Source organism: Hemitrygon akajei, chromosome 8, assembly GCF_048418815.1.
Source record: "Hemitrygon akajei chromosome 8, sHemAka1.3, whole genome shotgun sequence".
Lineage (NCBI taxonomy): Eukaryota > Metazoa > Chordata > Chondrichthyes > Myliobatiformes > Dasyatidae > Hemitrygon > Hemitrygon akajei.
The window spans coordinates 92,478,719-92,622,897 of record NC_133131.1 but is presented as its reverse complement, the minus strand read 5'-3'; the positions used below and the strand labels follow the sequence as shown (position 1 = coordinate 92,622,897).

The 144,179-nt window shown below is 40.9% G+C and overlaps 1 protein-coding gene across 4 annotated transcripts; it reads left to right on the top strand.

The window, feature by feature from the left end:
• The first annotated feature begins 32,367 nt into the window (after nt 1-32,367).
• Nucleotides 32,368-133,366, top strand: LOC140732048 (neurexophilin-1). Of its 4 annotated transcripts, none has more exons than XM_073054161.1 (3): nt 32,368-32,606; nt 33,868-34,020; nt 131,577-133,366. In XM_073054161.1, exons 2-3 carry the CDS (start codon nt 33,967-33,969, stop codon nt 132,336-132,338), a joined length of 816 nt encoding a protein of 271 aa, XP_072910262.1. In that variant the 5' UTR covers nt 32,368-32,606; nt 33,868-33,966; the 3' UTR covers nt 132,339-133,366. The 4 variants fall into 4 exon arrangements, with proteins under 4 accessions (XP_072910262.1, XP_072910261.1, XP_072910260.1 ...); XM_073054160.1 differs by having other exon boundaries at nt 32,368-32,634; XM_073054159.1 differs by lacking the exon at nt 32,368-32,606 and adding an exon at nt 32,680-32,786.
• The last annotated feature ends 10,813 nt before the right edge of the window (nt 133,367-144,179 follow it).

The window sequence follows — 144,179 nt, the reverse complement described above, 5'->3', positions numbered from 1 at the left end:
ACATGTTGATTCAGGTTGCTTTCATCAAATTGGATGAGATTCTAATCTCTTCCTGCTGTAGCTAGGACAGCACCTCAAGAACAACTTTTGGCCAGAAAGAACAACAGTGTACAAATCAGTGAAGTGGAATGAATCGAGGACAGTGGAAGCAGACAGACCAATTGTCTTTGTTCTTGCTGTACACTTGGGGATGGAGGCTGCCAGAGGGAAGACACTCTGTTCTCCATTTTGTGGGCTTGAATTGCTTGGCTTGATCTGCTGGACTGGAGATCATTTACATATAAGAAGTTATTTGTGAGATGTTCTTTGGTTGGATGTAACATTGAGGTTTTTGACTACTGGAGACAGTATCTGTTTGCATGATTCGAGCTGGTCACTAATTGAGAACAAAGAGTCATAAATTATTGAGTGTCACTTGCTGGGAAGAGGGCAATAAATGGATGCTGGCTTGGAGCAGAGCCAATAACAAGGTGTTAAAGGCCAGGCACATGACCTGTGGCCAAAGGCACAGGAATGCAATATTTGAAATGATCAGGAATGGATATAAAAGTGGACATGTAGCGTGTGCTGGCAGTGGTAACTTCGAAGAACGACCGTCGCAGATATAAGTGTGAGCAACCCTGCGTGGAACATGTGGCAAGTGAATCGGGACTATGAGGAATGCCTGGCCAGTGTAGCCTCCTTTGCCCAGGTAGTACCTTTGCTATTCTTTGACTATTTAGGAGAATCAGGAAAACTTAGCGGCTGTGCTAAGCGGGAGTTAATGTACTTGTTAGTTTAGACAATAAAGGTACTTATCAGTAGATACAGATTCCCTCTCTGTGCCTCACCGATCATTATTACAAGGAGTATTTCTTGTAACAATGCCAAGCCAGAGAAGTGTGTATTTCACAAACAACATGTGTCATTTTTGGTCTACACCCTCACCCCTTCCAGTGTCCAAATGGACCTGTGTAAAGTTCAGGCGGTCGAGAGTGGCCCTAACCATCTACAGTCAAAGACGAGTAGAGCTTCATGGGGTTTGCAAACTTTTACCACTACTTCATCAGAAACTTCAGTTCCATCGCATCTCCCATAGATGCATTCACCGAGAAGACCTCTGCAGGGCTCCATTGGACAAGTGAAGCTGACCAAGCATTCTTGGAACATATTCAACGTTTCACCACGACCCTGGTTGGTGCTGGAACAGCCAGGCTCATCCTGTCCAGTCGTTGTCAAGGTGGATGCATCAGATGATGGCATTGGATTTGTACTCTGTCAACACTCTTTCACAGATAACCGGCTGCACTCCTCTGTCTTCCTTTCCCAATACTTTACTCCGGCTGAATGTAACTATGATGCTGGGAACCGAGGATGTCTGGCTGTCAAGGAGGCCCTGGAAGTACAGTGATGCTGGCTGGAGGGGGCAGAGCACCCTCTTTTAGTAGGGACAGGTCAGAAGGAGCTCTCCTACATTCAAGATGCTAAGAGACTCAACTCCTTTCAAGCTCTCTTCTTTAGCCGGTTTAATTTCACCCTCTCCTACCATCCCAGCAGCAAGAATACCAAGGCTGATGCTCTCTCCTGGCAGTATCTGAAGAGAACATCGATCCAGAGCTTATCCTTCCTTGCTCGTGCATTACTACTCCAGTAATTTGGGGAAAAGAAGCTGAGGTGAGGGCTGTCCAGCAGTGTATATTATTTCTTATACACAGAGCCACACCACCCTCTCTGCCTACTTATCTATCTTTCTGATATACTGTATATCCTTGGATGTTCAGCTCCCAATGGCAGCCATCCTTTAGTCAAATTTCAGAGATGGCCACAACGTCATATTTGCCAATCTGTAGTTGAATTTCAAGATCGTCCATTTTATTCTTTATGCTAAATGCATTCAAGTACAACACTCTCAGTCCAGTATTTGTTGCTTTCTGTTTTAACTGCACCACACCTCCATTGCCCTGTAACTCAAGTCACTGGCTTTGATTAAGCCTCATCTTCTGCCTGTTCTTTCTGTAATCTCTGTTGCACGCTATCTTTGATTTATTTGTGTTTTCCCCTTCCTCAGCCCTATCACTCTGGTTCCCATCCCCCTGCCAATTTAGTTTAAACCCTCTCTAACAGCTCTATTGAATGTGCCCGCTAGGATATCGGACCCCCTTGGGTTCAGTTGTAACCCGTCTTTTTTGTACAGGTCGTACCTCCCCCAGAAGAGGCCCCAATGATCCAGGAATCGGAATTCCTGCCCCCTACACCAGTCTCTCAGCCACACATTAATACGCCTGATCATGTTATTCTTGTACTTGCTAGCACGTGGCACAGGCAGCAAAATTAAATTTACTTTTACATGCATATTTTTTGTCTCCCTTTTGAAGTTCATACAATAACCTTAATGCACACAGAGTAGATTCTGGTTCTTTATATTCACAAACGACAAATGCTTGCAATTTTTATGAAGCTCCTTGAACTCTCTTCCAACTTAAGACCAAGCCACACATTGCCTGTAACTGCCTGATTAGCATATTGGAAGGTTTCTCGGATATGTTGCCTACAAAGTCTGTTGTAGTCGAATCACTGCTTTCATTACTTTCATGATTCCTCTGTGCAGCATGGTCTTTCCTTGGTCCAATAGGTTTTCCAACCAGATGCACAGAGGTTGGCATTAACACCCATCTATCCTCTGTTGGGCAATGGTTCAAGGAGTGTGGCATGGAGACAGTTGTGGCATTGTTCAGTAACTTCCTTCATTCACTTCCAGTTAGTTTCATTGCAGGGATGTGGCATAAAATTGGTGGATGGATTTTCAATGAAGTTGTAGTTGTCTCTGCCAATCATGTCCCTACAGTGCTGGTCCTTTTGTTTTTACATCATACAAGCCCAATGTGGCTTGTTGGTTGTTGTAATTCACAGTTTCAACTCCCAGAGGAGTTAATTTTTCTCCAATACTGTTCTTAGTTGGATACCTGCAAGGTTCAGTTCAGTATCTCTGAGCTGCCATTCAAATTTATTTTATAGAAACAGCTGAGCCAGTGTCTAATTCCATTTTAACTAATTTTCCATTCACTTCTGTTGTAAGCCATATTGCTTGTCTCCTGTTTGTTGTCAAATTGTAATCTCAAGGCTACTCAGTCCTTTGTCACTCTCATCATTATCAGATTTTTCATCGACAGCATGCAGATTAGTGCTCTTTTTGAAACTGCAACTTGACTTTTTATCTTTTTCTCTTCTCTGTGCATTCCACTTATTTTTGTCTGCCCGACCTGCTCTTTACATGTGTCCTACTTTATTGCATTTTCTGCAAGTTTTGCCTTTAAATCTGCATTTGTTTGGTGTATTGTGAGCCAATTTGATTGGTTAGGCTGGTTTCTGTTTAGAAGCTGCAATTTTATTCACATTCACTTTACTTCCTGACTGCAACTCAGTTGCATCCCTGTTTGTGGTTCCATTGAAACAGTGCTTTCCACTGCTCGTTTGAATGTAGGCTGTGCTTCAGTTAGGAGCCATTTTTGAATGTTTTCTTGCAAGATTCCACAAACTAAACAATCTCTCAGTGTATCATTAAGCTCATTACTGAAATGACAATGGTCCAACAATCTCTTCAATTCAGCCACTTATGCTGAAATGTTTAGATGATGCTTTGGGTTTAAATGCAAACCAGTCAGATATCATTGCATTTACATCGCTTTTGGCCTGTAGGAGAATCTTGCTGGTCTGGAAATCTGCCACTCCCCCATCTGCTGCTGCTTGGTTAGAGGACATAATGTTTTTTCTGAAATTACAAAAGATTAAATTCACTCTAAAGGGGTCTGCGAAAAAGTTCTATTCGAAATGGTGACCTTTCTTGTCATATTTTGGGAGTCTTAAGGAATTACCTACTAGCTGAGGGCATTTAATTGTACTTGGGAGGTTGCCTCCCTTTTAACACGTATATGGTTTACCTCACACGGTGGTTGATGAATTGTAATATGAGTATACTCTGGATCATCTGACATGTTGTGGATGTGTGTGGGCCTTCATCTTGAAGGAGTGTGCGGGTATGGCTGTGAAATGTCCATACTTGTATTTGTGAAGTGTTGTATTGTAAATACATTAGCTGCCATGGCATGTTCAGGGACGGTGTGTGAGGGGAGTTTTTTGTTTAGGGGTCAGATATAAAAGCAAAATGGAGGAAAATGTAATGCATTACGTATTCTATATTGTGTCATTCCTTCAATAAAAAAAAGAAATGTTCTCCCCTTCCTTTTGATTCGCTTATGAAACCTAAAACATACCACAATCAACAATATCCTTGGTTCTAAATGTTCTTGCATTACTTTGAAAAATCAGGAAAGCTAATTTTTAATGGTTTGGTTGGAGCAGTCAAACTTCAAAGCAAACAGTATGCCATTAAACCTCAGAGTTGAGGTTCTACCTCGACTCTGTTTTATCTCCCCAGTTCAGTCCCTTCCCACCTGCGTCTGTGACATCTTAACACGCTCTTGATCTTTTCAAGGATTTCAGGTTACCTGGTCCCATCATCTTATTTTCACTATGGATGTCCAGTCCCTATACATCTCCATCCCCCACCAGGAAGGCCTCAAAGCTCTCCATTTCTTTCTGGACACCAGAACCAACCAGTTCCCCTCCACCACCACTCTCCTCCATCTAGCAGAACTTGTCCTCACTCTAAATAATTTCTCCTTGGTGTCCTCCCACTTCCTTCAAACAAAAGGTGTAGCCATGGGCACATGCATGGGTCCCAGCTATGCCTGCTGTTCGTTGGCTACATGGAACAGTCTATGTTCCAAGCCTACACTGGTGACCGTCCCGCACTTTTCATCTGCTACATCAATGACTGCATTGTTGCTGATTCTTGCACCCATGCTGAAATCATCAATTTCATCCACTTTGCCTCCAACTTCCACCCTGCCCTCAAATTCACCTGGTCCATTTCTGACACTTCCCTTCCCTTTCTCAATCTCACTGTCTCTATCTCTGGAGATAGCTTATCCACCAATGTCTATTCTAAACTAACGGACTCTCACAACTACCCCCCCTCCCTGCTACTTGTAAAAATGCCACCTCCTTCTTTCAATTCCTCCGTCTCTGCTGCATCTTCCCTCAGGATGAGGCTTTTCATTCTAGAATGAGGGAGATCTCCTTCTTCATCAAAGAAAGGGGCTTCCCTTCACCATCAACGCGGCCCTCAACCGCTTCTCTTCCATTTCACGCATGCCTGCTCTTACCCCATCCTCCTGCCACACTGCCAGGAATAGGGTTCCTCTTGTCCTCACCTACCACCCCCCCCCCCCCGCCAGCCTCCGTGTCCAGTGCATAATCCTCTAAAACTTCTGCCACCTCCAAATGGATCCCACCACCAAACACATCTTCCTGTCCCCCAACTTTCTGCTTTCTGCAGTGTTCGTTCCCTGGCACTTATCCTTGCAAGCAGAACAAGTGCTACACCTCCTCCCTCACTACTGTTCAGGCTCTAAACAGTCCTTCCAGGTGACACTTCACCTGTGAGTGTGTTCGGGTCATATACTGCGTCTGGTGCGCCCAATGCGGTCTCTTGTATATCGGTGCAACCCGACGTAGATTGGGAGACCGCTTCGCCGAGCATCAATGTTCCATCTGCCAGAACAAGCGGGACCTCCCAATGGCCACCCATTTTAATTCCACTTCCCATTCCCATCCTGATATGTCCATCCATGGCCTCCTCCATAGTCGTGATGGGGCTACACTCAGGTTAGAGGAACAACACCTTATATCCAGTTGGGTAGCCTCCAAGCTGATGGCATGAACATTGATTTCTCAAACTACCAGTCTGCTTCCCCCCCCCTCACCATTTCCTATCCCCTTGTTTCTCTCTCATGTTATCTCCTTGCCTTCCCATCACCTCCCTCTGGTGCTCCTCACCCACCTTTTTTCTTTCTTCCTTGGCCTTCTTTCACCAAACAACTTCCTAGATCTTTGTTTCATCCCTCTCCCTCCAAGTTTCACCTATCGCTTGGTGTTCCTCTTTCCCCTCCCCCCACTTTTCAAATCTATTCCTCAGCTTTTTTTCTCCAGTCCTGCTGAAGGGTTTAGGCCCAATACATTGACTGTATTTTTTTTCCATAGATACTGCCAGGCCTGCTGAGTTCTTCTAGCATTTTGTGTGTGTTGTCATTAAACCTAACGAACGCATCAAATTGGCTTCTCATTGGCTTCTTCATTTGCTTCAAAATACTGTTCCATTTGTTCATGAACAAATTACCTGTTGTGTAATCAAACTAGTCAATCTCTCTGACTTAGCCAACAATTTCTGGTATTTTTTATGATTATTATCACTCAGTACTCACTCTTTTTGAACCTGTGAATTCTGATATTTTAAAAACTCTATCATGTCTTCCCTTCCAATGAATACATGTTGCACTGTGTTTTTTAAACTTGACCATCTTGCTGCACGTGTTGGACTATGTTTTACGCTTGATGTTCCTCTGCATCTTGTTTAGTTTGAACATTTCACTCCACTTTAATAGGTTGGTAGTCATCTCGGGTTTGTTTTAAAATACATACCTCATGCCAGTGAAAACATAGAAATACATATAAACATAGAAAACCTACAGCACAATACAGGCCCTTCGGCCCACAAAGTTGTGCCGAACATGTCCCAACCTTAGAAATTACAAGGCTTACCCATAGCCCTCTATATTTCTAAGCTCCATATAACTATCCAAAAGTCTTTTAAAAGACCCTATCATATCCACCTCCACCACCATTGCCGGCAGCCCATTCCACACACTCACAACTCTCTGCGTAAAAAATTTACCCCTGTCATCTCCTCTGTACCTACTCCCCAGCACCTTAAACCTGTGCGCTCTTGTAGCAACCATTTCAGCCCTGGGAAAAAGCCTCTGACTATCCACACGATCAATGCCTCTCATCATCTTATACACCTCTATCAGATCACCTCTCATCCTCTGTCACTCCAAGGAGAAAAAGCCGAGTTCACTCAACCTGTTTTCATAAGGCATGTTCCCCAATCCAGGCAATATCCTTGTAAATCTCCTCTGCACTCTTTCTATGGCTTCCACATCCTTCCTGTAGTGGGGCGACCAGAACTGAGCACAATACTCCAAGTGGGGTCTGACCAGGGTCCTATATAGCTGCAACATTACCTCTCGGCTCCTAAATTCAATTCCATGATTGATGAAGGCCAATACACCGTACGCCTTCTTAACCACAGAGTCAACCTGTGCAGCTGCTTTGAGCGTCTTATGGACTCAGACCCCAAGATCCCTCTGATCCTCCACACTACCAAGAGTCTTACCATTAATGCTATAGTCTGCCATCATATTTGACCTACCAAAATGAACCACTTCACACTTATCTGGCTTGAACTCCATCTGCCACTTCTCAGCCCAGTTTTGCATCCTATCAATGTCCTGTTGTAACCTCTGACAGCCCTCCACACTATCCACAACACCTTCAACCTTTGTGTCATCAGCAAACTTACTAACCCATCCTTCCACTTCCTCATGCAGGTCATTTATAAAAATCACCAAGAGTAAGGGTCCCAGAACAGATCCCTGAGGCACACCACTGGTCACCGACCTCCATGCAGAATATGACCCGTCTACAACCACTCTTTGCCTTCTGTGGGCAAGCCAGTTCAGGATCCACAAAGCAAATGTCCCCTTGGATCCCATGCCTCCTTACTTTCTCAATAAGCCTTGCATGGGGTACCTTATCAAATGCCTTGCTGAAATCCATATACACTACATCTACTGCTCTTCCTTCATCAATGTGTTTAGTCACATCCTCAAAAAATTGAAGCAGGCTCATAAGGCATGACCTGCCCTTGACAAAGCCACACTGACTATTTCTAATCATATTATACCTCTCCAAATGTTCATAAATCCTACCTCTCAGGATCTTCTCCATCAACATATCAACCACTGAAGTAAGACTCACTGGTCTATAATTTTCTGTAACTTCGAAACATCAAACTAATTCAAAGGAAGTCACAGGGAGTCTGAAAATGGATATTACTTCATCTTTACATTACAAGAAGTGTACATGTATCACACGATAGCGTGATGACGTATGTAATTAAAGTATTTTTACTTATAACCTGTAGTAAATTATTTAAATGAACAAGAATGTTTAATCAAATAATATATTTTTGAGATTACAAGATACTGGCCCATGATATTCTGGGCTCTCATCTGGAAATTCTGGCAGGCATAGGTCTCTGATCCCACAGGAGCTGCGCCTAACGAGGGGGGCCCTGTCACAACCATGGACTCCGCCACAGCATCTGCGCACCTTTGCCAACGGGCTGCGGATTGGGTTTTTGGCACACACTTATGAATATGCACGCTCTAGTCAGTTATTGTTTCATTGTGGTGGTATTTAACTCACTTACTCTTATTCCAGATCTGTTGAGACTTGACCAAAAGCACATTATCATCTACGCTCCCCGCTTACTTTGTTCCAGGAGAGAAGACTAACACTTTAATTAACGCTGTAAAGGGCCAGTATTAATTTCATATTAAGGTACTGCTTCCTAGCCACAGTACTGGCATTAGTATTTAGTTCGAGAGTTTCGTTTAACAGTCCTGTTGGCTGAGCGTTTATTGTTTTTCCTTTATCCTGTGCAGTGTTCATTAAAAATCAGTGAATTGTTCATCCGCTTCAGTATCTCTCCCACTGCATTTGGGCCATAACCACACACTTGTGTCATAGAGTGCATGAGCAGAGAAAAGAATACAAAATAGGTCTGCACAGGATGGCATCTCCCAGTCTCCATCCAGCTTACAGAAATCACCTGCCACTCATTTGCTACAGCTACAGCCTATTTAAACCCAGCAGTCATCGAGCTAGTCAGCCTCAACCAATTGTTATCTTGTCGTGTTAAGTATCTGTTTTGTGTCCCCTTGTGGCTAGTTATTTTGCAGTTTACCAGTAAGGTATTGCTTACTGCTAAATTGTCTCTGCTGCTCTGCTCTTGGGTCAAGGCCCTGTTACATTTCCTGACAGGATGGGTGAACCAGCCATTGATGAAGCACTAAAGGAGCTTGTCTGTTGACATGAACACATGATCCAGAAGCAGCGGGAAGCCAGTGATGATCTGTTCACCACTCTCAACTAACTCTCTGTCTTGATACAGCAACCCCGTGCCAGTAAACCTCCTCCCTTGGAGTCCCGGATTCCGGTGCTTGAATGCTTTGATGGTGCACAACTTCTGGTCCAAGTGCATCTTGCAAATGGAGGTCCAGCTATCTCTGTATTTTATGGACCATGCCATGATTGCCTTCATCATCTCTCTCTTGACTGGGTGACTTCAGACCTGGTCCACCATTAACTGGAACAATAAGATCCCCACTTGCAACAGGTCTGGGGATTTTGCGGCTGAGATTTGCCAGGTTTTCAAACATCTGGGCAGTGGAAGTGGGGCAGTGGATCAGATACTTGGTCTGTGCCAAGACTCACGCTCAGTGCTGCATTATGCCATGGAATTCAGGACCCTTGTGGTGGAGTGTGACTGGAATGCAGAAGCACTGCTGGCCCCTTACCATCACGGCCTCTCAGAGTGCTTGAAAGATGAGCTGTCTGCCCAGGAGATGCCCACCGATCTTGAACGACTCATCACTCTGGCCCTCCGTATTGACAAGCGTTGTGTGGATCGGCCCTTCTGATCTTCAGCTGGACCCTTGGTTCCATTCCCAGAAACAATTCAGGCTGCAAGACCCTCCTCAGCAATGCCTCCAGAACCCGTGCAGTTAAGGAGAGCTCCCTTACCACCCCAAGGGTGTGAGCGTCGGTGGAGGAACAACTTGTGCACCTACTGTGGAGCTGCTGGTCACCAACGCATCAAATGCCCACTGTGACCAGGAAAGTGGCACTACCTGGTGGAGTTGAGGGGCTTTCCATCTGGTAAGCTCCCCCTGCCTTCTCATTCCAGCACCATAGTGCAACTCACTCTCTCTGTCCTTCTGCACACTCCGACTTCTGTACGCACACAAGAGGCTCTGGTGGATTTTGGTGCAGCAGGCAACTTTCTAGACCAGACTCTGTGTGCAGCTTGGACTTCCTTCCGAGCCTGTCTCTCACCCCTTCTGCAGCTCAGCCATTGTCAGATGTCTCTTGGGGGTTGGGGATGGCCTGAGCGCATTGACATCGGAGAGCACCGTGAGTCCATCCAGTTCTCGGGATTGACTCACCCAACACTCCTCTCATCTTGGGTTACTCCTGGCCCTCTACTCATGACCCTCACTTCATCTGGTCATCTAGTTCACTGCCCAGTTGGCCACCCACCGGTTGGAGCACCTGCCTGCAACCTCAGTTGTCTTTACCTGTAAATCCGAGAGATGTATTAAGCCCTCAACCTCACCAAAGTGCCACAGGAATACTACGTCCTTGGCATTGTCTTCAGTAAGAGGGAAGGCAGCACCCTGCTGCCTCACAAACTACACAACTGCACGATCGACCATCTCCCGGGCACCACTCCTCGCCGAGGCCATCTGTTCCCATTCTCCCCTCCTGAGACACAAGCCAAGAATAGCTACATCTGGGCCTGGCTTCATTTGATCATCCTGGTCCCCAGCTGATGCAGGATTCTTCCTAGTCAAAAACAAAGACAGGTTTCTTTGTCCCTGCGTCAACTACCATGTACTCAATATATATGTAACCATTAAGAACTGTGACCTTCTCCCCTTGATGGATAGCAGATTCGAAACACTCCACAGAGCCCAGATCTTCACCAAACTTGGATCTACAGAGCCATATAACCTGATCTGCATCTGCCAGAGGGCTGAGTGGAAGACACCGTTTATAACACCCACTGGCCACTATGAATACTTGGACTTTCCAACAGCCCAGCCTTTTTCCATGGGTTCATTAACAAAATCCTCTGAGACATGCTACACAGTATGTATTCGTCTACCTTGACTACATCCTCATCTTTTCCAAGGACCCCCCCCCCCATCAAGACCACATTGTCATGTCCTTTCACTCCGCTCCGTACATGATGAATTCTGTATTTTCTTCAATATCCATTCTGGTGGCTCACAATGATTGCAGATGCACATCAGTTCATTGCTGACTCCCCTCAATGTGCCCAATCCAATTCCTCCAACCAGCAGCCCTCTGGATTCCCTCAAATCCCATGGTCATCTCTGGTTTGCCACCTTTCATTGGGGCCACGGTGCTCATGACAGTGGGGACACGTTCTCCAAGGCGACATACTGCATTACCCTCACCAAAACTCTGTCAGCTTCTGAGATGGTGGACCTGATTCTCCAACATGTAGTTTGCCTCCACCGTTTCCCTCAGGACATTGTCTCAGATTGGGGCCCACAATTCATCTCCTGCTTCCGGTGAGTCTTCTGTTCCCTACTCTGCACCTCAGTGTCCTGTGGCTATCATCTGCAAATTAAAGGGTATTTGGAAAGAGCCAAACAGCAAGTGGAGAAGTTTCTGTGATGCTTCTGCACCTCTAACCCTTCCACATGGAAGAAGTATCTGCTCTGGACCAAACTGTCCCACAATCTACTGTTACGTACCCCGTAACTGGGTCACTTACCAGCAAAGATAGAGAGGTCCGTTGAAGTCTGATGGTACTATTTTTAACAGTATTTATTGGTAAAAATACACAAAAATAATATCAATGCAAACATACAGATAATATATGTTGTCAATACCATCTCTAAAAGTGCAGGTGTAATAATAATCAATAAGAAATAAGCTCTATCGTTGTCTAGGGGATAATGTATTGTCTGATGGAAATATAAAAGTCACTTTAGTTCATTCAGGCTGCAGCTTTTGGTTGGAGTCAAGAGAGGGATTTTTGAAACTTGCCAGCTTTTCCTTTTTATGATGTCGATCCTTCAAAATTTCATTGGTGGTGGTCTCTTCTTTAGCTAAACCATCTTCCATGGTAAGGCCCGCCAATTTCGAGGCAAATGGAAAAGGACGCACGCGGGCCCCCCACCAGCTGTCGCTATTAAACGCTGTCACGGGATTTCTAGCATTTCTCCCGATGCGTCTAAAGGGGTTGTTCCCCAGACCCTCTTTTATCCTTACTCACGGGGTCTCAGATGTCAATCAGGTTGGGATGATGCAATCCCTCAATCAGCCCACTCTGGTCATTCCCTGAGGGCTTCAATGAATAGTACAGTACTCAATACACAATTCCGTCTCCAAGAGACAATAGCCTTTATCAGGGGTTTTTGCTTCGCTGAGGCCAGACCACATTCCAAACGTCTCTCTCTCATTTCCTGGGTCTCCTGACCTGAATTAATAGCGATCTTGCGATTCTCAAAAAGGAGGGGGCTACTTTGTACCCTTCGGCCCCTCAGAGTTGTGGCACATTCGTAACACTACACACCACCTCTGAAATGGGTATGTCACTCTTTGAAGTGCTTTATGGCTACCAACACCCCCCTTGTTCCTTGTGGAGGAGCCATTAGTGGAAGTCTCATCCATCGGGGCCATAGTTTGCTGCTACTGAATGCTAGGAAAATGACATGGAGGGATATCCTGGCTGCCAGCTGTACCTACTGTCACCAGACCATCCACTGGCAGTACTCAGCCTGACTACCCTGGCCTGGGACTGTGCCTGGCTGTTCAACCGAGGTCTGCCCTGCACACTGACTCCAGCAAACTCTCACCCTGGTTCATTGGTTCCTTCAAGATTACCCATGGATCAATCCAGTCACTTAGTATCTCCAGCTGCCCCCATCCCTCATGTGTTCTGCCTCAAGCCCTTTGTCCAAGGACCACTCAACCCACCTGAGCCTGCATCTCTGGTACCTAGGATGGTGGAAGTTGGCTCAGTGTATATGGTTTGCTGGTTGATGGGTTTGTGTCGTTGTGGAAGGGTGTACAATACTCGATCATCTGGAATGGGTATGGCCGAGAAGAGAAGTTCTGGGTGTCATCGAGTTTCATCTTGGATCCATCTCTCAACAAGGAATCCCATCAGACCCATCCAGATCTCCCTGAGCCATCAGATGCCAGTTGTAGGAGCAGGGTCCTGTTATGCCTGCACAGGCAGACAGCTCACAATCTCCAACCAGCAGGAATCACCTGCAACTCATTTTGAACTCATCACCTGCAGCCTATTTAAACCCAGCTCTCATCCATAGTCCTTGTTCACTCACTGAACCAGCCGACTTCAACCAGTTGCTCTTAGCCTTCAGTTACCTTGTTGCCTCTGATATTTATTACCTGTTCTGTCTGGTTTCATGGCCCCTTGTGGCTTATTATTTTTCAGTTTATTATTAAAGTTATCACTCACCACTGAATCGTCTCTGCTGCTCTGCTTTTGGGTCAAGCCTGTTCTATATTTCTCGACACTCTTATTTGCGTAAATTCTCATTTCCTTATAAAGGGGTTATAATTGTTTCCTTAATTACTGTGAAAAATTGAAGTGCATGTTGCTTAACGTACCTTATTCCTCATGCTTGGATACAGAGCAAACATAATGCCCACCAATTAGTCTAAGGAAGTTAATTTTTACATCCACTCTTATTTAATGTTTACAGATGTTTATATAGAAGTTGGAAGTAAAATGTAGATCTTTCACTTTCATTTTCAGCTATTAAGCATCAGTTTGCACATTAAGCAGGACTAATCTTGAGAACTGTTGCCTTTTTTATCTGGTTGAGATGTGTTAAGTAATTACTGTTGCAGGTAAATTGTGATTGGATGCTTTCACAATTCAAAAAAAAAATCCAATTTACTTAAAGTGCCCACAGTTAAATAATTTCCACCCACCATTCTGATTTGATTGTCAGTTGTTAAATTGCACAAAAAGAAGAAATCCTAATTTCTCATGAGTGTACATGTTCTTGTTTGTTTGGTTCCAATAGATTCTTCCAGAGATCACTAAAATGTTTAGTTTCTGGGGACCCTGACAGCCAATTGAAATCCCGTCATCTGTGGTCAATATAGTTCAATTTCAGAAAATGTTCTGCATTTTCACAGGGAAAGCTGTCACCTTGGCTTTCACTACACTACAGTACAGTATAGGGGCCTCTGCCTACGATGTTGTTCTGACCCTTTAACCTATTCCAAGATCAATATAACCCTTCCCTCTCAAAGCCCTCTATTTTTCCTTCATCTATGTGGCTATTTAAAAGTCTCTTAAATGTCTCTCTAATATAATCTGCCTCTACCACCACCCTGGCCGTGTGTAACAAGTACACATGACCTTGTGTTAAAAAACCTTCCTGTGACATCCCCCTCTATACTTTCCTCCAAACACTTTAAACTTTTGCCCCTGTATTAGCCATTTCCATCCCGGGAAAAAATCTCTGTCTCTCTACTCTATGTCTCTTGTCATCTTATACATCTCTATCAAGTTCCCTCTCATTCTCCGTCAGTCCAAAGAGAAAAGCCACAGCTCACTGAACCTATCCTCATCAGACATGCTCTCTAATCTAGGCAGTAGCCTGGTAAATCTCTTCTGTACCATCTCTAAAGCTTTCACATCCTTCCAATAACAAGGCAACCAGAACTGAACACAATACACCTAGTCTGGTCTAGCTGGAATTTTATCGAGCTTACTTTGCAGGTCTTGAACTCAATCTCCCAACTAATGAAGGTCAGCACACCATCTGGCTTTTTTTGGGGCAAGATGGTGGCATGGCCATTCACAGTGGCTTTTACAGGGTCAACCAAAGGTGTTATTGTCCTTTTAAATGTATATTTTACAATCACAACACCCAGTTGGACATTAAGTGTTTAAGGTACTACAGGTCTACCCCATCAGTGAGTTGGTCATTGGCAGAGAAACCGAAGAGGCTGGGCTCAGTGCGGATTCTGCTGCTGCTGGCATCAGAGGCATCGGTGCGTGAAGGAGGTGTGCAGTCTAACAGCAGGCGATCGGCTTAGTCACTTTTCCTTCTTTGCAAGACTGTTGGACGTTGTTAATGTGGAATGCTGCAAGTCTGATTCAATGGTTTCTCGGTAGATGGTGGGGAAGATGCATGGCCTTGGTCACAGTGGGGACTAGGCCCCAAGCTGCGGGGTCACCTATTTACAGCCACAAAGGAGAGAGGCATCAGGGTCGGGGCACTCCATCAGGGCAGCGTGGCGCAGCGTCGAAGCTGGGGTTGGTATTGCCCCTTAGTGTTCGCTTTGTAGAAGACAAGCCATATTGTGTTCAGCTGCAGAATTTTGCAACATTCATGGACTATATACTTTTTGTGTGACTGTATTTTACTGATATCTTATATGTGTTTTGTGCTCTGTGTGACTGTTTGTACTGTGTGTTGTACCTTGGCCAGAGTAAAGCTGTTTCGTTCGGCTTTATTTATGTATTGTTGAATGACAATTAAATTTTAACTATGAACCCCCCCATCACCTCGCACTGCAGTTCTGAGGGATTTATGGACATGTACTCCAGAATCCCTCTGTTCCTCCACACTGTTAAGTATCCTGCTATTAACCCTCTATTCTACTTCAAATTCAGCCTTCCGAAGTAAATCACTTCATACTTTTCCAGACTGAACTCCATCTGCCACTTCTCAGCCTAGTTCTGCATCCTATCAATATCCCTTTGTAACCTATGACCACCATCTAGTAGAATACACTCTATCTACTACCACCCTCTGCCTTCTGTGGGCAAGCTAATTCTGAATCCATGCTACTAATTTTCCCTGGATCCCATGCTTCCTGACTTTCCGAATGAGCCTACCATGGGGAACATTGTCAAATGATTTACCATATACATCCATTGCTCTGCCTTCATCAATATGTTTTGTCACTTGCTCAGAGAATTCAGTCAAGATCATACTCCTCACAAAACAGTGTTGACTATTCCTATTCAGACTATGCTTCTCCAAATTCTTGAAAATCCTGTCTCTCCAATGGTTTGCCTAGCACTAACGTAAGACTCACTGATCTATAATTTCCTAGGTTATCCCTGTTACCTTTCTTGGACAAAAGGTTGAAATCTCTGAATTGTCTAACATCTCTCCCAAGACCCATGAAGAAAGTAAAAATTGTCATTAGAATATGTTAACCATTGTAGGTTTGCTGGTTTTTGAAGTCCTCCTGGCCATATACACAGTACAAATCACTGCAAATTCACAATTTTGTCAACAAGAATTTAATAGTGAGTAAAACAATTTTTTGTTTGAATGAAAGCTTTGATCTTAAAAGCACAATCAAGAATGCCCTTTTCCCTTTGATGTAAGTCTTTACAAAATCTCTGACAATGGCCACACAAATCATAATTGAGTTGAATATTGTCCCACCAATAAATAGTAAAGGTGAGCAGGCGATGTTGTCCTCTAAAGCAAGAAGATCAGAAATAAATATTCTGGTAATTTATTCCAGATGCAAGTATAAAGCTGCGTAGGAATTTCTTGGTTTAAGTTGAAAAATATGCTTGCATTAAACTGTATATTGGATAAAATTCTCATCTGATATGATAAATACTTATTAAGTATTTTCATTTCTTGAATCTGACAGTCCTTTTGCTACAAATTTAATAGAAATAAGTGACTGAATCAATCTTAGTTGGAAATTATTTCTATTTTATGACATCATTTCTCTGTATAAAATTTCCATACAATCTATTTTCTTTATTTAATACATTAAATTTTGTGCATTAATAGTTTTCAAAAGGTTGAAGAGAAAATACAAGCAGATACACAAAGACGCTGCTGACTGAACAATATATAATGGTTCCATAGGAAAGGAGAGGGACCAGTTTATTAATAGGATTCAAACTTCATAATACATAATTAGTGTCAGGGTCCTGTCCGTAATCCGCGTTCCGGGTTTTGATCCGGTCCGAGGGTTCCGGACTCCGGGTCCTGCAGTTGTCCCTCCCATCACCCGTGATCTAGTTAGGACCCTCCTGGCTCAAGGAGACACACCTGTGACTCATTGAGCTGCAGGTGTTTATAAGGGGCCTTGGGACTGGGGCCAGGCGGGTGGTTGTTTTGTTCTGTTTCCTGTTTCTCCACCAGTTCCGAACTCTTCTCTGCATTCTGTTATCCTGTCCGGGCTCAGATCTACTCCTCATCATGCTTCTCTGCCCTGTACCAGTACTGACAGGTTGGTCCTCTCCCCCACCTTTCTTCCCATGTGCTGGTCCCGCTTCTCCGCTTGTTTGTTTCGTTCACGCGGTCGCGCTGTCTGCTGGTTGTACCCGATTTTCCCGTTATCATGACTGTTGTGTTGGTCACCCTGGACCTATGCCCGTTCCTATCCCTTGCCTCCATCGGGCGGATCCGGCCGGTCTGCCGCTTCCCGGCGTTGGTTCTGCCCGTTCCTACCCCTTGCCTCCGTCGGGCAGGTCTGGCCAGTCTGCCGCTGCCCAGTGGGGGTTCTGCCCCGTCCTCCTCTTCCGCCTGAACTCTGGGATCGTGCCCCGCACCCGCCTAGGGGTTCGCATCGTGCCCAGGCCTCCGGTGTTTCCGCCTGGGAGGCGACCCTACCCGGGAGATATGCGGCCCGCCCAGGGAAGGCTCTTTTCTGCCCCGTCCTCCTCTTCCGCCCGAACTCTGGGATCGTGCCCCGCACCCGCCTAGGGGTTCGCGTCGTGCCCAGGCCTCCGGTGTTTCCGCCTGGGAGGCGACCCTACCCGGGAGATATGCGGCCTGCCCAGGGAGGGCTCTCCACCAGCCTATCGCCACCTAGACCTGCCTGCCTGAACCCCGGGGACCTGCCTGCCTGCCTGCCTGAACTCGAACTCCGGGAGCCCACTCCGCTCTGCCTGCCTGAACTCCGGGAGCCGCTCCGCTCTGCCTGCCTGGACTCCAGGAGCCCGCTCCGCTCTGCCTGCCTGAATCCCGGGAGCCGCTCCGCTCTGCCTGCCTGAACCCCGGGAGCCACTCCGCTTTGCCTGCCTGAACCCCGGGAGCCGCTCCGCTTTGCCTGCCTGAACCCCGGGAGCCCGCTCCGCTTTGCCTGCCTGAACCCTGGGAGCCGCTCCGCTCTGCCTGCCTGAACCCCGGGAGCCGCTCCGCTTTGCCTGCCTGAACCCCGGGAGCCCGCTCCGCTCTGCCTGCCTGAACCCCGGGAGCCGCTCCACTCTGCCTGCCTGAACCCCGGGAGCCCGCTCCGCTCTGCCTGCCTGAACCCCGGGAGCCCGCTCCGCTCTGCCTGCCTGGACTCCGGGAGCCCGCTCCGCTCTGCCTGCCTGGACTCCGGGAGCCCGCTCCGCTCTGCCTGCCTGGACTCCGGGAGCCCGCTCCGCTCTGCCTGCCTGAACCCCGGGAGCCGCTCCGCTCTGCCTGCCTGGACTCCGGGAGCCCGCTCCGCTCTGCCTGCCTGGACTCCGGGAGCCCGCTCCGCGCTGCCTGCCGGAACTCCGGGAGCCTGCTCCGCTCTGCCTGTCTGAACTCTATCTGCCTGAACCCCAGCTACCTTAAGTGCCATGGCATCCCCATCCTGCCCTCCCCCTAGTACTTCAGTGTCTGCATCCTGCGTTTGGTCCATCCGGCCGCGTTCCTGACAATTAGTAAGAAGTTACTATTCAAAGTTCAAAGTAAAGTTTATTATCAGAGAACATACATGTCACCACATACAACCCTGAGATTCATTTTCCTGCGGGCATACTCCGCAAATCTATAGAATAGTCACTGTAAACAGGATCGATGAACAACAAACTGTGCAGATGCAAATATAAATTGCAATAAATAACGAATATGAAATAAGAAGATAAAGAGTCCTTAAAGTGAAACCATCGCCTGTGGGAACACCAGAAATAGAATGAGTGTAGTTATTCCCTTTTGTTCAAGAGCCCGATGGTTGAGGGGTAGTAACTGATCTTGAACCTGGTGGTGTGAGTCCTGAGGCATCTGTACCTTCTACCTGATGGCAATAGCAAGACAAGAGCATAGCCAAGGTGCTGAGGATCTTTGATGACGGATGTTGCTTTTCAACAGCAATGTTTCATGTAGATGTGCTCAATGGTTGGGAGGGCTTTACCCATGATGTACTGGGCTGAATCCATTCTGCTCAAAGGCATTGGTGTTCTCATACCAGGCTGTAATGCAGCCAGTTGGCACACATATAGAAGTTTGCCAAGGTTGTTGATTACATGCCTTTACAGTTTTTGCAGTCAGTTTTACTATTCAAAGCATTTGTGTTAGCCCGTCAATGCTAAATTGTGAATGTACATGGAAATCAGCTTCCAGAGTGCATCGAAGTCAAGTGCCGTACTACCTTCTCTGGGAGACAATCACAAGACAGCTGAAGTTTATACCATTGAAATATAACTCCAGACTGATATGAAAACAGCTTTCAAAATTGCTCAGGACATCTGCTAATTCCTCTGTAAACATTAGGTAAAAGACGATTATATGTCCTCTCCTAATAAAATGAATTAGCCACCCATAGAGCAGACTTCTGAACATCCATTCAAGTCACGTGCAAGGCTTCTTTGTTATAAATTGCCAGCCTAGCTCCTGCCTGTTGTGCGCGCAGTTTCTTAGATACTGCTGCAAGGCTGATAACCACAAAACAATTGAACCTTAAAAAATGCCATAAGAACAAAATATTAAGCATTTTAGTTTCGAATTTGTGGGTCTCCTTTGTACACTTTGTAATGATTGTCTTTAAGAAAAATACAAACTGAAATTACACTTTATCAAAGTGATTGGTCCTAACAAGCAAAGTGCTTGCTCTAGACTGAAGCCACTGGTGTACACTTATGTATGCGTTTTATAATTAACCACTCATTACTCAAGTGTGTTACTTCAATTCTGCAGTTTGACCTCTCAAAGGAGAGATGATATTTTAAAGCTTTTCCGTGCTAGGCTTGACCTCACTGTAACAATGGGTTCTCTGTGAAAGACACTTCAGTTTGGCAATTGATAGTCACAAGAAGCCTAGTGCAGAAGACAGATATACTATAGGTACTGGTGAAAATTAAGTAATACAACCATTAAAATACAAATTGAAATAGCCCAGTTAGTTGCACTGCAATTTACACTTAGTGTCAACTTTATCAGGCACAAGAGTAGAAACCAGTGTGGTCTTCTGCTGCTGTAGTCCCCACTTCAAGGTTTGACATGTTGTGCATTCAGAGACGGCCCTCTATACATCACTGTTGTAATGTGTGGTTATTTGAGTTACTGTTCCCTTACTGTCAGATTGAACCAGTTTGGCCATTCTCTTCTGACCTCTCTCATAATGAGTCACAGAACTGCCCCTCACTGGATTTTTTATTTTTGCTTTTCATACCATTCTCTGTAAACTCTACAGATTGTTGTGCGGGGAAATCCCAGGAGATTGCAGTTTCTAGGATTCTCAAACCACCCCATCTCATACCGACATGGTTAAAGTCACTTAGATCACATTTCTTCCCCATTCTGATGTTTGGTCTTAACAACAGCTAAACCTCTTGACCATGCCTGCATGCTTTTATGCATTGAGTTCCTATCACATGATTGGTTGATTAGATATTCACATTAATGAAAAGGTGTACAGGTATATTGCAGAGGCAAGGCAGAATTGAGACCCGTCCACCAAACTCCAGAGTAAGGAACGACTCGAGGTTTGATCAATCTAAGCGCCAGGCCGATTTGGAAAGGTCAGGTACAGACTGAAATGTGGCGGCGGAGTCCAGGCCCAGAGCGTATTGAAGCGACAGGGCCTGGGTCCTAGAGTGAGGAATGAGCTGATGTTTGGACAATTTAAATGCTGGGCCAGATTGAAAAGGCAGGGTGTCCGGACCAGAGGCAAAGCTTGGGTTGGTTCTGTTCACTGTTCTGTGCCGTTTACTTGGCTCTGCACTTGGAACTGAAGTTGTGACCTGCTCTGGGTGCTCCAGGCTTCATGTTTGTGGACTCACTTTCATTCTGAATGCCATTTGCTTACTTCCATTGTTTGCACGATTTGTTTATTTTCTCTGCACATTGGGTGTTTAATGGTCTTTTTTAATGGGCTCCTTTGGGTTTCTTTGTTTTGTGGTGTTATGAGTGATGAACAGACCTGATGGACAATGGGGTGAAGAGTTAACCATCCCCCCCCCCAAGAAACACGAACTATTACTGTTGCTATGCTGACCATGAGAAAGAGAGATGGAAAAACAAGCAAGAACATCGGCGACAGATAAGAGAGAGGGGGAAATTGCTGATTAACCGTATTGTGACTCCTTTTTGAATTATTTACTGTTTCGCTGCAAGGACAATAGTTTGCTCATAAACATTCCTCAGTGGACTGAAGGAGTGGCCTTATTTGATGGACACAGTCATTCAGGAGTGATGGATAGCTGAGTCCCCGTGAGTAGGGATAAAAGACAGGTCTGGAGAGATACCCTCCAGACACGCCAGTGGACACTGATTGAGTGTTGGAACCTACAAGAAAGGTGGGGGCTTCGAAGACCGAATCAGGAGATCGGTCAGTAAAGCTCACAGTGTTAAAGCAGGGCCGGTGGGGACTTGTGTGTGTGTCCACTCATGCCAGAGTGACGAGTCCACCACAGAAGAACGGTCTAGCAGAAGGATGGAGAGGTCATAACTGAATGACTACACCGATACAACGGATTAAGAAAGCAAAGGAAGGTTTGGCTGCTGTAGCTGTTAAATCTCGCTCTCTCTCTCTCTCTCTCTCTCCAACAATTACAATACAACAACCATAACTACATCAGCACTTATGAACTGAACTGAACTTTATACTTTTCTATGACGATTTATTTACCCCTAGACATTGATAGAGCTTGTTTATTATTGATTATTATTATTCCTACACTTTTCGGTTTATTACTGCTAACTTGTTTTATATGTATATTTGCATTATTGATATGGTTTTTGCTTATTTTTATTAATAAACACCTTTAGTTTGGTACCACCAGACTCCAACGGATACTTCTATCTCTGCTGGTCAGACACCCAGTTACGGGGTACTTAACAGTGAGCTGCCTATAAAGAGACAAATCTCAGGGTTGTACAATGTGTGTGTGTGTATATATATATATACACTTTGATAATAAATACACTTTGAAAGATCTAATAAAGTGGCCTGTGGGTGCATATGATGAGTGGGCGGAAAGAGACTTGGAGGATTTTGATTAGCTGTGGAATTTCTGAAAATAGGCAGCTTTTAGAACCCTTTTAAGAATTGCTTATTCATGGGTCTGAATAACTGAGAGATTAAATTGCCAGCATTTATAGAGGTTTGGAATTAAAAGTGAAAATGAAATAAAAACAATGAGCAAATGAGAGAAAATCTGAAGATCATCAAAAACCAAGCAACACATGCACAAAATTCTGAATGCTGAAGGAACTCAGCAGACCAGGCAGCATCTATGGAAAGGAGCAAACAGTCGACGTTTTGGGTCGAAACTCTTCGACAGGACTGGAGAAGTCAGTGTAAGGAGGCGAGGGGATGGGGAGGAAGAAACACAAGGTAGTAGGTGATGAGGTAAAGAGCTGGGAAGTCGATTGGTGAAAGAGATAAAGGGCTGGAGAAGGGGGAATCTGATAGGAGAGGACAGAAAGCCGTTGAAAAAAGGGAAGGGGGAGGAGCACCAGAGGAAGGTGGTGGGCAGGTAAGGTGATAAGGTGAGAGAGAGAAATGGGAATGGGGAATGGTGAAGTGGGGGGGGGGGCATTATTAGGAGTTCAAGGAATTGATTTCATCCCATCAGGTTGGAGGCTACCCAAATGGAATATAATTCCTCCGACCTGACTGTGGTTGCATTGCAGCAGTAGAGGAAGCCATGGACGGACATGACGGAATGGCAATGGGAAGTGGAAGTAAAATGGGTGGCCACTGGGAGACATTGATTTTTCTGGTGGACAGAGCGTAGGGGCTCAGTGATGTGATCTCCCAATCTACGTCGGGTCTCATCAATGTACAGGAGGCTACACCAGGAGCACCAATATAGTAGATGACTACAACAGACTCACAGGTAAAGTGTTGCCTCACCTGGAAGGACTGGTATTGAGGGAGGAGGTGTAGGGGTATGTGTAGCACTTCCAAAGATAAGTGCCAGGAGGGACGAATGGACAAGGGGGTTGCATGGGAAGTGATCCCTGTGGAAAGCAGAAAGTGGGGGGGGGGCAGGGAACAATGAGTACCAGGTCTAATTTTCATAATATCTGTTTTATTCCCCCCCCCCCCCCCCGGGGATTTGTTGGCAGTTCTGTGCCAAACTACCAGCACTCCTCAATGTAAGTTCTAGTACATTTTTCAACTCCCATATGAACACAGAGTTCCCAAATGTATCAGGCAAACCCCAGCAGAGAGATCCAACCTCTGCTGAACTCCCATGCAATTCAGTGGCATAGCAGGAGCTTGCTGAGGCTCATCACTATGTGTGCAGGGCATCTGTAGTAAAGTCTTGCATGCATCAGTAGTGGTGGCATCTATTTAATCTGAGGTCCCATCTATTTAATAGGGATTAAGGAACTGCAGAGAAGCATCAAGAAATGTAGAGGAGCTTTCATGCAAAAGCAGAACAGTGGAAGCGATTTTACAGTAAATTATATTTTACTAATAAACTGCAAAATAACAAGCCATGAGGGGGCCACAAAAACGAGGGAACAGATACTTAACATAATGAGAGGACAAGGTATCCAAAGGCTTGGTGCAAAAAGTTTGAAGTTGCCTGGTTCAATGGGTGAACAAAGGGCTGTTAATGCGAGCTGGGTTTAAATAGGCTGCAGGTGATGAGTTGGAAATGAGTGGCAGGTGATTCCTGTTAGCTGGGTGGAGACTGTGAGGTGGCTGCATGTGCAAACCTGACAGGATACCCCCACCCCATCCTATGGCCGGCACCCAAAGGCCCAGGACCAGCTGGATGGGTCTGGTGGATCAATGAGTGATGGAATTGAGATAAAACTGTCCAGTATCCAAGACCACTCGTCCGAGCCGTACCCTTTCCAGTTGACCCAATACTGAACATCTTGCCCACAATGAGACAAATCAATCAACTGGTGAATGATGTACACTGGGCCACCTTCCACCACCCGTGGTTCCAGAGGTGCAGGCTCAGGAGGGTTGAGTAGTCCATGGACAACAGGTTTGAAGCAGTACACATGGAAGGTAGGTGTGACTCTGAGGGACGGTGGCAGCTGGAGATAGTAAGTGACTGGACTGAAGTGATGAGTAATCTTAAAGGGATTAATAAACTAAGATGAAAGCTCGTGGGAGTGGCTGTGCAGAGGTAGATCTTGGGTGGACGGCAAGACCTGGTTGCCCATGTGGAGTAGTCAAGCTGGGCACCAATGACAGTTTGCCAATGGAAGTAGGCACAGTTGGCAACTGGGATGGTCCCTCCATGCACCCTTCCAAGCACTCCAGATTCCCTGGCCCTGGTGGATGGTGCCTCCACCACTGGCTCCTGCACAGGGAACAATGGAGGTCAGTAGCCATGGAGCACTTAAAAGGGTGACATACCTGTGGCAAAGGAGGTGTGTAGATTGTGGGTCTGGTTGGTCCGGAGCAGATGCTTCTTCCACGTGGAAGGGTTAGAGGTGGTGAAGCATCACAGAAACTTCTCCACTTGCTGATTGGCTCTTTCCGATTGATCATCAGTCCCCAGCTGACAGCTAAAGGACAAACTCACTGAGGCGTGAGGGAGTGAGCAGAAAGCTCACCAGAAGAGAGGTACTATAATTGTGGGCCCTGGTCCTGAGGGAAAACAGAGCTAAACTACATGTTGGAGAGATAGCTCCACCATCTCAATGTTTCCCATTAGCCAATGTTTTCACTCCTCCAAGGCCTATTTGATGGTGAGTAGCTTCCTGTCTTCTCCTCCATAATGGCACTGTGTTGAGTTGAATTTGCATGAGAAGGCACAAGACAGTGTCTTCTCATCTGGTTTATGTATTTATTTATTAAGATTCAGAGTGGACTAGGCCCTTCTGGCCCTTCAAGCCATGCCACCCAGCAATCCCCCGATTTAATCCGAGCCCAATCACGGAACAATTTACAATAGCCAGTTAACCCTTGCTCTGTGGGAGGACACCAGGCCACCCTGACAAAACAGTGATGATCACAGGAAGAATGTACAAACTCCTTCCAGGCAGGAGGGAATTGAGTCTGGGTCACTGGTACCGTAAAGATTTGTGCTAACCACTACTCTCTCATATCACTCCAGTTCTTGTAAGGAGAGGGTGGCCTCGGCACCCATGTCAGATGCAGCCACCAGTATCACAAAATGTGTGGAAAGGTTCAGATGGCGAAGAATAGGAGTGGTGGTGAATTGAGCTCCTTGAAAGCATGGTGTGTGATATCTGTAAGGTGGCTGAGTGGAGCAGTGATTTGGCTGCGGTTTCGATTGAAATGGTGGTAGAAGTTGCAGAAGCCCAAGAAATGCTGTAGCTGTTCGAGGGACTGTTTCTGGGGCCATTCAACGGTGGTGTGCACTTCTTCTGGGTCCATGGTTATGCCTTGGGGTGAAAGGGCTTAACCCAGGAAAGAAATGACTGTGGTGTGGAACCGGCATTATTCTAACTTGCAGTACAGTTGGTTTTCGAGGAGACGCTGAAGGACTGAATGGATGCGACAGATGCGGTCTTGGGGGTCCTTGGAGAAGATGAGGATGTCATTGAGGTAGATGAACCTCTCAGATGATCTCATTGATTAAGGCTTGGAAAATGGCTGGAAACTGTTGGAAAGTCCAAAAGGGATCACCAAGTATTTGTAGTGGCCAGTGAGTGTTCTAAACATCATCTTCCCTGACAGATGTGGGTCAGGTTGTATGCATTCCATAGATCAATTTTGGTGAAGAGTGTTTCAAATGCATTATCCATCAAATGGAGAGGGGAGCAGATCATAATAGTGATTTAGTTGAGTCCATGGTAGTTGATAGAGGAACGAATACCCCCATCTTTCTTTTTGACAAAGAAGAATCCTGCAACGCTGGTGACTGTGATGGTCAAATGAAGCCCTGCTGTAGTGCTTCAGCGATGTAGTCATTCATGGCTTGGATTTCAGGAGGTCAAGGAGGGATCAGCTGGGCCACAGTGCTCTCCCATTCTCATGTGCACACTCTAACCAATTCCAGACCCCAAGGGACATCTGTCAATGGCTGTGGTATAGAAGGGGCAAGAGATAGGCTCGGTAGGGATTCCAAGCTGCACACACAGAGTGGCAGGTGAGTCCTGTTAACTGGGTGGAGTCTGGTTGTGCCTGCCAGTGCAGGCCTGACAAGAAGGTGGCAAAAATAAGGTGAATTAATTACTTAGATCATTTGTCAATGCTGTTAATTATTTTGAAATGTTTTATGTTTTTGAGTTGATTTACTTTTGTCTTATGACACAATAACTTTTCAACATTTTGAATGCAAAAACAATTCAGAAATATGGAAAATTTCAACAGTAAATAGAAATGGCATGTGATAAAGGCAATGTTACAATAGTCATGGGGGATGTTAATATGCAGTTAGATTGAGAAAATCAGGTTGGTGCTGGATCCCAAAAGGGGGAGTTCATAGAATGCCTACAAGATGGCTTTGTATAGCAGCTTGTGGTTGAGTTCACTAGGGCAAAGGAAATTCTGGACGGGTGTTGTGTAATGAACCAGATTTGATTAGAGAGTTTAAGGTAAAGGAACCTTTGAGAGGCAATGATCATAATATGATAGAATTCACCCTGCCTTTTCAAAGAGAGAAGATAAAGTTAGATGTATCAGTATCACAGAGGACCAAAGGGAATAACAAAGGCAGGAGAATGGAGCTGCCTAAAGTCGAGTATAAGTTTACACCAGTAGGGATGGCAGCAGAACAGCAATGGCTGGAGTTTCTGGGGACAATTCGGGAGGTGCAGAATATATAACATCCCAAAGATGAGGAAGAATTCTAAAGAGAAGATGAGGCAACTGTGGCTGACAAGGGAAGTCAAAGACAGCACGAAAGCAAAAGGGAGGGCATATAATACAGCAAGAATTAGTAGGATTGGAAAGATTTTAAAAAACCAACAGAAGGCAATTAAAAGAAACCAGAAGGAGAGAAAAGATGAGATATGAAAGTAAGCTAGCCAAAAATATCAAGGAGGACACCAAAAGACTTTTTCAGATATAAAGGGTAAAAGAAAGGTGAGAGTAGGTATTGGGCCACTGAACAATGATGTGTAGAGCAGTTGCCATATCAAAATGCTTTCTATGATATATTGACAAAAATTGGTACGAGTCAATGGGGCCATGGTAAATTTCTTTAGCCTCCTGAGGAATTAGAGATATTGACGAGCTTTTTTGACCAAAGCATCTACATAGTTTGACCACAACAGAATACTGGTGATGGTTACTCCTAGGCTCTCACCCCTCTCAATCTCACAAACACAAGAAAATCTGAAGATGCTGGAAATTCAAAGCAACACACACAAGATGCTGGAGAAACTCAGTAGGCTAGGCAGCATCAATGGAAAATGTGCTCTCAACTCTCTCAAACTCAACCCATTGATCCAGACAGATATGTCCCCTTTCTTAAAGTCAATAGCTAGCTCCTTCGGCTTTGATGCAAGTCTTGATACAAGTTAGCAGTATTGTTGCACAGCAGTCAGTGTTTATTCCTCACTACTCCAGGGATATGAGTTTGATCTGGATCTGTGTGTGTGGAGTTCACCTGTTCTTTCTGTGAATGTGTAGTTTCCTCCCACATTCCCAAAGACATGCTGGCAGCCAGTTATCCCTTAGTGCCTCAGTTGCAAACAGAACATCAATTGCAAGTCAATTGATTGAATCGCAAGAAAATCAATTAACGCTCAATTACAAACAGAAAATCAAAGGGGAGTTAATGGACAATTGTGAAAAGGAAGAAGTTGTAGGGGTGCAGGGAAATAAGGAATGATGAATGGAACAAATGGGGTTAGTCACTAGGAACCAGCATGAACCTAAGGGGAATGAATGGCCTCCTTTGGCAATGTTATAAGACAAGAACTTTAGATGAGAGTGGTGAAATCAGGTGAGGGGGCAGCCAGAATATAAAACGCAAAGTATCTTCTGGAGGAACTCAGCCAGATAAAAAGCATTTGTGAGGAGAAAGGAATTGTCAACAACCCTGCATCAGAACTAAAAGTGGAGAGGAAGTTAGCAAGTGTTGAGAGGAGGGGGCAGGGGTAGTGATGGGATGGGTAAGTAGGCAATAGGTGTATTCCTATTGGTTTATTATTGTCACATGTACAAAACACCTAGGCCATTTTTATTTGTGAAAACCTATACTTGTGACCCAGATTCTCTAGGACAATTCCAGAGTTATTGAACATGTCAGCTAAGGCAGTCACTCTGAAGCTACTGGAGTTTTCAGAGCAAAATACCGTCGCTTGGCTTGTATAAGTCAAGGCCCAATTTGAGCTGTAAGAAATTTCCACTGACAACACTAAATATTTCTGTGTGGTAATATTGCTCAGCAACTTCACGGCTGCAGGAGTGGTGAGTCTACTAGAACACCGGCCTGAACACAATAAATACTGGTCACTGAAAACTCACCTTTTACAGACTTTCAGACTGTCAGAGTCTGAGCATGCCAAACAGTCGTGGTCCTTGCTCAGCCTTGGCGATGGTAAGCATTCGGAGTTAATGGACCACGTGCTGCCTCTCCTGGGAAATTGCCATCCTTGTTTTATTTTGAAAGAATTCTTCATGTAGCAAATGCCTGATCAAGTTCACATAGCCCGCACTAATGCACCTGGGAAGGATGAAAGGGAGCTTGTTAAAACAGCTGATAGTCTACATTCAGCAAGGCAGCGGTGCTTCATTCCTCCTCCTTTCGCTGCCTCAGTAAGTCTGGTCAGCAAGGCCCGCAACATAAGGATGCCCAAAGCTGTGAAACAGATGGTGACGGGCCTGTGTTTTTACCACTTTCACTTTGGTACGAATGCTAGGAAGTGCCAGTCACCTTGCAGCTTTGACAGTGGCAGTGCATTGGGATGTCAGAGGTCTGTGAGCACTGTGGGTTCCAGCTGCCAGAGTCAGCTACTGTTCATTATGGACACCCTTTCAGGGCCACGCTTCCTGTGTGACACGGGTGCTCAAGTGAGTGTGCTGCCAGCATCACCTGTTCATGAGAAGGCAAAGAGTGATGAAACCTCGCTGGAGGCTGCCAATGACTGTAGGGTCCAGACTTATGGGACATGACAGGTGACGCCTTGCATCAGTGGGCCCTAGTCGATAATAAGAGCTGCCGGCTTGTGGATGTCAGGGACTTTGTGTCATTACCCAGCTATCCCAGTAAGTTCCCCACAATGACTCTGTCAAGCACATACACCAGTGCATGTAAGTTTGCTTGACTGCTGGCTCATCAAAATTTGGAGGATTCTGCTACCATGCCATCATGACATGACCATGAGCAGGTCAACACACCTCGGCTGAGCCAGAGGCCTCTGCTGGGTCTCCATCCTTTGAACCTAGGGCCTGAGTATTGGACAGGTTCTCAGTGCCCGTTCTAATTAATTCTGGGGGGTGGGTGCTGTGGAGGGCAATGTGTGCCCTTCTTGTGTGGTCTGTTTTGTCATGTGCTTTTTTTGTGATGTCATTTCGGAGAACATTTTCTCATTTTTTAACTGCATTGCATTTGTGCTTTCTAAATGACAATGAACTGAATCTGAATCTGAACTGGTGGAAATGTACATAATTCACAACCACCAACATAGAGTTGGGTTTCACTTTAAGAGTCAGGTTTGATGTGATGACGTAATTACGTAACGTACTTCTACCGCGCTTTGTGTTCAATGTTTGGAGTACAATAAATGAGTTGCTATGGATTTTATTAAATATAAAACACATCTGCTGTTTTTATTTGCGAATGGCATGTAAAAGGGAATTAGTAACAGAGAATGGAACTGATGGGATTGCTCTCAGGGCCAGTTTAGATTCATTGGACTGACTAGCCTTCTTCGGCGTTATAATAACCTCTGGAAGGAATGAAATAAGATTTTTTAAAAACGAACACAATTGGGAAAGAATTACACAAAAATTGTAACTAGCTTTAAGTATTTTGTTGTTGACAGTCTGCAGCCACAGGGCGGCGCTGTCAGACCACTAATGGGGATCTTGAGCGGCTCGGTGGGAGACGACGGAGTGAAGTAATTAATCTGTCCTTTTTACACAGGCGCGGCAATACGTTACTCAGTCATTCTTCAAACGTGGGTTCTGGTATCTGAGAAACGTTCATTTCCTATAAAATCACACGCACTCTGAACAGATCAGACTCACAAAAGGACGGCAGAGCTTTGCCGGCTGCAGCTAGAACAGATGGGGATTAGGGCACATTTGTCAGTCCTACCGTAAAACAGGAGGGATGGCTGAATCAGCAAAAAAAAAACCATGTAGGGTTTAAATCACATCTAGGTTAGCATTACCCAAATAAAAACGGGTATAATGAGCACCCATATATGGAAAGCGAAAGGAAGCCACCACTTGGTACTACGAGCAACTTCACTATTAATTTAGGTGATCGACGTTGTCGGTAGGGGGCGGGAAAATTGAAGTTTCCAAGGTCGGAGCGCAGGCAGGTAAACTAAGTGCATTCACCTCTGACAGTTTGTCTCATGTGCATTACGGTGACACCGCGCACTGATTAGAAACCCATGTTCATTACACTGGCGGTGGGAAGAAACCTGCACATGACTGACTGTAATCTGGCTATAATTCATTATAAATAACTGCACTCAGATTTATTTTCGCTGACATATGCTATGCGGATAGGGCAAAAAGACCGAGGATCGGCGCTGTGCGCCTGACACAAATCGTTCGACAGTATTCTCTGTCATTGTTACTCTCAAGGGGTTAGCAAGCCCACCCTGCGTTTTTATTATACATTTGACATCACACAATTCTTCGCACTTCCCACACTACTAGGGATATTAATGATAACAGAAGGTGTCAGGTTTTCGCCGCTCAGTGTTCCCAGGAAGCGTCTGGTGCCAGATTGAAATCGGCACATCTCCGTCGCCCGCTACCAAACGAACTCACGGCGTCCCGTTCGGATTTTCCTGCACGTTTATGCCTGTTCACGTTACTTAAAGAGGAGTAGATCTCAAGAAGTGATGTTTCTCTCTTCTGATTCGGAGTCCCTTTCAAGGTTTCTAGAGCCTACGCTCGACGGGGACCACGAGTACAGTTGGAGACGCAAGTGACCGCACATGTTGGAACCCCGAGCAAAATTTGACTGATTACATTTGAATCGTTTGCTGTCCTGTTTCCCTTTTATCATTAGCACACCCCAAAATCACAGAGCATCTTCCAAAAACGGACTTTTGGCCCATCTGTCAATTCCGGACAGAGTCCCGCCTTTCAGCATTCAAGCCTTACAGTTTGGCTTTTTAAGTGTGCATCAAATTCCGTTTAAACGTGTGGAGTTCTTCTATCCCTACCACCCTTTCTGGTAGAGTTCTTGACCTTTACAACGTTCTGAGTGTTCTATTTAATCCCACTTCTAATTCTTTCATCAATTACTTCACATTTGTGCCTGTCTGTTTTGACCGTCTGTTAAGGGAAACAGAGTCAAAAACACACTTTATTCATTATGTCTTATGTGTCCTGCTCTAGTCCCTCCCTTTCCTTAACCTTCTCTGACAACAAGCCCGTACTATTTCAATTGCTGCGAGTACTCTACATTTCTGGTAGCATCCTAACCAATCTCCTCTGCACCTTCGTCGGTGCAATCGGCTCTTTGAGGTCATATGAATTTCGGAACTGTACGCAATACTCAAGCTGTGGTCTTGATGGTGTAGACAAACCTGACAATAATCATCATGCAGTTATATTCTGACAAAGGAACTCAGTCCCTATGCCCTTTAACTATCCTATCTACCTCTTCTATTACCGTTCAAGGTCTGTGGACCCACACTGCCTCTGTTCCCCCACCCTTCTCAATATACTCAGAAAAGCATTATCTCACTTAGTACGATGATCAGACTACCCAAGTGCTCCCGAAATAGAAAACATTCCTTCCCTCTATTCTGCACAGAGCTAGTTCAAAAAATTTGAATATTGTAGCTTCGGAAATGGATCCCTGCTCGTACCTCCCTGCTTATGCCCAGTGCTGTCAGATCCCCTCCCCGACAGAGGCTGGAATGATATCAGTATCATGGTTTTAACACGTTATGTGTCTTCCCAGACGGAACCTTAAGTGACCCGCTTCCTTCGGTATCCACAGATCCTCACATTCTGATATTTAGCTGTCTAAGGCGAAACTTGAAGATGAAGATTTTCTCCTCTTGAGGGAGTCGTTTCTCTGTACTGTACTTGGAATTAAAGAAAGCGGATCTGCATGGGGAACTTCCACGGCCCGCCACCCACTCGTAAAACTCATATGCAAATGTACCAGTGAAGAGTGAATTCGTGCATAATGATTATCATATATTACATGATCTCCATTTACTCCAAGTGCATTTTTAAAAGATTAAGAACAAGAAGCGAATGGCGATTTCATCAGCTAATGGGATGCAGCGGGAGGCACGGATTACGTTATTGTTGATTCACTCATTCCCGCCTTTCTGTTCTGAGCTCCGACTTTTGCAGCTACTGTATAACGTTCTCCACTGCAGCGCTCCGCCACTCAGAGTTCCGCTGTGAAATCGGGACACTAGTGCCCCAGCGTACACGGGAATGAGCCCTACTCCCTCCGATCTGGGTGCGATGTGGGGAGAGTTTAAGAGGCACACTGTCCTATATATTGCTAAGCTTTCCAGTTCTTGTATCTTCGCAGCACGAACGAACGAGCGATGAAGCTCACACCGCATGAGCAGGTTGGAGAGTTTCGTAAACCATAATTATGTAAGCAGATTGAATGCCCATTCGAGAAAAAAAACCTTCTCCGCATCTTTTGTTGACATGAAATCAGAGTCATGTAAAAAATGGACTCCAATGTACTGAAAGGGATGGATTATACCTTACTATCATTACCTCAGTTCAAATGAATCAAAAAGGTATTATTATCCGTCTGACAACGCTCCAGTAATTATATATTATTAATAACGGTGACAACAATTCAAAAAGGATGTTGATTGAGTAAACAATGAGAAAGGTATTTTAGAGTTAGAAGAGTGCAACTAACGAATAGGGTCAGAATGCGAGTGTGGTAGTGATGTTCAGTCCATGACACCCAAACAAAACAATAATCTGTGCAGAACAATGCAAAATGTACTCGGGGTGCTTCAAAATAATGTCACGGACAGGTTCAACTATCTGCGGGAAATGCATAAACATTAGCAAGATAACAATTCAATTTGAAGTGAGAGGAAATAATCTAATCCATCTGCAGAAATAATAATGTGATTAACATCATAAAATATGTCAACATTATAATTCATCTGATGAAATCCTAGCAATCTAATAATTATAATCAGTCGCTACAGAACTGGTAAATAAATAATAGAAACGTTCGCAGGGAAGTACTGAACGTTGTTATTGCTAATCAGAAGCGATAATGCAAAAAGCATGCACGAAGCAAATAAGCTAAATTCTGGTGCGTAGATTATTTACTTTCTTCTGCCAGTCTGCACTCTAGAAGCACCTGTACCAATGAAAAAGAAGGCAAAAAAAATCTCTTCTAATAGACGAGCCATGCGTGTAAACGCTGTGGTTGCCGTGATGGGTTTGCGGTTTCTCTCTCTCTCTCTCTCTCTCCCACCCCCTCCCCCCTTTGCAGGGCCCATGCTCTCCCCTCCCCTCCCTTGCTGCTGGGCTAGGGGTCGGGGTGTTGGAGGGGCGGAGGGTGGCAGCTGCCGGCCTCTGATTGGCAGCCGGCTGCCCGATGTCATGGGCAGTGACGTGCTCGAGTGCAGCCAGCGCGGGCTCGATTGGCGTTTGCAAGCGAGTTGAGGCGGTGGCAAAGAGCGGCTGATCACCAATGATCAGATTTAATCGTCCCTGAATTGAAACTTGGCAGGCACTGAATTATGAGATTGCTTCACTGTTTTGCTGGATTAATTCGCATTTAATCGTATTTTTTTATCTGAAGTAACCTTGTCTAGTGGTCATGGGGTCTATAATTTCATTTTTGTTTAGATGTACAGGCTCGTGAAAGATCCCTCTTTACTCTAGCGGATACAAGGTGGATCTATGTTCAGAAGCAAAGGGAAAGCAGAGGAAGTTTAAGAGGGGAGAATGCAGGCTGTTTATTGGTACACTGTCCTTCTCCTCCAGAGCACACTTTACCTGGTAAGTTTCTGAATGCTTGCTACCTTCAACGTTATGAGAAATGTGGGCATGATAGACTATGTTGCTCCTTACAGTTATACACTTGAAAATGAAATACGGAGTGTCGTCTGATGCTAGTCACTTAGTGATTTGATGCCGTAGGAGAAATGACCGCGTTTAGCTCGGTGGTTCCTTAACAGAGTGGCAAACTTCGTATTTATACCAAACGTGCAGTTTTCTACTGAGAACAGAATAAAAGGGACGGTGTAAATGACAGTCGTCTCGAAGTCTTTTCAGCTCGTAGGTCTGAAAACAAACGCTGTCAAATTTGCTGATCTTTGACAGCAACCTGAAAGGGATGATATCTACAGCGGGGATACTGACCGGAGTATAACTAAAGGGGGTGGGTGGAATTCAAGGAACTAACTCCTCGCAGAGTTGCTCGCACTTTAGGTCGGTTTAACACAACGAGTAGCTTCAATGTGCGGGCGCAATTTTCACCCTGAATCATCATAACCTATACAAATGTTGACATTTCAAATGTATCGCTAAACCACAAAACGGTAACTTTTGCTACTGTGTTCCTATCGCAAAATAACCATCCGATTTATCGTACCTTATCTCATTAATAATTTTACAAATAACTTCATTTTATTTGCGTTTTATGTGGCACCATGTCTTTGCAATCTGGGCTTTTTTTTTGTAATAACAGCAAATGAACCGTGTGGAAGAACGAGTGGAGTCTGGCTACTTACACTGCCGGTCTCTGAGGAGTTGTTTGTTGAAACGGAGAGGGGCCGTGGTTGCAGTTACAGGATTACGCCAACAGAGAGTGCAGTAGATAGCAGAATGTTATTCATAGACATCATTGGACGCGGAAGGGTTAGGAAAGCATACATGTTGTTGCTAGGAACCCAGCGCCTTTTTAGTACAATGGATATAAACGCATTATTTCAGTTTACCATCTGTGGAATTCTGAGTTTGAAATTCGACCTTGAATCTGTAACTGATTTGCCCTCAAATGATCGGGTTGTTTCCATTGCGCGAGTAAAAGGTTTCGCTGGTAGGGTTCCGCGATCCATTTAATTGACCTGTTCCTCAACTTGTTTGAAAGACTGGATAAATATTGTAACAATCGGATAAGCAGCACCAAAGTAAAACCAAGGAAAAGGGGGCAAAAGTATAGTTGCGGAAAGGAAAGCAAACGACTGAGAATAAATATTAGCAAATAAGTTCGAAAATTCCATGGTAAAACAAAGGGATAAAACTGCAACCTCATTTTATAATTGTGCGCCCATTCTACTGTTTAAAATGGCACAGTTAGACTGGGACTCGTGACGGATTCATCTAATGTTTAACTTCTGAAATGCATCAACTTGGCTTTTCTAACATTATTGGTGGTAGAGAAATTAAACAATTTAACCGACCAGTGACACCAAAATCACAATTACTCATAATTCTAAAAATCTTTATAAAATGTTCCCCAAGAAAAACTCGACTGGATAACTTTGAAGTCCAAACACATCAAGGGTCGCAGTCCTTACTCTGGAATTGCCGCATTGGTGCACGATTTGTTTTCACGTCCTCTTATCAGGTTAGCCGCATTCATTTTCCTCCAATTGTGAACTGGAAGCTTTTCAAAATAATTCCTTTCGCAAATTATGCTGATATAATTAACGCTTAGTTACAGACTTCATTAGGTGTAATGCTTTCTGGCTGTAAACTCGTTAATACAGAAAGATTTGTCTAATTCTCACACCCTACTAGTGAAATCAAGTTTTCAATGATTCGTTGCATTAGAATTGTATACATGCAACAGAAATGATATTGGAAGTAAAAAAAAATCTGTTCAATTATGGCAGAAATGTATCAAAGACGGTAATAAAATAATTAAGAGAGATTAAATTGCTTAGGGAATTCGTGCAGGTCTCGACCTATTGAACAAACGGGATTTGAATGAACTGCGGTTCTGGATTCTGGCTTAAACGCATCGGCAACAAAAAGCTGGCTTGTGATGGTCTGATTTCTCGTGGATGCTGCAAAGGCACATCAGTATTGGTTTGACTTTGAGGGTTAGATAAAGGGTTAATTAACACACGCTAGCGCAATATAGGTGAGGCTCCTTTAATCACCCTATCGAAAAAAGTACGTTTTAACACGGCGTTGTTTATTGTTAACAAACATAATTTTATATCGCTCAGGATATTATAAACTACAATATCTAATGCTCGAGTCAAAATATCATCCTCGTATTCCTGATGAAAACATGTTACCAAGAAGTAGACATTTAAAAATAAAACTTTGCTGAATTCTGAAAGATTTAGACAGGGGAAATACTCTGCTGCGTTTAAGCTTAACAACAAAAAAGTGGAGACGTAACGAGTGTGTTATGTGAGAAAGTAGCGCTTTTATAATAGAATGGCCTGGGAGTTGTCACACTCTGTCTAAAGAATAGATAGTTTTCTTTCACAGCTAACAGTCATGTTCTAGTCATCACCGTCTCACCTCCCACTGTCACCCCACCCCAACTGTTTGGGTTCGCAAGGAGGCATACACACACGGCTAGAAATATCTCTTACGAGGTATCCTCAGGTTTAAAGGACGCAGTCCTGGACACTAGCCAACTATCGGATAGACCTCAAGCCTTGGGCAAGAAAAGCAAATGACGAAGCAACGGACAGCTGTTTTATTTAAAAACAGGATGAGGAGGATCATCTGGGAGGCGCCAGAAGCATATGGCGCAGGATGGATGGGCAGGAGCCCAAAGTCATTCCTTCCAGCAAAACTCAAACTGGGACTCAAGATGCGCAAGGATTCCCGTCACATGAAGGCTCGGGGTGGAGACGCTATATATTGGCCACAAAGATAGTGGATATGCGCTTGAAAGCAAATATATCGATATATTGTATTGTGCACTTCTCAACTTTGCATTTGCTGGCAAAACCACAGCTTTGCTCCGGTCCGGGTAGCAATTATTTTGGTGCCTAAAAGGATAATTGAATAGTTTTCCTTTGTACCGTCGACTCCACAAATAATGCAACATATACCTGAAAAGGTCGTGTCTACTTTCGGTAATCATTAGAGAATGCCATTTAATTACAGTTTGGGACATTAAATCAGAAAAAAAATCCAAATTATCAATAATTTTGACGATTGCTTCACTAAAGTTTATTGCCACATTCCGAACGTCACTCTACATTCTTCCGGGTGCATTTATGGCAAATCAAAGCAACACTTAATTGTACATCCATTGTCCGCCAAACGGCATAACTCACGTCTGCTGCAAACGATTGACAGTTGTTTTCCTTTGGCAGGGTATCGGCTGTCGGCGGTAATGATCTTTTACCCTCACCGATATCGCCTCCGACATTTATAAGCAAATTTACAAAATGGAATTTTTGATTGCTATTGTTTAGTTTTAGATAGCGATGGAACGGTAATATACAAAGGCTATGTGAATTATACTTTTTAAAACTTGAGATATAAAGCTTTATTTGCTACGTACATACTTGAGCTCAATTTTAAAACCTTTTTTCACCCTACAAATATGAACACGGTTGGTTCATCTCGGATTTTAGAAGAGCTTCATTATTTTTACTTGTTGGCATGGTCACCATCCCCGAGATATCTCGTCATCATTAGATCAATGGTTGGCGCTGTTCTGTGTTCTCTTCTGTACCATACTACTGGAATTATTGACTACATCACCAAGTACCAAACCCAACCCGAAGGCGGTTGCAAGTTCATTCCCTGGTACTAGTACTGTAAATATAACAGCACCATGTCACTATATCTGGTTGCCTGTGGAGGCCTGGACGCACGTGTAAAAGCCAGTGTGTCCAATCTGTTAACTCAATGCTTACATGCTGATTTCCCTCCAACGCTCCTCATGCGATGTATTGTCATTTTGTCGTAGCTCATTTTATGAAGATATTGATGTTGATAATAGTGGCGCGCATTTGGCTCTCTTGGAATTCTGGTGAACTTAGCCGTAAAAACGTGCTTTATATTGAAGTGAAATGGCTACCGATCGAATAGATTTCGCCAAGGCAGAAATACGCTGAAATGTTGGCCGTAAGTCTACGTAGGATTGGCACACCAGTAACCCAAGTCTAGGTGATGAAGATAAACCATGGGCGGCATCAAGAGGACACTTACTTACCTTTCTTTCCTGGGCAGCATTTGGATTTCCGGGTAGGAGTCGACAGGACAAGACGAACATAAATATGATGAGGATCCCGAAGTCTCAGGAGTTTTATTGCGACCGGTTAATCTCGGCACATTTTGGAATATAAAATTTATAAAATAAATTTATAAATAAAATTCATGGGAGCGGGAATATTGGAAGCTGCTGTTGCGACCGACCCTTTACAATCTTGACATCCCCAATTATTGCTGATCCGTCCATTGGCATGCAGAAAACAAAGCATTCTTGTGCACAGTACAAGATTATCCTGGTGTCTTACTCTTTGTATTACTCTTGTAATTCAAACATCGCTCTTTAAACACAGGTTAAGAAATCTTATATTCAGGACTGACATGTTTCCAGATTGCATTTTATCAACATAAAGTTTAAAACAACCCTTTATTGTTTTTGCCATATACTGTACAAGGCGCTCTGTTGTCAGTCAATCAATTCAGCTCGAAAGTCGAATGAATTATCTTTAATGAAAACGTTCCCCGGATGAATATTATCAGCGATTTCTTCTGTTTGCTCTGCTTCCCACAAGTCTAAAGACTTGTGATGCAATTAGATAAAAGATAGGAAACCTGATTCAAAAGATATTCTTTTGATTTCTAAACGTTCTTCAAAGCTGATTGGCGATCTGCTTGCGCATAAAAATGACAGAGTAAAAGACTAATGCATACACAGTAAGAATCCCGGTAATTAATAATAGGAAATGGAGTGGCTATTATTTGGAGAGTTGTCAACCAATCATCCATTAACCGGTGATATAATAAAGGCACTTTTTGTGCGATTGTACTGTTCCTTTAAAAGTGACATCTGACTCTTCTGTTTGGTTCCGAACCTCAGTGTAGGCCAGTGGGATCATTACCGGTGGCAGTAACTGTTGCGAATGCCCGTTGTTAATTCAAGAATTTCTTATCCAATTCCACTAAAGTGCAACATTTCGTCAGTAGTCTTAAGCCATAATAATCTAAACTGGGAACAAATGAATATGATATTTGATAGATACCGGGAGTCTTCCCAAAACTGCGTCCTTGGCTATGTTACATTGTTACCTGTTCTAAAACATTCCCGTTCAAATATGCTGGACTCTGAAGGTGTTCTTTAGAGCAGAGGGAGAGCGAAGATTTCGGCGACTAGGCCAAAAGAAGTGTCAGCCATGTAAAAGGTTCGCCTCTTTAACGCCCATTTAAATGCAACACCGAAATGGATATTCAATGCACCATTCACATTACATGCTTATTTAATGGATATTAATTGCAGTGTCTTGAAATGGAAAAGACAAAATGATGGATTGGCTTCTGGATTTACGATTGAGAGAAGTGCTCGTTTAGTAATTCCGCTGATTTATTAAATGTCCCAGCGATGCGATCATCTTTACATACAAAACAATATTTTTCACTGTCATTATATGATAGCCAATGTGCCTAGGAGGAGGGACCAGTATTCCAGTAGATTGGCAACCTTGTGTTTTTCTTAAGAATATGGCAAAAGACGAACTTTATTTAAAAATGCGTGTGGTCTTCCATTTAAATTAAGAAATAAGAGTTTTGAGACACAGTGAAGTGCCTTTCTTTGAGGACCCCTGTTTCAACGTAAGCGCTTTGTCACCTTTTTAAATCGACCACTTGCTGTAATTAAAGACGGACGCCAGTTTGCAGAATTGTACGTATTGAGAATTGAACAGAATTTGATCATGTTGGTTTAACGTTGGTAAAGTACAGGCTTCTTAAGTTTTCTTCGCCTGTTATTAAAATTTCCACAGTTGTCATTTGCCGAATAGTGGATTTCAAATTTTCTTCTTTCTATTTCCTGATCAGAGAAATGAACAGAGATAATAGTTGAATTCTGGGGGTCCAGAAAGCCACGCATGACCTGAAGGATGCTGTCCGAGTGCCGCAGGTTCAGCACACCCCATTGTTTAACTCAGAAAAGTGTACTCCCGGGAACAAACGACTACGTGTACCATTCACCCTACTACCCCCACTCACGAATAACATAGCTGTCCTGGTTTTGGTACATTTAAAATCTTAAAAGTATTTTAGTTTCAAGAACCGGGATTCAGAGGCAGGACAAATCTTGAGACTCGGGTCGATGAATTTCTTAATGATAGTTTCTCGACCTGAAACGTTAACTCTGTTTCCATCTCCACAGATGCTACCTGATTCGATGGCCTTTCCAGTTTGAATATTTGAGAACGAGATACGAGGGGCTTGTTTGCTAAATGCAACCCAGTGCAGTATAGAATGGCAAAGCTGATGCGACAAACAAACGCATGTCGATGTTAGTAAATATCCTCTTGGCGGGGTATTGTGGTTTATGAAGCGTACACCTGCAGCCGCGACCCCAAACGCCACAACAAAGGGAATAACATACAGTTCGGGACCCGTACTTGCAAGACGAGCAGACAGTAACAAAGGAGGAATCTCATTCCAAAAGTAAAACGATTGAAACTACGCGCGTTAAGGCAAATGCCAACCTGTGCGAAGTTTCCTTGAAATTAAAACAAAATTCAAAGGACAATCCAGATTGCATTTAGTAACATAAATGACCCTTTCTTTCAAAATTTGTGTAAGCGTATATTTCATAATTTGCTGTAGAAACAATTATTCATCGAATTGCCAAAGCTGAATACGACGGATGCTGGAAATCTGAAATACAGATATAAAACTCCAGAACTATTCAACAGCTCCGTGCCGAGAGAAACAGAATTTAATTCAGTGATCATTCATGGCAAAATTTTAATGAAATATTAGAGCTGTTTCTTCTTCACAGGTTCGGTCTGAGTATTTCATTTAATTAACAATGGCGAGCATTGTGATTGGATTGTGCATTTGTTCCATTTATGCACTTGAAGTCTCTAAAGACCGCAAACATGCTTTACGCGGATCTAATCGGTGACCAGATAAGTTCCCTCTAAAGTAAACTCCTGTGATTTTTAACTACAGAGAACTGGCCCCATTTTTATTTTCCAAATTCTATCGTTGTGCGCACGGCCGTGTTCACTGACTTGCTCCCAATGCACTTAATTGCGGAGGAACACGCGACTTGCGCCGTACCGAGACAAACTCTTGTATATACATGCGTAGCTTTACCCTGATTGAGAAAGGAGTGACAGAAGTGGAAACGGAGAGGGGAGATCTTAGTCGTTCACAATCCCCACACTATCACTTCCTAAGTTGGCAAAAACACATATTCCTAATAGATATAGCAAGCAATATCTTAGTGCGATCATTGTAACAACTATAATAATCGTTGCTACTGTAAAATGAACATATTCAGTCTTATTCCTTCAAGGTATGTTACATTGCAGTCATTGCCTATTACACTCGTCGTACTCAATAAAGTGTACGACAACTTGCAAATTACGTAATTAAACTGATGTTATCATTGCACAACAAAAGAGCGCGCATAGCGATTGCCTCTCGAATCGACTCCACTAATTGTAAACCACTTTGAGAAATTCTAACGACGTGACCACGAAAGTACTTAGAAACACGTTTTAAGTTAGTGGAAAGCATCATGACAAATAAACAAAACTTCATTATTTGTGTCTTCTTGAGGGCCATAATTTCAAACACATCAGACGCAGTTCTTCCAATATGCGTGGAAGACAACCTCATGACACATTAATGATTTGTTCACTTTAACTTCTGCCTCCAAACAATTTCGCGCAATTTTCGAGCTATAAACAGAGTTCATTAAATCTTTCCACACAAAACGTTGCCTTTGGAGAGGGAAAGGCGAAGGGAAGTAATACTGATTAACCAGGTGGTGAGGACAAACAATACTCTGAGGCAAGGTGCGTAATGTTCCAATGAAGATACAAGGCATTAGCTGCACTCATCACAACCTGGCTCTTCCGACTTGCTCACGGATTCAGGAGCTCGAATTGGTTAATACCAAGCCTCAGATGCCTCTAGAAGAACGCGAGGTGAGTTAATGAGCAATGCGGGTTGAAGATGACGACAGAGAAATTGCAAGGATGTCCCAGAGATCTGGCGCACGAAGTGCGACTGATCCAGCGAACGTGACGGAGCGGTGCGGTTTACTTGCCCTGAAATAGGTGCAAGTCTTGAAAAGTGACCAACAAAGCCACAAGCTACTTATTAAAATATGAAAGACTCGAAGTACTTCGCTGGTCGGCAGGTAAACATTTTTGAGTCTACCAGTCGGCAGGACAAGACACCCGCCGCTCCACAGTAAAAAGGGAACTGGGCCGCCCTGTCTGTAACTCTGATCAGGAGCCTCGAGCTTCAAGGCCCGCTCGACGGGTAATTCCATTTCTACCACTATACCCAGCAGGATCGTGGCCCCTGGTTCAAATACGCTAGCTACATGACATCTATTTACTTGGAGCAGTTACAAAAATACGCGGGTCAGGCAGCATTTATAGAGGGAAGTATAAACAACTAAAAATGAGAAGTCGCGATCCGAGACGTCGACTGTCCAAATCCCCGCCCCCCGAGAGGCTCTTCGCCTATTTGCTTTAGTTCCCAACTTTGGAACTGGGGTCACCTCGCCTACCATCATTCTGAGGATAGAGTTCCATTACCATTTCGAAACGTTGATAATGTAGAAATAAATGGCCTGATATTTATACTAAATGAAATGGATATTGAAAGGGCTTCTAATTTACGCGAAGTCCGTCGACATTTAACGTCATTGAAAGATTGTTGGTTGAAATGCATTTCTATATGTTCAAAAAGCTTTCGTAATCTCTTAACACGCAAGGCTCCCCAAACTATTCAGTTCTTAACCCAGAAGACGGCTGACACGCAGTTAGGAATCCAGAATGTTTCAATAACAACTTTGCATTTTCAGCACAGTAAACTATCGTCAAATAAAAGGCGAGTCGGCTACCTGGTCCCTCAAGCCTGCCCCGCGCTTTAATATGATCTACTCCAGGTTTCCACTCAAGTTCATTATCGATCCTCAAACATTCCAAATTGCCACCTATTAGCAGTCTCAAAGCCATCTTGGGTGTTCAACTCCAGAGCTTCACAGCCATCTGCGAGGAAAAAAAAGTACTATGTTCCTTGGTTTTAGATGGCTGTCTCCTTATCTGAAGTTATATCCCCTCCTTTGAGACTCCCTCTCTAGTGAAGACATCTCAACATCTACCCTATCGTGCCCTCTTAGGATCTTATCTGTTTCAAGACGTTCAAATACCATTTTTTTTTCAAAGCTCTAAAGAATACAGACCCAACCTGTTTAGCTTTTCTTGACCGGGATAACCCTCTCAGTCCATAAATTAGCTCCTCGAATCTCCTCTGGACTGCTTCCAGTGCTGCCATATCCTTTCTTAGATAAGGAGTCCAAAGCTGTGCGTAGTTTTGTATCAAATCTCCCTGTGTAAAACTCTACTCCTTTTGCAACAAAGGACATTGTGCCTTTTCACGTGCTCTCAATTAAAATAAATTTGACTCTAATTCACGGAAGGAAACCTTAGGCTCCGATTAACAGAAGCTTGTTGGAAGAGATGGCTGTTTAATCGACCTGTTGGGGGAGAGAAATCTGGCAAGATCGAGAGAGGGAATTCAAGTTTGACTTTGAAATAATTGGAAAACTCCGATACCAATAAAATAAACTAGAAATAAAGGAATGCAGGGGGATGGAAGGGAATACAGATGCAGGGAAGTAGCGCAACGTGGAAGGGATTGATATCTTTAAAATAAACCGTAATATTATTAGGGTTGGAAGTCTTTGTTGCAAGAGTTGCTACAAATCTCTTCTGCAGTGTTTTGTGGAGATATATTCCCAACTATAAAAATAATTTAATTGCCGTTAAATACGTGGATGTAAGAGCCACTACTGAATAGTATGTGAAGTCAGTTTGGAAAGTCAATGTAGATATATAGATACTGAAATTGCCTACTATTTCTGTATATCTTCACTTGTGTATATTAAAGGAAATGCAATTTCTCTTGAAAGACTTCCCAAAAAAACTATCTCTGCAAAGAATTGTGCACAAATGTGCTTCAAATGAGAAGAATAAATTACATGGTTTAATTGCAGAACAATAGATTCTGGTCCTGCTCAAGTCTGGAGTCTTTCTCCAAATGGTTCAAACCAAAGTACAATGTCCCATCATGAACAATAGGGTCTGATAACAGTTTTGATGAAACGCATCTTTATAATGTTAAAACGCTATTATGACTGATTGTGATGGGCACCAAAGCAGCCATCGATGGTGCTATGTGGGGAACCGATATGAGGATCATATGTTCACATTTGGACTTTATATAATGTTATCTCTCAGATTTTATTTCCCATCCTCTTTTTCTCCAGGCATTTCAATATTTGATAGGATGCAATGATATCCACCCTTATTCTTTTAAACTCCAGCGAGTACAGGCCTGGAGCTGTAAAGTGCTCCTTATATTTTAACACTTCCATTCCCATGATCATTCTTGTGAACCTCCTGATGACAGCATATTTTTTCTTAGATAAGGGCTTCAAAATTGCTGACAATACTCAACACTACCTGCTCCTCCACCTATCCTCTTATTGTCTGGAAACTTGGATGCAAATCCACCAGTACTTCATCCAAATTATTGATATACAATGAAAAAGAAGCAGTCCCAATACCAACACCTGCAGCACACCACTAGTCACCAGAAACCAACCAGAAAAGGCCCAGTTTATTTCCACTCTTAGCCTCCTGCCAGTCAGCCAATCTTCTATCCATGCTAATATCTTTCCCATAATACCATGGGCTCTTACATTGTTATGCATCCTCATGTGCAGCACTTTGTCAAGGGCTTCAGTAAGTCCAAATAAACAAGACCACTGACTCTTCTTTGTCTATCTTTTCCCCCTTAGAAAACCATGCTGACTTTGGCCTGTTTTATTGTGTGTCTCCAAGTATCCCCAAATCTCATCCTTAATAATAGAGTCCACCATCTTCCCAACTACTGAAGTCAGGCTATTGGCCTTATATTTCCTTTTTTCTGCCTTCTTCCCTTCTTGAACAGTGGATTGCAATGATCAATTTTCTAGTCTTCTGGAACCATTCCAGAATTTAGTGGTTTTTGAAAGATCTTTACTAATGCCTCTCCAGTCTCTTCAGCTACCTCTTTCAGAACCCTGGGTGTAGTCCATTGGGTCCAGGTGACTTATCTACCTTCAGGCTTTTCAGCTTCCCAAGCACCTTCTCCTTAGTAATAGCAAAACACTCACTTCTGCCCCCTAACACTCTTGCATTTATGGCATTCTGCTAGTGTCCTTCATAGTGAATGCTGAACTAAAGGACTTATTAAGATTCTCCGCCATTTCTTTTTCCCCATTATTACCTCTCCAGCATAATTTTCCAGTGGTCTGATAACCACTTGGCTTTCTTTTACTGTTTATATACTATACCTGAAAAAACATCTTGTATCTCCTTTTATAGTACTGGCTAGCTTACGTCCATGTTTCATTTTTTTCTCTTTATCTCTTTTTAAATTGTCTTCTATTGGTTTTAAAAGCTTCCCACAAAATTCTGTTATATTATATCCCTCTCTTTTGGTTTTATTCTGTCTTTGATTTCCCTTGTCAGCCCTTCATCATATTTGTCAGGCATCATTCATCATTGGAATGTATCTGTACTGCTCTTTCCAAGTTTTCCACATAAACATCAGTCATTGCTGTTTTGCCATCATTTCTGCTAGTGTCCTCTTACAATCACCTTTGGCCAGCTCCTCTCTCTCTGTAATTCCCTTTTACTCCACTGTAACATTTGATGTTATATTCTCAAAATGCAGGGTGAATCCTATCATATTATGATCACAGTCCCCTAAGGTTTCCTTTACCTTAAGCTTCCTAATCAAATCTGGGTCATTACATAACACCCAGAGAGCTCAACTCCAAGCTGCTCTAAAAAAAAATCTCATAGGCATCCTACAAATTCCCTTTCTTGGGATTTAGCACAAACCTGATTTTCTGAATCTACCTGCATATTGAAATTCAAATAATTTTCACAACATTGCCCTTTGACATGTGTTTTCTATTCTCTGTTGTAATTTCTAGCTCAAATCTTGGCTACTGTTTGGAGGTCTGTATTTAACTCCTATCAGGGTGTTTTTACTCTTTCAGTTTCTTAACTCTTCCCACATGGATTCTACATCTTCTGATCCTATGTCACCTCTTTTCAATGATTTGATTTCATTTTTTAATAATAGAGTCACCTCACCCCCTCTGATCCTATGTCACCTCTTTTCAATTATTTGATTTCATTTTTTAATAATAGAGTCACCTCACCCCCTCTGCCTACCTTCCTGACCTTTCAATGCAATGTGTACCTTTGGATGTTAAGCTCCCAAACAAGATCTTCTTTCAGCCATGACTCAGAGATGCCCACATCATACCTGCCAATTTCTAACTGCGCCAGAAGATCATTTACCTTATTCCGTGTACTATGTGCATTCATATGTAACACCTGCAGTACTGTATTCATCACCCCTTTTGATTTTTAACTCATTTCGCTGGCTGAAATTTTACCCTATCATCTGCTTGTCCTTCCTCATAGCCTCACTACACACTGCGTTGACATGTATAGCAACTGCCCCATCCTCAACTCTATCACTCCAGTTTCCATTCCCCTGCTAAATTGTTTAAACCCTCTCCAAAGGTTCTAGCAAACCTTCTCCTAGTGCTAAGAGTGCCCTTGGGTTCAGGTGTAACCCATCTTTTTACAGGTCCTACCTTCCCCAGAAGAGATCCCAATGATCTGGGTCTGAAGCAAAACACTGACCCCTGTACCAGTTCCCCAGCCTCGCATGCATCTGCCAGATCATCCTATTCTTACCCTCACTGGCATATAGCAGAGGCAGCAATCCAGAGATTACTATCCTGGACATCCTGCTTTAAAATTTACTGCCTTAATCCCTATTCCATCTTCAGGACCTCTTCCCTTTTCCTGCCAGCATGTACCATGACTTCCAACTGTTCACCCCCCACCCCCCCTTTAGAATGCCATGGTTCCATCTAAGACCTCCCTAACAGTGGCACTTGTGAGGCAACATACCATCCGAACATCTCTTTCACGTGCACAGAATGTGCTTTCTGCCTCTCTAATTATGGAATCCCCTATCACTACTGCACACCTGCTCTCCCCCTTTCTGTTCTGAGCCACAGATCCAGGCTTAGTGCCAGAGACCTGATCACTGTGGCTTCGTGGTCATTGCAAACTTAAAACTTTGTTTATTGACCAATCCTTTGGTCATCAACCTCATTTGCTGTTTGAAACCCATTCTGTGACATGATTTTGCCACATTCTAAATGTCACTAAGGGAGTGGTAGTGACACAGTATTACCTTCTCCGTGAACATCATTGGTTTCCCATTTCCATCACTCTATTTGCACAGATCAAACATGAAGTTCTCAAAAATTATGTTTGCAAGTACTTGTGGGGCAGCACTACTAATAAATTGAGCTTCTTTTGTGAAAATTATGAATTCAAATCCAGCCTAAATCTATCCATAAACAAATTCTGACTTTCTTTCCAGTCCTAATGAAGGGTCTCGACCCAAATGTCGACTGTGTATTTCTTTCCGTAGATGCTGCCCGACCTGCTGAGTTCCTCCAGCATTTTGTGTGTGTTGCTGTAAATCTTATTAATTTGATGCACGTGTTTACCCCCCTTCCCTAAACCTGCTGAAAACTAGGGTAGAATTTGCCAAAGAACTTTGTTGTTTCAGTAAGGGAGTTCATTTTTATTTCGTTATTTTATTTAGAGATTCAGTGTGTAATAGGCCATTCAATCTGCAATGAGCTCTGATTTAACCTTAGCCTAATCACGTACTAATTGGTACATCTTTGGACTATGGTAGGAAACCGGAGCAGCTGGAAAATACCCACACATTCTGTGGGGAGGACCTACGCCCTCCTTACAGAGCATGCCAGGACTGAACTCTGATACCCAGAGCTGTCATAGTATTGTGCTAACAGCTACATTATCACAGTGCATCAAATCCTGTCCGGGTTGCCACCACATCAGAGTCCAAGTTTGGGTTTGCTCAGATACCAGCAAGCTAAATGGATGCACCTGGGGTAAAGAGTATGTGTGAATAGTCTGGGAAGTAAGAATGCTTCCAAAAGAAAAATAGCTCTAATTCATTCATATTTCAAAATATTTCCTCGTTCCGATATCTAAGTACAGCATAGGTAAAGGTGGACATGGTACAGATGTAACAAGGACTTAGAATGCCTGGGTTTAATATAATTTCCCTGGTAACACATACTTAGGCTTTACCTTCTGTAGTTGTGGTTTATAATATTAAGATTAGTGTGAGCCCTACAGTGCTTGCAATATTGAATCTATTATATAGAACCTGTCCACCCTTAACACCTTGGTCAAGGACGGAAATTTCTGCAAAGTGTCAACATGTTTCTGTAACTGAATGAAAAATAGAACTCAATTGTCTCAAAAATCTGCTGTTCATCTTATTTTCAACTGGAAGAGGGTAAATCTGCACATCCAAGCAGTGTTTCTCTAATGTATTGGAGTAAAGTGCTTTACTAGGCTCTTCTTATGTAAATTCAAGTAAAGTGATTATGTATCATACCATACAAGTCTCTTGACCTACTGACCTCATTAAAACTTAATGTTGTTGTATCCAATTACAAACCATCAAATGTTATTAAATTGAATGAACAACTCGGGTTTATTTTGTGGTGTTTGAACATTCGTGTTCCATCCTTACCCCTATTTCCCCTATAAGGGCCTTGACTTTTTGCAAATAAATGGCACCAAAATCTTCTTCTATAATGTACTTGAATTGTGGAGGAAGTTTGTCCATCACTACAGAGTTAAGACGTGATCATTGCAATATGAATATGAACAATTTTTGCATATAGTATTACTTTATTTACTTTCATAATTGTATCTTTCTTTCCCAACTTTCTATTGGCTTACTTTTTATTCGCCATTCTGTTACCTACATGACACCAAGTATAATGAGTAGTCGCCTATTCTAATTGTTATCAGTAGGCAAATTCCCATTCTGGATTCCTACTTCAGATGCACAATAATGCAACCGCGAGTCCCAGAACAGTTGGCTAATGACTACTTCATTGCTATAATGAGCTTTTTTACTGAAACATTAACAATTTAATCTCATGATTTCACGTAACTTTCATTGCATTCATGGGATTTGGACTTGCATCTCAATAATGTTTGAAACCTATATGGATTCGTAAACTCCACGTCTTTCTTTTCCTATCAGCTGTTAATTAGCTCTTGCGATTTATAGCTCCATAAATCCACAATTCAGTAATTAAGTCTATGCCATAGACAATAAAATGTCTGAGTGTTTCAGTTATAATTTATAAATTTGCAGTGGACCAAGAACAGGTTAAATGATGCTGTGAAAGGACATCTCATATTGGAAACATTACGGACACTGTAAGACGTATGACATTTATTTTTAAGATGGCATTGTTTTATTTTTGTTGGTATAAACATATAACAAAACAAACCTATTTATCTCCCTGTAATCTGTAAAACACTGTCTCCTCCTCTAGCCCAACTGCTCTTCCATGAAGTCATCTTAAGCAGACACTTATTAGTCAATTTCTAAGACTCGGCCAGAGACAAGCCCCTGATACATAACCTGCCAAGTGCAATACTTTCAAAAGGATCAGCAATCAAGCACACTGATTGTACACAGTGCAAGGCATTACTTGTCTCTAGTTGTAGCGCTTCCTGTTTGAAAATAAAAAGGGATCCAAGGTAATTTAACGCAATCCTGTGAACACTAATCTTCTATTGATGCAACGTGTCTTCAGAGAGCAGCTGTTGAAGAGTAGCTGTCATTGAATACATGGTTATTGACGGACTGGACTGTGATTCATGGGGCACTGATCAATGAAATAAAATTGTAATTGAGGATATTGTGAAAGCATTATAAGGACATTGTTAGTTTACTCCATCCAGTATCCTGATGCAAAGGAAGGAAAACATACTACTTTAAGGCAACAACCTTAATTTACGACACTTTTCACTCTTTTTCTATTTGGATTTAATATCATGAAACCTCCATAAATTATGCATGTCTTGACAACTGTCAGATTATTGCTATCTCCAAGGTATGAATTAACATTTTTATACGTTGTAACAATGAATAACTTTTGTAACCAGAGTGACTTTTCCAGAGCAGCATTACGCAACCTTTCTTGACATATTTAGTTTAATATACATCTTAGCTCAAAGCTTCTACTCTGCCTCGATCAACAGTAGGTCATGCAGATCTTTTGGAGGGATTCTTGATACATTATCGTGGGACAGTGGTTTACAGGATTTGCGATTAGCATCAGGTTTTATCCACTTTTTATCCCCCAAGTGATCACCTCTCATTGCTTGCACTTGTGGTAATCAGTCCTGGCTTCTGCAGAACAAATTTTTCTCTGGTACTAATGCCAGGCAAGCTCACGCATTGTTTTCCAGCCTTCCACCCCACCTGGAAGGCTGAGGTGGGGACAGAGTTGAAATATCTTTTGATTTAATTTGGCTTAAAATGGGTTGCGTTATTGATGTTGTCAGGTATCACATTCTATACAAATAGTTTTGGCTGTCAGGCAATTCTGCTCTGTCTTCTCCATGAGGATTAGTAATTCACTTTTAAAAGGCTAAAGAGTCCATCTAAGAAATGGCACCTAATTATAGTGCCCTCCGCTGGATTTTTTCCAGCGATCTGCTGCTGCTTTATATATGGATGGTTTGCATCCATGCAGGACCAAGTTTGTCCTTGGAATAACACAGCTTCATGCCCAATAAAGAAAGAAGAACAAAAAACCAGCCAAAGCTTGGCAGGACATTTGTAGGGAATGACACAATTGTAATGGGTCATCATTAACAGAAAAGGTTTGAGATAGAGCAGGTCTTAAGCAAATGCAGAGACAAGGAAAGGGGTGAGTGGTAGGGAAACGGAGGATAAAAGGCATAAGGGAAGGGTTTTGATAGAGGAAAACAAAAGACATTGTAGGGATTTTGGTAAAGGGCACAGGCAACTGGTGATGTGTAATTAAAAATATTTGGTTTGCAAGTGGTTCCAATTGCAATGGTAGAATCAACAGTTGCAGCCCCATAAAGTGAGCAGAGGTTAGAATGGGAATAGGTGCAGGATTAAAGCTAATCTGGTGACTAGCATTTTCCTTGAACACTTGTCCAAGACTGAACAATTTGAAACTTGTCTTGCTTTCATCAAGTCCATAGTCAATTTTCCTTTCTTTCCACAACTGCTGTATCAATCTTTCAGGGAACTGTCTAGTCATCAAATGACACCTAAAATCATCACTCCTCACTCTCATTTGCTTCCTCACTCTTCCTGTTTCCATTTCCATTGTCTGAAAACCTTATACTGTGATTCTATTTGTATTTCAACCCCTCCCATTTCCCACAAATTCTCAATTTTTTTTGCTCTTTCCTCTACTTCTGCCTCTGCAATTGTTTAAAATCCTTTATATTTCTAAACTTTGCCATTTCTGGTACTGTGTGCTAACCCAATGTACCTCTACATGGGTGCAGCTTGCTTGAGAATTTCCAGCTTTCTCTGCTTCTATTTCAGCTGTACAGCCTTTTCTTTCCGAGTTTTTTCTTGTAAGTGTTGTTTTAATGCACTCCCAAATTTGTAATATACAGTAGGTGATGCTGGTAACCTTGATTTTGGAATTATTATTTCTGAATAGCACCTGAGTGACTGACTTCCATTTATTTGGTCAATAATATTGCTTTTGCCATTCTAAGATGCCATTAGTGAAAACTCGGCTAGGTCCTATGTGCAATGAGGGGCCATGAGTGAGAAGTGCATTTGTCTAATTGGTAAACATACGATGGTGCATCGCTTGAGGATAGATTTTTCTGGGTCTGGAGTCACATTTAGATGATGACTACAGATTTTTTTCCTTAGGAATGTTAGGGAACCAGATTGGCTTTAAAAGACAAGGAAAAACAATCCAGTGGCCTTATGGTCACCCCTTTCACAGGGATCTTTGAATTTCTATTCCAGCAGTTTCTCACCATGCAACCAGCTTGTGGAGTTGTGGTTAGCACAATGCTTTACAGTACTAACGAGCCGGGTTCAATTCCTGTTGCTGCCTGTAAGGAGTTTGTACATCCTCCCTGTTATCCTGTGGGTTTCCTCCGGGTGCTCTGGTTTCCTCCCACAGTCCAAAGATGTACCAGTTGTTTGGTTAATTGTGCAGGATTAAATGAAGCTAGGATTAAATCCAGGGATTGCTGGGCAGCTTGGCTTGAAGGGCAGAGGGGTTATTACATGCTGTATCTCAATAAATAAATAACTTTTATGGCAAGAGAAAAGCATCTGCTGGGGTTGAATAGGAGGCCCCAGAAAAACGGGGTACAGACTGAAATGTTCAATTTGACTTTCCTCCCTCTTTCACATGAAAAGATAGCCAAAACCAACTGAAAGTGATGTGGAAGCAATAGTTTGACTGCATTACTAAACCCTAAAGTCAGGCCAAAGTCTATGATTCATCGTTCATTTAATTCAAGGTGCCTGATCTCACTACATCCTGGAACATAGAAACATTCCATTAATAACTATGACATATATGGCATGACAATCATAAATCCCAATTAATATTGTAAATAAACCACTTACTTCTATCTAGCCATAATTATTAATGATACATGCTATGATCACAATAAAATTAAAGTGCTAGTAAAGTCAATAAGAATCACTTGGATTTAAGATTACAAGGCTCTTGTGGTCAGATAGCAGTCTGTTCTGATGATGCAGTATTGATTTGAAATGTTAACTGTTTCTCTCTCCACAGATTCTGTCTAACTTTCCCAATATTTCAGGCATATTATTTCTATATCAGATTTCCAGCAGCCACCACTTTGTAGTTTTCAGAAGTCTAACATTAACATTGGTACACAGATTATGAACAAGGTAGTTTTACATTTACAAAGCAGAAACATAAATATCTTCGCAAGAAGATAAATTTTATGAGCAATACTCTTTGGAAAATAAACAACTGAATGACTGCAGCATAATACCTAGGTGTGGCAGGTGTTGACTACAAAATACATGATGATAGTTTCCAAAAAATAATGTGAACATGGTTCTATTACCAAATGGTTAATGTTCACCATAAGAGTAAAGATTGAATGCTCAGATGTAATTTTATTATAATACATTGCTTTGCAAGTGCTATTTACATTTTAACTGAGGTACTGTAGAATCATTTAATGTGATTCGGTAAGAATTTTCAAAGCTCCAAAAGACTAATTTGAATTTAAAACATGGGGAGTAAAAAAATAGCAATGCACAGTTGTGAGGGAGTAATGAGAACCATCCAGGTTTATGGGCTGAAACTAAAACATAAACATTGCTTTGAATTACTGATGTTTCATTAAAGACATATGTTCCTTACAAAGGCAAATTATTGAAGGTGCCAGACATTTGAAAAAAAGGCTGCAAACATGGCAGGTCAGCTACCTTATTACAAGGGTGCCATTTACTTTTCATTTGCTGTGAAACCTCCTTCAACAGTGATTGTATTGCGAGTTGTTTAATCATATTGACTCACTCAGTATTTGCTAAGTGTTCAACCAATGAACTCAGAGCTAGTTTTATTAATGTAATTACTCTAAATGTCACTGTGAATTGCATCACTGCATTAAAATATAAATATTTCTGACAATTGCACAATATATAATCAGATATTTATCTGGTGATTGCATTCAAAGATTATCAATCCCTTTCTAATCAATAGTGTTGGTTTTATAAACTGCACTGAATCTAATTGTGAGACTTGAGTTTTCTTACCTTAAGTTCTTCCAGAGTTACCCATACTCCTCTCACTTCCATCTCCACCTTATTTTGGACCAAAATGAAATGTTTAATATCGAGATGTTTGTTCAACGTCTTGGCTGGAATTCTTAACTGTAATTTTGACTATAATAGAGTCTTATAACCTCAAGGCGTTCTTGTTGTATATTAAATTAGGTTCAGTTATAGGAAACAGATCACAGATGCTAACACACCATACTTTACTTTGTCAAACGTATTTGGACTGCTTTGTGTGAAATTAATGAATAATAGTTTAGTATAAGGCTTCCTCTCCCCTCATCCCGTGACCACCAAACAACCCCATTTCATCACCTCTGCCAAGATTTTATTGTTGCCCAGTTCTATCAACTTGTCTAAAGCACATTTCATAATAACAATGAATAATTCCCTCACAGACTCAATACTCTTTTTAGAGATGAAAAAAAAGTCTTTTTCAGGCTTCAAGAAACAGATTAAGTTACGGACATATAGTGAGTAAATTAAGTTGGTACGTGTGCATTTCAATGCTGCCATTTACACATAGATTATAATGTAGGGTATAACTAGAAGGCTGCCAGATGGAAATGTAAATTACAGGAGTAAATAGGAATAAATATACTTCTATTCAATATACACTATGTACATATGTCATAGATGAAATAAATTGATAATAGGTTAACTTACTGTAGGAGAAGGTGGCTTAGCTTTTGACTTTGTGGTCCATTTGATTGAAAAATATAGGATCACATGGATCACATAAAAAATCATCGATTTAGCTAATACGTCAATGCTATCTATCAACATATGTGTATGTATATATAAGTGTCTATATATATATACACACACATATATATATATATATATATATATATATAGAGAGAGAGAGAGAGAGAGAGAGAGAGAGAGAGAGAGAGATACTAATAAAGCTCTGTGTTCTGATTTAGCAATAATCCAGACCTGAGGCTGTGGTAATAAAATTAGTAATAAGATTAGCTCTTTCCAAAGTAATGATGTACATTAAAACAGGTCTTGTTCAGCAAGACTTAGAATTTAGTAGTCAGGGCTTCTCTGAATTGATTGCAACTGCTGGTAGGGTGCATATTGCCCAAGGGCAGAGAAGTTCTGCTCCAGATCTTCATTCTTAAATGGTGAACACCAAGAAAATCCCAAGTTGATATCTTCAGCTCATAGTTCACCTCCAGTTCTTCATTTTCTTAACATGCTAAGACGTCCTATATACCTGATAGGGTGGTAGCTAGTACAGTTCTAAGATGCATCGTAAAGATGTTTTGATGTGATCATTTCACAACAATATTGATACATGATTCAGGTGAGATTATTTTTGCAGGCGGTGTTGTTTCCTTTATCTTTCATTGCCAATATTTATCTGAACTCTCCCTTCTGAACTTGTTACTTCCTTGTGAAAAATATTGTGCCAGTTGCACACTGCTTATCCTGTGCACCCCACCAAACTTGTAAGTCCAGACGTTGATTGTTACGCACATCTTACCTCTGTCTGGAGCATCGTGCTCTTCTCATTCTGTAATACACTGAGACTACCTCCTGAAGATGGCTGAGATGGGAATTAACATTAGGATGATCCTGGTTGTGGTTGTCATGGTCATAGGAACATCCTGGTCGAGGAAAGCTGCTTTCAGTTTCAATGCAAATTGTAATGGTTAAGAATCTAGTTTAAATGAAAATAGTATCATTTATCTTTAAAGAAGGTTTGGAATATAGATACTAAAATGGAATATAGATACTAAGATGCTGGTGGATATTTGAGATATGCACAAGAGAATGAGGGGTGACAATATAGGGGTTGATAAAATCAAGTGGGATGTGAATGAAGTGGATGGTCAGAGCCTTTTCCCCAGGGTTGGGAGCCCAAAATTATAGGGCACAGACACAAGATAAGAGGGCGGAGGTTTAAAAGAGACATGAGATACAACTTCTTTACCCAGAGGCCAGTGAGTGCCTGGAATGAGCTGCGAGAGGAAGAGGTCAAGGTCAGTAACATTACAGCATTTAAGGGCATTTGGATAGGTACATAGAGGGGAAGGTCTTGAAGGGTTCTTGAGTGAATGCAGGCAACTGGGACTAGCAGGAAAGATGCTGTGGTCAGACGGGCTGAAGGACTTGTTTCTATGCTGTTTTACTCTGTGGATTATGATTCTAATAAGTAGGGAAAGGAGAGAAGCAAAGATACACACAGCCATATTAAAGCCTTGTACTTCAACCATTTCCAATGAGCTGAAACTTTAGGCAATGTGATTATTAATAAGAGCTATTTCATGAAGAAAGATTTATACTGCTGGCTGACTAGATTCTTGTATTCATTGCTGGTATATCCTGACATTGACATCAAAATCAAAGTCAAAGCGGTAAATTTATTATCGAAATACATTTATGTCACCATACACTAGCTTGAGATTCATTTTTTTGTAGGTATGTACAGGAAAATAAAGAAATACAATTGAATTTATGAAAAACTGTACATAAATAAAGACTGACAAGCAACCAATGTGCAAAAAACATACACTGAGAATAAATGAGTCTGTAGGTTGTGGAATCAGTACAGAGTTGAGGTGAGTGAAGATGTCCACACTGTTTCAGAAGTCTGATGGTTGCAGGGTAATAACTGTTCCTAAATCTGAGGCTACATGACCTAAGGCTCCTATAGCTCCTGGTAGCAGCGAGAAGAGAGCATAGCCTGGATGGTGTGGGTCCTTAATGACAGGGGTCTTTGATGACTTCAAAGTAAAATCAGTTCTAGTATTAGTAGAATTGATTTATAATTTGCTGCACACAATTAAGAGAAACAGAAATACAATTGAAGTTCAGGATGAAAAGCAAAAAAAAAAACAATAACTGCAGTTTTTTCATCATTCTTTGGATGAAGGACTATCAACTGAAAACTTTAACTGTCTTTCACATTCTACAAATGCAGAGTGTCCTCAGCACTTTCTATTTTTAGTTCCCATAGGCCTCATTTTCATTAGCAAAAATAGTTAATATTTTATCATTGAAATGGTCTTATTACTTACAGTTCTGTATCACAACACAGTGGGTGCCATTATTTAATAGGTTGCACGTTTATTACTTCTCTCTTCAGGGGCACTGAAGTACAAGTTTAAGGATACTAAAGGATTAAGTACCTGTGGTACTTGCACATCAATTCCTTACAAACCTAATAAGACAAATGTACTCCTTTCATGAAACATAAGCAATCAATGAATCATATTTTTGTTTTATTTTTGCCTTTCATGGCATTTTTTTCCTAAAATAGATGTTGGAAATCTCCTTACAAGCCTCCACCATTATCACTAATAACTGGTTGCTGCAAGTTGGATGTTACCAGCCTCAGATGTCTGGATATCCATGTTTAATACTTGCTGTTGGAGGCATCTTAAAAATAATAAATTGTAATTACTTTGCTATTGTAAACCCGCTGAGCATAAAGAACCATGTGAATCAATACACACTTAGTGGCCACTTTATTAGGTACCTCCTGTATCTAATGAAGTGGCCACTGAGTGTATGTTTGTAGCCTTCTGCCACTCTTGCCATCCACTTTATAGTTCAACATGTTGTGCATTCAGAGATGCTCTTCCGCATTCCACTGTTGTAATGCGTAGTTATCTGAGTTATTCTCACCTTCCTGCCTGCTTGGTTCCTTAAGGCTGTTTAGCAGGGGGTGATAGTAGAGATAAGCTCCCACCACCTATTAAATGCTCCCAATGACATAGGTTTCAAATAGCCTCTGACAACCATGTCCAGCTCCTGACCTTCACATGTAGCTTTGCTACTAAGCCTGGCAGAACCGTTTCTATGGACAGGAGAAAGGGCCAAGGCAGGTTAGTGGTGTGTTAAGACCACAGTTGCTTTGGACAGCTGGGGCTCTTGAGCCATGGTTGGAAGCTCATCTAGGAGAAGGAAAGTTTTAATCTCAAGCCTCTGCTGCCTTGCGGCTATACCCACTCATGGGGAAGACTTTGTGAGCAAGCCCTGAGGAAAATCCAGAGCTGGAGCTCCAAGGTGGTTCTATGTTTCGATCAATGCTGACCTGCAACTCTTGCAATGCCACCGGTGCCAAACTATATCACCACTGCTTTTTCTTTGGATTGATCAGCTGTGTGGAGAGGGGGAGCCCGCTACATGGACGACAGCCTGCTCCCCATACCGCACTGCCCTGGGTTGCATGTCACAAAGGCAGAAGGGATGCCACATCCATCTGTCAGCTTGAACCAGACTGGCCACATCTTATTAACAAAGCATTTTCGCACACAGTAATGTCACTCACTGGATGTTTTTGTTTCTCACACTCTGCTCTGTAAACTCTAAAGCTGGGCTTCCCAACCTTTTTTTAATGCCATGGACCAATACCATTAAGCAAAGGGTCCATGGACCCCCAGGTTGGGAACCCCTGCTCTAGAGGCTGTAGAACATGAAACTCTGTGCAGAGCAGCGGGTTCTCAAATACTCAAACCACCCCATCTGGCACCAACAGCTGTTTCACGGACAAAGTCACTTAGATCACAGTTCTTCCCAGTTTGATGTTTGGTCTGACAACAGCAGCACCTATGGCCATGTCTGCATGCTTTTACGCATTGAGTTGCAGCCACATGATTGGCTGATTAGATATTTGCACTAATGAGCTGGTGTACAGGTGTACCTAATAAAGTGGCCACTGAATGCATTGAACCATGTATGATATATACCGTACTTTAGCTACAGGAGTTTTTTTGCACTTGGGCCAAAATATAATGAATGCAAGTCTCTGTTGGTTACCTGCTTGTATAATCTAACATGACATTCCAGCACAGTATTGTAGGTTGGCTGATTTGTCTGTGTGTAACTTTTCGATATTAAGCTGGTTGTCAGTAGACTTAAAAAATCCCTTAGCACTATTTAGTTTAAGTGTCCAGACTACCATTCTTCAACTCAGTTTATGAATCTTAATGGAGGCATTGCTTGTTAATAGATGTGCTTTAATCATGTGTGCTGTGTTTCCAACAGTCTTTCATAACAATTATAATTTAAAGTGGAATTAGTGAAGTAAAGTTGGAAGTAAACAACCTATTATCATAAAATTTAAATTACGGCTCTGGGGTGCTTGGCATGGCCCCACTTCTGCAAATGGCCCTGATGACCTCTAAGCAGAATTCTAAATCCACATCAGTGGAATAGCTACTGTAGCTTAAACAGTATTTGAAATAGAGTCTAATTACCTGGCACAAATTTGACAGGACCTGATTAGATTAGGTCTGGGTTAGTTGAGACTGGGCTGGCTGTTTATGAATGAAACCACTAATTTCCAGAAATACACAGGCTTATTATAATACATCCCCAGTTATGCTAGTAAACATCTTCAACTCAGCTAAAAGAAGAAGCAAAGAAAGGTATGTGTTCCCCAGTGTCACCACAGTAGAGCTGGCCAGTATTGTACAGAATATCCAGCCAAGCTTGAAACCCCACCATACAGAATCAATTTCTTCGGCCATGAAAATATTACGTCCTTGGGTTCAGCTTGAGTTTTAACTTAATACTTCTATTATGGTATGTTAGTTGTAGAGCATTTGTGTTTGGCTCTCCCCAGCTGAATTGATAATCTCAGCTGCAAAAATGTGGGAAAAAAATTGTATGCTGCTTCAATACATTGTTATAGGCAAAGAAAAGTGGCCTTTACAAAGGGTCTTTGAGTTCTTGCATTTGACTTAAAGCAAGACATTGTCAGAAGTACAGGGCTGCAGGGCCAATGCAAGGCAGCGAGACTGCAATAAGAGATTTGATGTTGTTACAAAATTGAAAAAAATGTAATGAAAATCTTCTTTGCCCAAAATAACCAACAATGTCTATAGGACATATTTAATATTAGAATATATCTTTCTTCTTTCCACTTGTTACTTCTTTCCACGTGGCATAATTTGCTAGAGATTTATTAGATAATTGACAAAATATCTATGCCATCTCACTTCCAAAATCACTCGACACCATTCCTCCTCTACCATTGTTGCATTAAGCAGAGAGATTCACACCTGGAGCGCCCTTTGAGCTACTGAGTCTTCCTGAGAAATAAAATCAGAATGGAATTTGTGATGGATCAGCTACACAAATGCAACAAAATATTTTGATTGCACTGAGAACAGTGTCAATAGTGATTAAAAAATTGCTATCCAACCCTATCATCTCATTTTCACATTTTCAGGAAATATTAGGCCAATTGTCGAGTGTAAACTAGTTTTTTATGTCTAGGTTAAGGGTTCACAGACCCCTTGCTTAACGGTATTGGCCCATGGCATAAAAATAGTTGGGAACCCCTGGTCTGGGTAGAAAGCCCTATCAATAAGTAACAGTGGGTTTCAGTGGATGTATCTAAGAAATAGCACAAACTTGGGGAATTGCTGTGCATATGCATTACTCAGCATTAGACCATTATGAATCATTTATATGCAAATTTCTCTTGGATAAAGAATGATGCAACACCACGTGAACTGCAACTCCACTGAAAAGCAAGAAGTATCTGAGTCAATATTCAATGTTAAAAACGTAGTTGTATAAAAATGCTCCCCCTAAAAGTCATAAATGCTGCATCTGTTACTCTCTGGTAGTTACATGATCATACAGCATGGAACCAGGTCAACTGCACCTCCATATCTACGCTGACCTATGAGCATCCATCTTATACCATATTTCACTACGTAATTTGCAGCCTCTATACCTAGATGAATTAAGTGTTGTCTAGACATTTAATCAATGCTGTCAGCCACTCTGCCTCCTTCACTCTGTCCTGCAAGTACTCACCAATCTCTAGGTGAATAGAATTTGCCCTCAGATCCCCTCTAAATCTCTTCCCTCTTACCCTAAGTTTATCTCTCAATTTTTTTAAATTTCTGACCAGGCAAAAGGTTCTGACAGTCTATCCTGTCTTTACCCCTCAAAACTTAATATGTCTCAATTTTGTTCCCTCATAATTTCCTCGATTCCAGGAGAAATAGATCTAGCTTTTCCTCGTAATGGAAATGTTCAATCCCTGGCAACATTCTGGTGAATCTCTTCTGCACACTCTACAGTTCTATCACATCTTTCCTCTAATGTGGTGACCAGAAATGCTCACAATACCCCAGTAGAAGTCTGACCAATGTTTTACAGTACAAAGTTGGTGTATAACCCCCCACCTTGCCCTTTTATTCAATGCCCTGACTAATGAAGACCTGTATCTCATTTGCATTCTTAACCGCTTAACCACAGTATTAAATTTCAAATTCTTTGGACTTGCACACAAAGGTCCCCAGGAACTTAACTTTGATTATGTATATGTTAGCTCTTTAGTACTCCCAAAATACTTAACCTCATATGGAGTTCAGCATTGAACTCCGTCCATAATTTCTCAGCACATTTTGCTAACACACTGATATCATCCTGTTTTTTAAGACTAACCTCTAAGCTGTCAACAACTCTTTCAAAATCCATGTCTTCTGCAAACTTACTGATCACCCCTCTTACATTCAGATCCAAATCATTGAATTGTATGTTATAAATGGCAGGATTCCTATCACTGATTCCTCTGGGACACCACTAATCCAGGCATCCAATCATAAAAGCAACCTTGTACCATCACCCTCTTTCTCTTACTGTCAAGCTAATTTTGGATCAAATTTGCTAATTTCCCCTGTTTTGTAGGGGCCTTAACCTTTTGGGACCTTGATGATGGTATTATGTAAATCTATATAAGCCTCATCTACCGCATTGCCTTTAACAATGCGCTCAATTAGCACCTCAAAAAGTCAATCAGATTGTTCAGACAGAATCTTCCCTTGACAAACTCATGCTGGCCACTTCTGATCAGTTCTTGCCTTTCATTCATCATTAACTCTGCCCCTCAGAACTTTTTCTCTTAACTACTGAACAACTAATACTATACCATATTTAGAACTAAAACTTCCTACAGATGCTATTGTAGTTACAATTTTCTGAAGGATCTTTCATACAATTTGGCATTTCTAAATATGATTATATTTGAATCTACAGAATCTGTTGGCAAGCTTTGTCATGAGTTTCCAGCTCCCATCATAGTCTTTTCATACACAAAATTTGTTAGTTTTGCAAAATGTGTTTCACTATTTTGGAAAAAAATTACCTCAATTCATTTTAAATGTTGAAATTATGATCTTCAATTCTTTCTGGATGAGCAATTTATTCAAACTCAATTCTACAAATCCTTTATAATCTTAAATGCTTCTGTTAAATCAACATTTATTTTTCTTTTATTGAAGGGAAGCATTAGAGGCAGCCAAACTCTTCTGATAATTCAAAAATCAATGAACAGAAGTGATGCAAAAATCCTCCTATGACATCCTCTCCAGCAATAGTACCTTTCATAAAATGGAGGCTGATGAAAATTAGACATAGTACAGCAGTTGCATTCTCTCTGAAGCTAGATAACTTATCAGAATTGACATTATTTGAATATAAAATTATATTTGATACTGCACATGCATTTTGTGTATCAGAACTATCCAATATCTTTTGAAAGATTACAGAAAATTGTACATGATGTCACAATGACATTTAGATGAGTACTTGCATCAGAATGGTTTAGTGGGATATGGGCCAAAAGCAGGTAATTGAGACTAGCTTAGGTTGGTATCTTGGTTGCCATGGATGAGTTGGGCTGATGGGCTTGTTTCTGGATAACTCCATGTCTGTATCTCTGAAGTTTGATGCACACATTTGTTGGTGGTTCACATGAATATCATGTCTAATGAATTGGCAGACTGGCATTATATAATAGCAGTGTTTCTCTTATGTACAATAAGTATTAACAAGTGTAAAGATTTTTGGTTGCTGAATACATTAAGTTTTATTTTTATTGCACACTATCGCGGGAATTTTTACAGTATGATCGGTTTAACAATGTGTTATTTCACCCGTTTTCCATGAAAATTGTTGTTACTGTGAAAATATGCCAGAAGCATTGTGAGCACCTGAATGATGTTCTTGGCTATGTGGAGTAGTGTAGATTTAAACAAACACAATAGTTAAAATATCATAGATTTTAAACTGGGGGTTGGGAATCAGTAATAGTTAGAAGGTGTGGAGAACTGACACCGGTGAAGATACTAGCCAACAGAGTTTTGAGTTGTATCAATTGTGTTTATGTATCATTTGCTGCTTGTTACTTTGTTCACTTTTCTTATAGCTTAACCATTGCTGAATTTCCTTTAAGTACCCAATAGCAATATTTTGGATTTTCATATTAATTATTTTTCTATAGACCTAGTGGTAGATTAAAGACAGAAGCTAGAAAACAGAATTCCCTATTGTAATTTGAAAACTGTTGCAAAATTCTGTCTGAAAATACATGTGCTTTTGAACCGAATGCTATGATTGAAGAAGGATTTCGTGTTTTCCCGGTGTATATGAAAAATAAACTCTTTTCAGGCTTCTAGCCAGATACAGGTATCAAATTTAACCAATGTTTTGATGACAAACTCTGCCAGCTACATCAGGGATGATGCCTAAGCATGTCTAGTCTGGTGGTATTTATACCCCCATCGTCTGTTCCTCCTGATCGGTTAGTCCTCATCCATTCAGGTTTCCGTTATCCCACCTTGTTTCCAATCGCATTCCACTTCTTACTTAGAGCAAGACCTTAGTCTTTTCCATTAGTTTTATTTCAATGGCTTCCTTCACCAGGTTGTCCCAAAAGCCATTGGCACGGCAAGGTAGTTTTGTGCCATTGAAATCAATCCTATGGCCATTGCGAATGTAATATTCTGCTGCCGTTGATTTCTCTGGGTAACCCAAATGCATACGCCTCCTGTGCTCCTTAATGCAAGTTTCCACCATGCATTCCATCTGGCCATATAACGAAGATGTAGGTCTCACTCTAAATAAGAATTGGAATTCGATTGTAGAAAGTTGGGATAGTGGAAATCTGATTGGATGTGAACTAACCAATCCGGAGGGATGAACGATAGGAATATAAATACGACCAGACTACATATGCCCAGGCATTGTCTGTGACGAAGATGGCAGAGTCTGCCATCAACACATCAGTTAAAGTCAATACCTGGACCTGGCTGGAAGCTGAAGGAGAGTTTATTCGTTATGACTGAAGGTCTCTCCTAATTCACTTACATAATCAGAATATAAATCTTCCGAATGTCTTATCAAGTAACAATGATCTACTGTATTGATGTAATCTTAACTTGTTCTTGTTTTAAAAAGCATTTTTGAGATATTTAAGAGTGGCAACCTGTTAAGATGAAAGTTAATTTATCACAAAGTAACAAAGGGGTGTTATATCCTCCAACTATGAATGACTTGAATTTAAATCATAGAAGTTTAATTTATAAAGCTTTTATGAACCATTTGCAGGAGATAGATGTGTGCACTAATCAATTCCTTTCTTAATATAAAAATAATGTTAAAACACTTAAAAGACAACTAATAATTTAGAAAAAAATCAAAATAAATGATTGCGGGATTTCTATTTAGGCTGAGTATGGCTTGAAATGAAAACTTGATTTTATCAGAAAGCTAAGATGCACTTTAAGTTTTTTAGCAGCATAAATACCGATGCAGGATCCAAAAAATATTATTATATGGTCATCAAAATTCTGGCTAAACCTGTAAGCAACTTAAGTTTTAGCAACATTGATATATTATCAGACCATTTACAAAGTTTTTTTCCATGGTTTCATGGATTATCAGACCTGATACAAAGTTTTTTCCTCCTCCTATACCGTTGGCAGATACTTACTGAGGTGAACTTTAGAGCCACACCTCTACCTTTTGTACATTCTCAGGATTTCTTTCTTCTCAGGATCATTCGCGTCTGGATCACAGTGGGGCTGCATAATTTATCACACAACTTCTCCATCTGCAACACTATTTCCCTGCCCCAAACTTAAACAGTGGTGCCATCATTTACAACTGTGTCCCAACTTATTCAGAGCTTCTCAGCTGGGCTCCCAAACCCCATCCTCTAAAGCTCAAGTTCATCAAAAAAATTGTGAGCCTCAATTACTTCACCCCAACACCTCACCTATAAACTGCAAACCTTCCAACATGTGAATTCACATTGTTTTATCCACAATGTCACTTAGAAATCCCTTTGTGATTTAATGTACATTGAAATATATTTTAATTTTGCTTGTACCCTTGAAGAATAAGTATTATCTTTTAACTTCACGGAAACTTGTGTAGACTGAATTCCACATTCAAAGTTAACATCCAAGACCCCCTAGGCTGCTGTATTGAATCCATCATGGCATTGGATGTATGCATACGTACTGTAAGCCACACTAGTTTTGATCTCCCTTACCCTGGGGAAAAGATTGTTATCACCCACCTTATTTAAACTTCTCATAATTTATTTTTTTAAATTTTTTTAATGCATTTTCTACATCACTACAGTTAAAAAAAACCCCAAACCAAAATGAAGAAAATTAATACAGTGCAAAAATAAACATACAATAATCATATAATACAAAAAAGATAATTGAGAACGCACCCAAATTTAAGTCATGTAAAGTTAGTATCCTCCCCAAGCCTTGCAACAAAAAAAAACTCCAGACCAACCACAACACAATATAGAGAATATAAATCAGGACATTCAAACCCCCAAAACTGTAAATACACTTGAAAACAGAAGATAATAATGCCTACTACCAAAAAAAAGAGCTGAAAGCAAGGGACCGAAAAAAAAAACCTTAATTAAGAGGAAGGTTATGAAAGTACTCAATAAAAGGTCCCCAGACCTTATGGAACTTTATATCCGAATTAAGAACTGAATAATGAATTTTTTCAAGGTCTAAGCAGGACATAATATCATTAAGCCATTGAGCATGCATGGGCGGGGCAACATCTCTCCATCTAAGGAGGATTAAACGTCTAGCCAGGAGAGAAGCAAAAGATAATATTCGACACTTAGTCGAACTCAAATGTATATCTGTCTCACCCAAAAAACCAAACAAAGCAATTAAAGGGTTAGGTTCTAAGTGGTGATTCAGAATATAGGATAAAGTTATGAAGACATCTTTCCAAAATTTCTCTAAGCTAGGACAGGACCAGTACATATGAATAAGAGAAGCCTTGCACCTTTTGCATTTATCACAGAGAGGACTAATATTAGGGTAAAATCGAGAATTTAGATTTAGTCATATGGGCTCTATGAACAATCTTAAATTGTAAAAGGCAATGGCGAGCACAAAGAGAGGTTGTAAGTCTCATCAGATAAAGAGATATTTAAATCATGCTCCCAAGCCATTCTAATTTTATCCACAGGGGCACGCCGTAAGAATGCTAATTTATCACAAATAAATGATATTAAACCTTTACCCAGTGGATTAATAGAAAGAAAGAAATCCATAACATTTTTCTCAGGCATTTCAGGGAAGTTAGGAATTAAAGGATTAATAAAGTGTCTAATTTGGAGATATCTAAAAAAATGGGCATTAGGCAGATTGAACTTAGCAGAGAGCTGTTGAAAAGATGCGAAGCGATTATCAATAAAAAGATCTTCAAAATGTCTAATGCCCTTCCTATACCAATCATGGAATGTTGAATCATACATAGTAGGTAAAAAAAAGGTGATTATGTAAGATAGGACTAGAAGAGGAAAAACCATGGAAACCATAAAACTTCCTAAACTGAGCCCATATTCACAAAGTGTGTCTAACAAGAGGATTAACAATTAATTTGGACAGACTACTAGGGAGTGCAGAGCCAAGAAATGCAGAAATAGATAAATCTTTAGTGGAACTCAACTCCATTGCCACCCAATTAGGGCACTCGGGTTGGCTATGGAAAAAAGACCAAAAGGTAGCACAACGTATATTGGCTGCCCAATAATATAAACGAAAGTTAGGTAAGGCCATGCCACCCTCTTTTTTAGATTTTTGGAGATGAACTTTATTAATTCTGGAATGTTTATTCTTCCACAGATATGACAAAATAATAGAGTCTAAGGAATCAAAAAAAGTTTTAGGAATAAAAATTGGGATTGATTGAAATAAATATAAAAATTTAGGGAGAACATACATTTTAACAACATTAATACGACCTACCAAAGACATAGATAGAGGTGACCATTGTGACAGACTCTGTTTTGTAGTATATAAAAGATTGGCAAAATTTTCACAAAAAAGATCTTTAAACTTCCTTGTAACTGTAATCCCAAGATAAGTAAATTGATTATGAACTACTTTAAAATGGAGGTCACGAAATGCTAATTCTTGTGCTTCTTTATTAATTGGGAAAAGTTCACTCTTATGTAAATTAAGTTTATAGCCAGAAAACTGGCTAAACTGACCAAGAAGTGAGAACATTGGAGGTAAGGATGTGGACGGATTTGAAAGAAAAAGTAATAAGTCATCAGCATAAAGAGAAACTTTATGCTCAACACCCCCCCTCCAAATCCCAGTCAATTCAGGACAGCTTCGAAATGCTATCGCCAAATCAAAGAGAAAGGGACTTAAAGGGCATCCTTGACGGGTGCCACGTTTGAGGTTAAATAACTGGGATTTCTGAAAATTTCTGAAAATTCCAAAACAGAGGCAGTAGGACACAGATACAGCAATTTGATCCAAACTTCTCATAATTTTAAAGACTTTTGTAAGGCCTATAATTCCACATAATACAAATCTATCCTGGCCAACCCCTCCCTATAACTCAAGGCCTCTAAGACTGGCAACATTCTTGTAAATCTTTTCTTCACTCTTCCTAATTTAACCCCATCTTTCATGTAGCAGGGGAAACAGAACTGTACACAGTACTCCAAGAGTGGCCTCATCAATAACTTAGCTCTTGGCACAGCTTTCCATCAACTATGCACACTTAGGCTTGTCTGTTCCATGACATTCCCCACTGCTCTCCTATTCATAGTGTAGGTCCTTTGGCAGTTTGACTTTCCAAAGTACCACACTTCACACTTATCTGTATTGAAATCCGTTTGTCACTCCTCCCCAGTTACTTAACTGATCAAGATGATCCCTGTAACCTATAATAACCTTCTTCACTATGAAGAATTGCTTTAAATTTTTTCCCCCTCATCTTAAACCCAAGGCTGCTAGTTATAGACTTTCCTACCTGATGGACTGTCTACATTTGTTTTGACCCTCATGGTTTGATGGTTCCTTAAGGTTGTTGTAGCTGGGGGGAGGGTGGTGTGGTTGGAAATAGGGACAACTCCCATTACCTAGTAAATGCTCCCAATGACAAGTGCCTCAAATAGCCTCTGACAACCAAGTCCAGCTCCTGGCCTTAGCTACTGAACCCAGCAGAACTGTGTCTACTGACAGGGGAAGGGGCAAAGGCAGTTTACTGGCACCTCAAAACCAGTTGCTTCGTGCAGACGGGGCTCATCGGCTGTGGGGGTAACTCATCTAGGAGAAGGAAAACTCTGATCTCAGACCTCTATTGTCCTGTGGTTATACCCACTCATGGGGAAAGCTTTGGGAGTAAATCCCTGAGGAAAAATCCGCAGCTGGAGTCTGCAAGGCTGTATTCAACGATGACTGGCAACTCCTGCACCACTGGTGCCAAACTATATTGGTCTCTGCCGATCCTTTGGATTTATCAGCTACATGAGGAGCCTGCTATGTGGGCACAGCCTGCTCCCATATCGTACTGTCCTGGCTTGTATACCTCATAGTCAGCTGGGACACAACATCCATGGTTGGCCCTGACCAGAGGAGGACCTCACGGTTTTATAAACCACTTTAAGGTCGCCCCTCAGCTTCCTTAGCTCCAGGGAAAACAGCCCAAGCCTATCCAGTCACTTACACGAGTCAGGCCTTCCAGTCCTTGTAAATCTTTTCCATACCCTCTCCATCGTAATCACATCGTTCCTGAAGTATAGTGACCAAAATGGCACATAAGATTCTAGGTGCTGTCCCATCAATGTCTTTTAATGCTACAACATGACGTTCTAATTCTGATACTCAGTGCCCAGCCAATGAAAGCAAAGGTGCCAACAACCTTCCTCACCTTGCTTACCTGTGCTGCCACTTTCAGGGAGGTATGTATCTGCATCCCTAAATCTCTCTGTTCAACAGCAACTCCCCACCCCACCCCCTCGCGGGCTCCACCATTTACTGTGTAAGTATTGCCCCGGTTTACTGTCTCAATATGTGTCAATTTGCACGTGTCTGAGTTAAATTCCATCTACCATTTCTTTGCCCACTTTCCCAGTTGATCTAGATTCTGTTGCAGCCTTAAGCAGCTTTTTTCACTGTTCACTGAAATCTGAAAACAAAATCACAGAAATTGTCAGGAACACTCAGTAGGTGAAGTTGCGTTTGTGGAAGATAAACTGCTTGGTTAGAAACCTTGAATTGTTTTTAAAGTTACAGGTGCAGCCCGTCCAGCTGAGAATTTCCTGCCTTTTCTGTACTTTCAGTTGGCATTGTGGTCAAGCAGTTGGTTAGTTTATTATTTTCCTGCTTTGTCATGGTGGTCATAATACAACCAAGTTACTTGCTAAGCTGTTTTTGAGGGCAGTTAAGTGTGAACCACATTATTACAGGCCTGACTCTCAAAGGCCAATCAAGGTGAGGAAAATAGCTTTCCTTCCCTGAAGGGCAATAGTGACCCAGATGGATTTCAATGACAATCCAATAGTTCCATGGTCATTACTAAAAAGATGATTTTAAATGAAGGGTCATTAGCTGAATGAATGGTTTTTGTGAGTTGTGCAAGATGAGCAGAGCAATGGCAGATGGGATTTAATTTTGAAAAATGGAGTAGATGTGTGCTGGGAGAACTAAAAGGTTCAGAGATGCACAATTATAGGGCCTAGAAAGTACTAAGGAACCGAGACACCTTGATGTACATGTCTAAGGTTCCCTGAAGGCAGCAGCATAGACAGATACGATGAATAAAAAAAGCACAAAGGAAACTTCATTAGGCAGGGCATAGAATGTAGGAACAATGATATTATAGTATAACTATACAAAACATTAATTGTAGAGGTACAGAGCCAATTGAGTCTGTGCTGGCCAACAGCAGATGAACTGGGTAGTTAAATGTAATTGGAGAAATTATCTTTTTCAATACAATAATAATAATTAGTTCAAATTTATATTTGCCAAATGTTTTGATCAGTGACTGCACACAGAAAAGAGTTACGAAGTATTTTCACACTTAATTAATGCAAACTTAATTCAAGCGATTTCTGAATGCCTTCAGTATAATGCTTGTGAACTCCTGAAATAACCAAATAATAATCAGAGAACTGGTCATTGTTCAATTTCTGAAGCTGGAAATTGCAAATGTATGAAACAACTGGAGCACCTGTGTTAATTCTGCAGGACTTTCCTGTTGCCTGTCAACCACATTCTCCATTCTAATCTATTTTTCCGTGGTCTCCCCTCTGTTAGAATGAGGCTCAATGCAAGCTTGAGGACCAACATCTAATCTTCTGTCTGGAATGTTGCAAACTTCTGGACTCAATATTGAATCCTCAAAGCTTAGGTAACTTATTTCCTATGTTTGTATTTGTTGGAGCAATTTCTGCTTTAGGTCTCCCATCTCTGATATTGACAGAGTTTTGATCTCTCTATTAGAGCAGCCTTAACTACTGGGCATGTTCTGATACAATATATAATACAGGTAATGATGTGTAGTCACCCTCTAACTGCTCTCATTGACTCACTTGACCTGGCCTCACCCTATCACAGTCATTCCCTTTGGCCTGTCCATCACTCCTGCCACTTCAGCTGGACATAAAACTCTCCTTTATTCTCTCTTTCCCAGTTCTGATGAAGAGTCTCCAACCTGAGATGTTAATCCATTTTCACTTCCCGCAGATGCTGCCTGACCTGATGAGTGTTTCCAGCATGTTCTGTTTTTATTTCCTATCCTTCAACGTATATTAAAGCAGGTCTTTATTTTGCCATCAAGGATGAACTTTAGCTGAGGCCATGTGATTTCCAGAAAGAGCATTCACACATAAATAACAGCAAAGATGTGTTGAACACTGATTGATATCACTTCTGCATGACCAACTGTCTCTGTGTGTAAGCTTATCATATGCACAGAAATGTCAGATTCATTTTGCTCATATCTCACAAATGGATTTATATAAAAACATGGCATCTCAGTTTAATTGTTACTCTTGTTATGTTGAGAAGGTTAACAGGAACAGGAAATACTCCAGATGTTTGGCACACTGGAGGATGTATCTGAGTTGTCATGGGTATAGCGGGAAGGGACAAAATTTCTCCCTCTGTCAAGAAACAAACACAGAGACCCAAGAGCAAGTGTCTGTGGCTGGGAAACCAGCAATTATAGTTTGCTGTGTGACTTTTCAGAATGGTGCAATCTGTTTGAATGGGTTAGCTAATTAATTAGACGCTACTTGCTTAGAGGTCCATATCTGATCAGTCATGCTAAACGTACTTTTATAGTTGCATCTCTGCATTGTACTCTGCCTGTGAAACTGGAGGCATTAGCTGCAATGGAATGAATTTGGAGGCATGGGAAAGGCTACACTCAGTGGCCACTTTATTAGGTACACCTGTACACCTGCTTTTAATTTAAATATCTGATCAGCCAAACATGTGGCAGCAACATAATGCATAAAAGCATACAGACATGCTCAAGAAGTTCAGCTGTTGTTCAGCCCAAACACCAGAATGGGAAGAAACATAGAAACATAGAAAACCTACAGCACAATACAGGCCCTTCGGCCCACAAAGCTGTGCCAAACATGTCCCTACCTTAGAACTACCTAGGCTTTACCCATAGCCCTCTATTTTTCTAAGTTCCATGTACCCATTCAGGAGTCTCTTAAAAGACCCTATCGTTTCCGCCTCCACCACCGTCGCCGGCAGCCCATTCCACGCACTCACCACTCCCTGTGTAAAAAACTTACTCCTGACACCTCCTCTGTGCCTACTTCCAAGCACCTTAAAACTATGCCCTCTCATGCTAGCCATCTCAGCTCTGGGGGAAAGCCTCTGACTATCCACATGATCGATGCCTCTCATTATCTTGTACACCTCTATCAGGTCACCTCTCATCCTCTGTTGCTCCAAAGAGAAAAAGCTGAGTTCACTCAACCTATTCTCATAAGGCATGTACCCCAATCCAGGCAACATCCTTGTAAATCTCCTCTGCAACTGTTCTATGGTTTCCACGTCCTTCCTATAGTGAGGTGATCAGAACTGAGTGCAGTACTCCAAGTGGGGTCTGACCAGGGTCCTATATAGCTGCAACATCACCTCTCGGCTCTTAAACTCAATCCCACGATTGATAGAGGCCAATGCACTGTACGCCTTCTTAGCAACAGAATCAACCTGTGTAGCAGCTTTGAGTGTCCTATGGGCTCAAACCCAGGATCCCTCTGATCCTCCACACTGCCAAGAGTCTTACCATTAATGCTATATTCTGCCATCATATTTGACCTACCAAAATGAACCACCTCACACTTATCTGGGCTGAACTCCATCTGCTACTTCTCAGCCCAGTTTTACATCCTATCAATGACCCGTTGTAACCTCTGACAGCCCTCCACACTATCCACAACACCCCCAACTTTTGTGTCATCAGCAAATTTATTAACCCATCCCTCCACTTCCTCATCCAGGTCATTTATAAAAATCACAAAGAGTAAGGGTCCCAGAACATATCCCTGAGGCACACCACTGGTCACCGGCCTCCATGCAGAATATGACCCGTCTGCAACCACTCTTTGTCTTCTGGGGACAAGCCAGTTCTGGATACACAAAGCAATGTCCCCTTGGATCCCATGCCTCTTTACTTTCTCAATAAGCTTTGCATGGGGTACCTTATCAAATGTGAACTAATTGATTTTGACCGAGGAATGATTATTGGTGCCAGATGGGGTAGCTAGAGTATCTCAGAAACTGCTGATCTCCTGGGATTTTCATGCACGACCATCTCTAGAGTTACAGAGAATGGAGCAGAAAACAAAACAAATGAAAAAAAAACATCCAGCAAGTGTAAGTTTTGTGGGTGAAAATACTTTGTTACTGAGAAAGGCCAGTGGAAAATGGTTAGATTGGTTCAGGCTGACAGGAAGTGGACATAATTCAAATAACTACGAGTTACAACAGTGGTGTGCAGAAGTGCATCTCTGAACATACAACATGTCAAACCTTGAAGTGGATGAACTACATCAGAAGAAGACTATGAACATATACTTAGTGGCAGTACTCCAGGAAGTACCTAATAAAGTGGCTACTGAGTATATATAATGGATTTGAGGATATTAATACACAGATTGTGTTCTTTAACAGTAATTTAGAAGTTGAACTATTATAATTCAAAGTAAGTAGGTTGTAGAAACAATTTTGGCTTAATTGAATAGATATTAACATGGAACCAATATGGTGATGAATAGTTTTAAAGCAATGGGAAGCAAATGGAAAATGTCCACGATTTACAGAGCAGTGAACTACATTTTATGTTTGGAGATGAATAATTGGCAGTGGGCTGAGGGGCAGTTGGGGAGAGGGCAGGATGGGAAGATCCAGCTTTGTATCACCAGGGCAATAAAAGAAAGCATCAAACTAAAAAGCACAAAGTTGCCAAGGGTAGTGGGAAACTAGAAGACTGGGAAAATAAAACTTTCAAAACAATGAAGAACTACTAAGCAAGCAACAAGGGAAGATTTATTATGAAACTAGCACAAAATACAAAAACAGAAAGTAAAAGTTTTGATAATGATATTAAGTGGAAAAGGGTGGCTAAAGTGAGTGTAGGTCCTTTGGAAGATGAGAAGGTGCTTAACATGGAGATAGCCAAGACCTCGACTGACTATTTTTTGTCAGTCTTCACAGTGAAGGATACATCTAACATGCCAAGGAAAGATGTCATAGATCCACTGGGAGGTGAGGATTTCTATGCAATCGCTGTCATGAAAGAGGTAATGATGAGCAAACTAGTAGTACTAAAGTTTGACAAGTCCACTGGTCCTGATGCGATGTATCCCAGGGTACTGAAAGGAATGGTGAATGTTATAGTAGATACGTTTGTGATCATTCTCTGGATTCTGGACAGGTGTTGGCAGATTGGAAGACTGTGAATGTCATACTACTGTTTAAAAAAGAACGTAGGCTTAATGTCTGTAGTCAGAAAAATGGATGAAGGAGGAAATAACCATATAACAATCACAGCACGGAAACAGGCCATTCCGGCCCTCCTAGTCCGTGCCGAACTCTTAATCTCACCTAGTCCCACCTACCCGCACTCAGCCCATAACCCTCCACTCCTTTCCTATCCATATACCTATCCAATTTTACCTTAAATGACACAACTGAACTGGCCTCTACTACTTCTACAGGAAGCTCATTCCACACAGCTATCACTCTCTGAGTAAAGAAATACCCCCTCGTGTTTCCCTTAAACTTTTGCCCCCTAACTCTCAAATCATGTCCTCTCGTTTGAATCTCCCCTACTCTCAATGGAAACAGCCTATTCACGTCAACTCTATCTATCCCTCTCAACATTTTAAATACCTCGATCAAATCCCCCCTCAACCTTCTACGCTCCAATGAATAGAGACCTAACTTGTTCAACCTTTCTCTGTAACTTAAGTGCTGAAACCCTGGTAACATCCTAGTAAATCGTCTCTGCACTCTCTCTAATTTATTGATATCTTTCCTATAATTCGGTGACCAGAACTGTACACAATATTCCAAATTTGGCCTTATCAATGCCTTGTACAATTTTAACATTACATCCCAACTTCTGTACTCAATGCTCTGATTTATAAAGGCCAGCGTTCCAAAAGCCTTCTTCACCACCCTATCTACATGAGACTCCACCTTCAGGGAACTATGCACTGTTATTCCTAGATCTCTCTGTTCCACTGCATTCCTCAATGCCCTACCATTTACCCTGTATGTTCTATTTGGATTATTCCTGCCAAAATGTAGAACCTCACACTTCTCAGCATTAAACTCCATCTGCCAACGTTCAGCCCATTCTTCTAACCGGCATAAATCTCCCTGCAAGCTTTGAAAACCCACCTCATTATCCACAACACCTCCTACCTTAGTATCATCAGCATACTTACTAATCCAATTTACCACCCCATCATCCAGATCATTTATGTATATTACAAACAACATTGGGCCCAAAACAGATCCCTGAGGCACCCCGCTAGTCACCGGCCTCCATCCCGATAAACAATTATCCACCACTACTCTCTGGCATCTCCCATCTAGCCACTGTTGAATCCATTTTATTACTCCAGCATTAATACCTAACGACTGAACCTTCTTAACTAACCTTCCATGTGGAACTTTGTCAAAGGCCTTGCTGAAGTCCATATAGACTACATCCACTGCCTTACCCTCGTCAACATTCCTCGTAACTACTTCAAAAAATTCAATAAGGTTGTCAAACATGACCTTCCACGCACAAATCCATGCTGGCTACTCCTAATCAGATCCTGTCTATCCAGATAATTATAAATACTATCTCTAAGATAGCAAAATAATTGGATAGAAGTACAGGGTAGTTTCATCAGGCAGATACAGCATAGATTCATAAAGGGCAGATCCTATTTGGCAGTCTTTCTGGAATTCTTTGAGAATGTGATGAACACAGTGGATAGGAGGAAACAGGTGGATGTTGCAAACTTGAATTTCCAGAAGGCATTTGATAAGGTGCCACATAAAAGACTTATGCATAAGATAAGGATGCATAGAGTTGGGTGTAATGTAGTATCCTGGATAGAGGGGTGGTTAACCAACAGAAAGTAGAGAGTGGGATAGACGGGTGTTTCTCTAGTTAGCAGTCAGTGATTAGCAGAGTGCTGCAGGGGTCGGTGATGGGTCCACCACTGTTCATGATATACATTAATGATTTTAAAGAGGGGACCAAGTGCGTAGAATCTGAGTTTGCTTAGTAAGATGAGTGGAAAAACAGATCATGCAGAGGATATGGAGAGTCTGCAGAGAGATATAAGTAGGCTAATCGACTGGGCGCCGGTGTAGCAGAAGGACTACAACATTGGTAAATGTGAGGTCATCACTGGAAAGAAAACTAGAAGATCAAATTTTTATTGAAATAGTGAAAGATTGCTGGATGTTCAGGGAGACTTGGGAGTGCTTGTGCCTTAATTGCAGTAGGTTAATTTGTAGTTGTAACAAGAAGGCAAATAGACCCGGAGGGTGGTTATTCTGTAACTGTGCAGGTTACTGGTGGGGCTGTAATACAATTGAACAGCTTCCTGGGTAGTATACATCAAGTCTACAGGTGGAAAGTCCACATAGCAGTATTTTATTATTCCTGTAACACGCTGGAATTGGCTGTTTAGTTTATTCCTAAACAAGTGTGAGCATTAATACCTTTACATTTATTTTTGTTGCAAAATCTAGAATAATGTTTTTATTGATCTATGGTTGTAGATTTTAGGTCACGAATTGACTGATTATTGGATTTTGATCTAAATTTTGTTTTGCGAAAATATAGTTTTTCAAGATCAGACAGTGCCGTAGAAGTAAGCACGGGTTTTCAGTATTCTCTAAATATGCTGAAGCACAGCCAAGTTTTCTTCATATCTGGAAAATACTTGGATGTAACAAGTTGCTATTTCATTAATATTTGGAGTTTAACATCAATTATTGCAAATTGTAAATTTTGGCTTTAGTAGGTGCTAGATACTGAGTAAGGCAGCATTTATTCCTGCCGTGACCATACAATGTCAATATAAGGTTCATATCCCAGAATATTGAGCTGGTGCATATAAACAGTTCTCATCAATATAACTTTGAGAGATGAAATATCTCATTTTTGGCTTGTAACTTTATTTTATTGCTCTAATCTAATATTTTATCAATTCTTTTTTAGCTTGTCAGATAGTTGCTATTATTAATGGGATCTATTAAAGCACTCTCTCTATTGCTTTGAACCTCACTTGTATCAATTCAGTTGCAAATTTATAGTGCTTATTAGTGCTGGATATTATTTGTAACAGCCAAAATTGGTTATATCTTTATTTCTACACTTTCAGTTCTGGTGTGGCTGAATTAACTAATAGTCCTTCATTTGACAGAAACGCAGGGAAGAAAGGACTTCAAGATAAGTAGGAAAGGACATCATTTGTAAAGAGGGCATAACGTGGCTACAGTGGTTATAGAAAGATTAAGTGTGCGGGCACAGATCTGGCAAATGAGGTTTAATGTGAGGAAATATGAAACTGTCCATTTTGAAAGGAAAAATAATAAAAAATTGAATATTACTTAAATGTTGAATGATTGCAGAACTCAGATGCAGAGTGATTCGGGTATGATAATATATGATTTATGAAAGACCTGTCTTTAGGTACAGGAAGTAACCTACAAAGTGAACAGAATGTTATCATTCATTGCTCAGGCATTTAAAACATAATGAAGGAGGTTATACTGCCATTCCCTGGGTTACTCGTGAAAACACATATGGATTACAGCTTGGTCATTGTAATGGGTATTGATATTGATGGAGGGGAATTTCTTTGACTGGTGGCATGTGACCAGTGGTGTTCCACAAAGATCAGTTCTGGGACCTTGGTTGGTTACGATATATATAGATGATCTAGATTAATATGTATATGGTCTGATTAGTTAAGTTTACAGCTGACATTAAAATTGGTGGAGTTGTGGATAAAGTAGAAGATGATACAGAAAACACAGGGCAGTTGGAAATTTGGGTGGAGAAATGGTGAGGTTTGATCTGAATGTGTGTGAGATGTTGTATTTGGGGAGGTCAAATGCAAAAGGAAATTATACAGTAAATGACAGGACCCTTAGGAGCATGGGTGCACAGAGGAAACTTGGGGTGCAAGTCATAGCTTCCCGAAAGTGGCAGCACAAGTGGAGAGGGTGATGAGGAAGACTCGTGACATGCCTGCATTCATTAGTTGGGGCATTGAGTGCAAAAGTCATGTTGCAACTGTAGAGAACTTTAGGCCACATTTGAAGTATTTGTGTGCAGTTCAGTTTGCTGCACTACAGGAAGGAGAAAGAGCAAAAAATGGACAGCAATAGTTACAAAGAGAGGTTGAACAAACTTGGACTGTTTTCTCTGGAGTGTTAGAACTTTATATAATCATGGAAAGGTAAATGGTCATAATTTCTAGCCCAGGTGGAAATGTCAAATACTAGATTGCATAGTTTTAAGTGAGGAGGGTAAAGTTTAACAGAGGTTTGTAAGGGCGCTTTTTTAAAAAAATGAGCAAGTGGCAGTTCCCTGATCATGCTGCCAGTGAAATGATAAAAGCAGAAATGGTAACAATATTTAAGAGGCATCTTGACAGACACATGGAATAGAATGATACAGGTCAGATGTAGGCATGGTTAGATTGTCAGTGCAGACATGATAGGCCAAAGGGCCCTTCCCAGCACTGTGCAGTTCCATGTGCTATATTCTATCGAACGTGTATAATTTTGGTCTAGACAAGATGGAACTTAATCCTAACTAATGTGTGAGGTGATGCATCTTGGCAAGTCAAATAGAGTAGGACTTGTACAGCAAATGGGAAGGAGCTAAGGAATTTTGCTGGAAAGAAGGACCCTGGGGTCCCAGTTCATAGTTCCTTGAAAGAACCAAGATAGGTAAATAGTGTGAAAAAAAGGGCACATTGCATGCTTACCTTTCTACGTCGGGCATAGAAAATAAAAGTTGGGACATGGTGCTACAACTCTACAAAACACTGGTTAGATTGTACTTGGATTATCATGTTAATTTCTGACACCACACTATAGGATCTATTTGCACAGGGGAGGGTGCAGAGAAGATTAACTGGTATATTGTCTCGGTAGAAGGACTTGCAGCTGAGCGGTGATCTGATACAAGTAAATATAACTATAAGATGCATTCATAAGGTTGGTCCAAATTTAGGGGAAGTATTGTAATTAAGCAGTTAGCATAATGCCAATACATTGCCAGTTTGTACTTTCTTCTTGTGACCGTGCGGGTTTCCTCTGGGTGCTCTGGTTTCCTCGCATATTCCAGAGATGTGCAAGTTAGTTGGATAATTGGTCATGGATGTAATTGTAACATGTTACCATGCTGTGTCTCTAAATAAAATAAAATAAAAATAAATAAAATCTTTTTCCCGTGCATGAGAACAAGGAGGCACAGGTTCAGTGTGAGAGGAAAGAGATTTAAAGGGTTTTAAGGGGGATTGTTTTTTAACATAGGGAGGGGTTGATATTAGGAAACCACGGTGTTTAGGAGAAATTTAGACATGCCCTTAAATAAGCAAACCATGGAAAGATTCAGCCCTAATGCAGCTACATGGGACTGGTGTAAATAAGCAAAAAGGCCAGTATGAAGATTGTGGGCTGAAGGGCCTTACTCTGTGTACTAGAATATAGAAGTGGTGGGTGAGGGTGGGGTGGATACAGGGGAATGTGTGGTTCCTTTAGTGATTGTTCAAAAATAAAGGACCAATTGAAGACAGAGAGGAAGGGAATATTTTTTTTTCTCTCTCAGAAGGTCATGTTAGTTTAAAAATCTCATCCTCAAAGGGCTGTGGAAATGGATTCTGAATACTTTTAAGCAGAAACAGATAGAGTCTTGATAAGCTGGAGGAGGTAGGTTACTGGAATAGCCAGGAATGCGGAGTCCAGATTACAGCTGTGATCTTAATGAAGGGCAAAGCAAGCTTGAGGAACCAAGTAGGTTGCTCCAGCTCCCAATTAATATGCTCATATGAAGTAATGTTATTGGTTACCTGTCATTTTTAATTTATTTCTGAGAAACTTCTCTTTGATGTTAAATAAATTAGAGTTTGGACAGTTTATTTTGAAGTTGGAGCTTGTTATGTTTAAATGAGATTAAAGGCACCAGGAGAGATTACTTTTACTCAGTGTTATGTGGTATAATTGCATTGCTTCATTCGTTTATTTTCTATATTGCTGATGTGAGTCTATAACTGTCACAACAAATTAACATTACCAATGAAGCTGTAAATGCTAAGACTGTAGACAGTTAGAAATACACCAATGCATTTTGATCTCTGTGAACTATTAATAATTGTTGAAAGTAAAGTGTCTCATTCCTGTTATAGATTATTTTGTACAGGAAATTGAGTTACGTGGTGTAGTGGTTATTGCCAATTCTGGCTTACTGTGTACAGTATTGGTTCCTTATATAAGGAGAACGTAAAAGCAATTCAGAGAACATTGACTACACTGATGGAGACACAAGAGACTAGATGCTAGAACCTGCAGCAATAAGCAATTCTGCTGAAGGACTCAGAGGGCTGAACCTGATGCAGGGTTTCGACCCAGAACATCAACAATTCCTTTCCTCTCACAAATGCTGCTTGCCCCATTGAAATCTTCCAGCAGGTTGCTTATTACACAGATGCCAGACTAAGTGGTCTTCATGTGGAAATGTTGGACTGGAGTTTAGAAGAGTGTGACAGGTATTGACAGATGCATACATTTCGGAAATGTCTGGGCATGATTAATGTGGAGAGAATACTTCTGCATGTGGGAGAATATGGAAATGGGGATAATTATTGTAAAATAAGGCAGAACTAATAATACTTGCAACCCGGGGGGGGGGGGGGGGGAGGGTTGTGAGTTTTGAACTTTCTTCCTCAAAAAGTCTTTGAATATTTTGAAGTCAGAGGTAGAAAGATTCTTGATAAGCAAGGGGATGAATAGTCACCAGGAACAACCTGGAAAACTGAGTTGAGGTTACAGGTCAACCATGATCTCATTAAATGGAAGAGAAAGCTTGTGGCTGCTTCTAATTCCCAATGTACACAGTGTCATAATGTGGGGTTTGGGACTGGGACACTAGTGACATCCATCTTTGAAAGTTATTTTACCATCTAGCCAAGGCACCTTAATTTCGATTCTTTTTGCATAACGTATAAACTAGCTTTCCAGAAGTGATCCGTTCACAATCAGATTTCAACAATACAAGCAACTTGAATAATTTTAACTGCATAGATTTTTTGAAAAATCAATTTGTGTTTTTTTGAATTCTGTGTCCTCAAGACATGAAGTAGATGGGTTAAAGTTGATGGAAAATCAGACTATTAAAAATCTAAAAAGAAACCTCCTTCATATCCACTCATATCCAATTTTAATGGAAGTGAAATGAATTTTGCTCTTTGGCGGTTCACTCATGTCTCACAAGGATACTGCATTTTATGGTGTTCCATGTCAGGAAGATTTCAAGAAACTGGTAAATGAGAACAGGTGAAAGGTTCTCAATGTATCATGTTGTTTAAGTACATTTTGTGAGGGAAGAGGAACATGACCATTTCTTACAGGTTCAACAAGCATACCCGTTGGCAGATCTATCACTCACCTCCTCTTCCTCCCTCCTCTCTCCTGACAGAGCCGTGGGGTGATTGTTCTCCTAGCTAAGGATAGTGGTCACAGACTCAAGATCAGTGGAATGCCATGTAGGACAGAAATAAGGAGAAATGAGGTATAGTTCATTAGACATAGGAGCAAAATTAGGCCAATCAGCCCATTGAGTTTGCTCTGTCATTCAATCATGGCTGATTTATTTTCCTTCTCAACCCCATTTTACTGCCTTCTACCTCTAACATTTAATACCCTTAATAATTAAGAACCTATCATGCTCCGCTTTAAATATACCCAATGGCTTGGCCTCCATAGACATCTCTGGCAATGAATTCTACAGATTTGCCACCATCTGGCTAAAGAAATTCTTCTTCATCTCTGTTCTAAAGGGACCTCCTTCTATTCTGATGCTGTGTCCTCTGGTACTAGACTCCCCCATTATGGGAAACATCCTCTCCATGTTCACTGTATCTAGGCCTTTATATATCTGGTAAGTTTCTATTAGATACCCACTTCATTTTCCTAAACTGCAGCAAGTACAGGACTAGAGCCATCAATTGTTCTTCATACATTATTCCTTTTATTCCCAGTATTATTCTCATGATCCTCCTCTAGACCTTCTCCAATGCCAGTGCATCATTGCTTAGGTCATGTATATGGAATAAGGGAGATGAACTTGTAGCACAGTTAGAGAGAGACTGACATGTGTGATGTTGTGGACATCACTTGGTTGTAAGATTATAGCTGGGAGCTTGACATCCAAAGGTACACATTGTATTGAAAGGACAGGCAGGTAGGTAGAAGGGGTGGGGTGGCTCTGTTGGTCAAAAATAATATCAAATCCTTAGAAACAGGTGCCATAGCATTGGAAGATGTAGAATCATTTTGGGTAGAGCTAAGAAACTGCAAGAGTAAAAAGACCCTAATGAGAGTTATATACAGGCCTCCAAACAGTAGCAAAAATGTGGGCTCTATATTATAACAGGAGATAGAGAATGCATGTCAAAAGAGCAATGTTACGATCATTATGGGGGATTTCAATATGCAGGTTGATTGGGAAAATCATGTTGGTGCTGGATACCAAGAGGAGAAATTTGTACAATACCTACAAGGTGGCTTTTTAGAGCAGCTCATAGTTGAGCCCACGGGGGTGGGGGTGGGGTGGGGGACCAGCAATTCTGGATTGAGTGTTGTGCAATGAAACAAAATTGATTAGAGAGCTTAAGGTAAAGGAACCCTTAGGAAAGATTGATGATAATATGATAGAATTCACCTTGCAATTTGAGAGGATAAAGCTAAAGTCAGTTGTATTAGTATCATTGTAGATTAAAGGGAAGTACAGAGACATGAGAGAGGAGCTGGCCAAAGTTGATTGGAAGGGAATGCTCACAGGGATGATGGCAGAGCAGCAATGGCTGAAGTTTCTGGAAGCAATTTGGAAGCTGCAGGATAGATACATCCCAAAGAAGAATAAATACTCTAAAGGCAGGATGACACAACCATGGCTGACAATGGAAGTCAAAGCCAACATAAAAGCCAAAGAGAGGGCATATAATAGAGCAAAAATTAATGGGATGTCAGAAGATTGGAAAGCTTTTAAAAAAACCAACAGAAGGCATATAAAACACTATAATGAGGGAAAAGATGGACTATGATGGTAAGCTAGCCAATAGTATTAAAGAGGATACCAAAAGATTCTACAGGTATATAAAGAGTAAAAGAGATACAGGAGTAGATATAGGATCACTGAAAAAACAATGTGTTGGAGAGATAGTAATGGGGGACAAGGAAATTGTGAACAAACTGAATAAGTCTTCACTATGGAAGACACTAGCAATATTCTGGAAGTTCGAGAACGTCAGGGGGCAAAAGTGAGTGAAGTTGCTATTACTAGGGAGAAGGTACTTGGGAAACTGAAAGTTCTAAAGGTCTACACTCCAGAATTCTTAAAGGGATGGCTGGGAAAAGATTTTGGAGGCATTAGTAATGATCTTTCATGAATCAATAGATTCTGGAATGGTCCTGGAAGACTGGAAAATTGCAAGTGTCACTCTATGCTTCATAAAGGAAGAGAGGTAGAAGAAAGGAAAATTATAGGCTAGTTGGTCTGACCTCAGTGGTTGGGAAGATGTTGTAATCTATTGTTAAGGATGTGGTTTTGGAGTATTTGGAGGCACATGATAAAATAGGATAATTCTGTAATGTGTAGTTATTTGAGATACTGTTGCCTTCCTGTCAGCTTGATACATTTTGACCATTCTCCTCTGACTTCTCTCATTAATGAGACATTTTGAACTAGATATTTTTGTTTGTTTTTGCACCATTTTCTGTGAACTCTAGAGACTGTTGTGCATGAAAATCCCAGGAGATCAGCAGTTTCTGAAATAGACAACCACTCCATCTGGCACCAACAATCATTCCACAGTCAAAGTCACTTAGATAGATCACATTTCTTCTCCATTCTGATGTTTGTTCTGAACAACAACTAAACCTTTTGACCATGTCTGCATGCTTTTATGCATTGAGTTGCTGCCAAATGATTGGCTGTTTAGATACTTGCACTAATGAACAGGTGTACAGGTGTATCTAATAAAGTGACCTCTGAGTGTATTTCTCACAGTTCACGCTATCTGCCCACCCCCACCAACAGAAACTCAGCCATTCAGCATTAAAGTTTAATAAGACTATTGTCTGAAGAGAGGAACTGGATAACACTTACTTATTGCACAGCCTTAGTACATCGGAAAAGATCATGGTGAGCTATATTCTTAAGTCATTGTAAAATATGGCATGGTTTGAGAGGGAAGTCCAGAATTACAACCACTGATGATGAAATGGTGGTACATCTGCAAGTCAAGATGTTGTGTGCTTGGTGCAGAATACAGAAAGTTGGTGTTCCCAAGTGCTTTGGTGTTCTTAAATGTGTCGGAGGTAAAAGTTTGATCCTTGGTGAGGTGCTGCAATGCAGTTTATTAGTATTTAAATTGGAGAATCGGGAGCTAATGATGACATCTGCTTCATCCAGGACAATAATGTGGTGAATAAAAAGGTTCAAAGGTTCATTTTTATTGTCAAAGTATGCATGTACAATACTACTCTGATATTTGTCTTCTCCAGATAGCCAAGAAATATAGGGACACCATGGAGTTGATGAAAGAAAAGACATCAACTCCACCCCTCAGCACAAAAAAGAAAAGAAACAAAACTCACAGACCCCAAAATCCCCACCACCTCCCCAGCAGAAAAAAACAGCGACAATAAAAATCCCCAACCCCTTACAGAAAAAGACAGCAATAAGAACAATCCCTGACCCTCTCACCCGCAGAAAAAAAAACAAAAAAGAAAAGAATAATAATGACGGTAACTGCAAATTCTGGAAATCTGAAAAGAGTAAACGTTGGAAATACTTTATGGGTTGGACAGCATCTGTGGGAAGAGAAAACAAATTAACACTTTAGGTTGAAGACCCTTCATCAGAACTGGGAAAAAGAGAAAACAAGTTAGTTTTAAGTTGGAGAGAGGGTGGTATAGGAATGGAAACGGGAATATCTCTTGTAGAATAATTTTAGGATTGCCTAAGTGATTCCAATGTTTACAATATTTTCTGGTTAATAAATTATTAGGAAGTTAAAGAGGAGATAGAACAAAAGGATGTATTAAAACTGAAATGCAGGTCAGAACTGTTGCTGAATCTGAAAGTAAAAGGATCATGTTGGAAATGATCTGCACATCAGGCAATGTCTATGGAGAGAGAAAATCTAAGCTAATAGTTAAAAAATAAACTAAACTAATGCTTTGGATATGAATGATCAGTAAGGTTACATGGGGATCTAATATTTAGAGAAGTGGGTCTAGGTGTGCCAAATGGATTTAAATGCAGATTAGTGTGAGTTGATGCAGTTTTGGAAATCAAACCAGTGTAGAGCTTATACTATGAATGACAGTACACCAGGGAGTGTTATGAAACAGAGGGACCTAGGAGCATGCATTTCTTCTTTGGTCAGGGCATTGAGTATATGAGTGGGGACATTATGTTGCAGTTCTTTACATCATTGTTGAGGCTGCACTTGTAGTTTTGGTTACTTTGTTATAGGGAAGATGTATGTAAACTGGAAAGAGTGAAGAAAATATGAGGATGTTGCTTGGACAAGAGGGCCTGAGTTATAAGGGGAGGTCGGTCAGGCAAGGTCTTTATGTAAGAGCATAGGCGAATAAGAGGTGACCTTATAGAAGTTTATAAAATCATGCGGGGAATAGCTAAGGTGGATGCTAACAGTTTTTTCCCCAGAGTAGGCGAGTCTAAAAATAGGAAGCATAGATTTAGGGTGAAAACAGAAAGATTTAAAGCAGCAAGTTTTTCCACACAAGGAGGTAGTAAGTGTATGTAAAGAGCTGTCAGAACAAGTGGTTGAAGTAGGTACAATAGTATTGTAGAAGGAACACATGCATGGGTACATGGAGGGACAGGGCTTAGAGGAATATGGGCTGAACACAGGAAATTGGGACTAACTGGGTGGGCACTATTGTTGGCATAGGTTCATTGGACTGAAGGGCCTGTACCCATGCTATATTTCTCTATGACTCTATGCCTCTAATATTGTAGATAGACAACCTACAGAATTAATCATTTCTGATTCAAACTAAAAATTAAGTTCCTTGAAATTGTTGAATTTGATACTGAGTCCTGAAGGTTTCACTGTGCCCATATGGAAGATGAGATGCTGTTCCTGAGGCTTACATTATGCCTCATTGGTAAAGTGCAGGAAACCACACATAGATATGTCAAAGCTAGAGTGGTAAGCAGAAGTTTCAGGAAACTATGTAGATCATGTTGAGCAAAGAGAGCTGTTGGAAGTGTGGTTAATTTGTTCAAGTACAGAGTAATCTACTGCACATTTGACTAATGTGTTCCATGGAGAATATAAATATTTTGTGAAGCACATGCAACAAATGCTGGAGGAATTCAACAGGTCAGGCAACATCTATGGAGGGAAATGACCAGGCAATGTTTTGAGCTCAGAGCCTTCATCAGGACTGGAAAGAAAGAGGGCACCTCTGATTCTCCACCTCCTACCCTTTATTCCTTAGTCCACTGTCCTCTCTTATCAGATTCTTTTTCAGCCCATTTCCTTTCAACCAACCACTTTCTAGCTTCTCATTTAATTCTCACTTGCTGTTCCCCATCCTGCTGTTCTTCTGCTCCGTCTCCCTCTTTCCAGGCTTGTTGATGGGCCTTGCTCTGAAACATCGACCATTCTTTTCCCTTCATGGATGCTGGCTGACCTGCTGAGTTCCTCCAGCATTTTGTGTGTGTTGTTCCAGATTTCCAGCATCTACAGTTTCCCTTGTGTCTTGTCAAGATTTTGAGAAGCTCGGTGTAAGAGAATTTCTAGCAACGAATAGTCAGCAAGTTGAGAATAAATATGGGAAATGGAAAGTTTGTGTCAGCTACACTGTGAAATGATGCATTCCCAACAGTCATAGTCTAATGAATCCTTTCAGAAGTTTGGTGCTTAGAATTGAACTTTTGCTTCCTCAAGAGATATGGGATATGCAAATAAATATTCAAAGGATTTAATCAGGGGATTCAAAGTACATTTATTCTCAAAGTTTGTATAACTTATACAACCTTGAGATTTGTCTGTTTACAGGCAGCACCAAAGCAGTAACCCGAAATATCCCAATTAAAAAAAAGAAAAGACCAACACCCAATGTGCAGAGAAAGAGACAAAAACAGATCATGCAAACAATAGAGGCAAGCAACAGCATTCCAAACTAAATTGAATCTGTAGGTTCAGTTCCCCAGAACAGCCAGAGTAGGCCCAAAGCCTGGGTCTCAGATCATCACACAGCCGGGCAAATTACCGCAAAGCTGGCAGACATGAAGCGCATAGCAGCCAGAGCAATCTCACAGTCTCAGCACTGCAGTGAGAGGAGTGAACATTATGGGAGTGTGAGCAAAATTGGCTTAATCCTCATTCTGGGCCTAGAACTTATGCCTTGTCCAAAACCATCCTCGACCTCTCCAAATCAGCTTGGCACTTAGCGTGATCTAACCTCACACCTGGTTTAGGTGGATGGGAATTGATACTCCTCTGACTTGACTCCTCTCTGAATCACTGGCTCTAACTCCATCTCTGACAGCGACACTGTCTCAAATACATTACACTCCGACTGCGTAACGCACCAGCACGGCTCGTCCCTTGAGTCAGCTTCTCCTTTGCTCGCCCTTCATTGCTTGTGCTAATAGTTTACCACAATTTACCTCAGAAAAAGTGTTATTAATGAAGTTATTAGTTGTACTTCTTGCCTTTTGAACTACCAGTAAGCTGCTGAACTTCTGTAGTGCCATCTTAAGCTGGAAGTTTAAGAATATGATGACAGACGTATGCATGAATGGACCGGTTAGGCCAACTGGACATTTGGATGCTCCAGCTGCTTCTTTGTTGACATGTCCTTGAGAAACTAGGAATTTATTGGAAGTCATTTATATCTGTGAAGATCTATAACTCATCGTCCAATACCATCATCCATAAGGGTGTCACGGTGGTGTAGTGGTGAGCACAACGCTTTGCAGTACCAGTGACACAGGTTCAATTCCGGCCACTCTCTGTAAAAGTTCGTACGTTCTCCCTGTGACCGCATGGGTTTCCTCCCGGTGATCTGGTTTCCTCCCACAGTCCAAAGGTGAGCAGGTTGGTAGGTTAATTGGTCATTGTAAGTTCTCCTGTGATTAGGCTGGGGTTAAATCAGGGGTTGCCGGGCTTGTGGCTCAAATGGCTGGAAGGGCCTATTCCACGCTGTATCTCAATAACAAAATAAACATATAAATAATTTCAGTGTGTGCACGACTCTATCTTCCTTAAGAGAGCCAGCTGATCTTCTAGTTTGCTTGTTACACTTCTAATGCCATTTTAGACAATTAGTGTAATCTTAACACACTGATACATTGTGACGCTTATATTATTCCAAGAACAATTCTGCAGAAAAGCGTAAGCAATAGAGAAAAGTGATTCAGATTATCAGAATGTTTAGTGCAATCCTCTACATCTCATTCCAACAAAATAAACATTGATTCCTTTATGTCTCATATTTCCCTTTAGTTTCTCCTTTGTCATTTCTTCCAACATCTTGTAGCAGTGGCACTTTAATCAATTTGCTGGATACATTTCTCCTGATTTCAAATGAATATGAGTAACTAACATATTTATGACACTGATGAAGTCCCAAAGAAGTCCTGATGAAGGGTCTTGACTTAAAATGTCAGCTGTTTATTTCCCTCCGTAGATGCTGCCTGACTTGCTGAGTTTCTCCAGCATTTTGTATGCGTTACTCAAGACTTCCAGCATCAGTAAGGTGTAAACATTTTCTCAACGTTCACCTTGTCAACCCCTTCCAGAGTTAATATAAAATTCTATCAGGTCACCATGTAGCCTTTTATTTCATTTCAAAACACTCTGACATCAATTTTTCCTGATTGTTATAGTTTTTCATTTCTGGGGTGTATCGTCCTTGCAATATTCCTCTGCCATATGGTCGGGGCTCTATGATCTCTGAATTCCTGTCAATGGAATGTCAGCTAGATCAGGAGTGGCGCCACTCGAGGTCGTGTACCTGTTGTTTGTTTCTTCTCTGTGAGCAGAGCCTCTTGCAATGAGATGAGCTCCTTAACAACCTCCTACCAGACTGTCTGCAGTCCTTGTTCTGAGTCCTCTAAAAAACCTCAGAGAGAAACAACTGCTTGCCAAGCACTCCTGAGGTATTGTGTAGAGTCTGAATGCTGGGTAGCCTATCACATCCCAACAGAAGATGCCACCTCAGCCAACACTAATAATAATCCTTCCCAGCTTGCTACATCCATTCGACTGGTGCGTTCTGCAAACCAGTTGTACCATCAGAAACTGTGGAATAGAGGGTGTAAGGCCGGTTAATTTCTGCTCCTTTCTCAAGAGCAATTTCCTAAAACCTGTTAACAATATGTAATCATCTCATGGTTCTTCTCTATATCACAGGTAGAGAGGTGAGTAACAGTATGGAGATTAAGAGAAGCATCCTTTATTGATTACTAATGAAGCTCAACTCAGAGCAGTGATAGTACGTATCAAACATCTATATCACATGGTACATTAAGTTATATAGAACCATAGAGTAATATGGCATGGAAACCTTGTAGGCTCTTCCAGTCCATTCTGATCAGACCATCCTTTCCGCCAGTGCCTGCATTTTGCCTATAATCTTTCAAGCTCCTCCCCAACATGCACCTATCCATACCTCTTAAATGTTATAATTGCACCTGCCTTGACCAGTTCCTCTGGCAGCTCATTGCAGATACTCACTATCCTCGGAAGTTAACTCTCAAGTCTCTTTTAAATTTCTCCCCTCTTATCTTTTAACTCTTCCCTCTAGTTTTAGACTCCCCAACCCTGTCTATACTGCTTATCCATACTCCTCATAATTTGTTAACATCTATGAGGTAACCTCCCTTTCTCCTACACTCCGGGGAATAAAGAACAGGTGTGGCCGACCTCACCCTTCAGTCCAGGCAACATCCTCGTAAATCTCTTCTGCACCCTCTCCAGCCTGATGATGTCTTTTCTATAACAGAATGATCAAAACCATACACAGTATTACAGTGTAGCCTGTCATATCATGTTCCTACTTCTAAACTTGATGCCCTGGCTGATAAAGGCCAGCATGCTAAGTGCCTTCTTCACTACCCTGTGTACTTACTTGGCTGTTTTCAGTGAACTGTGCACTTGTACTGGCAAGTACAGTGACCCAAGTGCAGAGGGAGAGAAGCAGACACGAATGAACAGCTCACTCAGATTTAATAAGAACTATACAGAACAAGGGAAAATAATAAACACTAGGCCAACAGGGCAGCTAACTAAAAACTCTCAAATTAAACACCATCACTGTGTTTTGAAAGCGGTAACCTAGAACTAAACTAAAATTGCTCTTTTAACAGCAGTTATCTAAAATAAATAATCTTCATTCCTGGAATGTGATCTAAGGTATGCAGGGAGCCTTGTCATTGTGGTGCTTCAGTCAAGACTTGACAAGACTGACGGACAAGGAAAAGAATTGTATACAATTACAAGAAACTGTAATTAGCTGGAGGGAGTGCATTCTCATGTGGGTGATTGTTGTCCCCTTTCAGCTGCCCACCTGTAAAAGCGCCCAGACTCCGTGACAATGTGTGTGGCTGGGACAAGTTTCTTTATCCCACAATACTCATCAGTGCCCTGCTATTCACTGTACAAGGCCCAGCCTGATTTGACTGTTCAAAATGTACCACCTTAAGCTTATCTAAGTTGAAATCTATTTTCCATTCCTTAGCCCTTTTCTGCAGCTGATCAAAATCTCTTTGCAATTTATTGTAATCTGGTTCACTATCAGTAAAACCCCCAACTTAGTATCATCAGCAAAGTTGTTAATTGTTACTTAAATCTATATAGATAATGTGCCCCGAGTTACTTTCATCTATCCCAGGGTTTACCAACCTTTTTTATGTCATTAACTGAGTGATCTATAGACCCCAGGTTGGGAATCTCTTCAAAAAAACTAAAAAGAAATTCATCAGACATGACTTCCTTTTTAAAAAATATTTATTTATTTATTTATTTATTTATTAAATTTGAGAAAATTACAAAGAATAAATGTGATGATAAAATAGTGAGAAAAATAATATTAACCCTCCCCCCCTTAACCCTTATCTAAAGAAAGAAAAAAAAGAGAGAAAGATTGCCTGGATATCGGAGGATCCCCACATGCTCCATGGAGTTCAAAATAATTTTAATATTTATTTTTACTTTCCCCAATTACTTTATAATTTTATCTTCAAAGGACCTATGTGTTTAATCCTATCTTTTGTAGGTATGGGAGCCAAATTTTCAAAAATATATCATATTCATTTCTTAGATTATATGTAATTTTTTCAAGTGGAATACAACTATATATTTCATTATTCCAACGATCCATAGTTAAATATAAATCAGATTTCCAAGTAACTGCGATAACTTTTTTGGCTACTGCCAATGCAATTTTTATAATTTTTTTCTGATACTTATTCAATTTAAGTTTCTGATAGTATGAGAAATACAATAAATGTTCGACTTAGATTAATACAATATAATTTTTTTACATCAATTATATATAACACCACAGAAAATAAATAGATTAAATTCAAATATGTCTGACCAATGTTTTCGATGTAATCAAGAAATTGGTACTTTTTTACATTCTACTTGGTCTTGTTTTAAAATTCAACCATTTTGGATAAATCTAAGACTTTTATTGGAACAAATTACTGGAGTACAACTCCCACATAGTCCAGTATTATTTTTATTAGGAGACATTGAAGGGACAATACCGAAACTTAAATTGAATAAGTATCAGAAAAAATTTATAGTCATGACTTCCTGCACACAAAATTAAGCTGACTATTCCTAACAAGGCCTTGACTGTTCAAGTGACTGTAGATCTTGTCTGTCAGAATACCCTCCTGTAACTTCTGAAGTCAAGTTCACTGACCTGTCCTTGCTATCCTTTTGAACGATGGAACAACATTGAACAACACTGATTTTCCTCGTAAACCTAGTCTTAACCTTTTAAAATTCATTAAGGGATTCATTGGTACCCATCTGCCTAAACCAGTCCATGCTTCCTTCTCTTGCTTTACCAGAGTCTTGATATCTCTTGTCAGCCAGCGTCCCCTGAACTTGCTAGGTTAACCCTTCACCCTAAGAAGAATACGCTTCCCGTGGACCCTTTTTTAAAATTAATTTTTTATGAATTTCTACAATGCAATAAAACAAAATAAACAGTAAAAAAAAGAGATTTATACAGTGCAAAACAAACATACCAAAAGTATAGTTCATTACAATTAAGAAAAGCACCCATAGCAGAATCGTATAAAGTTAGTCACCACCCCACCCTCCCACTACCCAACTCCAAGCCAACCTTATGATATATAAAAGAGTTAACCAGAACTTTATCATAACAGAGCTGTATTTATAAAAAGAAGTTACATTGCCTACTACCTAATCTATAATATGTTCACACATACAAAATAAAACCCATAAATCTTAATCGTAAGAAGCTGGAAGTGGGGGATTTAAACACAAAAGAAGAAAAGGGAGGGATGCACCATTAATCTAAACGGGAATTATGAAAATATTCAAGAAAAGGTCCCCACAACTTTTGGAACTTTGATATGACCCTTTTAAAAGCCTCCTAATTTTCAATTGTTTTTTTGCCTTTAAATGGAATCACCCAGAGCTTGCCTATTGCCGTAAGTGTTGTCCCTACTCCAGTCCAGGGTCTTAACCTGTGAATCTGTTCAATCTTTATTGATAGCTATTTCAAAGCTAATAGAATTGTGGACACTGGAGCCAAAGTGCTCCCCAGTTGCTACTTCACTAACTTGGCTCACCTCTTCTTTATGAGGAGTTCCAGTATTTTTATATAGTATCTATAACCAATGTGCTTTAAAGAAGCATGCTTGTATTGTACCTGAGTTGACACACTTAATCAAAACAACAGTATGATTCAGATATAGAGGACATTACATGGATGTGTTTTTCCAAAGAGTTCCATTATACAGTTTCTTTCTTTTTGTATTGTTTTATACTGGTTGTTTACTTTAGCATCATGGAACACCTCCCTCACTTCCTTTAGTTGGGTATAGTAATGGAAACTGCATCATACTTATTTGCTTCTAGGCTGATTCTGCTTGTTATAATGCTTGTGTGATCAATCAGGAGCACAAATAGTGCAATTGACAATATTGTAGGTGATTTAAAGTTGGCCACTTCCTGCTTCAAATGATCATTAACTTCACTTTCGTGTGTCACTTGGCTATTTAAAAAGGATGATGCTTTTATCTCATCTTTTTGGGATGTGGAAGAGAGTTCCATGTTTACACTTCAGTTCATTGAGAAGAGAGTCAATAAGTATAATCTGTAGTGACTGAGATGGTATTTATTAGTCTAATATCTAAAAAGCACATATAACCTGCCAAGGCTTATCTTTTTCTTTTGAATGCATGGTTTACAGCTGCTTTTTAATGTACAATACTGGTCATATCTTCTACACTATGTGTAGTGTCTTTTATTGCTCTTAACCCAGAAGGTTTTGGCACCACTGCCCATTTTAGATTCTTTCCAATATTTTCTTTGCTTGACCTTGACAAGGAGTCAGAGAAATTTTTTTTTTCAGGAGCTGCTGGCTGACAAAGTTTGAAATTAGCTTTAGGTTCAGATGGTAGCGTAGATCTGGTATTCTTTAACATAAATGCAATCTGAAGGTACTAGAAAGCTATTCAAAAATGGGGATTATTTAGAGGTAAAATATAAAATGAATACATTAATATATTTGCAGAGAAACATCTTCAGTGCTGGCTCAACAAATTGCTAATAATAACTGTGTTTTCTTGTTTTTCTTCAGGGTTTCAAACTTTAATTTAATTCAGCAGTTAAAATTATTGTTTGTGCGCTGCTGAGGCAGAGCTGTTAAGTCTCATTGGTCTGTGATGAATTAGCTGGGCAGCAATAGAGACATTGTAAATGAATTCAGCTCAGTAGATTGGAGAAAAAATATCAGACAGGATGCTATGCTTGCAAGTACTGATCACAACTATCACATCTATTACCTTCAAATAAAGAAATTATAGGTACTGTTACCCGCATCCATGCCACTCTTCAACCTTACCACAATTCCATTCTCCAATGGAATAACATTGTGATTATGACTATCTTGATTCACATGCAAAGAGTTCCTAGTGTACACGGAACATCGTCCTCTATAGGTTTTTGTCTACAACTGAAAGCTAAGAGTAAAAATCAATGATGTGGGAATATCAGGAAGAATGAATTTAGACAAATACCATAAATTGCTTTTGAATAAATTAATGGCAAAGCCTTTGCAGCTTCCTGCACTGATGTTATTTAAGCATGCTTATGCTGCTCGACTTCTCTTGTTTTATTATCACTGGCATTCAGGCCAGTGTATAATTTATTACATTCTCAGATAGACAGATATGTTCATGGATATCTTACAAAGTTCCACTTGGCAAGGCTCTCACTCCAAGCAATCTTAATATATACATTTCAGGATAAGAAGTGAAAATGTAGAAAACGGTCTTTCAAAGATATTGGCTCGTGGTCCTACATAAAATTTAAGACGTGGATTGATAGATCTTTGTAAGTAAGTGTATCAAGAGATTATGGATCAAAGGTGGATAATTAGAGTTGAAGCACACCTCACCCATCATCTAATTGAATGTCAGCAAACGCCCCAGGGTCAGAATAGCCCACACTTGTTCTCATGTGCATAATTGGAGTGCGAAAGATTATTACTTCTCGGCGCAGTTCAGAAGCAGACAGAGATCAGTGCCTAGTCATTTTGAATTAATGAAATCAATGTACTGCTGATATGCACATTGCAATTAGGGAAATAGAAACTGAATGCTTAACTATGCTTTGAAAGCAACATTTGCAATGATCAATTGCACTGCATTTGCAAATAGTTCATGATTTCTTTTATACCTTGACTGGATTCCTGGTGAAAAATTCCTTGCTGAATTACCTGGATCTTCAAAATGAGTGTCTCTGCAACACATAATCTTCCGAATGCTATCTATCATGTAGTGTGCCCAAACTTAGTCCAATCACAGAAGGTCTATAAAAGATTTTCATAGTTAGAAATGCTATGTCTCTGTCCTAGCCAGCTGTCAAAACTGTCAAAGACTATGAATGTTACTGGCATTTTTCTGACATTCATACTCATTAAAAGACTATTAAAAACTAATCAAACAATTAATTTTGATCGAGAAACAGACATTTTAAAGTGTTTGAAACCACAAGACTTTTAAGTAAAGGTGATTAATCATATGAAAAATTACCTTGTTGGCATTCCTACTGAAATGAATGGAGTTGCTCTCAGCAGACAGTTTCCGCAGCATAATGGCTGAAGAATTGCAGGGTATGTATGCAGTGATTGTACAGGGATGGAGTATAGTCTGAAAATTTCTCCAACACTTGCTGAAATTCACACATTGACATATTTTTCCATGCCCTCCTCTACTGCCATGATGAGGCCAAATTCAGTTTGGAGGAACAACACCTCATATTCCGCCTGGGAAGCCTTCGACCTGATAGTTAATGAACATTAATTTCTCTAACTTTCGGTAATTACTGCCCTCTCTCCTTCTCTTTATTTCCATTCCCCTTTCTGGTTGCCTTCTCACTCCTCTTCTCCCACCACCTCCCTCTGGTTTCCTTCTTCCTTATCTTTCCTCCATGGTCCACTGTCCGCACCTATTAGATTCCTTTTTCTTCAGCCCTTTACCTCTTCCACCTATCTCCTCTTAGTCCTTACTTCATCCCTTTTCCCCCACACATGGATCTTCCCCCCTCAGCTGGTCTTACCTATCACCTGTTAGCTTGAGTTCTTTCTCCTCCCCACCACCACCTGATTCTGATTGTACCCTCTTCCTGTCCAGTCTTGGTGAAGATCTCGTGCCGAAACATTGACTGTTTATTCCTCTCCATAGATGCTGCTTGACTTCATCACGTTGTGTGCGTTGCTCAAGATTTCCAGCTTTTGCCGAGTCTCTTGTGTTGTATATATCAAACTGGTGTCCTGTAAAATTTCACGAATATTTCAGGATTCTAACTCCAGTATTTTTATATAACCAATACAAGCTAATTACATGTTTTACCAGTACTTGGACTCACTGAAGGTAACTCTTTCACCCTTCTGCTATCAGGAGAAGAATTGAATCGTGAGTGAGCTTGCAAAACGGAGTCTTGTTCTCTATACTAGGGATCCCATCCTCTGCATTAGGAGTGGGTGCATGTACTTGATCCCTTCCCCGGCTTGCTGATATCAGATATGTCTGTATCTTTGATTACTGCATTTTACATCCTTGAAGATGCCACCCATACCTTTGCTGACTGCATTCGTAGTCAGAACATTGAAATAGCCATGCCAAGTGGTTGAGCTCTTTGCTACCAACGGCAGTGACAACGCAATTATCTGAATAATCAAACATTGATACAGAAAAATCAAAGCTTCTGGAGAACACAATGAAACCATCTGATCCATTGCACCACATTATTGGAAGCTGAATACTTCGCCCTATTTTAATATCCTCGAATTACCATCGATGGTTATTTCTGTCTGTCTTGGCGATAATACTCAACACCATTTCCCAAATGAGAGATTTTGGAACACTATTACAGTCACTGAAATATCACGTAATACTTTGCAGACGCTCAGTTTGTTGCGTTACAGTGGATTGTAGATGGAAAACTCAAAATTCATGTGTTGGACTGTTTGAGAAAACTTCCCACCTGAGAATCCCTAATGCGAATGTCTGGATGAGCAGCATCAGTAAGATTAGGCTATCCCAGCAAGAGGCACCATTGGGTAAAGTGGCTGTGATTTTACTAAGCTGGCAGTTCAAGCCCACACCTTCCTTCAAGATTACTAAACCGAATCTGCAAAGTCAATCTTGCTTGTGCAGAAGATTCAGATTCAGATTCAGTTTATTGTCATTTAGAAACCACAAATGCAATGCAGTTAAAAAATGAGACAATGTTCCTCCAGAATGATATCACAAAAGCACACGACAAAACAGACTACACCAGAAAATCCACATAACGTTTGGCAATCCCCAATCCAGAGTCCAGAGAGGCTGCTGTGTATTAATATCACGCTACCATTTTAGCGCATTCCCCGGAAAGGAGCTCCAAATCCACCAGACAAAACAAGACCAAAAACTAAAGCTACAAGACCTGCACAAAACCACATAGTTATAACAGTGCAAACAATAGCATAATTGATAAAAAAAACAGACCATGGGCACAGTAAAAATAGTCCAAAGATGTTAAAAGACTATAAGTTCAAAAGAAACCATCACACAGTTTCCACAAGTCCTCAGGGTCCCGACAGACTCGTCATCCCACGCCGGCGGCAGAAGGGAATACCCCCGCTATGGACTTCCATGGCGCCACCGGACTCAGCCTCGCAGACGCAGCACACAGTGAAAGCTCCATTGAACCCAGCCTCGCAGACACAGCACACAGTGAAAGCGCTCCAACCGCAGCGGACTCTGAGTCCGTCGAACCTCCGAGCCTCCGACCATCCCCTCCGGCACAGCTTCTCCGAGCACCATCCTCTGCCGAGCGTATTAAGACGGCCCCGCCAACGGTCATCGGCAACGTGACCCCGAGGACTGGGGGCCTGTTCTTCCCAGCAGAGACCCGGACGTCACAGCAGCAGCAGCAACGAAGAAGGTCTTCCTGGAGATTTCCCGATGTTCCTCCATGCTCCCATATCCATTTTTCATCCAATTATGATTGCGCACGGCACCCTGCTTCACAAATAACAGATAATCAGCTCTGGAGTGGCCGCTGCAAGCTGCGTCGTGCCGCCATCTTGTCAGAAGGTCCTAGGATTGCGAAACAAGGGCATAAGTAGCAGTAGTGTCTCAAACAGCATGATTGAGTGACATTAGTGGGTTGAAAGAAATCCTTTCCTCTTGGCTCCTTTGCAAGTCTTTGACTCCTGACTCTAGTGTCACCAGTTGTTAAGGCTGTCAATGTTATAAATGTGTAAAAAAAAAACAGAAAATGCTTAAAATACTCAGCAGGTTTGGCAGCATCTGTGGGAAAAGAAAGAAAGCAAACATTTAAGGTCTGACACCATTTGCCACTTTACAAGTTCTTCTGAATACCCCCAAAACACTCAAAGTCTACTTAACATGTAAAAAAAGAACGAAATATAAATTACTGACCAAAATCTAAGTAACCCGAAGATTACCTCAGATCTACCAGTCCAAAAGCACTTAACTGAGTAGAAACTCTGGATTCTTGAGGAAAGACCATAAATTCAGGTTTTGATGCAATTTGCTCTCAGACCCAGGAAACCTACACTGCACTTGATCACTCACATTGGGTTTCCAGCTCTCAGGTGAGGTTAGACTTGGCGCAGATAGTGTAGTCCTAGTGAAATCAATGGGAACATAATAACAGTGGCAAGAAGACCATTTAGTTTATTTAAATCCCTTCAATTAGTTTAACTGTGTATGAGCACTTAATTTTCAAGTACTTTTTAATCTAATAATTTTAACTTAAATATTTTAACCAATAATTCTTGAGTCTTTTTGAAAGTTTGTGAATGCTAGAGATATTCACTGCCTGTTTAAGTAACACCTTTGGTAGCCATTCAGCCTTGGAGCAGAATGTCATGGCTGGCAAAGCTATTCTAGGGTTGTAGCCAGCCATTTCCGTTGTGGGAACCCAGTGCTGCTCTATGGTACTCTGGGTCACACCGATCTGTTGGGTGCCAGACGTCCAGAAAGTCTGCTTGGTCTGCCTCAGACTGGTCTTCAGAATGCTTCAACTGATTTATATGGCAATTGTTTTCGATTTTATTAGACTCAAGAGATCTTGGCATGGACTGTACTTAATTAACAAGTGTAAAAAATTCAAGGAATCACGCTATTCTGCTCAATCCCCAATTATTAGGACTTCTGCAGCTGATTGGTTCTGTGACCAATTCTCCTACTTCTCTCTCTGGTCAGAGAATCGTTACCTGACCTCAAGCAATTGCATTTAGCCCTCCTGAGCTCCCTGTGTGTTTAGGAAGCTTCATGCCACATTGGCAGCTGGTGGACCTGATCTCACAGCCTGGGCGACTTCTCTGCTTCCCTTCTTTTGGCTCAGAACATGTAAACACACTGGCATCTTGGGGACTTCCAACAGAATCTATTGTTTGTCTTGGCAATTGATCAAGATGATAAAAGGCGAGGGCTGCTTTTCTGAGTCTGCACTCTGTGGAGGATGCTCTCCCACCAGGCCCTCAAAGAGGATTGTAAACCACACACCAACACTTTATTTTCAGAGCATTGTCTTTTGGAAAGTGAGCCTGCAAATTGGGAAAACTAATATGAGTGTAAGGGATGTGCCAGAGGTCAGAGGTGGTCACATACGTTCTTTTCCACCACCCCAATAACGTGTCCCGTGTGCCAGGACACCCTTTCTATCTGGCCTCTCAGACATGCACCAGCATTAAAAAAAACACTTAATCTCTTTCTTAAATGGGCAGCTACTCATTTTCATAAAATACACTCTAGTTCTGGATTCTCCCACGGGAAGAAACATCCTCTCCACATCTGTCTTGTCAAATTACTTCACTATGTTCTTTTCAGTGAAGCAGGCTTTGATTCTTCTAAACTCCAGATGATACAAGCCTAGCTTGTAAGGCCTTTCTTCCCAGTACAGCCTGTCCATTCCAAATATAAGCTCACTAAACCTTCTCTGAACCACTTCCAATATTTTGCTGTGAATAAGGAGACCAGATCTGTAAATGAAAAAGAAAAACAACTTGTGCAAACAATAGAAGTAAGCAAATAGCATTCAGAACAAAAGTGAGGCACAGACTCGAAGCTTGGAGATTGCCATAGCCTCAGTTCAGCACAAAGCCAAGGAAGCATGGTTGAGCAGTGGGCAGAACTGGCCCACCCTTGCCACTGGTGTCAACACCCTGCCTTTTCAATCTGTCCCAGTGCTTAAATTGTCCAAACATCAAATTGTTCTTTGCTCTAGGACCCGGGCCCTGTCGCTTTGATATGCTCTGGGCCTGGACCCCACTGCCACTTTTAGGCCTGTACCTGACCCTTCCAAATCAGCCTGACATTTAGATCAATCAAATCTCTGGTCTTTCCTGGCTCTTGGTTTTGGTGGATGAGTGTTGCCCCAATTCTGCCTTGCCTCTGCTTGCATCGACTCTGCCTCACCTCTGCTCACCTCGACCCTCGACTCTGCCTCGCCTCAGCTTGCCTTGATTGTTGACTCTACCTCGCCTCTCCATTGTTTGTGGTGATCATTTACCAGAAAAAAGTGTTAGTAATAGGGTCCAAAGTTGTATACTTTGTTTTGTTTGCACTGATAAGTAGTCACTGGACTTCAGCAGTGCCATCTTAAACCTGAAGTCCACACATCTTTGGTGCCTTCAGAAGATCAGAATCAGGTTTCTGAAATATATTGAAAAAGTTGTTGTATTTGTGGCAGGTTCTTTTGATCCTGGGCATTAGAGCCTCCATGCCAGGTGGTGATGAAAACAGTTAGAATGTAAGTTGTGTATATAGCTTGTAAATAATTACGCCCCTAGCACTGATCCACATCGTACACCACTTGTTAGATCTTGGCAACTTGAAAAATACTTATTTATGTTTACTCTCTGCTACTTGTCAGCCAATTGATCTTCCGTCCATTCCAACATATTACCTCCTATCTATGAACCTATCTTTTCCTTAAAAGCTATTGAATGTGTTCTGGAACTCTGTGTATACTCCTTTTTATCAACATTGTGTTACTGTACTTCTCCAATAAATTGATCAAAAATCATTTCCCTTTCATAAACCCAGCTTGCATTTTCTGACTACCTTGTGCCTTGTTAAATTCTTTAACTTTTATTCTTTTGCCTTTATTAAGAACATCTTTAGACATTCTGTGGGTTGCCTTTTCCTATCTGCTCTTTGTTTTTCAAGCTTCATTAATTCCATCCAACACTTTATTGTAGGTTTCCGTACGTCTTTCCTTTTTTGCCTTATTCCAACCTTTATACTCTTGATACCTATCTTGCATCATGGTGGTAAGTTTACTTCATTCCTTTTGCCTTCACAGACTTTACAAATGCCAGTTAAAATAATAGTTTTCACCCTAGCATATTATTTAGTATAATGCTTGTCAGAAAGTATTTACACCAGTGTTTATCAGGACTGCGGCCTCCAATTGCACCCAGACCAAACATTGCCATGATTTGCTTCCTCTCATACGACCAAAGAGAGATTAACTTCCAGCCTGCAAACCTTCTGAAAGGTATCATTTGTATCTGGACTACATAGATTGTTGTTCACGTCTCACCTACATTTTACTTTAAATGTAAACTATCATTTCATATTGAAAATTCAAAATTATGCCAACAACATGCTTTTCCCCTTGCAACCATCAGTTTAACACCAAACACATAGTCAATAATTTCATTCTCAGTGCTCCGGTAAAGGTACAGCAGTTTGAAAAAAATGTCTGTACAGACTTTATCTATGGGTTGCCATGGAGTTAGTATTCTTCCACACCCTGCCTTCTTCAGCTGCTTCACCATTTCAGACTCACTTTCTGTTTTTGCATTTCATACTTGGCTTTCCTATCAGCCTTTTCTCCTGCCTTTTCTCCTTTTCTCGGTTGTTAGCATTTTATAGTTCAAACATTTTGCCCTGCTTAACCTTTCTTTCATATATTCATATTTGGGATGAAAATACTTATTGATACAATTGAGTGGTAATGCATGTATTTCTATTAATATACCTTAAAAGTAGTTGTTCCAAGTATTTAGGTATTTTTGTTAAGTGCATGCAGCCCACGATGTGAATCAGTAGATTTAAAAGAAAATCAAAGATGAGATTATAATAAATTTAGTAGTTAGTGTAGTTTGCTCTTCACTGTAATGCGAATTAAAAAAAGAAACTTTTAAAATGAGTCATTGTACTAGAAAAAAAACAACTTAAATTGAATAGCCTGAAATTTGAGGTGAATGGATTCATTCGTGTCTAAAGGTTTTATTCTCAGTTTTTTATTTGAATTCTAAGAAATGTAACCAGTGTCAAGAAACAGAGATGTTGATGCAAGTATATTGGAGAATAGCAAGCATGCACGTGTTTGCCAGTTTACCAAATTTTGGATATTTTAGTTTTGTTCTTCATGAATTGATCATGTGAGCTCACGTCTAGGTTCAATGTAAACTCCAGTGGCGGAGAGGGGAGATTAGTAACCTGATTTCCTGAATGAAATGTAGTAAGAATATCTTGTGCAGCTTGGCTTTAACGTCATACAGGCTTCAGACTAAAATTATAGTGTTATGGCATTGTTAGTATGAAGCTTAAATGGTTTGCATTGATGCTGCTGATGGTGGCAGTCTTATATTCCAGAGATTTACTTTTAGCAGCTGTAGTTCTACAGATGTTATCCCTGTGCTTCTATTCCTACTGACATCATTACCAGTGTTGGATGGTGATCCTTTTGCAAAAATGGAGAGGTAGGTTAGATATGAATATACTTGGATAGAGCAACCAATATCCCACAGATGTTAGAATGCCGGTCTGTCCTACCCAAGCACTAAACGTGGATCCAGCATCTGATAATTGATGAGAGGCTTTGGCAAATTATGTGGTTGTCAGTTGAGTATGGCGTCAGTGAACTTAAGGTAATTGAAAAGCAAAATGATACAAGTGAAAATCAGAATAAAAATTGCAAAAGCAGGAAATCTGAAATAATGACAAAAAAGTGCTGGAAATACTCAATGGGTCTGACAAAGGGTTTCTTTACTTGAAATGTGAGCTCTGTTTCTCTTCCCACAGATGTGGCCTAACCTGCTGAGTATTTCCTGCAATTTGTGTTTTTATTTCAGAATTGAAACAACAACTGGAAGAATTTAGCAGGGAACTTTTTGAGAAATGTTAAAAAAGTTGAGCGGGAAAATTAAACATAGCAATAGATTGGAAGTATAGGGTGCAATTTATTGGTTCCTCTTATTACATTGTTTTCAGTTCCATGTGTCTTTGTCTTTATTGATGATATACATGGAATATGATGATCAAAGATGAATTCTGTATTCCTATGGGCGTTGTGAATATGATGTCTCAACAAGGACCTGTTCCTACATTATTATAACTTAGTCTGTGTAATTTCCTGCATAAGGGAATAACGACAATCTGATCCAGAATTCATTCCATCAGAAGCCAACTTATGCATGATGATATTTGTAATATTGTTTGATGATTTTCAGTAACTTTGTTATTTGCTTTCTGTTTGTAATAATTGGCTGAACTTAATTCCCAAAGCATTACATATAATTATATGAGATCAAAGTCAAAGTAAGTTTTATTAGCAAAGTACGTATATGTTGCCATATACAACCCTGAGTTCATTTTCCTGTAGGCATACTCAACAAATCTATAGAGTAGTAGCTATAACAGGATCAATGAATGATCAACGAGAGTGCAAAAGACAAACTGTACAAATGCAAGTATAAATAAATGGCAATAAATAAATAACAAGAAAATGAGATATTGAGATAAGGAGTCCTTAAAGTGAGATCATTGGTTGTAGGAACATTTCAATGATGGAGCAAGTGAGTGCAATTATCCCCTTCTATTCAAGAGACTGATGGTTGAGGGGTAGTAACTGTTTTTGAACCTAGTGGTGTGAGTTCCGAGGCTCTGACACCTTCTACCTGCTGACTGCAGTGAGAAGAGAGCATGACCTGGGTGGTGAAGATCTTTGATGATGGATGCTGCTTTCCTACGACAGTGTTTCATGTAGAATGTAAAAATGGAAGGAGGACAAAAAGGCAGCCAAAGGAAAGGTTTGTACATTTTGAAATGAGAATATGTCTCTGGTAGTCCTATGGCTCAAACAGTAGATGCACGCTATGGTCAGCCAAAGAGAGGAAGTAAATCACAGAATTCATGAAAGGTGAGCATGAATCATAAAGTTACAGAGGTCAACATCTGTGAACTTTGAATCTGGATGTTGATTCATGAATGTAATGCTCAGCTTAGCTGTGGATTTGTTCCAGTGTGTCTAATACAATACATAGGGCACTTTGAACTCCAGTGTCAAAACTGAGGTTGAGTCTTAATCGATTATTTCTCTGTTATCAGTCAACACTTTTATAAAAATATAATTTACTTGTAAAGCTTACTTGAAAGATTGGCCACTTTGTGTTCTTTTTCTTGAAATGGGGGCACTTAGATGCATGCTTGAGGGATTTAAGTTCAAATATCCAACCTATGATTCCCTGTCCCAAGATAGTCTGCTACCTCTGGTAATGAATTGAATTGAATTGACTTTATTACTTACCTCCTTCATATACATGAGGAGTAAAAATCTTTACATCTTTGTCTAAATGTGCAGTGTGTAATTTATAGTAATTTATAATAAACAGTATGTACAAGAGGATAGTCAGTATAACATAGAAGTACAGTTGTGTCAGCATGAGTTAAGCAGTCTGATGGCCTGGTGGAAGAAGCTGTCCTGGAGCCTGTTGGTCCTGTTTTTCATGCTGCAGTACCGTTTCCCAGATGGTAGCAGCTGGAACAGTTTGTGGTTGGGGTGACTCGGGTTCCCAATGATCCTTCAGGCCCTTTTCACACACCTGTCTTTGTAAAGGTCCCGAATAGTGGGATGTTCACATCTGCAGGTGTGGTGGGCTGTCAACACCGCTCTCTGCAGGGTCCTTCGATTGAGGGAGGTACAGTTCCCACACCAGGGAGCAATGATTATAATATATTAAATGCAGGCAGATGTGGTACCATAGCTGCCAAAGGGAAATATTCAGCCTGGACAGCAGTATCTGTGCAATGCATTGTAGTTTTGTAGTAACACTGCCACAAGGATATAAATGTATATTGAAGGCTGTATGATACTAGAACCAAGCTGCAGGTAATACTTTGCTACATTTAGAAAACTATTTGTGTTTGGGCATGTGATTTTATTTAAAAACATTTATAAATAAAAATCAGTTTACTGATAGCAAATGCTGGTGTATTCTTCCTTCTATTAAGTTTTCAGAGCTTCGTTCAATGATTTCCTTCCTATCATAAGGTCAGAATTACGGATATTCCTTGACGAACACACAATAGTCAATTCTGTTCATGTTTCCTAGGTCACATATCAGTTCATGTCTTCCTACATAAATATTTATACAAGATTGGGATGATGAGTAAAATTTATGCTGCAAAATGCAAAGTAGTGATCATCTCCACCAAGAGAGAGACCAGCCACGTTCTCCTAATAATCATTGACATTATCGCCATTGTGACCTCCACCAACAATATGAAGTCATCTAGTCATATAGATTAACGCTACTGTCATATAGAGTAAAGCAGCACAAAAACATTGGCCTAACTGGCCTACGTTAACAACAGTATCCTTCTTAAAGTCCCAGTTGCCCATGTTCAGCGCATAATACTCCAAGATATTTTCCTCATTTACCTATCCCAGTGCCGCTTAAATGTTGCATTGTAATTGCCTCGTTGACCATTTCCTCCGGCAACTCTTTCCAGCTACTCACTTCCCTCTGTGTAAAGAAGTTACCTCTCGGATCTCTTTTAAATCTCTCCCCTCTTATCCTATATCTGTCCCCTCCAGGTCTGGACTCCCCAACCCTAGGAAAGAACTATGATCGTCCACCTTATCCGTGCCCCTGAACTTCCTTGAAGACATGCCTCATTCTCCCGCACTCCAGGAAATGAAAATACAGCCTGACCAACCTCTCCCTGTAACTCAGGCCCTTGAGTGCAAGCAGCATTCTGTAAACTTGCCTGCACCTTCACCAGCTTGACAATCTCTTTCCTATAATAGGGTGACCAATACTGTATACAATACCCCAAGTGCTGTCTTACCAACAACTTATATAACTGCTGCCTAATGTCCCTACTTGATACCCCAGATGATGAAGGCGAGCATACTAAATGCCTTCTTCATCACCCTGTGTACTTGAGTAGCCACTTTCAGTGAATTGAGCACTTGCAGTCTCAAGTTCCGCTATTCCACAACACTCATCGGTGCCCCGCTCATTCACTACAATAGTCCTATCCTGAACTGACTGTCCAAAATGCACTTATCTATATTGAAGTCTATTTGCCATTCCTTAGCTCATCTCCTGATCTGATCAAGATCGCTTTGCAATTCAGTATTGACAACCTACTTCAGTATTGACAAGACCCCCTAGTTTAGTATTGTCAGCAAACTTGCTGATAGTAACATACATATCCAAATTACTTAAACAAATAATGGATAATGGCGGTCCCCACATTGACCCCTGGGGCACCCTTCCTACTCACAGATTTTCAGTTGGAGAATCTACCTTTAAGCATAACCTTCTGCTTCCTATCATCACGCCAATACTGAATCCACCTCACTAACTCCCGCTGAATCCCGTGTGACCAAACCTTGCCGATCAGTCTGCTACACAGGGCAACGTAAAAGGCCTTACTACCATATATATAGATAAAATCCACCACCCTGCATCTACCCCCTCAGTTACCTCTTTGAAACACTCCAAAAGATTCATCAGGCAACAGAAACGTGCTGACTATTCCTGATCAAGCCTTGACTGCCCAAGTGACAGCAGATCTTGTCCCTCGGAATTCTCTCCAGTGATTTCCCTATAACTGATGTTAGACTCACTCACTGTCTCTGGCTTGTCCTTGCTACCCATCTTGAACAATGGAACATTAGCCAATGTCTTGTAACTGTGGTCATCACAATTGACCAGCCATTTTACTGGGTCATTAGTGTAAACATTTGACTTGAAGAGTTGTCACCCAATATCCAGGGACTTGCTTCCTGGCTCACTAAAGCTTTTCCACCATCTATGAGGAGTTGTTTCAAAGTTCAAAGAACTAAGAACATATATTATCAAAGCACGTATACCATTTACAACTTGAGATTCATCTTTTTGAAGACAGCCACCAAACACAGAAACGTGATAAAATCCACAAAAAGCCATCCAACAAACATTGTCAAACATCCAGTGTGCAAAAAAAAAGTAAATAAATAACACACAGAACGTGAAATGCAGAGTCCCTGAAAGTGAGTCCACAGCCACGGAGCCAGTGCAGCCGTCCACGGCCGCGGAGCCAGTGCAGCTGCCCAGGAGCGCGATGGCTACAGGACACAGCTGCAGAGTCCTTCCAACACTGATGAAAGTGAGACACGGAGTCGTGGGCTGAATACCGATTTGTCCAATGCCCTCAGACTCAATGCCTTAATCTTTTTAGTCTGGCTCAGCGTTTATATCATCTAAGTATTAGTTTGTTTTTTGCTCCTAGGCTCAGGCCCCGCTGCTTCAATCCAGCTCAAAGATTCAATCTGTTCAAAGCCCACTGCAGCAATGTCCATGACTGTACCAGCTTTCTTGAGAGTCCTGTACACTGAATCCTTCAGGATACCACAGCAAAACAGTCTGAAGGTTCAAAGGCACAGCTCTAAAAGGGAATTACAGGCTGCGGATTGCAGTGATAATAGTCCACAAAAACTGTATTTAGTAGAATAGTTAGTAGTTTTGTTTGCAAAACATCGGCGTATATTGGCAGCGGCATCTGGAGCACATGTGGTTATGTAGACATATAGACATGTTTGGTAGAATAATAACCACTTGCCTGATTGATTGTATCTCCATCTACACTCAAAGAGCTTAATATTATCAAAGGACAAAGCAGCTCCCTTGACTGGTACCTCTCTGCCATTCTAAACATTTACTGACGCCACCACTAACACACTGGGGCAGCAGAGTGTGCCAACTACAAAATATAGTTCTGTCACATGCCAGAATTTCTTCCCAAATCCTGGACTACCAATGTGAAGGAAAAGATAAGAAGGTGAATGGAAGATCACTAACTAACTGCAGGTTCGCTTTAAATATTGCACTGTTTCTTTTGTGTTGCTGAAACTAAATCCTGAAATATCTCATCCAGCAACGCAGTGGGAGTATTATCATCAAACAAATGGCAATGGTTCATGACGACAGTCCAACAGCATCTTCTGGAATGGGCAATCAATGAATTGAATTGAATTGAATTGACTATTACTTACATCCTTCATGACGAATAAAAATATTTACCTGATATCTCTGTCTAAGTATGCAATGTGCAATTTATTCTAATTTGTAATAAATAATATGTACAACAGGACAGTCAATATAATATAAAAATACAATTGTATCAGTATGAGTTAATCAGTCTGGTGACCTGGTGGAAGAAGCTGTCCTGGAGCCTGTTGGTCCTGGCTTTTATGCTGCGGTACCGTTTCCCGGATGGTAGCAGTTTGAACGCTTTGTGGTTGGGGTGACTCAGGTCCCCAATGATCCTTATGGCCCTTGTTACACACCTGTCTCTGTAAATGTCCTGAATAGTGTGAAGTTCACATCTACAGTTCATTTTGGTAAGTTAAATATGATGGCAGAATATAGCATTAATGGTAAGACTCTTGGTAGTGTGGAGAATCAGAGGAATCTTGGGGTCTGAGTCCATTGGACACTCAAAGCTGTTACGCAAGTTGACCCTGTGGTTAAGAAGGCATTCAGTGTATTGGCCTTCATCAGCCATGGAATTGAGTTTAAAAGCTGAGAGGTAATGTTGCAGCTATACAGAACCCTGGTCAGACCCCACTTGGAGTATTGTGCTCAATTCTGGTTGCCTCACTACAGGAAGGATGTAGAAACCATAGAAAAGGTGCAGAAGAGATTTACAAGGATGTTGCCTGGATTGGGGAACATGCCTTATGAGAATAGGTTGAGTGAACTTGGCCTTTTCTCCTTGGAGCAACAGAGGATGAGAGGTGACCTGATAGAGGTGCACAAGATAATGAGAGGCATTGATTGTGTGGATAGTCAGGGGCTCTTTCCCAGCGCTGAAATGGCCTGCACAAGAGGGCATAGGGTTAAGGTGCTGGGGAGCAGGTACAGAGGAGATGTCAGCGGTAAGTTTTTTTACACCTAGAGTGGTAAATGCGTGCAATGGGCTGCCAGTGGCAGTGGTGGAGGTGGAAACGATAGGGTCTTTTAAGAGACTCCTGGATAGGTACATGGAGCTTAGAAAAATAGAGGGCAATGGGTAAGCCTAGATGGTTCTAAGGTAAGGACATGTTCGGCACAGCTTTGTGGGCCGAAGGGCCTATACTGTGCTGTAGGTTTGCTATGTTTCTATGTACAGATGCACTGGACTGTCTGCACCACTCTCTGAAGAGTTCTGCGATTGAAGGAAGTACAGTTCCCATACCAGGCAGTGATGCAGCCAGTCACGATGCTCTCAATTGTGCCCCTGTAGCACGTTCTTAGGATTTGGGGGCCCACACCAAACTTCTTCAACTGCCTGAGGTGAAAGAGGTGCTGTTGTGCTTTTTTCACCACAGAGCTGGTATGTACAAACCATGGGAGATCCTCGGTGATGTGGATGCCGAGGAACTTAAAGCTGTTCACCCTCTTAATCCCTGAACCATTGATGTCAATAGGAGTTAGCCTGTCTCCATTCCTCCTGTAGTCCACAACCAGCTCCTTTGTTTTTGTGATAGTGAGGGAGAGGTTGTTTTCTTGACATCATTGTATCAGGGTGGTGACTTCTTCACTGTAGGCTGTCTCATTATTATTGATTAGGCCAATCAGTGTCGTATCAGTGTAATGATGACATCATTAGTAAAATTTATAAATATATAAAATTTATATTAGTAAAATTTATGAATACAAGGATTGTACTTGTGCATTCTCCAATAAAGCAACAGGAAAAAAGTAAAGATACCCGAGATTGATATAAGGAGGTTATTTTCTGTCATTCTTGCACCCAAGTACGATTTAGCAGAAATTTAATATGGATCTGTTCATTTCATGGAAGGTTTTATAGGCAGTTACGAACAATGAGGGATTAGAGAGAGACATTTCTGATTATTGTGGGGAGACGGTAGACTGGAGAGGAGCATAATTTAATGATCAGAGAGGCCTGATTAATGGGGTTTGTACTTAAGCAAACCACAATAAATCATGCCAAGATTATTACACAATCAGGGTCTAAATTAAGAAATATGGATCCTTAGTGATGCTGAGTTTACCAATCCGTACTGGTTGGGTAGACCTTTGGTACCGGGCCACTTATTTCTTCTATTAGTAGGCACATTTACTGATAATTTAACTTAATCAAATAGCCAGCACTAGAACTTGGAGAAACATTTTCCATGTTCTATGTAACACAAGTTATTTCTCTCCTGTTAATTAAAACGTTTAACATTTCTTTATGAGAAGTGGAGGAAGGCGTTCCACCTCCTGCAGTGTTAATATAAGGTTGGGGAAAGGATGTAGGTATAACTCACATGAATCTCAATTGGATTTGTAAAATATTCACAAACTCTTAGATAACACATTTGATCATGTAATGCTTGTTTGCATAAAAGATTCCCTAGTTCTGAGATAAGGAATGTCTGAGAATTACATTTAAAAGGGTGCATAATAACAAAAAAACTGTACTTCCTAAAAATATAAATGAATTTGTTTAAAATCTAATCATCACAATAAAATGCAATTATTTTGTTCAAACATGTATTAGGCAATCTATATTTCCATATCACATCTGCACACATTTGAACATCACAGCTGATCTACTCAAATATTTGCATCATAAGCATCATTTAAATAATCCACTGTTCGTTACTGATTGGCATTTACAGCTGTATTTTTTTGGAAAAGTTTAACTCCTTTCTCATTGACAGAGAATAAAATAATTAAGGTTTCAGAGCTATGCACATCCATTTCCTGTAACATTTAATGCACACTTCTGTCTGACATTATGAATGGTATATCTATTTGTAACTTTTAATTTGCAATGCTTCATGGCAGCAAAAAGAATACTTATTAGTATTGTGTGAACCAATATTGCAGTGTGCCTTTTGCTGACCTGGACAATTTTCTTTTTCTTGCCTGCTTTGGTTAGGGATAGCTTGAGCTGATGATAAATTGCAGTGATAGGAATCATTATATAATCTTTTTTTTTCTGGAGATGGTTAGGCCCTGGGAAATGTTGAATGAATTATTATACTGTATTGTGACAAAGAAATTAGAAGTATTATATTAGTGATTTATTATGTAATACAATGGTGCTGATTTCACTTGTAATACCATATTTTGACAGCAGATGAGGCTAAGGCAAGTTCATCTAAAAATGCAAATACAAACATATTGTTGAGAAATAAGTAATAAAATTTCTTGTGCTCATTGTGGAGATAGTACATATTTATTATATTGGACTACTTTTTAATGATAACTAAGATAGATTGCCAGCTGTATTGTGCTGGATCAGGTAAGCATGGGATCTGGAGGGCGAGGGAGGCATGAGTTTTTTCATGTAGAACTATGCAACGGGGTGTTTATAATTGAACTGGCTACCTGATCAGGATGAAGGGGCAGTGCCTAAGGCAGATCATGTTCACCGGGGAATCTTGTCTGACGTGGACAAAGACTTACAGGGATAGTTCAGTACCTGCAAAACATTCCCAGTGGCAGCGAAGGTTACCGAGGCCTACCGCTTTTAACTCACATGTTTCCGGCATGCAGAAGCAGTAAAATGCTTTACCAAGCTCTACTCCCCTAAGGGTAAGATAATAGCATATTCCTTTAAAACCCTCTTGAGATCTGTGTTAGAAACTGTACAACTACGTTTGTGTTAATGCACATGCAAAACGACTCTGCATAGATGTCAGTTTAATTGGATCCTATAATTGGTAACCGAAGGCCTTGTGCAGCAGTCACAGTGAACTCAGCACTTTGTGAACTAATTCCCACTGTTACATCTTCGGCGTTAGCATGGACCCCTCCGTCTGCTTTTTTGCAAGTGAGTGTGGTGATAGTTGAAGCTCAGACAGACAATGCCTCTGAAATGTACTTGTTACCTCATATCATTATTCTCAACCTCGAAGTGAGCACACCACACACAAAGAACACTGAAACATAGTTACTTATTTACCTATTTAAGTACAACATCGGCCTCATGTACAGTATAGCAATCCATGTCATAGCGTTTATGTGTGTGTAAACCTTTAGTACCTGTTTCACAGTCATAGTTATCTAATTAATAAACTACTGATGAGGGATATGTTATAATGTTATCTGCTACAGATTTGACTACAATATTAGTGGAGGGGAAAATAAACAGCATATTGTCAAAGAAATTAAACAGGAAGTATCTTTGTTTTATGTAATAGTCTAAAAATATATCATGCTAGAATTAGTTGGGAAAGCCAGAGGGCATCAAAAGGGGTGGCACTGAACTAAATGTGTTCAAAGAAAGGAAAATGAAATTTTAATAGTTGCTTAAAAGTGAACACTTTTGTACACTGTCTGTAATCTTGCAACATATAGTAAAAATTTCATTGCTCCTGACCAGCCTGAAGACAAGACATTTGAAGAGCTGATCAATGTATTCAAAAAGCATTTGAGCATAAAACCACTTGGTCACAGGGAGAACTTTTTTATTTAACAATAGAGCGACAAAAGCTTCTCATTTTAAACTGGAACTGAAGAAATTCCAAACGTAATTTATTTGAAGGAATGAGAAGTGGATTTCTCTGTGGTTTGAAAAACAAACGTTGCTGGCAGCCTAGAAACCTTCTTCCACAGGTGTTCTTTACATGCTACTTGAGATGGAAATTATTTTCAAGCATCCGAGGCAGTTTGAGGTGCAATGACCATCAGCTTCAGAGTTAACCATGTTGCTCAACCTCCTTGGAGGCAAAAGTAATCAGCGTCAATGATATGGACCTTTTCCCAATCCAGGAGATTCATATGAATCACACCTACACATTTTAACCAACCATTTCTCCAACATTAATATTTAAAGTGTCTTTGTTCTATAGATACCAAAATTAGTTCCAAGAATTGGGATTAGTAATGAATTGACTTTGCTGATTCCAACTAGGAAGCATAGCAGTCCTCTGCTGACAGCCTGTCTCTCCCTCCTTCTTTGTACCAGCTGCTCTCTGCTCCTTCGTTCAATCATGCCAGGGGAGCGTTATCTAATGCAGCTGCGGCTGGGAGCAACTGGTTGGTGGGAATCCCTTGAAACCAATATGTCCTTCCACATTTGCTGTACCATTCCCTGGAAACCTGGTTACTGAGAATACACACTCTCTCTCTCTCTCTCTCTCTCTCTCTCTCTCTCATTTATTTATTTATTTATTTATTATATTGGACCATTTTTCATTGATTGAGATTGTTGTGAAGTCCTTATTGTGTGTAAATTTTAATCATTTAAAAATTTAAACACTAAAGCCATTGCCAACATCCTATACAATTTCCCCCACAATGACACCTGTGTACCTCTGGTGCCAATTTGGAGTGCAGGGGTTTCATTTGGTGCCATGATGAATTGCTTGCTAACTATGGCATTGCTTCCCAGAATTGTAATATCATTTAAATATGGCTGGAAGTCTACATTGGTAGGGAAGAGAGGATAGAAGAAATGGCCCCCTGATAAATCAACAGATTAAAGGATTAACATCCATTGGCAATCACAATGAAGAGTTTTAGAAAGAGATTTGAAATGTCTGAGGATGGGACAATCACTTTCCTAAATGATATATTACAGGGCAGAGACAACATGATTTATGGTCTCATTCTGGAATGCATGTATTGAACATGGACCTGAATTAGTAACCACATGAATCCGATTGTACATAATTTGGCTTAACCACATTTTGTTCCCTCGTCTAGTTACAATTTAGACAGATCCTTAAATAACCTCAATGAACCAATGAAGAATTTTGCATGGAAGTGGAACTTAAAGGCATTTAAGGGTGCATGTCACAGGGGCGCACAAAAATTGGGAAAATATTTGGAGCTCCTTGAATGGTCTCAGAAAGATCAAAGTATTTGTAGATTTAAAAGAAAAGTATAAAGCACATATAAAGTAGAGAGTTCCTGATATTGCAAAGGTGCATGAAGTTTGCATTGATATCAGTTGCTCTTGGGCAACTTACTGTCCTAAAGAGGTAGAGGGAAGCTACAAGTTGCACCTGATCTTTGTTGTTTCAGAATATTGATGACAGTGTCTTTATAACAACTTGGCTTATGCTCTTCTGTGAACTCAGACTGTGAAGTTGCTGGGCCCCTCTCTGTTTCCACCTTTTGTTCATTCTTATCAGTTCGATGTGCTTTTGATTCCACTTATTAAAAGGCTGTAGATGTCCGGTTACCATATCAAGTGGTTCTTGTGTATTTTTGAAATTATGAGAAAATCAATTTATGGACATCTGTAAACAAAGAGGAACCTGTTTCTTACCTAAGGGAAGAGATTAGTTTTAGAGTTGTTGCAACAACACATTGCGCATGACCAATTCTGCCACATAAAGCACTTGGGCTCACCCTGTCAGAGATATTCCCTTTGTTCTACTCTTCCCTCTGTTCTACTCTTCCCTCTCTCACCTTCTTTATACTTGAAAACCTTACTTGTACTGTATTTTTCCCATTTTCGAGGCATGTTCCTGGACCTGAAACATTAACACTGTTTCTCTTTCCACAGATGCTGCCTGACCTGCAGAGTAGAGCCAGCACTTTCTGTTTCAAATCAGAACAGGAACACATGTAGATAAACATTTCCCAACACTTCTGGAAGAACAATTCCACAGTGAAAGTGGGTGTTGGATGATGTTGAACATCTCAGTGGGTGTAGATATCATGTCAAAGGGGAAATAGTGCCTAATGAATTGTGAAGTTGGACAAAACTGGATTTGGAAATGTCAGAAAAAATTGATTGTCGATCAGTGACGGTGGCCAGCTAGCATTTTAAGCATAACAACCTCTCCTGTCTGCCAGTCCATTTGGCTATTACTCTTTGCAAGTCTTCTGTCCATTTGTTCTTCCACTCAATACCACCCTGTCTTGTGGATTTTCCTACCAGGGATACTAACACCATATGGAAAATATTGATTGAGTTTCAGCCAATCAAACTCTATTAAAATCTGCTTAGCACAATTCATTTAAAACGCTTAGGTCACTTGTCCTCAACACTTCAGTGATGAAAACTTCGATGTTGCGGAGACTATTGATTGCATTCAATATTAAAAATATTTTCTGCTGGTACTATTTAGACTATGACTGCCATTTATATTATACCGGACAGAGTTTCTGAAACTACCTATGAAAAAAGAGCTCCTTACAAGTCTTGGGTTTTCTGAAATTGTGGCTTGAATATAAGAAACGTACTGATTTCATTTTAGTTGTAAGATGGAATATATTTAATGGCACAAAATCCAAGATAGAACAAATATCTATTATTTAGCATTTGGCTTCTGGCTGTGGAAATGACTGCAGTCGAGAGATAGCGCAGTATCGAAACTGAGTTTGGCAGCAAATAGGTGATGATGGCTTGCAAGAGATCCTGTTGATGAGTAGATATGCAGGCTCATGCATTCTGACACAGTGGACTGCTCATTAAGATCACAATAGAGTGCTAAGCATAGATGGGAGGTGGTAACAAAGCACATTTCATCCTTTGTTTCCCCAAATAGAATTTCTTTTTAGTTTTGCAATTCCTGAGCAGAACTATGAAAGCAGACAAGTTGGACAGAAGATGCTAATATAATTTTCTAATATAGGAATCTCTGACATGCAAAATTGCAGCATCACACAGCTTCAGGACAATCTATTATTATAGTCTGGGTAGCTATTTCAGCTTGCAGAAGGATGGCTTCAGGGCATCTTTATTACTGGCAAGTTCCCTCAGACCAATATTCATTGATTTACAGTGAGAAAATTACTGGAGTTCTGCAAATTATCTCTGAAAAAGAAAATGGTTTAATTCTCAAAGCAGCGTTTGGCACAAATCTTGTTCCAGGATTTATTTCATCTACTTACAGCGGAGACTTTTCTTTCTTTCAATCCAAAGCTCTCAGATTTGTGGATGACGGTATGACAACAAGATCTTGAACTTGCATGAAAAGATTTGTTATTCTAATTCTAAAATCTAATAAATGTACATTCATCCTTGTAAATTAGGCGCCTCTTATGCATCCTTAAAATGCAATAAAGTGACAATTACATTTATCTGCCTGAAATAAAAGCAATCAATAATTGGAATTATTCCACAGCGCTGCATTTCTGAAACTGCTCTTTCATGGTACAATCTCCATGTCATAAAATTGACCATCAAACAGTTCTTCATAAGTCCCTTTTTATTCTCCCAACATTTTCATTAACTTTTCCTAGATTCTACCACTCCTACACACCAAGGTCAATTTTCAGTGTTCAATTAACCTACTAACCAGGATGTATTTGAGAAGTGGGAGCAAACCAGAGTCCCTGGATGAAACTCATGTGGCCTGAGTAAAGTTATGGAAACTCCACACAGTCAGGATAAATCTAGTTCTCTGGAGAATTCCACTGGGAAAGTGGATGGAGGAACATGTTGAAATTCCCAGAGGGTGTAGATATCTCTTCAAAGAGGAATTAGTGCCTAATGAATTGTGGAGTTGAAGAAAATTAAATATGATAATGTCAGAACAAACTGATTGTCAGACAGAGTTTGTGATCAACTGGCATTTTAAGCATAATAACTCCCTAACCTACTAACCAGCAAACGTTTGAAATGTGGGAGGAAACTAGAATGCCTCAATGAAACCCATGCATTCACAGGGAAAATATGGAAACTCTACACAGTCAGGACTTAATCTGGTTCTCTGGAGCTTTGGAGCAGCAGCTCAGCCATCTGCCCCACTGTGCTGATGCTGAGATCCCTGGCTTGATTCCAGCATTGCTTTTGGCCAATAATCTTTGCTTGATAGAATCCTACTGAGACGACACTTGGCCACTGTAAATTGAGCTTACTGTGCCATGTGCATTTGAAGTGTGTAATGTTAAAATAAAAGTGGGGAGAATAAAAAAAAATGGGATTAGGTTAAAATGGCCAATTGATGCAGGTTTAATAGGCTGAAGAGCCTATTTCTGTGTCTTACTCTACGTCTCTATAATAATCCTTCTCACAAACCAAAACTTGGTTCTAGCACTGTTCGAGTACAGCTCAGCATAGATCAGTGATGTGCTATCAATTCACGGCTATGATGTCTGTCAGCCTCTTTGTGGCAGCAGACGTGAGCGTATCCAAGTTTACATGGGCATGGGCAAGGTGTGCATTGGTTCATTTGTTTATTGTCTTTAATATTTTCTGCCCCCCACCTTTACATTTACTCTTTACGTTGATGTCCTGGTGTATCTGCATCTGTGCCCAACAAACTTTCCAGAGTAATTGAAAATCAAATAACTGCAGATGCTGGAAATCTGATGAAAGATCTTCAACCTGAAATGCTGACTCTGTCTCCTTCTAGAGATGCTGCTAAAGTTGCTGAGTATTTTCAGCATTTTCCATTCTTATTCCCAGAGTTGCCTTTGGCTTCACTGACTTCCGTAGTGTTCTCTTTTGAATTGTAAACCAGAAATTGAAAATTAAAAGAACTGTGCAATGGACCACAATATTTCTGGTACATGGCATGTATGAGTCTCATATCTAGATATTGGATTCGCTGAGCAATCATTTTATTAAATCCAGGTAAAGAAAATATGAATTGATGCTAGCAAGTGATGAATGGTATACAGTAACTTGGCATTATGAAGATGATTATAGTACATGTTCTGTTAAATTTATATTATGTGACATGCTGATATTTATTCCAGTTACCAGGTGGCTGCATGGTCAAATATTCCCATTTATGATAAGTTACAGATGTCAACGTCGTGGTGCCTCTACCTCCTCTGTATTTTTAGTTCTCTTCTGTAAATGGCGAAGCAAATACTAAGCATTGTTTACGATGGCACATGCTCACATGCTGGTTACAGTGCATATTCTGAAGGTATTTATGAGGAAGTGCGATCCAAAGGGGCAGAGGTAGCAATGGATATTAGATGGGGATGTGAAAAATGCAATGAAGGAAATGACTATACAGAATAGGTTAGAGAGAATACCTTTGTGATGCATTAGGCTTCATATACGCTTTGTTTACTTGGGCGCTTCCTACTGTGAATCTATAAGCTCTTGCTAATATCCTGCTCGTCCCTTTTTAATCACTTTTCCTTTCTTCTTGCTTGGAAAGAATAACTCCCTATGATTCACCATCGCTGTCCCATGATGCAGCTTCTCCTTTGTTCTGTACAAATTCCTCACTCTTCCAGGTTCCATTTTGGATTGGGCCCTTAAATTGAGATTGTAATGTGACGATACACATCCATAATTTAATGACTAACTATAAAGTATTATGACAGTAAAATTGCTCTGTGAAAATACGTCAGACATTTTTAAACTGTCATAAGGTTTCTCACCAGGTATTCCAAAGATCTGGGTCTAATTGTGCCCTTGTGTAATTATCTGGGCCACACTGATTATATAATAAGATCATACTTATTAAATTTAATTTTAATAGGTCACATTGCTATGTACGACCATCACAGCTTTAACTGACGTTACATCATTTTCTTTTTGCTCAACTCAAAGTAGATGTGATGCACCATCAATAACTCACTCTGAGACGTAAGAAGCGAGATATCGGCTTTTATTGACTGGAAGAATGAACAACACTACATCCTGGAGAATGAGGCCGAGCTCAGGCCTCAATCGCCTTTATACAGGGGTCTGTGGGAGGAGCCACAGGAGCAGTCAGCAGGGGTCTGTGGGAGGAGCCACAGGAGCAGTCCAGACAGGTATATGTAGTTCACCACAAGATGTACAACAAATTAGGATTTAGTTAGCATACATAGTTCATATATTGCAAAATAATCCTTAATCCATAAGATATGACCCATGATTTAACAAGAAAGCTTCCAATACATTGATGCAATGGAAGACATGATCACAATCTTGCATTACAGCTACAGGGTTAATTTCTGCTCTTCCTCTCTTTCTTCAAGGTGACAAGCAGCAGACCTCTTCAGAGTTGTTAGTTTCTATTGAGCTACAGCAATAGATTATGAGAGCAAGTACTTTCTCGTCTTTCCTTTGTAGTCTTAACTTGTCAGCTGTAATGTGTGGCTCATCAATATATGAAAATATACTGCAAAAATGTTCAATGCTCATTTATAAAGCAAAATCTTAAACAAGCATACTGATCATTAGTTCATCTGAGAAGGTAATCAATGGCTTGTACATAAATTATCAAGCAACTGAGTTTGACATGAAATAAATCCGATGGACAGCAGCACTGGCATCATTTTTCTCTTGGATGGATACAATCAGTCCCCATGTCTCATATATTCTTTCGCAACAGTGAGTGAGAGTGAGAAAGCATTTATGTTACCTCCAGATTTCAACTCCCCAAACCCCTTCACAGAATGTGCTCCATTTCAACAGTGATGGGACTTGGGTGTTCTCAGTGCAGTGTTTGCAAAGTTGTGGTGTTTGGCAGGTCAGACCCTGCACATGTGAGTGATATCCCAACAGTTGATCAGCCGAGACAAGCCTTAAACCCATGGAGCTGTCAACAGCTACTAATCAGTAGCAATTGAAAAGAGGTCGCCATGGAACTAAATCATTTAAAAATTATTGCTTTTGAAAAGAAAACTGCTCCAGGAATAAGGCTGTCTTTTAGAGAGGATCTTGTTAGAGCCAAAAGCAGATAGTAATAGCAACTTCTTAAATTTTTTCTGTTACTTATGCAGTGTTCAAGGGTTCTATTTAACGGTGAGATGGAAAATACATGTCCTTACCTTAATATTTTTTATAAGAGCAAATGAATGTTGCTGTAGATATTGTGAGTGCTCTGTGGATAGTTAGTATTCTGTTCCTCAGCATTTCTTATTATTCTTTGCTAAAATTAATTAGTAAGCTTTTCTTGACAGTGAGTTTATTTGAATTGTTAAATAGAAAAGACTGGATTTTGAAATAACAGTAACAGTCAGGCTATCAGTACATACAGTCATTGGGGAATAAATTGGAAGCAGTCTTGGGGTCCATTCATATATGTGTTAAAATCACCAAGCTGCTGAGTTTTCTGTTCCCCAAAAAGCATTGTATTTACAAGATCTCACTGGCTTTATTTAACTGCTGGTAATTTCACCTCCCCTGTCCCCACTCCACTTTTGTTTTCCCTTATTCCTCTAGCCCCTCACCCTTTCTAATTCCCCTGCACCAGCCCCATGACCTGCCCATCATCCACACTTTCCTCCCTTTGGTGCCCCACCTCCTTCACTTCAGCTCTTACTGGCCTCTCCTATCAGAATCCTCCTTCTTCTGCCTTTTGCCTCTTCCAATGATCCACTCTCAGCTTCACACATCATTCCTATTCCCAACCCCACTACCCTCATCTCATCTACCTGCCTTGCCCCTCTCAAGTGGAGGTACCTATCACCTGGGAGCTCATGCTCTTTCCCCTCTTCCCACCGTTTTATTCTGGCTTCTGGTTTCTTCCTTTTCAGTGTAAGGGGGGGGGGGGGGTTTCTTCTTTTTCTTTGTTACTGCGTATGTTAATCAAAATGGCTTCTTTGTTTTGTTAAAAGTAGGAATGCTTCTTTGTTGCGAGAGAGTGCTGGAAGCTTGTTTGGGTTAAAATTTACTGATAACGAGAATTGTATTCCTTTGTAAACCAATTGGGATTAATGTTGTTCTTTCTTCTGAGTCTGTAAGCTATTGTTGGCGGGCTTTTGGGGAGATCGACGTGAGGGGGTGAGAGTGAGAGAGAGAGAGGATGCGATGCTGTAAACTGGGCAAGGAACGGACTCCAAGCGGGGGTCCAAGGCCAGGAGGTACCCCGAGGAGAGGAGATGAAGATAGATGTGCTTGGTTGACCACTTCGGGTGGTCCTGAGCTGCGAGTCGAGGAGTTCGGAGGGGATTGAATGGTGGCCAGAAGACTTCAGTAATTGAGCTCCAACGGTTGTGCACGAAGTGGTTTGGACTTTGATAAGTTTGGCGCCTTTTCTTTATTTTCTTTTCCTTCATGTATACTGTATTGTTATTAATTATTAATAAGATTAATTATAGTAATCTTTATAAACTGTAATCATTTAATCACATATTGTGTCCTGTTTGTTCTTTGGCAAGGTGGGGACATCACACAGCATCCACACCAGCTGATTACCCAGTTTGGTGGGGCCGAAGGCTGCTCCCCCAAACGAGAACGAGCTGAGTGAGCCTGAGACTATCTATGGGGTTACACCAGTCCCAATGAAGGGTCTCAGCCCATATATCAATTGTCCATTTCCTTCCATTTTGGTTATCTGAGCTGCTGAGTTTTTCCAGCATTATGTGTGTGTGTTACTCTAGATTTCCAGCTTCTGCAAATTCTCCTATAATCTCACTGTAGGTGTCCCTATATAATAGGTACCCAATAAACTCACCAACGAAGTACAGGACAAGTAGCATTTTAATGGTGAAGTAAGACTTGTTTGCTATTCTAGACAGAAGTGTGGAATTTTATTTATATACACAGATGCAATAACAATATTCAAAAGATATTTGAATGGATAGGAGGGGTTCAGAGGGACATGGGTGGAGTGTGGGTAAATGAGACAAGGTTGATGATCATCATCGATGAAGTGGGCCAAGGGGCATGTTTCCATGCTGTATTACTCTATAACTCTATTGTTAAAGATGTGTGTAAAAAGTTACAAATGACCAAATTCACGATCTTTATATCAGCTTTTTAATTACCGTGGTTTATCATATGTTCTGGTTTCTGGTGGCTCTTTTTTTTTTGTTGTTAGTTGGGTGATTTTGAATCGGGGTGGCCTGCAGATACTGAGCAGAACTGAAAAATACCTTCTGATTTTGTGTTTTCACTCATCTTGTTTGTTGCAGTTTGCACAACTTTAGTTTGCACTTGGGGAAGTGGAGGATGATGCTTTTTTTTCTTCAAATGGGTTACATGGTTCATTGTTTCATGGCTGTCTGCGGGGAAGATGGAATTCAGGGTTGTATACTGCAAACATACTTTGATAATGAATGTACTTTGAATCTTCATCCAGTGCACTGTGCTTAAACCCCTGTTGGAATGTCAGTGGTTTAACTTTAATAATTTTTAATTATTTTAAAATTTTCTGTAGTCAAATAGATATTTGGTGAAGTCACTCATCGAACATAATGCAGTTCTAGGACACTGCAAGAAATCCAAAGAAGGTAAATGGCTCACTGTGGTGCACTAAATTAGGTAATGAACTACAATTTCCTGAGAGAGGAAAAGGTTTTGTGGTAGAGTGTTGATACGTTTAGATCTTGCATTGTGTAAAATCCATTCTCCAAATTGCTTTCATTACTCCTTTATTGCAGAACACCAGTATGATATTACAATTCAAACCGCCTACTGTTGGTTTTAATCTGCAATAATTGTAAATGGGTAGCATTCATCTTAAAACAAAAAGTTTCATGTTAATTACACAAACAAAAGAGGCATTCTATTCTGATTTTTAATCATAGTATGCGGCTGATAGAATTACTGAGCACAATTGTTTGAAGTGAGGTTGTGGGATTCTAAAGTAAACTCTGATTCCTGTCCCCACTGGAAATATTGGCCTGTTTCATATTTTGGCAAAATAGTGAAGAATAATATGATGAAATCCACACTCAGGTTGGAGGAACAACACCTTATATTCCATCTGGGTAGCCTCCAGCCTGATGGCATGAACATTGACTTCTCTAACTTCTGTTAATGCCCCTCCTCCCCTTCTTACCCCATCCCTGATATATTTAGTTTTTTCCCCCCTCCTTTTTTTTTCTCTCTCTCTGCCCATCACTCTGCCTGTTCTCCATCTCCCTCTGGTGCTCCCCTCCCCCTTTCTTTCTCCCGAGGCCTCCTGTCCCATGATCCTTTCCCGTCTCCAGCTCTGTATCCCTTTTGCCAATCACCTTTCCAGCTCTTAGCTTCACCCCACCCCCTCCAGTCTTCTCCTATCATTTCGCATCCCCCCCCCCCAACTTTCAAATCTCTTACTATCTTTCCTTTCTGTTAGTCCTGACGACGGGTCTCAGCCCGAAACGTCGACAGTGCTTCTTCCTATAGATGCTGCCTGGCCTGCTGTGTTCCACCAGCATTTTGTGTGTGTTGCTTGAATTTCCAGCATCTGCAGATTTCCTCGTGTTAGCTAATATGATGAATGTTATTTTATAGGTATATTGTGAAATCCATCATTAAGGTCCCAAATCACCCAGGTCATGCCTTCTTTTTGTTGCTACTATCAGCAATGAGGTACAGAAGCCTGGTTATTGCAGCAAAGTCCAGTTTTTCTAATTCAGTAGAACAAATTTTATCATTTCAGAGACTTCAAAACTGGATGTATTTATTTAAATTTAAGTTGGCTACAGTGTCAAGGATAGCATTGTGCTTCTTGAGAGAGACTGGAGCTGCAGTCTTCCAGGCAAACGAAAGCGTTCTGTCATAAACCTGACTTGTTGCTTGCAGATGGTGAAAAATATTTGGGTTTTCAAGAGGTGAATTACTCACCTCAGGATCCCCAGCCTCCTCATCACCTGTTCTTGCAGTATTTATGTCCATGACCCTCCATCACTGGTCAACATTGAGTTCCTTCAGCTGAGGTCAGCATTCAATGCTTGTCTTGAAGTGCCCCTGAGAAGGTGGGGGTGAACTGTCTGATTAAACCTCCGCAGTCCTGGTTTAGATACTTCCTCAGTATTATTAGGGAGAAAGTTCCAGTAGTTAGATCCAGCAAGAATGAGGAAACAGTGATATGCCAAGTCAGGATGATGTGTGACATGGAGGAGAACCTGCAGGTAGTGGTGTTCCCTTGTGCCTGGTGTGATTGTCCTTCCGTGTGATAGTGACCGTGGGTTTGGGACATGCAATGCTATGCATTTTGTAGACACCACACACTGTAGCCACTGCGCCCTCAGTGATAGAAGGAATCACTGCTTACGTTGGTGAAAGGTGCACCAGTTGAGTGGTCTGAAGTGTCATGTATGATGTCATGCTTCTTAAGGGTTGTTGGATCTGCAGTCATCCAAGCAAGTGGAGAGAATTCCATCATGACTTGTGCATTGTAGGTGGTGGATAGGATCTGGGTTGTCAGGAGGTGAATTACTCACTTCGGACTTCAAACACCTCACCTCTTCATGTTCTTGCAGTCACAACATTTATATGCCTGATCCCTGATCTCTACTCAGCATTGACCTCCAGGAATAATGATTTTCTTTCAATCATTTATGACAGTCTTTCTTTTTCATTGCAATATGTACTGTCTTGATAATAATAATCCCATTGAATCTTATGGATAGGTGGTTTGACTCTCTTTGGAGATAATCTTTGCCTGACACTTTAGTGGCATGAATGTTAATTGCAACATATACTATGTCACACAAGATGTAGTTTTGTGTATTTGGTGAGATGTTGTGGCTAGGCTAGAACATAATGCAATCATCAGGGAACATTGTCACAAATTATTGAAGGAAAGGCGTTCATCTGGTAACTGAAGGTAAGTGGGCCTAGAACACTATCCTGTGACGATGCCTCAGCGGATGATTGATATCCATTGACAGTAACCATCACTCTTAGTGAGATAAAACTCTAACCATTGGAATTTAATTCCCTCGATGCCCATTGACCATTTTATCAGGGTTGCTTGGTGCCACTTTCTTTCAAGTTATGTCTTGATGTCAAGGGCAGTCACTCTCACCTCACCTCACCTCTGGAACTCCTCTCTTGGTTCCACGTTTGGGTTAAGGCTCTGATGAGATTTCAAGTCAAATAGTTCTGATGAAGCTTTGACTGAGCAGTGAGCAGGGTATTGGTGTCTATATGCCTCTTGAGAGCAGTCAATGACACTGTCCATTGTTTTGCTAATGATTGTGAGTATATTGATTAGACAGCAATTGTCCAGCAGATTTGTGCATAAGTCATACCAAGGTAATTTTTACACATTGCTGGGTAGATGCCACAATTTTAACAACACTGTAAACAGCAATGCCAGAGGAGGAGCACAGATCTTTAGTACCACAGTTAAGACAGTTTTCTGATTTGATAGCCTTTGTTTTATCTAGTACTCTCAACAGTTTCTTGGTATCACTTGAAATTGGGCTGAAGAATGGCATCTGTAAAGGGACTGACCTCACAAGCAGGCATAAATAAGTCAGCTAATAGGCACTTCTGGTTGGACATGATTGTGAATGTTTCAGCTTGGTTTTTGTTACGTGGTAGACCCCGCCATCATTGATGATGAGGATGTTATTGGAGCATCCTCCTCCTATTAGAATCTTAGTTCTCCACCACCATTTTTGACTAAATGTGGAAGGACTGCAGAGATTTGATCTAATCCATTGTTTGTGAGATTTCTGTCTATTTCTTGAAAATCCAAAAACAACACAGAAGATGATGAAACTCTGAAGGAGCCCATTCTGATGAAAGGTCTGACTCTTGAAATTTTAATTCAGTTTCTCTTTCTATAGAGGCAGGCAAATTTGCCAAGTGTTTCCAGTCTGTTGCATTCTGTTTTTGCTGAATTGCACTCATATTCTCCATCTTGGAGCTTCACAAGATTGACACCTCCTTTTTTTAGATATGACTGCTAGTGTTCCTGGTTTGCCTTCTGCTCTCCTCATTGAACTGGGTTTAATGTACGGCATAATAGTAGCAGTACAATAAGGATGTGGTCGATCATAGAATTACATACCTTGCTAGTGAACATTTCTGCTGTTGCTGATGGTCCAAAATGCTTCATGAATGTCTGGTTTTGTGATGCCAGATCTGGTCTGAGTCTATCCCATCTAGTATAACTTAGAGCTATTTAACTCAATAGAGGATGTCCCCAGTGTGAAGATGGAATTTGTCTGTACAAGATTTATGTTGTGGTCACTTCTACAAATGCCATCATAAAGAGATGCACCTGCTACAGGAAGATAGGGGACAGCAGTCTAAGTAGGTTATTCAGACTTACAGCTCAAGTTCAGTTAATGGAGATGCGACCAAGCTAGTGTAGATGGCGGTTACTGAAATCTCTCACCCACAATGTATCCTGAAGACCCTTGCTTCTTGATATATTATTGGTATTGGTTTGCTATTGTCACAAGTATGGGAATGTAGTGAAAACTTTGTTTAGGAGCTCAGAAAGACATCTGGGGAACTAATAGACGACATTTTGGGCTCAGACCCTTCATCAGGATTATATGTAGAATATAGTGATACTGTTACAGAACAAGTGCAGTTGAACAGCAAGGAGCACTGAGGCATTGACTGAGGGAGGACTGTATATGGTAATCAAAAAGAGGCGACCAGTTACCACTCCGAAAACTCTTCCTTCACTTTGAGTGATCATGAGCAGGAGATTAACAGAAGTCGGTGGGGATATTGAAGAATAAGAAAATCATTCTCAGGATTGAAAAAATATTTACCAAGGAAGTAGCTCCTCCCATGACAATGGTACTCTTGTTCTTCAATGTCGTACAGCTGTCTACTGACATTCTGCAAACCTTTCAGAAAGCTTTGTTTTAATTACTCAGGTAAATCCTTCCTTCTACTGCATTATCTGCTTCCTCTCTCTTCTCCACCACATCCGCATTATTGTAAGGTATAATACGGCTGCTAATTCCCTCTCCGTTGTTTCCAAGGCTGTGTCTATCTAACTCCATTCTAATCTTTTGTAACTTCTTATAACTTCAAGAGCGTGTTTCTTTGCACTCTTAGGAATTTTGTCAATGCTGCTGGAATTGTGATATTTTCAAACATCAGCCAATTGTTCATTTATATTTTCATGTTCCATTTATAAGAGACTGACATTGAACTTAGCAAATCAAAATGACTGATTATTAGTGTAGTGAATCTATTATTAAAATAGCTACAGTAAGTTGGGTTAGTATTTTTAAATACATTATTTGTAAATGTTCTTTTGCCATCTAGTGTCAGACATTCATAGTGCACCAATCTTTATGTGGCTGATGTTTCTATTAAGTTACTAACAAAATCAATCATTTGATGAAAGTTGAGATGTCAACTGTCCTTTTAACAGAGTGACCAATGAACAGTTTAATCTCATGTCTTCAATTATGTTTCACTTGAATGTAATAAAACAAAAAGTGTTGATACTTCATTATTTTCTTCTGCTCTTTGTGAGTTGTGTTGAGTCTTTTGAACCTGACATGGGATATATATATTATATTTACTAATGTGTGTAAGCCAACATGGATTCTGAAAGCAGCAGCAAGTTGTTCTGCATTGTGATAACTTTAAGAGAAAAGGAGTGAAGGATGGTGTCCAATGAGCCACTTACTACTGTCCCGAAGTTCTCCCATCCAAAATGTCCATCAGTTGAGACATCACATTGATGAATCACTGTGCTGTCTCTCCTGCTAGATATTGCTCCAAATACATTAAATATGGCAGATGTTTTAGACAACAGAGCACTTGCAGTGGGGAGATCCACTTTCTGTTACTAGTAGTAGCTTCCCAAGAAAGCTTCCTAAGCTTTGGTTCTGTCATCCTCTCCCCTTAGTACTACTGGGAAATCAAGCACTCTGGGAGGAGGGACATTTGGGTGAGATGCGGTGTGGCAGATTATTGTCAATTCTGCTGTGCCTTCCATTGTTCCAATCCTCAGACACTGCTGCCTTTATGAGGCTTGCCCTCATTTTGAAAGGCATTGGCAATATTACAACAATACATTACAAGCTGCCAATGAACAGAGCATGTTATGTTGGCAGATCCTTATTTAACTTCACTTGGTAGTAGATGAAATGAACTTGGGGTTATTTTGGTGTCCATGTGATCATGGTGCTAATCACAACACAAAACAATGCAATGAAAGTAAATCTCACTCTGTCATTTTTAGATTGAATCAGAATAATTGTGCAATTTTTGTACGATAAAATATTGAAATACTGATCGCTGAAGAAGGTCCCTCTGAGCTCATTTATCGAGAAAGCAACTAGTTTCACCACAATCCCAGTGAACAATTCTAAAGTTATCCTCTTCGTAATCCTACCTGCAACATTAACAATAAGTACTGCACTCAACAATAAGTACTCCTGTTTGAGTACTGTTGGGGGGGGGGATGGCCTAGCTGGGGGAAGCAACAGTGGTCATGCCTCTGGTACTGACTCTGGTCCTGTGGCTCAGAAGGGTAGGGAAAGGAAGAAGGCAGCAGTAATGGGAGACTCTATAGTTAGGGGATCAGACAGGCGATTCTGTGGACGCAGGAAAGAAACGCGGATGGTAGTTTGCCTCCCAGGTGCCAGGGTCCGGGATGTTTCTGATCGCGTCCATGATATCCTGAAGTTAGAAGGTGAACAGCCTGAGGTCGTGGTACATACTGGTACCAAGGGGTTTAAATGGGGTGGAGTTTGTTAGGTGTGTTCAGGAAGGTTTCCTGACACAATATGTAGATAAGCCTACAAGAGGAAAGGCTGTACTTCATCTGGTATTGGGAAATGAATTTGTCAGGTTTCAGGTCTCTCAGTGGGAGAGAATTTTGGAGATAGTGATCACTATTCTATCTCCTTTTCCATAGCATTGGAGAGGGATTTGTTGACAAGTTAGGAAGGTGTTTAATTGGAGTAAGGGGAAATATGAGGCTATCAGACAGGAACTTGGAAGCATAAATTGGGAACAGATGTTCTCAGGGAAATGTATGGCAGAAATGTGGCAAATGTTCAGGGGATAATTTGCGTGGCGTTCTGCATAGGTACATTCCAAAGAGACAAGGAAAGGATGGTAGGGTACAGGAACCGTGCTGTACAAAGGCTGTTGAAAATCTAGTCATGAAGAAAAGAAAAGCTTACGAAAGGTGGAAGAAACTAGGTAATGATAGAGATCTAGATTATTATAAGGCTAGCAGGAAGGAGCTTAAGAATGAAATTAGGAGAGCCAGAAGGGGCCATGAGAAGGCCTTGGCAGACAGGATTAAGGAAAACCCCAAGGCTTTCTACAAGTATGTGAAGAGCAAGAGGATAAGATGTGAAGGAATAGGACCAATCAAGTGTGACAGTGGAAAAGTGTGTATGAAACCAGAGGAGATAGCTGAGGTACTTAATGAATACTCAGTATTCACTATGGTAAAGGATCCTGGTGATTGTAGGGATGCCTTACAGTGGATTGAAAAGCTTGAGCATATAGACATTAAGAAAGAGAATGTGCTGGAGCTTTTGGAAGCAACAGGTTGGATAAGTCGCTGGGGCCAGATGTGATGTACCCCAGGCTATTGAGGGAGGCAAGAGAGGAGATTGCTGAGCCTCTGCCAATGATCTTTGCATCATCAATGCGGACGGAAGAGGTTCTGGAAGATTGGAGGGTTGCGGATGTTGTTCCCTTATTCAAGAAAGGGAGTAGAGATAGTCCAGGAAATTATAGACCAGCGAGTCTTACATCAGTGGTTGGTAAGTTGATGGAAAAGGTCCTGAGAGGCAGGATTTATGAACATTTGCAGAGATATAATTTGATTAGGAATAGTCAGCATGGCTTTGTCAAAGGTAGGTCGTGCTTTACGAGCCTGATTGAATTTTTTGAGGATGTGACTAAACACATTGATTAAAGTAGAGCAGTAGATGTAGTGTATATAGATTTCAGCAAGACATTTGATAAGGTACTCCATGCAAGGCTTATTGAGAAAGCGAGGAGGCATTGTATCCAAGGGGACCTTGCTTTGTGGATCCAGAAGACAAAGAGTGGTTGTAAACGGGTCACATTCTGCATGGAGGTCAGTGAGCAGTGGTGTGCCACAGGGATCTGTTCTGGGACCCCTTCTGTTCGTGATCTTTATAAATGACCTGGATGAGGAAGTGGAGGGATGGGTTAGTAAGTTTGCTGATGACAAAAAGGTTGGGGGTGTTGTGGACAGTGTGGAGGACTGTCAGAGATTACAGCGGGACATTGATAGGATGCAAAACTGGACTGAGAAGTGGCAGATGGAGTTTAACCCAGATAAGTGTTCATTCTGGTAGGTCAAATATGATGGCAGAATATAGTATTAATGGTAAGACGTTTGGCAGTGCAGAGGATCAGAGGGATCTTGGGGTCCGAGTCTATAGGACACTCAAAGCTGCTGGGCAGGTTGATTCTGTGGTTAAGAAGGCATTCGCACTTTCATCAACTGTGGAATTGAGTTTAAGAGCCGAGAGGTAATGTTGCAGCTATGTAGGACCCTGGTCAGACCCCACTTGGAGTACTGTGTACAGTTCTGGTCAGCTCACTACAGGAAGGATGTGGAAGCCATAGAAAGGGTGCAGAGGAGATTTACAAGGATGTTGCCTGGATTGGGGAGCATGCCTTATGAGAATAGTTTGAGTGAACTTGGCCTTTTCTCCTTGGAGCGACGGAGGATGAGAGGTGACCTGATAGAGGTGTATAAAATGATGAGGGGCATTGATAGTGTGGATAGTGAGAGGCCTTTTCCCAGGGCTGAAATGGCTATCACAAGAGGGCATAGTTTTAAGGTGCTTGGAAGCAGGTACAGAGGAAATGTCAGGAGTAAGTTTTTTTACGCGGAGAGTGGTGAGTGCATGGAATGGGCAGCCGATGATGGTGGGGAGGCAGATATGATAGGGTCCTTTAAGAGACTCCTGGATAGGTACATGGAGCTTAGAAAAAATGAGGGCTATGGGTAACCCTAGGTAATTTTTACAGTAACCGTATGTTCGGCACAGCTTTGTGGGCTGAAGGGCCTGTATTGTGCTGTAGGTTTTCTACATTTCTATTGTTCTGAGACCTAGTCACAGTTAGTCACGACTTTGAGTAGGACTGTCAACAATTTTAATTGTGTAATTTTGGGGGGTCACTGAATTTAGCCATTATGCCATTGCAATGGTGCTCCAGTGGTATGGACCCCAAACTCTGTCAATTCCCCACCTCAATCTAATTTTTTTTCTTTTTAAGATCCTTAAAATCAACCTTTTGAGCAAGCATATTATCATCTGCACTGATATCTCCTCACGTGCCCTGCTTTCTATAGTATGTTCGCCAAAGTTTAGTGAACAATTATCAAATGTTAGACACATTTATAAATGTAAGTTCCAGCAGGCAGATATTCACAAATCACAGGCCACAATTTGAATTAGTTCAACATGTGAATGGTTGTGGCTTTAGAATGTCTAATGGTGTGATAGTTTTGAGGATGTAGATTGGATCAGCTTGTCAGTGGGGTGGAAGGAGAAATATCATGGCCTCAACAAATTGCTCCTGCAGCACTATTTTCCCCAGCAGGATGTGACTGGCAGTTGCTTATCTCCAAAGTGGAACATGCAGGTTTGAATTCAGCTGAGCGATATATTACCTTGTGTTGATTATTAATCAAGACAAGACGTTGTTAACTCAGCAAATGTTTAGGACTTCTTTAGATCTGGTCACCATATTTGGGTCAAAAGATTGAGGACTCACTCTATCCGTCTGATGGGCAGCTCCACCATCTGCTCAAACTGCTATCATTGAATGAAGTGCTTGCTAATGACTATACACTTGCTGCAAGTGCAAATGTAAATGGGAAAGTGTTTGTCATATCCCTGTGCCTATACTCATCCATCAATAAAACAGTCTTTTTATCTTACTGTTTGTTTGGACTGCTCTGTAAGATGGAATCTTATAATATTTGATAAGTCAATGCACAACAATGCATTATATTTAAACTAGTTCAATGTATTTATTTAAATTGTTCAGGTTCTATTTGTAATGCAAACTCTTTTGTAATTACCATCTTGTGTAAAATAATATTACCAGCATAGCAAATGAGATTATCTGCTCATATTTCTGATGTGTTTGAAACAAAAATTCATTGTTAACTCTTTTTTTCATAATTATAGGTAATATGTGTTCATGGAAATAACCCTCAAAAATCAGAACTTCTAAAAACTGGCAGCCCTAAGAACACACAAAAGCACATATGGACAGAAAGTAGCAAAGATCTGTCTATCAGTCGCCTGCTTTCACAGACATTATCTGGCAAAGAGAATGCTACTGCTGTGGACCTGCACTATGAAACTCCAGTACCTTATTCGGACCAGGATATTTGGGATTGGTTACGAAATGCCTCAGATCAGAAGGAGCCCCACCCTCGTGCTAAGAGACGCCCTATAGTAAAAACAGGAAAATTCAAGAAAATGTTTGGCTGGGGAGACTTTCATTCCAACATCAAGACTGTCAAGCTAAACTTACTCATCACTGGCAAAATAGTGGACCATGGGAATGGTACTTTCAGTGTCTACTTCCGCCACAATTCCACCGGCCAGGGGAATGTCTCTGTCAGCCTGGTGCCCCCTACAAAAATTGTGGAATTTGACTTGGCTCAACAGACGGTGATTGATGCCAAAGATTCAAAGACATTTAACTGCCGCATTGAGTACGAGAAAGTAGACAAGGCGAAGAAGACTACACTTTGTAACTATGATCCATCGAAAACTTGCTACCAGGAGCAGACCCAAAGCCACGTGTCATGGCTCTGCTCCAAACCTTTTAAAGTCATATGTATTTATATTTCATTCTACAGTACAGATTACAAACTAGTGCAGAAAGTGTGTCCCGATTACAATTACCACAGCGACACTCCTTACTTCCCCTCTGGCTGAGTGTGTCCAATAAAACGGTTACTGTAATTATGTTACTGCAATGAATTCTATATCTTTGTCTTCATTTGTATGAATGGTTTGTACTGTATATAGTTAGCCAGTGTTATTTGAGCTACCTATGAACATTAATGTGTAACTGTCTCTCTTGCTTGTTTATGGGTTTAAAGAGCAAATGCAATGAAAAATAATCTTTTATTTGTGTAGCGGTTATAGCTTACAAGAAACTCATGTACAAAGAAGCAATTATTAAAATTAATGTAACTGGTGAAGAAACAATTTAAGAGGTATACATATGCCATATTACTCATTGTCTGTATTAAAGTATTTTATTTCTGAAAGATGGTATGTAAATAGGAATAAAATACTAATAGATTTCAGTTTGAAAATGTGGATACACCCTAGTTATGTCACATTAACAATATTTGCTACTTTTCCAGGGAGTTCCTTCTTTAATTGATGAAAGTGTGGATATGATCTTTTTTTTTTGCCTCAGGATTTTACCTGGCTGAATCTTGCTGAGTGAGGCGGACACCCAAACAGCAACAAACTTCCACAAACCAAGAATTTGTTATCGCTGCTGATAATAATTACTTACAATGAATTTTGTTTGAGTGGTGATGCATCCCCCATGTCAGCTGCAGCACCCTTAGTATTTGGCAAAGATATTCAACTGCTGACAAAGCTGACTAATTTGAACCCAGCTTTTTCTTCAGACACAGGCCGAACAGCAGACAACAGGAATAGAGTATTATAACACTTGCAGTTCCACCTAACACAACAATTAAAACTGAACATTAATTGTTTAAGTACCAAAATGGGGTCCAATCATCAACACAGTAATCAAACATCCTATCAAACTTCAGAAAGAAATATGATGACTGACCATTTATAAAGGTATAATATTGGTAAAGAAGCTCAGGTAAAAGAGGAGGAATGTCGGGTGACAGTTATGATTGTAAGCTGGCTGTGCATTTTACATCATATATCTTCATTGACTTAAATGGAAATAAATATCAGGAAAGTGTAAACTAGGCAGCCAATTTGATATCAATTGTTCTGATCGAATGCAAAATTTGTCAAGGTATGATTGAGGTATGGAATCACAGATTATAGTATAAACCAAGTGTTAAGTCATAACAGAATGTTCTGCACACCAATTGAACTTTTAATTCTATAATAACAATTCATTTTATAATTTCATCAGATATAGTTTGGCTTCAGCCTATACATTAATTAGTTGTATCTAATATTTAATAATTTATATAAATTGTTATGAATGATTCCTTATTGACACAACGCCTACCTAAGCTGTACAATGGGGAAAACATTTCAAAGGCATTATCATTCAGATGAGCCAGCTCTTTATGTCACTCTGTGCTCCATCCTCTATGCAATGTTTGATATACTATGAAACATGAAATTTGCAGTTACTAGGCATCAGGAGTTGTCTGATGGCTGTTACTCCTGCTTAAGACAACACATTAGTTCATAGTACACACTGGAAACACCAAAAATAAAGAATTTGTAATTAAGAATAATGTGTAGGTTACCCTCTCACACTCAGTGGCCCCTTTATTTGGGATAGGGAGTGGCCACTGAGCATATTTCTGTACGTCTGTGGTCTACGCTGCTGTAGCCCATCCACTTCAGGGTTAGATGTGTTGTGCATTCAGAGATGTTCTTTTCCACACCACTGTTGTACAGCATTGTTATATGAGTTACTGTCACCTTCCTGTCAGCTTGAACCAGTCTGGCCATTCTCCTCTGACCTCTCTCATTAACAAGGCATTTTCACCCACAGAACTGCTGCTCACTGGCTGCTTTTTTTGTTCTTCACGCCATTCTCTGTAAACTTTGGGCAGAAAATCCCAGGAGATCAGCAGTTTCTGACATACTCAAATCATCCCATGTGGTACCAACAAACATTCCATGGTTAAAGTAAAGAAGATCCCATTTCTTCCGCAATCTGAACCCCTTGATCATGTCTGTGTGCCTTTATGCAATGAGTTTCTGCCACATGACTGGCTGGTTAGACATTTGTATTGATGTACCGGTGTACCCAATAAAGGGGGTGGGGTGTGTGTGTGTGTGTGTGTGTGTGTGTGTGTGTGTGTGTGTGTGTGTGTGTGTGTGTGTGTGTGTGTGTGTGTGTGTGTGTGTGTGTGTGTGTGTGTGTGTGTGTGTGTGTGTGTGTGTGTGTGTGTGTGTGTACATATATACAGTATGTATGTGTGTGTGTGTATATATATATATATATATATATATATATATATATATATATATCTATATATAGGCTTTGTCTAGTCTCTTGTGTCATCTCAAGCACAGCTTTTCTGGTCTATGCACAGCATGGGGCTCTTCCATTCTTTGCTTGAAACCCACATGCCTGAACCTAACCCCACAGAATTGGGCAATTGCCTAAAAGCAATAAAATGTTTGCCTCATAGCTCCTTGAGAGAATTTCAACTTCCTTGGTTGTCTCCGCAAGGTATCAACAACTTTCCTCAGAAGTACTTCAGGGAAGAGGTTGATATTCTCTTGAGAAGCCTCGCATACAGGAACAGACTTTGAGAGGTTCAAAGTGTCATTGCTACTGGTTCACATTGTTGATAGCACTACATTATAACAATTAGATACAGACACAATGCAGAGAGTTAATCTGAGGTCTTCATGCTCAGGAAACTTGTTTCTGAAGGCTGGTGGCTTGGCAGGCACCTCAGTTAATTTATTAGACTCCAAGTGATCTCTACTAGCAATTAAATAACCAATCTACCATTCTAACAACAAAGAGCTGTTAGAAATGCCACAGCATTTTTATTTAATTGTTTTATTTAACTATATATTTTTGAGATTTAGCCCAGTTAGTCTTATGGGTTTAGGTATTTTTACAATACCACTGAAGTCAATAGCAGCTGCACAAAATTCATCTGATGTTATCCAATAACTTACTGATGAAGCTTGAAGGTAAAAGTCAGAGAAAGACAGAAATTCCAATGAAATGGTCCTTACAATTTTAATTTCTACTTTGCCTTTATAAACATATTTTAAAATATTCAAATAAACAGGAAAATTGACATGCAGGGCCTGGATGGGTAAAAATGACCTTCCTGTTCTAGACTGCTATCTTGTATCTCTGCTGAAAATAGCAGGGTGGCTCTTTTGACAGCCTTGAAAATAACTGAGGGGATTAAGAAGCTAGTTTCCCGCATTCCCATTGCTTGAAATGCAAGGAAGCATTTCCCTCTGACTTCATTTTTTCCAGATGGTGTTTAGCATGCTGCTGAATATTGAGTCCCAGCAGTAGGGGAAGCAAAGTCATAATGACTATTCCCAGCTAAAATGTACATTTGCTTCCTATAGAAGGGAGGGGTGCAGCAAGTGCTGACACATGTGAAATAAACATTGAAAAATGGCACAACGTAGCGGAGACTGAGTTTCAAGGTTATCAGGAACTGAGCTAGAAGGAATACAAAATAGCAGAAATGCCTTGTATTCACAGGGGACTAGTGGTCCTCCGGATACAAAGACATTGATAAAAGTTTACTAGGAGATTCCAGCTCCAGGGATATGATGCAATGACAAAAGGGTAAATCCCTAAGAAGAGTGGCGAAAATCGATGAATGCACTTTTAAATATCACTTGCTACCAACTACACCGCTGGCCTTGAGCTCTGCTCATGAACTACATCATCTTCAATGAGCTACCATCAGTTTCTGCTGGTTAGAGTACACGCGCATCATCCAGCAATGCAGCAACATTCCACCTGCATTTCATAACTGGCGCATACTGCCAACCATTCCACTCTTACAGCTACATCATCCAATCAGCTGGTCGATATCCGGTGACACAGTTTTCTCTCTCCCTCAGGAGAAAGCAAGAGAAAATAATGAATGGTGGAGGGCGTTGGCACAGTTTGGAGCCCTCGTCAAAGGTAATGGTGATGACCACGATCGGACCAACCTTTGTGGAGCCTGTGGTGAGGCTCAAACTGTCAAAGATATCATCATATTCTCCTTCTCATAATACACATCCCATCACCGTTTTATGTATAATTTCTTCTGATTTACAAGTGCAGGCAGGATAGGTATCTTTCCCCCCTTCTCCACAACACATCATTTTTCATTCTGGATAGTCAAGGCTGGCAAGTTAATGAAGGAAGGAACAGTTATCTCTTTATTCCATACAGAATCCTCAGCTCAAATGCTGATACTGTAGGTCATTGTAGAAGGGCAGAATCTACCTGTGGTGAGGGAATGCACATGAGCAGTCTGCAACAAGGGTAGTGTGGGTGCTGGTTGATTGGAGGAGTTTGATGAGGCATGATGTAGGATACAGCTGATTGATGCATATGGTGAAATACTTAGCTTGTTGGGAAGCTTTTCAGGAAGCCTGCATTCCGACTCAGGAGCTGGGAAGCATCGTGCATCAACTTGGTACAACATGCTGCTCAGATTTTGGATGTCCCCCTTTTCACAAAGGAACTCTTTTGCACAATTGTGGACCCAGCCACCAGAGCCTGACCTTGATGTCACAATAAGTAGGAGCACAAATCATCCACAGGACCGTTGAGTCTCCTTCACTAATGATTTCCCTGCTCTGTTTCCATTATTATCCTACAGTCCAAAACCTATCTGCACTGGCCTTTAATCTGCTTAATGACTCAGCTCCTATTGATTTTGTCTCTAGGTTAATAGCTCTGGCCTCTGGACACTAGTCCAGCAACTTAACCAACCTTCTCCTGCACATTAGAGAATTGAGCTTTCATGATGTTGAGACTGGGGTTTGACTCTTGCTAAGTACTACAAAATGGTTTGGATAATGGTATCATTATATCACTCATAATGTGTACCTGATTTTATCTGATGGTATGGCTTTCATTGCATGCATGCTTTACATATGTTCGTGGATATTGATGGAGATATTAGGGGTATTGTTACAGTATTATCCTTGTTGCTTCATTTCTATCACTTTGTTTGCTTTCAAATGTTTAGTGCAGTTGGCATATCACACTGCAACGTGATGGATACTGGGGATACCATGGCTCTGTTCATTGCCTTTGGCTGAACAACAGCAGGACTGGAAGAAGCAGAGTTTACTTTGGTTGCAGTATAAGGATGTATCTCAAAAGGAAAGCAACCCATGGCATAGCAAAGCCTGTTTGCGGCAGAGCAACATGCTCGCCTCATTTACCGCTTATTGGCAGGTGGGAAAACAATGGAGCAAAATTCATGTAGAATCACAGAGTCCAGAGAGGTACAGCACAGGCCCTTTGGCCCGTGATAGTGTACTAACCCCTTAACCATCTCTAAGGTCAATCTAACCCTTCCCTCCCATATAGCCAAGAGAAAATCTGCAAATGCTGGTAATTCAAACAACACACACAAAATGCTGGAGGAACTCAGCAGACCAGGCAGCATCCATGGAAAAGAGTGCAGTCAATGTTTCGGGCTGAGACCCTTCAGCAGGACTGGAGAAAGAATGATGAGGAGTCAGAGTAAGTAGGTGGGGCGAAAGGATGAAGAAACAAAAGATGATAGGTGAAACGGGGGTGGTGGTGAAGTAAATTGATAGATGAAAGAGATAAGTGGCTGGAGCAGGGGGGATCTTATAGGAGAGGACAGAAGGTCATGGAAGAAAGAAAAGGGGGAGGAGAACCTGAGGGAGGGAGGTGATGGGCAGGTATGAAGATAAGGTGAGAGATGGAAAAGGGGATGGGGAATGGGGAAGGGGAGGGGTGTCATTACCAGAAGTTCAAGAAAGCGATGTTCATGCCATCAAGTTGGAGGCTACCCAGATGGAATAAAAGGTGTTGCTCCTCCAACCTGCAGTGGCCTCATTGCATCAGTAGAGGAGGCCATGGACTGACATGTTGGAATGGGAATGGGAAGTGGTATTACAATGGGTGGCCACTGGGAGATCCTGCTTCTTCTGGAGGACGGAGTGTAAGTGCTCAATGAAGTAGTCAGTGAGTCCCGACGTAGATTGGGAGATGGCTTTGCCAAACACCTACGCTCCATCCACCAGAAAAAGCAGGATTTCCCAGTAGCCAACCATTTTAATTCTACTTCCCATTCCCATTCTGACATGTCAGTCCATGGCCTCCTCTACTGTCATGATGAGACCACACTCAGGTTGAAGGAGAAACACCTTATATTCCATCTGAGTAGCCTCCAACTTGATGGCATGAACATCAATTTCTTGAGCTTCTGGTAATGCCCTCCCTTCAACATTCTCCATCCCCTTTTCTCTCTCTCACCATATCTCCTTGCCTACCCATCGCCTCCCGCTGGTGCTTCTCTCCCCTTTTCTTTTATCCATGGCCTTCTGCGCTTTCCTATCAGACTCCTCCTTCTCCAGCCCTGTATCTCTTTCACCTACCAACTTCCCAGCTCTTTACTTCATCCCACTATTCCCCCCTCCCTGTTTCACCTATTACCTTGTGTTTTTTCCTCCCCCCCCCCCCACCTTCTTACTCTGAATCCTCATCTTTTTTTCTCCAGTCCTGCTGAAGGATCTTGGCCTGAAACATCAACTGTACTCTTTTCCATAGATGCTGCCTGGCCTGCTGGGTTCCTCCAGCATTTTGTGTGTGTTCCTCTCATATAGCTTTCTATTTTTCTTTCATGCTTGTGTCTACCTGAGTCTCTTAAGTGTCCCTAATGTATCTGCCTCTAACACCAGCACTGGTAAGATATTCCATGCCCCTATCATTCTCTGTGTCAGAAATCCTTTCTTTGATATTCCCCTATATATTCCTCCAAACTCCTTAATGTTATGCCTCCTTATATTAGCCATTTCCACCCTGGGACATAGTCTCTGCCCATCCACTCTATCTCTTCCTCTAATCATCTTGTACACCTCTATCAATTCTCCTCTCTTCCTCCTTCACTCCAAAGAGAAAAGGCTTAGCTTGCTCAAGTTATCCTCATAAGACCCACTTTCTAATGCCGGCAGCATCCTGCTAAATCTTCTCTGCACCCTCTCTACATCTTCCACATCTTTCTTATAGAGAGGCAATCAGAACTGAACACAATACTCCAAGTGTAGTCTAACTGGAGTTTTATAGAACTGCAATGTTATCTCACGGCTCTTGAATCTAATCCCTGACTGTACCTTATGACTTTTTAATCACTGTATAAACACATGGATATATGGATATGAATCCCAAAATCCTCTGTTCCTCCACACTGTTAAAAATCTGCTATTAATCCTTTATTCTGCCTTTAAGTTTGACCTTCTAAAGTGAATCACTTCACACTTTTCTAAATATACAGTATGTTTATGTCAATAGACAACCTTGAAAGCAATATAGCCTAATCTGCAATTTCAGTTGTAGATGCCATTAACTGTATACTTTAGAGAAGAAATCCTAACTACTGTAGAAACAGCTTATAGAGGGCTCCATGTTGAGACATGGAAGGAAATGTCCTGGTGCATCATGGGCAGAGAGTCCTGTTTCCACCTTTTCATTCTTGTAGCATATTCTCCTGTCTGCATGGCTTCTGCTCAATTCATGTAGCCCTTCTTAATTCTAAAACCTGTGTCTGGGAGCAAGTAGTTTATGCAGAAGTTTTCCGATCAACCTTGCATGCTTGGTATTTCCCCTGTAAGTCCTTTTGAGATTTTGCTGCACCAATAGCTTTGAAGATGTGTACCAATGACCAGAAACAACGAATTTGTATGAATTCATGAATTAGTATTATTGGCAGGAAAAGAGAGTGTTGGAGTGAGAGGATGTGTGCTCTGCCATGCAGGAACTTAAGTGGAGCAATGAGTTCAATAATTATTTTCTACCATTGCATTCATGACTTACATAACCTTCCATATTCATATGACTACTTCCCATTTTTGATCTAACAGAATGTCATTTGTGATGCTCCTTGAGATGGTATCCTACTTTAAAATTACCACAATAATGTTTTATAAACTCTTTACCCATACTATTATATACGTAAAATAATAATCTATTCCAAGTTCCAATGGATCATCTTCTTAATTGCCTCTTCTCCCCTCTCCCCAACTTTCTTCTTCAAAATTTCCTTTAGACTCAATAGAACTCAAGTAGCAGATTTGTACATTCAGTGGCCAATTCATTTGGTTCATCTGTCCACCTGCTTGTTAATACAAATATCCAATCAGCCAATCATATGGTAGCAACCCAATGTATAAATGAATGCAGACATGGTCAAGAGATTCAGTTATTTTCAGATCAAACATCAGAATGGGGAAAAATGTTTAGCCAAGTGACTTTGACCATGGAATGATTGTTGATGCTAGACAGGGTGGTTTGAGTATCTCAGAAATTGCTGATCTCCTGGGATTTTCATGCAAAACAGTCTTAAATTTTACAGAATGGTGTGAAAAACAAAACAAAAATCTAGTTAATGTCAGTTTTGAGGGCAAAAATGCCTTGTTTATGAGTGTGGACAGAGGAGAATGAGCAGATTGGTTCAAGCTGACAGGAAGGCTATAACGCATTACAACAGTGTTGTGCAGAAGAGCATCTCTGAATGCACAACACATCAAACCTTGAAGTGAATGTGCTACAGCAGCAGAACATATAGTGGCTACTTTATTAGGTGCAGGAGGTACCTAATAAAGCGGCCACTGAGTATATGTTTCAAGTGGGAAATAGTTATGTTCCAAAAAGCTCAAGTGTTTGAATGTACTAACAGAATAATTTTCACAATTGACTGGAAGTCTTATCAGTTGACTATAAGCATGCAGACAAAGTCACAATGAAGCATGTCTATGCCAAGTCACAGTATAGCTGTAAACTTTTTTTTATCTTTGCATTTGTCTTATCTCTTTAGCACAGTGCTCAGTTTGGTGAATGCATAAATTTCAATGCTGTTATCAACATACAGGTTGATAAATTAGTTATTGACTGATATGTTTGCTGGTGCACATAACGACCTGTCAGTTTATTAATGTATCACATTACACCATACAGTTCAGTTCACATAATGACTCCACAGTCATTACTGAATCATGGTTTGATGCTGCAGTAAATCTAACTCATATAATCTCCGTGCCACCTTTAAGCAGAGAAATGAAATGCGATGAAACTATGAGATTCTATCTTGGACAAAAGATGCTGAGGGACAATGAATAGCATTAACAGTGTATCCAATTTAGATATTTGTGTGTATTGCAAGGTCCAGAATATGGAAATTGGAAGGAATTGAAAGAAATTATGCCTCAGAAACATATGAAAATCTTGGTTGTGTTTTGACAGGGTTGAAAATGAATATTGCACCAATATTGACTGTGTTAGAGTGGTTAAGAAAATATGAAGAAGCCCATTTTAGGGAATTATAGCAACATTGAAAATAGGAACAGATGTTGGAAATCTGGTTCTTCGAGTCTTCATGACAGTTCAATACATTCGTGGCTAATTATTCATTTAAGCAATCCATTGCTGTCTTCTTCCTGCATCCTGAAAGGGCATATCATGGGGGCAATATTCATACATGCACATAAGAGGTTCAGTCATAGTCAACAGTTTTGACTTCTATTGATTCCACCTGGATTGATGGAGTGAGTAACACTCTCACAATGGAGATGATTGTATTTATTCCTCATTATGTAGTGGTACCATTTTGAAAAAACATTTTCAAGGAGTCTGTCTGCTTCAGATGAGATGCTCCTTTTAATGGTGGACAACTGGATGGTAATAGTCTGTTGTTCATTGGCGTCGGATGGTACATACAGCAAACATGACTTAATCAGATTGGCATGGAAAGCCACATCACAGGTATTAATTATGTTTATTGCTGCCTTATGATTCCCAGATTCTGTGATCACCATCCCCATGTTATAGCTCTTTAAATTAACAGTGTGAGTTTCAACATCATGGCTGGTGATATCTAGTGATGACACTCTCCAAACATAAATAAGCTTAGAGTCTCAGAATGAAATGGATGGGAACCTAGAATGGTTTAGTTGTTAAATTTAATTGAAGTATATTTAGAGATTAAAAATAAAAAAGAACATTATTGGTCCATTGGTGAACCATGCCACTACTATTCTACCTATGGACGAGTGGAAATCAAGGACAAGGGTAGAAATGATAAAAAAAATCTTCAGTTACCAATCTATTGATTGATTGAGAAAGGGACAGAGCAAATAAAGAAAGGGAATTGAACTACTAAACTAGAAGCATGTAGATTTGCCTGTAAGGGGAGAGAGGCAACATTGGACACAGTGAGTTAAATATGGGTGAGCAACTTGGGAAAGATGCCAGTAACATGGTGAACTTCAAGACCTAATGAAAAGAATATAGTTTCTTCCAGAGCACAGTCCAGGACATGGCATTTTTGGTGAAAAGCTTATTCAAGGGGAGCAGTGAAGATGAGAGAAGTAGTGGCATAGCTTCCATAGTTTGGGTGTTTCCATACTTTTATACCCGTCAAAGTGAGTCAACACCTTGAATGAGAAAGAAGAACAAGGTGGAAACTTCAGGAAAGTCAGTGGAATTTTGAACAAGCTGACTCCAGAGAGGTTTGACAAGCTATGCCTTGAGCTCCTCAATGTGGGCATAGAAGGGATAATTCTACTGATAGCACCTCGTGTCAGAGTAAAGGACATCACTGAGGAAGTTTGCAGGAAAAATAGGAATGAGTCAGAAATGGTGGTGTGTGCCAATATCTCATGTCAAGAAAGAAGAAGACCTCAGAAGACAGATTTAAAGGAGTCAGGAAAGAGATTAGAAAGTAGGGTCTCAAAAGTGGTAATCATATTCTGGCAACTATATAAGTAGGAGAAGATAAACACAATGCTGGAGAGATGGTGCAGGAGATGGGCTTCAGTTCCCTGGAGTAGAACAGGTCTTTTCTGAGGGAAGTGGGACTTTAACAGAGGTGGGATCAATGTTGTGCAGAGATGTTTAATTGGACAGATGGATGGAAACAGGTATAGCATTGAGATGAATAAAAAAAAATGGAGATTTAAAAGGCATCAGAAAAATAAATGACTTTTTTAGATTGGAGCAGTGTACATAGGAGATCACAAAGCCTGAAACAGATTTACAGTGAATTGTATATCATGACTGGAAGTATATTAGAAACAATTGCAGAACAGTGGGTGCAATTAGAAATGTGGAATACGGTATGATGGCAATCGAAAAAAGAACAGGAGCGGGTGCTAAATATTCTTTATTAAAAGGTGTTCAGAAAAGGTAAAGAAGGTAAAAGAGAATGTGGGAGAATGGCTATATTGATTAAAGAGGCCATTGCAGTGTTGGACAGAAAGAATACCTTGTAGTGTCCAATGACAGAATCTGTTCAGTTGGATTCAAGAAAAAATAAAGTGTGATCATTCAATTGGGAATATAGTCCCCCATGTACTGCTGAGGACACACTAGGGGGGGAAATTGGTAGGAAATTTGTAATGGATTTTAAGTCAAAGTTGAGTTTATGTCATCTACCCTTCTGCATGATGAAAAAATCTTACTCGCAGTAGAATCACAGGCACATAACTTTATAAAAATTATGTTTGTTAAGATGTAAATTAAACATAAACATAAATTATATCCAGCTTTTTCAAAGTGATCAATATGGTCATGATATTGCTGAACTGCAGTGAGTAGGGTTTTGCTGGTTGGTTCAAGAACCAAATAGTTGATGGAAAATAATTGTTCTCAAACTTTGTGATGCGGGACTTCAGGATTCTGTACCTCTTTCCTGATGGTAGCAAGAAGATGGCATAACCCCAGTGGTGGAGATCTTTAAAGATGGATGTGCCTTCTTGAGGCAGCACCTCCTGTAGTTACTGAAGGTGGAGAGGGATGTGCCCATAATGCATTAGACTGAGTCCACTACACCCTGCAGTTACTTACTT

Coding starts and splice junctions, on each gene's coding strand:
- LOC140732048 (XM_073054161.1), top strand. CDS start 33,967: ATGCAGGCTGTTTATTGGTACACTGTCCTTCTCCTCCAGAGCACACTT. Junction 34,021..131,576: donor TCCAGAGCACACTTTACCTG/GTAAGTTTCTGA, acceptor TCATAATTATAG/GTAATATGTGTTCATGGAAA.